This window comes from Anopheles ziemanni, chromosome X (genome assembly GCF_943734765.1).
Source record: "Anopheles ziemanni chromosome X, idAnoZiCoDA_A2_x.2, whole genome shotgun sequence".
In the NCBI taxonomy this organism is placed as follows: Eukaryota; Metazoa; Arthropoda; class Insecta; order Diptera; family Culicidae; genus Anopheles; species Anopheles ziemanni.
In genome coordinates this window covers 6082936-6224812 of record NC_080707.1, presented here as the reverse complement: position 1 = coordinate 6224812, position 141877 = coordinate 6082936, and the positions used below count along the sequence as shown (strand labels likewise).

General features: G+C 47.3%; 8 protein-coding genes across 10 annotated transcripts; 5 read left to right on the top strand and 3 right to left on the bottom strand.

The window, feature by feature from the left end:
- Window positions 1-32235: 32235 nt before the first annotated feature.
- On the top strand, window positions 32236-33191 carry LOC131290640 (PHD finger protein 7-like). The gene is made up of 2 exons (XM_058319803.1): window positions 32236-32427; window positions 32496-33191. The coding sequence occupies exons 1-2, from the start codon at window positions 32236-32238 to the stop codon at window positions 33189-33191; spliced, it is 888 nt and encodes a 295-aa protein (XP_058175786.1).
- A 15062-nt stretch (window positions 33192-48253) lies between these two features.
- Window positions 48254-60063, top strand: LOC131290639 (uncharacterized). Its single transcript, XM_058319802.1, has 15 exons — window positions 48254-48830; window positions 50002-50074; window positions 50167-50207; window positions 50302-50490; window positions 50735-51878; window positions 51979-52190; window positions 52800-53007; window positions 53122-53313; window positions 53404-53466; window positions 53688-53842; window positions 53924-54010; window positions 54083-54483; window positions 59053-59161; window positions 59348-59686; window positions 59849-60063. Exons 1-15 carry the CDS (start codon window positions 48254-48256, stop codon window positions 60061-60063), a joined length of 4005 nt encoding a protein of 1334 aa, XP_058175785.1.
- Window positions 60064-65554: 5491 nt separating this feature from the next.
- On the top strand, window positions 65555-68355 carry LOC131290932 (SH3 domain-binding protein 5). The gene is made up of 6 exons (XM_058320120.1): window positions 65555-65613; window positions 65898-65960; window positions 66067-66195; window positions 66289-66578; window positions 67004-67069; window positions 67206-68355. The coding sequence occupies exons 1-6, from the start codon at window positions 65563-65565 to the stop codon at window positions 68353-68355; spliced, it is 1749 nt and encodes a 582-aa protein (XP_058176103.1). The 5' UTR covers window positions 65555-65562.
- A 1078-nt stretch (window positions 68356-69433) lies between these two features.
- LOC131290561 (AH receptor-interacting protein) lies at window positions 69434-71682 on the top strand. The gene is made up of 3 exons (XM_058319718.1): window positions 69434-69759; window positions 70611-71143; window positions 71234-71682. The coding sequence occupies exons 1-3, from the start codon at window positions 69673-69675 to the stop codon at window positions 71574-71576; spliced, it is 963 nt and encodes a 320-aa protein (XP_058175701.1). The 5' UTR covers window positions 69434-69672; the 3' UTR covers window positions 71577-71682.
- Window positions 71683-76254: 4572 nt separating this feature from the next.
- On the top strand, window positions 76255-78558 carry LOC131290638 (uncharacterized). The gene is made up of 4 exons (XM_058319801.1): window positions 76255-76356; window positions 76702-76969; window positions 77054-77385; window positions 77506-78558. The coding sequence occupies exons 1-4, from the start codon at window positions 76255-76257 to the stop codon at window positions 78556-78558; spliced, it is 1755 nt and encodes a 584-aa protein (XP_058175784.1).
- A 4127-nt stretch (window positions 78559-82685) lies between these two features.
- LOC131290748 (cytoplasmic dynein 1 light intermediate chain 2) lies at window positions 82686-87939 on the bottom strand. The gene is made up of 8 exons (XM_058319920.1): window positions 87768-87939; window positions 85446-85636; window positions 85170-85373; window positions 84897-85096; window positions 84586-84815; window positions 84402-84513; window positions 84129-84320; window positions 82686-82996 (listed from the first exon to the last, which is right to left on the bottom strand). Exons 1-8 carry the CDS (start codon window positions 87857-87859, stop codon window positions 82691-82693), a joined length of 1527 nt encoding a protein of 508 aa, XP_058175903.1. The 5' UTR covers window positions 87860-87939; the 3' UTR covers window positions 82686-82690.
- A 2895-nt stretch (window positions 87940-90834) lies between these two features.
- LOC131291416 (V-type proton ATPase subunit d) lies at window positions 90835-92788 on the bottom strand. The gene is made up of 3 exons (XM_058320624.1): window positions 92469-92788; window positions 91441-91949; window positions 90835-91306 (listed from the first exon to the last, which is right to left on the bottom strand). The coding sequence occupies exons 1-3, from the start codon at window positions 92587-92589 to the stop codon at window positions 90890-90892; spliced, it is 1047 nt and encodes a 348-aa protein (XP_058176607.1). The 5' UTR covers window positions 92590-92788; the 3' UTR covers window positions 90835-90889.
- An 8228-nt stretch (window positions 92789-101016) lies between these two features.
- LOC131291248 (neuroglian) lies at window positions 101017-124840 on the bottom strand. 3 transcript variants are annotated; one of them, XM_058320434.1, is made up of 7 exons: window positions 124594-124840; window positions 124370-124496; window positions 106567-109377; window positions 106157-106488; window positions 105872-106082; window positions 102628-102728; window positions 101017-101216 (listed from the first exon to the last, which is right to left on the bottom strand). In XM_058320434.1, the coding sequence occupies exons 1-7, from the start codon at window positions 124724-124726 to the stop codon at window positions 101122-101124; spliced, it is 3810 nt and encodes a 1269-aa protein (XP_058176417.1). In that variant the 5' UTR covers window positions 124727-124840; the 3' UTR covers window positions 101017-101121. The 3 variants fall into 3 exon arrangements, with proteins under 3 accessions (XP_058176417.1, XP_058176418.1, XP_058176419.1); XM_058320435.1 differs by having other exon boundaries at window positions 101017-101213; XM_058320436.1 differs by lacking the exon at window positions 102628-102728 and having other exon boundaries at window positions 101111-101216.
- Between the last annotated feature and the right edge of the window lie 17037 nt (window positions 124841-141877).

Sequence of the window (141877 nt, the reverse complement as noted above, 5' to 3'; positions counted from 1 at the left end):
CCTTCAGCATCGTCATAGTCGTCGAGTCGACGGCATCATCATCATCATCATCGTCGTCTTCGTCGTTTTCGCCGTCACCTGGTACCGGTTGCGAGCATAAATTTCGCATCTTCATGCCTCTGTCATCGACTTGTCGACGCACTTTCTTTTCTCCCCTTCCCCTCCCCGCCAACCAGCCTACCCCACGATCTGCTCCACCCTTCGCACTTATGGAGAGGTGGTAAGTGGTTCTAAGTGAAGTGATATAAAAATTAGGAACCAAAAAACATCCGAACAAACAAACAAACAACCAACCGAGAGAGAGAGAGTGAAAGAGAGAGAGAGGGAGAGCGAGAGAGTTGGGGAAAGGCATAGGGAATCTAGGTAGGTTTTGACAGAAGCCCAAGGCTTCGAGACACCAGCTCGAAGCCATAACCAAAAACAAAGAAAGTGAAAATCGAAAAACCAAATGACTGCCTTAAATAACCAAATGGATGACGTTACGTTACCGATGCCTGACACCGCACAGTGGTTTCAACAGGGATCTGAGATAAACATTTCTTGAAAATTTACTAATTAATCTTTATTTATAAAAAAGTTTATAAAAAAAATTATAAAATTTAATTTGATAAAAAAGTTTATAAAATATACCATTTAGTTATGTTGTTTAATTAATACAGCTTTCCATTCTATGGGGTACAAATGTGTAAAGCAAGTGATAATCAAGCATAAGGATACTCGACTCCTTCAAATTACCTTGAAATCGATGCTACTGAAAGTCTCAACCCTAAATCCGCCGCCAAAACCACTGTGCAGAAAGGTGTTGATTCTAGCAAATAGTCAAAAAGCAAGCAAAAAAAGCATATAAATATTGAAAGTGTGCTCATTTTCTTGCGGGCGACGAGGAACACCTCCTCAAAAATGTCCGCGGCGATTGGCAAGGCAGCAAGCGAGCTAATGTAATATCTGGCCATTTTCATCCACAATCAACACAGCGTACAACCTTCAGCAAGCCTGTACCCATTTGTCACTGTTCCACCTGCGCCCTACTTACGCGGATGCGTGTGTTTAGAAGGTCGCATGGCACAGCTGTAACGGTCGTTGTATCCAGTATTTCAGGGTGAGAAAAGTGCCTCCGTTTGAAAATTCATTTTTCCCTTACTGATAACCTACAAATTGGGCTGATGTATAAAATTTAGCTTAACGTATTTCATACCTAAGCTTTTAAAGGCAAGCGGTGAAAGATTCGAACCTTAATTCTCACACATTTTACTGTAATAATGGTAAAATAGGTGGATGGATTGACCAATTTTTATCCCGATCACAATATTTTTCTTTCTTTATCGACCATCTTTTGCTTAACCATTACTGTCGATGACGCCAATACAGCCAAGCGACTGTTAATTTCATGCAACAGCAACGGATTCTATTTATCACAAGAACAAGGGGCCATAAGAAAGCGTAAGCCATGGAGTTAATCCTCACCCCGAAATGAAGATATGGTTAATTTTGAACGTTGTTGTAGCGGAACACGTGGTTGGTGGAATTAAAAAAATAAAAATCCCCCCCAGCCTACTGAGCGCACATACTTACGCCGCTGAGTAGAGAGGCTTTCTCCTTTCCATTGCCTCGCACCCTCGTTTTATTCATCTGCGCCAGCGAAGGCATTAGCATATCATTATGCGATTGCTAAATTTTGAAGGATTTACACCCGCGAGAACCTCGGAACCCGGAAGGCTCCGGCGCATCGAGCCATGGCGACGGGGGCGAGGGAAAAAAGGAAGACAATGAGACAAAGGAGTAGAAAACGAAAGCAAATGCACGGAGGAAAAAGGCAAACAAACAAGTAGACAAAAACCGCACGGCACATATTCGTGTCGATAGGAGTCAAAGGTGAAGCTCAGTTGGAAGGAAACTTGCAACTCAGGCCTGAAATGGTGCTACTTGAGGCTCGCTAATCGTGATAAGAGGAGAGATGTTGTTTTCATTTCTTTAAGATTTAGATTTTAAGTACAGAGAGTTGTGGAGGAAGTAATCACTTCTAGAATCCATTAAGATAAACGATGCTGGAATATCGAGCAATGTAAAATAATGGAATATGGAGCATGTAAATATGTTTCAACTAAATGTAACATTAGTATGTAGTGTGGTGTAATGCATACCTGTTGTTCTTTTTATCTTTTTTCTGCACTATCATTGCTACAAATGGTTTGTAAAAACCTTGGACGCACTGGCGAAAGCGGAGCGCCATTTTTTACACACATCACGACACTGCACGGCGAACGGTACACTACGCACTGAATACGGTACACGGAACACTAAACCACCATCATAAGCAGCTCGTCCATGCTATGCTCCATTCTCGGAGGATTGGATATTACCAGTGTTTTCGGGGTTGTCGAAACAGTGTCCAAGGTTTATTGAAGCCTTAGAAAGGTCGACGAAACTGTGTGGGTTTTGCTCTCAAAGGAAAGGAGCGCAAAATGGTTGAGATGTCGTTGATTTTTCCCGCGACGGTTCATCTTGCGATTGAACAGTTGAAATTACGGTACGGCGGGATGGATTTGAGTGTTTAAGGCTGCCACCAGAGCGCAACGATTGCGATGCCGGCTAATGTCCCGAAGAAAGAAAGAGAAATTAATCGCTCTTTCCTACGACCGACGCGATCCGTGACGGGACAAAAACTGAACGATAACGCGCTCGTGTGTACCGAGCTGCCGCACCGTACACCATCTGTATTGTTCAACTAGTCTCGTATGACACCGGCAGCAGCAGCATCCATCACACTTGCCTCAGCAATGCTTTCGTTTGTGACAGTGGGTCCGTAAGGTTTAGAATCCACCGGCAACACTCTTCCGGGGCCATCGATCGTGTCCCGATCGGGGCATGTCACCGAGCGTCCGGCACAACGGGAGCACTTCACTGCGATCGCTATCGCACCTGGGATCGTCGGCTTCTCTGTCGATTCCGATCGATCCGGTAGTACCTACAAATGACGAGGTTGACAAACTCGCCTTTGTTAATCCCGTCGCTGCTGTGTTCGCGCATCGACAAGAATATTACCCGGATTGTGGATGCTGGCCTGTTTGTAAACCGCGTCCCTTTGACAGATGGCTTGCACGTAACATTGAGCTGCGATTATCTAAGTAGCACACAACACAGGTGTGTGTGTGTGTACTGCCGGAGAGAATGTTACAAATGGTTTGTAAAAACCTTGTAACGAAGCAGCTCAATGTAACGGGATAAGCACCAACTGTGACCCCTCTTTATACCCTTAAAGGGAGGCCACAGATGTGAAACACTCAATGCGAAAAATATACCATAAAGGACTCATTTTTTTAGTATTTTCCACTTACAAAATTCTCAAGAAATTCCTTTTGTTTCTCACTCACGTTGCATTTGCAACAATCATAGTAAAGTACTTTATATTTTTATTGTTACTTTCTCCACCTTATCAATACATAATAGGTAGAGTATTTATTTACCAACACCCCAACCACTCTCCATTCACAGCCACGTTTGATGCCAAGTCGGATTCTCCGATTACGGGCCGATTAGACCCGTTTATCTTAGTCTTCGAGGACTTCAGAGAGTGGTTCAACCAAAGTCGGGAAATAAGTGAGCCCGGAGTAGGCACGGTAACGACAGTGACAAGCGGAGGAAAAAGATTCATTTCCCAGCGTTGCAAGGCGCGCAAAAGGGATGACAAAAATTAGGTCCGATTACTGACTTGCCTTTTCGGGAGAAATCCAATCCGGTCGACGACGATGGCGAAGGGGATGGAAGTCCGGAACAGCCCGAGCTGTTTTGATCGGTCCACGTCAATTGGATACACATCCCGTCCGCTTTAGCCCTGTCTTGGAAGTCCCTTGTCTCAAGCACCAAAAGGACCGTCTCGACCGTTTTCCCGAAGACGCCTTAAGATTTAGTACGCGGCTTTCCCAGTTGCCCCCAACACCGACCGTTGGGGTAGCGTTGGGCTTAGTTTTATGTTGTATTGGATCCCGTTCTGGTCCCGAATGTGAACCGATGGCATTTTAATTACTCTAATAGGATAGTCATTAATGGCGAGGCGATGAACGATGCCGGGCGTGGAAAAGAATCGTCCGTTCCACCCCTTTTTGTTTTCCCGCAGCCGCAAGGAGGAAGCGGGAGGGTCGCAAAGAAAGGAGGAAGAGAAGCTGAAGGGTAAATGGTCGATGCGTTACGGTTTGGCGAACGCCGTTACGCCGGTGTACCGGAGCGGTAATTTATCTAATGACTTCGCCATTTATCAAAAATATTGTTCGGCACTGCTTGCGCTTTTCTTTGACAATTTTCCAGAACACCCCCGGGAAGACACCGAAAAGGGAAGAAAGTGTGTGGGCACAGAGCAGCAGCTAAAACGGCCGAAAAGCCGATGCTCGTGTCTCGTAACCCCTTGCGGAAGGTGAAGAATGGTGAGTTCTTTGATCTAGCGTTGCGAAGTAAAGTGCAGTGATTCGTAGTTGAGTGAAGAGAAAGCGATATTAATTGTTTTCCGCTTGTCTTTCGGGTGGAAAGCAGAGTTAGATACTTTAAGACATCGTCGTGTAACACAAGCGAACATTGGTACTTTTTTATGCCACAACAACATTCAAGGATATGTGTGAAAACACATTTGTATTTATAACCATGGATAAAAACAGAATGTGATAGCTTAAAGCAGGGGTCGGCAAAGTAAGAACATTTAAATCAACATACAAACAGAAAGTATCTTAATTCTTCTCGAATTTGTCCATGATATCACACTTATATCTTAATAAAATTGTCTCTTGTCACTGTTGAACGCGTTGTTCAATACTCGAATACTTTTAAAAGATTGTTAGATCGCATTTTTCAACCCTTCTAATATTACCTTGTCTCGCTTCGAGAATTGAGTGGCAAAATACCATCCACAATGACTCGTTCACAATATTCAAACTTCATAAAGTTGAGCTATTTTACTAATTGAGAGTAAGCCAGAGAAACAACGACACGGTAAAAATTTAAGAGTGAATGATTAATTTGAAATGTAATAAAAGAATTTCATTAAAAGAATAACAAGCAGACAATATGAAAAAGTGCTAAATTTATCAAAAAGAAGTATCAACTTTAAAATATATTATACTATGTTTATGCTTCTTTTCGGAGAAGAAAATTGACGTTCCATTACAAAACGATTTAATATCACATTAAAAACATTAAAACATCATCTAATCTGTCCCTTTTCGGACCAAAACGTGTGCCGACCGCTGGTTTAAAGAACAGCTACAAGCAGGATGGGTAGTGAATACGATTACGATCACCTGTTCGCTGTACGATCCAGCTAATAACCTTTCGAAGCGTACGGAAAAAGTGTACGTGAAAAGTAACACATTACCTAATGGTAAACGCACATGCACACACACGAAACGGGGACACGTTGACGTAACCCATCAGCAAGGAATCGCTGCCATCGGGGCAGGACGAGGAGCGAACAATTATGGCGAAGACGGTTTCGCGAAGGCACGCGATTTTCGCTACCTGTTTCGGTTATGAAAAAAGAAACCCCAGAATTGTAACAAACGCCTTCGCGGCAAGGACCCAAGGTTTGCATGTTTCGGGTTGATTTTGGGTGTATTTAACCAGACACACTATTTCTGAACCGATTGGTCTCTCTCCCTCTCTCTCTCTTATCTCTTGTATCTATTGCCATAGTCGCGTTCGACTCGCGTGTCGTGTCTCGCGTCCATCGACCGCCCGACCGCAAACGGCGAAACCGCGACCCGCTAACGGTGCGCTATTAAATCGGGAATTATATCTATTATTAAAATAATGATCGTAATTATGGCGGTCGTAAATAAATCATCAATAAATCGTGCGTTACCTTCCCTTTTGTGGGCGCCGCGTCGCAGGTGTGCAGCGCCCGGGTGGTTGATGAGTTCGCGGATGCTTATGGAAAAAAAAACTAACACACAAACACACACTAACACACATACCACATAACAAAACAAAACGGCGCGGGGATGGCGCTAGGAAAGAATTGCGTTGTTTCGAAGTTTCATCAATATCGCCCCCCCGTTCGTCCCTGCACCCCCTGGAATGGGTTTTCCTTTTCATTTTTGCCCGTCCAGCGTTGGAAAAGGGGTGTTTTTGGAGGACGGGGGGTTTTCCGCTGCCCGCAAGTATGAAGATGCACATAAAAATGTGTAATTTATATCGACGATAAAAATAATTGCGTAGCCTGGTCGCTGTTAATGTTTCGTTTTGTTGATTTTAGCTTGCGTTCGTCGTTCCTTACGTTGCTGACTTTCGATTTCTGAGGACGTCCAAAGATGATTATTGAGTGTTACATGGTAATTTCATTTCGAAACGTTTATTTAGATATTTCTAACAGGAACCTTAAATTAAGTTACATTATCTTCTTTTTGAGATATTACTAGATGGTATGTTTTAATATCATGACTTTTAAAGTGTTAATTAAATGTAAACATTATGTTTTGCTGTTTTAGACAAGTCAAAAGTTACAGGTTCTCAAGAAATATGGAACACAAACGTTCTACTCCATTTTCAATAACAGAGAAAAGAAGTTTTTGATGTCCATCTGCTGATGTTAGCGAATGGAACTGGGTGATTTATTCCACTGAGTAATGTAATGTAACAATCTGTAATCTATACTATCTGAATAATGAATTCGAAAACAAATATCCCTTGAAATGAAACCTCATTTCTGCTGCACGGTTTTTGATGAACAGCCGTCATTTATTTAATCGGTGACAAACTAGATTTGTAAATCTCGAGTCATTAATTTTAAACAGATCGTAAACGAAAAGACAACAGAGAGCACTGGATGGAGGGAAGTATTTTTGACTGTGTTTATCTTGATTAGTGCTATTGAACAGCTTCCCTCCCGGGGATAGCAAGTCCCCTTGTTTCGTTAATTGGGTTTATAAGCTGTGACAATGGTCAGCTGGGAGCGAAAAATATTGAGACAGTTGGGAACAACGGGCAAGAAAAGTGCATTGGCGAAACGGAAAACATGAGGGTTGAAACTTATTTCGGGTGCGACGCCGCGGTGTTGCGAGTTGCAATAAAACCCCCAACCTGTTTCCGCGACCCAAAAAGCGCCATTTGCCGGAAATGGTCATGAGGTGCTAAGACATTTTTCTTTCTTTTCATCCTACGGCCGTGGGTGGCTTGGCCCCGCCCACCCGTAGATAAGGTGTCACAACAACGCTCATTGTTTTATTAGCGCCATCCAGAGCGCGAACGCAAATAAAGCGCAGAAGGCAATTGCCTCCTCGTTTTCCCGGTCGCTTAATGGCACGCGAAGCAATTTTCATTTTCCACCATCCCCCATGGCACCGTGCGTCAATGAGCGATTGGGGGAGAGGGGAGGTAGGAGAATAGAGGGCAGCGGAGTGTGCTGTTAAGTGCACAAAATCCGACCAGCATTCCGAATCGGATGCAGTAAAAACGAGGCGACCGCAACGCGAAAATCCAAAACCGTTCGACTGCGAGCGTGGGAAGATGGGGGTGGCCCGGACGGAGGAGGGATGGGGAGGGTTGCATGCTGGAAGTTATTCATGGATGGTTGTATATTTTATGAACTCCACTACAATTCATCCATCCCATCGGGAATTCTGTCCCCGGTTGTCCGCTGCATAGGCTCCCGTCGAAAAAAAAAACACAGGCCAAGCTGAGTCTCCAAGCTGAGGCTAACAAGCGAACCATAATTATGCTGATGCTGCGAGGACGCCGGCAAAAACCCCCCCACACACGCACACATACAGCGCAGAAGAGGAGGGTTTGTTTTTTATGGCCTTCCAACGAAAATTTTCATTTCGCTCCTCCGTGTCTTCACGCTGTATCTCGGCAACGTTTCGCAGCGTTTTTTCCTCACTTCTTTATATCTTAGTGGGTTACTCTAGGAGGGCGGGGGCAAGGGAGATAACGGGAGAGGACAGGGTGCAGCCACCGGCGTCACAGTTCCAGTCACCCCCGAGGGACTCATTCCGCAGCGTTATCGACAATAATGAAGAATACCGACAGTTGCAGGGTTCAGGACGCGACGTCCATTTGGTTCTCTCCAGGATCGCGCCAACAGAAGGAGCGGCACTAGCGCGCGGTTATTGGCGAAGGACACACAATCACCGCGGCCATCGCTGGTAGGAAGGTGTCCTGGGTAAAATCCGCGATGATCCGGGCATAGACAGAACTTGGACTGGCTTCCTGTTGCATTGAGATTTTCCTTTGGAGATCGTTTTCGTCGTCTGCGCCTAAGCCTGGGTGGTCTCTTCCCAAATTTTGCGTAGTTTATGATTCCAGTGGGATGAATTACCGCTAACTGCCGGATAAAGGAAGAGCTAGATCAATTGATGACGGAATACCCCGGGGGAGTTTGATTAAAGCGGCCTCTTCTGAGCCAATTTTAATGTCGGACAATATTGCAAGTATATAGTCTTGATATCTCTTAGCATAAATTCCTAATATCTCTAAGACTTATGGGATTATATATATGCCACCTGCAGAGCAATAAATAGAATCATTTGTTACCAACTCCAGTAATAAACGTCGAGTCTTCCGGACTTCTGGAAACCAAAATAGTGAAATGACTATAGCCTCAGATTTTGAAGATCCCTTGCATCGACTTTGTTTGCTGGTACTTCCACTACACACAACTATCCCGGCGACACTTGCAGTCCATGGAGATGGAACTCAAATAGCTTAAGACAGTGTCAAAACTAACCCTCGAGTTCGAGTAAGGAATCAATCCCTCACAGTGAGACATCGATGACCATCTAGTGGAAAGTGCAAATAGACAAACAATTACGCCGCTAAACAGTTGACATGCAAACAGGGGAAGCACACAGGGTCGAACCCCTCGGGGTAATGGGATGTGATTCTTAGGTGTGATACAACGTCCAACCACGCAGCACTTCGGAGAATTTCCCCCTTCCCACGCTGCGGCAAGTGCGTACACGATAAACATCTACCGCCTACGAAGAGGCTCCAGGTCGAGTGACGTCCTCGAGCCTGTCGCCGACGCAATTCGTCGATGCAATACACTTCAACGGAAATCAGATCCCCTCGCCCGAGGACGCCACACACACGCGCGTGTGGTTGGCCTGACTGGCGGGCAATAAAGCGTACAGCAAAATCGTTTCCCATCATATGCGTAAAATATTGATGACGGTAGGCTTTACGGCAGCTGAGCCTACGCACCGACGCGCAACAGGTCGTCGCATGTGGAGGAGGTTATGACGGCAATTCAATGATTAAAAACCGATTACCGTACGAGCGGCAACTCCCACACGCGGTGACGTAGGCGACCGACGGGGAGAAGGACACATGTTCGTGTCGGTTTAACTCCGGAGGGAACATGTGTAAGGGATGTGCATCCGAGGCACCGAGCAGCCGGTAGTTTGTTGCAAGGGATTCTCCGAAACAGCGCGTGGATCAACCCTATCGCTCGATGGTGCGTGTGCACTTGATGCACCCTGTACGAGGGTTGGACCTCGGTGCCTCGAGGACTTGCGTGGACTTCCATCCAGAGGGAATCTCCAGGCCATGCCTGCCGTGCGCAATTGTGCGTGTCAAACCGATTACCAGTGCAGCGGCAGAGGGGCAGAATTTTGCGTGCATATCCGGGACGCACTCGAGGAGTCTATTTGTAAACCACACCACTGGAGGTTTTCCCCCTTTCCGAGATAATTTGCGCTTGTACTTGGCTTGGGAGTTCAGTTTATTGCACCACTCCAGCTCGGGGTATGGATTGATTTCACCGCACTTTAAAATCACCACCATGGGCATGAGTATGATTAATATCCCTCGTACGCCGGGTGATGTTCTACGGTCGATGGGAACGTAAACCCACACCCACCGCACACTAAGCTGCGCTTCAAACCACGACGACCTCCCTGCGTACTTTACTACCATTTTATGGAACTCTGGCGTTGGTCATAAAAGTCAGCACACGAATGGTAGCATCGCCAAACTGCGGGGGATGTTTTCGAGAGGTTTTACGACATGCTTGGCAGTATATTATATTGTCATATAATCATGTTTACGGGAGGCTACGTTAAACGCGGCTAGGGAACGCACCAGCGCCGACGTTGCCCTTCGCCGGCATGAACTGTGGCGAGTGGCTATGTTATACCACTATGTGTGCTAATTCTGCCTTGTTATTCCCTCTTATCGTTTATTGACTTCCAGGTTTCGGTAGTCGGCGTTCATCACTTCAGAGGAATTTTGGCCGAAAAACACCTTAAAAGTAGTTGGTTTAGTGATGGCGATGGAACTCGCACCATCGTACCCGTATAGAATTTTATTTAGGACAATGTTGAGGGACGTTAGTGGACCGGAAGTTCAAGGTTTCTTTTAAGGATATGCTTCAGCAACATATCATCGTGTAGTAGTCCTACCAGTCATTTCGTTGGGTTTAGAAAAAAAAATGAAATGGAGAAGGAGAAGGATCAGAACTCGGGAACGGTGTTGAGTACTACAGAGGAAGTAGACCATCTACACCTTCCGTATTGGCACTGCCTATACATGGATCATTCCACACCATCACCACCACCACCGATCCCTTTCGCCCCCCCTACAATTCGCACATTCTGGAAGCTAAAACAACGGGAATTTATTAAAAACCTCCACCCGAAGCTGCGGAACGTAAAAAATTACTTAAATAAGTATCAGAACCCGTGGCAAGAAACATCATAACAACAGGCAACAAGCCAACCTGCCACACTCCCCCTCTACTCCCCCCCTTCTCCCCCAATTGTCGGGGCGTGGAACATAAGTGAAAGCCATAAATTTCCATTAGATCGTACTGCGCCAGGAGTTATTTGTTTCATATTTTTCTTTCCATAAATTAAGTCGAGCAGCCCGAAAAACATGAGTGCAACATCTTGGATCACACCGGGCTGGCCCCGAGGGTGCCTGAATCTGTGCCTATGGGTGTGTGTGTGTGTATGTGGATGGGTGGAGGTTTTTTGAGTCGTTGGTAGATGTTCTTGATGTTTTTATTCTCCACCTCGAACCTCGGAAAAGCTCTTTTTATACTGCCTGCTCCTGCTGCTCTGGCTCGAAGGGGTGGGGGAGGGCGGGTGGTTTGGGTTTTCTTCTTTTATGTTGCTTATAATTTTTTATTTTTTGCTCTTTTTCAACTCCAGCTCCCCGCGAACGATTGCGAGATGAATTGGCTTTTGATTTTTTCGCCACCATAATCTCCGCATGTGCGGAGACCGTTAAGGCATTTTCCAATCGATTAAGACGTGCCCGCCCGCGTCGGCAAATCGGGGTTCATTGAGGGAAAACCTGGTGGCGCTGATTACCATGCGCCAATGCCCGCCGGGGGGCGAATGCTGTTTCGGCCATAAATTTCATCGCCAGCCTACGCGGCGTCTATTGCACCGTGCGGCTTCACCTTTTCGGGGAGTAACGGGGAGTTATTAAATAAAAAAAAAATAGGTCCAGAGTCGGGCAACAGATTGCGCTGCTGGTAGTAAATCATTTGCCAGGCGTGTGCGTGTACGGGTAGTTTTTATTTTGCTCGGGAAGCTATTGACGGAAGCGGGCTTGATTCGGGTTCGGAAGCTTGCTACACCTTGCGTGGAAATTTACAATATTTATGACAGTTTTCGTTAGCATCTTGTTGCGATGCCGAAGGTGGAGGAAAAAGGTAATTCATATTGAACACTAAACAGAACTTTAAAACTGATTGTTTTAACGTCACGAGTTTCCACCTCGCACGCATTAAAACCTCGCCCTCGCTCGCCCTAAGCTAACTCAAACGCACTTTGCCACACTTTAACACTAGACCATACGCTCCTACCAAAAACCCCGGCCCAACCCCGCCTTGCGAATGGCCTAATTTTCCGACCAAACTTCTCCGGCAGCCTCCCGGTTTTAAAGTCGCCGACCGCCGGAAAGTAGGTCCCAAAAAACAAAACAAAACCGGGGGGAGGTCCGCCCCGAAAATGCCCCACTTTCAAGGTCAGTCCCCGAGAAAGTTATGCCGACCAACTTTGTTCTCACTCCGTTCCCCCCCTCGCCCGAATCGATCGATTTTCCAAACCACCGAAAACCGCCGGCGTCGTCCGCGGTGCGTTATGACGTATTATTGGAGCATGGGGGAGGAGGGAGGCCGGAAAGGGCAGGGGGGGGGGGGATGCATTAGAACACATCTTTACGCACACAGGGGGCGAGGTTGCCCTTCGTCCCCTCACCCCTCTTCGGTGGAGGGACGCACCGAGCGTTGGGAAAAGTTTTTAATTTCATGCTAATTAAAGTTTTGCCCGTCCCGGATTTTCCGCACACCCCACCAACGGCGGGCGGCGCCATTGAAAAGCGGAATAGCGCCGGAAAATCGGACGGTGGAGGAGAGAGGGAGAGGGAGGGAGAAAGTGGCGCGTCGTTGGAATGAAGTGTCGGTGACGTTGTGACGTTTCGACGGTGACGTCACGCATCGGCCGTTTTCCCCGGCGCGGCTGCGGATGACGTCGTGCAGTGGACGGGGGTTTTTCCCCCCGGAGCCGTGCAAGCCGTTTTTCCCGCGGCTGCCGCCTTGCGGCAGCATTAATTACATTAGCTTGCTTAGCGGGAAAATCCGCCGCGTTTCGCAACCATGGCACGGGGAAATCAACAAGGGAGGGCGGGCGGCGGGCTTTGTGTAAAGCGTGTCCTTAATGTCATTTTTATGTTCACGCACTTTACGCCCGGGTTTGTTTCGGTGCGTTACATTGGAATGCTCCGGAGCGCCTTCCATTGCTGGAGTCGGAAAAACGAAAGCCAAAAATCGTGTGCCGGAAAAATACTTCCCGGATCGAGCACTTGTGTTTTGATTTAAAACCACCAGGATTAAAGTAACCAATGTTGTAAAGAAATGTTCAAACGTAAATGAATATAGAACGGTGTATCATTTCTAGAAAATATTACTTCTAGAACAATAAAAACTTAGAAACTGATTCTTTTGATCGCTACAATAAATATTAAACCTTTTTTAATATTAAAAAAAACTCTCCTTAGCTGATTCTTTCTTCGAAACTAAAAACACGACGTCCAGTCAAACATTTAACACGTTGACAGCCAAGCCTTAAATCTTATCTAAGATGTTTTTAGCAACATTTATAAAACAAAAAACAAACGGATTGAATTGACAAATGCGATTGCTAAAAACCATCAGGAAAACCGTTCCTCTTCCGCCTATTTTTCCATAAAGCAACTATCGATCATTCCGCCCCCCCCCCCTGCGACATTCCCAGCGATCATCTCTTGCAGATAAATAAATAAACATGTGCCACTCATCCACACCGCTGCAATTGTGGATTTAACCGGATTTTTCCCGCTTCGTGCCCGAATAACAACAAAAAACCACCAGCCGGGGTGGAAAGCGTACGCGGGGGTGGGGGAAAAAAACCCTCCTCATTGTCACCCCCACAGTGAACCCGGTTGCACCCTCCCGGGGTTTGATTGTTTGGCGTCGGTGCAAACACCGCAGGTCAAACGGGCAGGGAAAAGCGAGGGCAAAAAAAACTAAAGCAAGCAAACAAAAAACTGTCCTGACCGGAAAACCTCTCCAAAAAAAAAGAATCACATTCCAAAAATTCATAGCTCGCGAAACCGACGGTCCGTCCGCGGTGACAAACAGGGATGTTGCCGCTGCTGCTGCTTTTGTTGTTGATGATGATGATGATGATGATGATACTCGAGTGTCGAGTGTCGTCAAACGACAGCTTAACGATAATAGGGTGCGAAAAAGTCAACAGTCCACCATACTTGAGTCCTTTTCGAGTTCTTTTTTTCCCAACCCGGGGAAAAACATATTGCGTGTGGACCGAAGGAGAAGAAGGGAGGACGAAAAAATGCCATCATGCCGGAAAAAAAAACCCATCATATGTAAAAAGGGATCGCATCAGTAAAATAAAGCCCCCACCCGCACACACACACACACACACAGAAGGATTATTTTTGGCGACACGAGATGAGCGATAAAGTGCAAAACGGTGGAAAAATAGCACCGCCCGGCCGACTTTTCCGAGCAATCATTCCGGATCCGGGACCCGCTTTCCGATTGGACGACCATTTGTTTTCCAACCCGCGGAATGTTTTAATTTCCCCATTTCGGAGGGACGTGGGAAATTCTTCCCCCCCTCCCCATACCAACTAAGACTCGAATACGGGTTTTTCCGCCCATTTCCCGGGAAAAGTGAAGGAAAAGAAAATCACATTGTTGCACTGCCGTTTGGTGGTACGCGTTATTTTTGTTTTTTTTCTCCCCCCGGTGATCGGAAACCCTTGTACGGTTCGGTTTTATTGTGGTTCGCAGGCACTTTTCCCTTCTTCCTCCCCCGGGGGAAAAACCACTCGCTCGTTAGCAAGCGGAATGCATTAGCCGAGAGATGTGCAAAAGAGTATTAAGACATCAAGAGCAAACAAAACCGAGAAAAAAACACACACACACAAGAACTGAGAGCGCACGCAACAACAACAAAAAAAAATGTCGTTGATGATCTTCTACCCCTCCATTACCCCTTCCCCCCTTTTGTTTGCACACTTCGCGTATGTAAAAACCCGAATCGCATTTCGTCGAAGTGTTGAACGTCTTAATGCTGCCGGATTACTTCGCGATTTTGTAGCGCCGTTACGGAAAAGGCAAGGATGACGAAAGGATGAGAAGGACGGGGGGGGAGAGGGCAGAACGAAAACAAAATACTCCAAATGAAATCCTAAGCATACGGCTGTTCCCTCCTCTCCCATCCCCGCACCGGAGTCCATTTTCCGTTTCGACGGTTTCAAAAGTCACTTCGGCGTCGCGTGAATTTCGTTTGCTCGTTCCATTTGCTTTTCTTTTTTCTACTTTTCTCATCTCGTTCGAGCACATTTGACACCCATGGCAGATGGGTGGGAGGGATGAAAAGGGAGCGGGAGAGGAGGGAGGGGGGGTGTGCAAATAAAAATAGCAAAGGATAATGTTTGCGTTAAAAGTGACTTTTAATGATGTTGCACCGAACTGGGCGCGCGCGCGCGGCCCGATTCACTCCTTTTTCATCTTCCCATGTGTTAATACTTTTTCCTTTTTTTTTTTCTCCCAACTTACACCCTCACAGGAAGGAGTTGCCGAAATGAAACCAACAAAAAAAAAAAACACAACCGAAAAACACCCACAGAAAGCCGAAGTAGTAGAAAGTTGCAGCACTGAATTAATTCTGATGACGCTCTTGGTGAAAACGCAAACATTGCTAAGATTTAGCGTGTTCGCTTTTCCGACAGCGAGGCGGCGAGGGGGGAGGGGGGGGGGGGAAATTTCCCCATTCACTTTGTGCCCCTCGGCATAAATATGTGCTCACTTTTCTATTTGTTTTTTTTTTTTTGTTTAGTTTCTTGCAATCATCGGTTAGCCTTCCGCTGGGCGGACCTCACCCCTCCCCCTCCCCCCCCCCCTGCCACCATCACGCGAAAAAAGGGTGTCTGAACTGGCGGGGAACACGCGCTGGAACACTTTCGAAATTACAATTTTATTACAATTTTTGTCTGCAAACGCTTTTTTCTCGCGAAAAGCGCGCGATCGGAGGGAAAATAAAGAACCGGAGCGGGGGGGGGGGGTTCGCCAAAGGAAATTCGCCTCGTGGTAAGATGTTAATCCTTTCGCCGGATAAGGGGAAGTAGAGCAAAAGGAAGGTACTCTTCTTTATATATGTTGTCGTTCTTTTTTCCTTTACTTTTGCAGCAAGAATTTTCACCAAACTGAAACGTTACCAACGGAAAAGAAAGGAACACAAAAAGGGTAATGGAGAAAGAAAAAAAAAAAAGAAGATAGGTCGTCTACAAGTTCTTCCTCCGCTCAAGCAAATGTTTTTCGTCGACCACACACACACACAAAAGTGTTAGAAGCGGCGGCGACGAGACTTGTAACATGTGTTACGCACGTTTATCGAAATTCGGCATCCAGTCTTTTTTCCCCTCCCCCCAGGCGAGGTTTTTCGCAAAAGAATCGAAACCGGCCCCAAACCCGGGCCGGGGAAAATGTTAAAAGAAAGGTGAACCGCTGAGAGCAGAATTTTGTTCGACAACAAAAACAGCTAAAAGCAATCGACCTCCAGCCCTCCGAGGCAGGCCGAGGCAGCAAGGACGCAACATAGGTGCGAACGCAAGGAAAGGAAAACCGAAGGTAGTTTGTTCGACATGGAAACAGAAATCGTTCCTTCCTGCTGGTGGCAGGGGGGTTAGGAAAAAGGTTCGGCCCGACGGGAGGAAGGGCACACAATAGTTGCGATCGCGCGCCCCCTCGGCCCGCAGGTTTAATCCTTTCCCCCGTTTCGGCGGCGACCGATTTCCCAGCGGGAGGGAGCGAAAAGAAAAACGCACCATTACACCTGGTAGCACGTTTTAAGCGCGGGGAAAACACAATCTGTTCGTCAGGTGGTTTGCCATGAATGGGCGAAAGTGCGAAACGTGTAATCAGGTACAACACACTGCAACAAGCGGGCGCTGTTTTGGCTAGGCATTGTTAGCCTACTTTGTTTGGTTACATTTTAGGAAGAAATTAAAAAAAAGGACATCTAACTTTGCTTAAATGCACTCATAATCAAGTAAACTATAGAATGAAGCAAATAAAAGGACATCAGCATAAAGCGCGTACAAAACAAATTAAGAAACAAGCAACCACTCAAATCGATGAATACATTAACATTATATGCGTGCAAAACAAATCAAACAACAAGCAACCACTCAAGTCGATGAATACATTAACATTAATAGAAATTAAAAAAGGACATCTAACATTGCTTAAATGCACTCATAATCAAATAAACTATAGAATGAAGCAAATAACAAATTAAGAAACAAGCAACCACTCAAATCGATGAATACGTTAACAATAATAGAAATTAAAAAAGGACATCTAACATTGCTTAGATGGACTCATAATCAACTAAACTATAGAATGAAGCAAACAAAACGACTTAACAATATATGCATGCAAAACAAATCATACAACAAGCAACCATTAAAATCAATGAATACATCAACGATCAATTCACTTCATAAAATGTGTGAGTAAGTAATAAACCTGTTTACCTGTGTGTCTTCCAACAGCTGCAAACATTCCCATGCAAAAACTGTAACGCAAGTGCATACTGCTCGCCTTTGATGGCTGAAATTATGTTTTCGAAACAAAGACATCAACAAAGTAAACAGAACACTGGAAGATGGTACAACAAATGTAACAATGAAGTTCTAAATTTGTCAGTTGGCAAGTTAATGCGATTCGGGTCGCATTGTTGAGTGCAGGAGCTTTAAAATCAACACCACAAGCTACAGTGTTGGTGTCCGAGTGTCTGAAAGGTCAATGAAGTTCGAAAAAACAAACATAAGCTGCTGGAACAATGAACTTAGGAAGAAGTAGAAGAAAAAAGTCACTCGCGTAAGCAGCTTGCAAGAAAAACAGAACGAACGTTGGTGAAGCGGAAAAGGAAAAACATCAAACATGGAAGTGAAATCAGGAAAACGGAAAATGCTCCACCTTTCCCTTCCCCTTCCCCATCACCCCACACCCACACGCACACAAACAAACTCCAATGTGGCCAAATGACAAAACATATTTTCCACTAACCGTTTCCCAAAAAAGCGAAATAATAGGTTGAAAAACAAATCTTCCCCGAGTTCGCTCCCCAACCCAACCGAACCCCTCTGGTCGGTGGTTTTTCACGCCCTCCCCGCCCCCTCTATTTTCTTCTCATCGTGCTTGTTGATGTGTTTATTTTCGGCCCTCGGTCCGCCAGTGCCGTGCGAGCAGATGTAATAAGATTTGTAATATAAGCTCATTTATTTTAAGGACCTGTTCCTGGCGGAGAGTGAACTTTCCCATTTTTGGCTGCTCGACTTGGCGTGGGTGGTTTTTTTTCTTTTCCACAAGAGGGGATAGGAAGAGGGGAAATTAAATTCGCTTCGTTCGCGAGACCAGAGGGTCAGCGAAATGATTTCCAAATTTAAAAACAAAAGGTGAGCACCTATTTCCACGTGCCCCGTGACGTTTTCTTTGTCGGTAGTGGCACGACTTGAAGGGGAAGGATGCATTTTCCAAGGCCGGCAAGAATCCAAAACCGCTCTCCTGTCTCTGTTTCAGTTTAATCTCGCTTCCATTGGAAGCCGTTAAAGGTTCGTCGCTTAGTTAAGGAAATTGTAATTGTCTTTCCACCGGACCCTCATCGTCCGCTTCCCAGCTGAGGTCACACAGCTTCTTTATTTTCTTCCTGCCAGCATCGTCCACCGCAAGCACGATATCATCATGTTCCCATCATTCAATCAATGGAGGAACATTCCAGACGCCGGTCCGGAAAACTTCAGCGTCCAGCCCGTATTTGACTGTCCCCTTATTTGGACGATAAATTATTCAACGCCCATCGTCACCTTGCGCCCGTGTGGCTGTTCGCTTGCGGTTGCCATTAACAGGTTCCGTCTTACCAACACACAGGCCGACCCGGAACCGGGTTGAACCCAACTTGGGAACTGCATCACGTCCTGCTCCTGGCGCGTCTGCCGAGCCCGCTTTTAAAATCAATCCATCACCTGAACCTTACGGGAGGGTTACGGTGCGGTGTGCGGCTCTACTTGGCCCTCAGGAGTTCCGGGTCCGGTATTCAGAAGTTGGTCGCATCACGTTGCAAACTATCGACGGACTCACCGGAGTACCATCGCTTTCCACCGCTGGGAAAGCCCCCACCCCGCTTGCGTCGGTAATATGTTGCTGACCAATTACAAACATAATAACAAGCATGCTTCAGCTGGGTGGAGAGGAAGGTGAGTGGGGCGGCGGGGAAGGGGAAGCCTTCCTAAAGCCACCCAAGCTACCAGCGAACGAGGTGGGGGAGATTCGGTTCTCCCGTTTTCGGTTCGCCATCCAATTTCATGCGGTTAAACTTTTCCGATTTTCACCGATCAACCGCCAGGTTTTCCAGCAAGCCCAGCATACGGTCCTGGGGTACGGACCGGGGTTCGCAGGGATACATGGGGCGCTCACAGCTTTATTTCGACTGAACCCCTGCCCAAGGTTCATAAGCTACTTGTTGTTCGCAAAATAAAACATTCCTATAATTCATTGCAAGTAATTAACGATTGGTTCTGTTACTTTCTTCCATTTTACGAAATGATTTTCATGAACTGGTATAATCAAAAATACAGTAAAAGTTTATTAAAATAGACTTAAGGACATCCATATTCCAAAAACGAATGATTGAGGTTACGAATAAAACAAAGACATCTATTAAACAAAGTGTTGTTTAGGAGATCAAATAAAAAACTGTTGAAGCTTATTACAACAGATTTGAAAACATCCATATCCCAAACATAAATGATTGAGATTGCAAATAAAACAATAAAATCTATAAAACAAAGTGTTGTTTTGCAGCTCAATTAATTTTGTTCAACATAAAAGAAAAACGTTGAAGGAAAACTTTCACTGTTCATTCCAAAACGAATTAGTAATTAACGAATCATAAGATATATGTATATTTACGTAACGAATGAAATAGATGTGCCATAGTTAATAAGTAATATACGGAACGAAGCGAATAATATTGTCAATGATTTGTTTCTACCATTTTCATCGTTGTCATCATTACTTGCGTATCAATTTATGATCATATTTATGTATTTAAAATGTATTTATTTAATCAATTTCTAATTTATCTCCTCTTCTTATCGTTTCATGACAGAATGATTTTAGCTTTTCTAGTTTCGTTGTTATCAATACAATTCGTTTTGATCAATTCGTTTGATAGTGTTTTTTTCGCAATCAAAATATGCTCAAAAGTTACCTCAGAACACGGCGGTTACTCTTAGGGAAAGGAAGTAGGCAAACCCCTTTAGGTCTGGGATGGGGGCAGGGTGATCCAAGGAGAACGACGGGTCAGTGCTGCGGGTGGTGTTGCATAAATATAAGATGATAAATTGATCCCGGTGAGTGAACTTTTTAAAGGTGAAAGAGCGGCATAAATTCACATGCAAACACATGTACGGCGGGCCGAGCCTGGTGGCCAAAGGGGTTTTACAAGTGGGTAAGGGAAGAGGGGGCGTGGAGAGGGGGGGGGGGGGAGTAGAACATCGAAGCAAAGAGCTTGGATGGGGCAAACATTCATGCACGACCATCGTCGGAGGGAAAATCATTGACCGACCAGGAAGGGACCCTGGTCAGCGGGGTCGGGCGGGAAGGGTGGTCGATGGGAAAGCGAATTCTCGAGATGTGACAGGAGGCAGTGAGGGGGGGGGGGGGAGGGAGCGAAGGAAACACGCCGTGTGGTGGAAATTCAAAATTGGAAGGCAAAAACATACCGAAAGTCGGTGGCTTTTTCTTCGGGTTTTACTCTCGGACCAAGCAGAGGATGGGAGGGATTACTCAGGAGTGGGGGAGGGGGGTTCCTGGACGCAGCAGACCCTCTTTTCATCATCCCTCGCCCCCACCCTCCCCTTCCGCCGCAAGGATTTACGTGACTTGCGTCGGCAAGGAACCTGCTACGTCTTGAAACAGAGATTTTAAGAAACATGCAAATGAGCCGAACATCTTCGGAGGATATCGTCGCGCGTGCTTCTTGACCGAACGAACGATCGGGGAACGGGGAGGAGGGGGGGGGGGGGGGAGGGGGTTGAGGGATGAGATGATGGTGCCGCAAAAAAAGGTGATGAAAGGATGATGAAAACCTCGGCCCAGCCAAAGGCGTTGACGTTCCGGAAGCCGTGCTGGGGGGGGGGGGGGGAAATGTTTTGTGGTTTTTCCGAGGGTGTTGAAATTATCCAGATTCAATATTCATAAAACTTCGCCTTCGGTTTCATTCCCTTCCACCCCCAAACACCACCCCCCTTCACACACTCGGAAAGGAAAAGGCCGTGATCGGAATGTGTTCGAACATGCTCATTACATCGGGAAAGGGGGGTTTTTCCTGGCGAGCCTGGAATGTTGGCCAGCGCTCCTCGGTCACCATAGGAAGTGCTCATTGGTCTAATAGTGTAATACAAGGCTCGGAAAAATCGGAAAACAAGTGCTGTGTGTGCCTTCCAAGGCAAAGGCAAAGTGATTTTCCTGATTCATCATAAACTTTTTTCTTTATACGACATTACGGTGTAGTCCGTGTAGCTCGTAAAACTGCACGCAGATGAACATCCCCATCCCCCCCCCCCACCCCCCACCACCCTTTGCCATCAAGAGGGGATGCCTAATGTTGTGCCATTAGCATAGGTTTTTATGGTTCAAAATGAGGCACATGTTAAAGGAGGCACCCAAAAGCTTGTCATTTCGGTGATGGGCTCGGAAAATTTTCTATATTTTTGTTGCATTCCCCTCATTCCACCCCTCCAAGCAGCCCACGTCAGTGTGATTGAAAAATGCGCCTCGAGCGGGATAGAAAAAAAATGTTACCGGGTCGTAAATAAAACCGGTATCGTCGGAAAAAGAATTAGACGACATAAAGAAACGGAAAACCGGGGAGGGGGGAAGGAGCGTAACTCCCACAAAAATTCCTTTTAATACGATCCCGATGCGATGCAGCATCGCTTACCTGCGCCCCCCGCGTATGCTGCTTCGAGCCCTGTTCGTTCGGATAATAGCTCGCACACGAGCCTTTTCCGATTTAATTTTACTCTTTTTAACGACTTTTCCGATATTAATTGGGCCGCATGCTGCCATTTGCCGGCGCAGGAAAGCTCGGAATGGTGGCGGACGGGGAAGTTTAACGCAAAGTTTCGATGTATTTTAATGGACCGATAGAGACGTAACGCATGTCCCATTCATTACGACATCTGGTAATGTAGGTGTTTTTTTTTTACTCTACCTCCATTTTTTATTCGCACAGTTTTCCTCCCCCGAAGACGAAGCAGTGATTTCTGGCGCGCATTAATTTCGCACCTGACGCGTAAAGTTGGCCGTAAAATGTGTGCTACCCCGGTTCGCGGTTCCCGTTTCGGCACGCTAAGGACAGCTGCGACACCATCGACGACCGTGCTATCGTTGTTCGAGTTTTGCATATTACTTCCAGCACACAAATTGCGACTCAAACTTGCGTACTTCATTCGCGGTAAATTATTCTTCCCTAAGCCAAATGACCAAAGGGTCCAAAAACAAACTGTGTACTCCATTTTGAAACGCTTTTCTATTGTTATTCGGGGTTCGGAGAGGTTCGTCGCTTGCACCTTCTAGACAGCGCAAACTTTTAAACAAACCTTTTCTAAACAACATCAATCAATTAACCAAGCAACTTATAAACCAAATTGCATCCTTGTTTGAAAAACGCACCGTAAACCTAAAACTGAGGTTTCGATAATACGTTGTTGATACACCCATTTTTGGCGGATTAACACTTACAGGGGCCATGAGCGGTAAAATGAACGAGAAGCCAATGTAACACCGTAAAAAAATATAAACTTTCGTCTAGTTTATATGCTTTTCAACTAAATAAATGTTAGCAATTACTTTTATTCTACAATCAAGAAGTTTGCTGACAGACAACACGAAGTTTGAATTTATCAATATTGACTACGAATTCTTGTTCGATAACTAAAATAATATAATTTTACTTCCCTCATTACGATCCGCATGAAGAATTACGATCCGCATGTAAAGATTCGAAAAAAGAAAGAAAACATGTACCTCGTTTTAGAAGGATTAACAATTTTTACAAAAAAGGTATACAGCTTTTTTAAATGTAAAGCAACATCTAACAACGTTTGACTTAGTCCTATGCTTGATATAATATACATACTTGTTTCCTATACAATAACTATAAAACCTTTTTTTCCGTAACTTTTTAACTCTGATTATCTACTGGACCATCTTTTCATTGTTTTCTATACAATATAGTAAGTTTTTGGAATAATTTTTATAAGACCCATCACCATCAACTGACCCTATTCCGATTTATTTCCATTGAGAAGATTGATGAATTCAATAAAAGTTTTGTTTAAGAATAAATCTAACTTAAACTTAAACATAAATTTAATTATAAATCTTTTAACAACGCCCTTGGAGGACTTTATTTTAAAATGATGATATTTAAAAACAAATACCATGGTTTTATCGGAAATGTCAAGAGTAGAAAATGAAACACAACGTGTTCCGAAACTTAAATATCACAAAGTAAAAAAGAAATGTGCCTCCATGAGAAACCTAACACCCTGTTAGAGTCGTTTCCTCTGGAAGCTGGAATGCAATGAGAGTTAAATAAGTTCACAAGGCGCAATAAAACTCCCGCAAGAAAAGCGATAGATATTTGTTGTGCGCATACAAACATTGTGAAAATGACGCCAGCACCCCCTCCGTTTCGAAAGGGTATCTCGTGCTTCATATTAATTTTCCATCAGCAAACGCTCACGTGGGTAATCTTTCGTTCACGTCACTGCCCTCCGAATCAAAACGAAACCGAAATAGAACCCGAACCACTTGACCCGTGCCAAAGGGGTAAAGCAAGGGGAAAACCCGGTGAAATGAAACCTCCTAACATTGCAGGGGAACGGGGGGTCCAGCCGCGTTTTCCCGAGAAACGTCCAGCCCGGCCAGAGTTAATTGAATCGAAAACGAAATTGAGCATTATTGAGCAACGTCCCAGCGAACATTGCCACTTATCGAGGATTTTTCTTTCGGGGGTGAGTGGTGCGGGGGGGGGGGGGGGGGGGGGGTAGGTTACGGAAGACGCTGGTTAAAGGAGCCACTTAGCCCTCGGTCAACGTGGAACGGGGGTGCGTTCAGGTCCCCCCCCCACCTCTTTTCAGACGTTTGGAAAAAAGGGGTTAAGAGGTAGAGTTCACCTTTCAGAAACCACCCCCGTCCCACTTCGGGGAGGGTTGGAAAACTGAGAACTTGAGGCGGGTGGGTGAAACACGATAATTGTTAATTACACGGCAACGCCCGGTAACCGATAGCCCCGGTGCGTTTTTCCGAGCGACCTTTTGCCAAAGGCAGTGCACATTGACCGAAATCATTTTTCTCCTGCGGAAAGGGAAAACACACCGGAAGTGGAACACATCCGATTTACCGGGGGGAGGAAGAGGTTCCGATTCCATCCAAAGGATATTGGAAAACATTGTAACGCACCATTAGCCGGTTGCGTAAAGCCTTACATTATGTTAGCATTTCCGGTGAATTGTTAGACTTTTCCAGTTTCTTTATCAACATTCCAAAAAAGAACTTGAGTTGAATCTAACTGATGAATTGCTTTTAGTTTTATAGTTTTTGTTTTGTTTTTGCTCTTTTTTTGATTCAATCCGTAACTTAACTTAATCCTTGGGATTCGAATCCTTTAATACTGAACGAGTGGGTAAAAGAGTTGCTAGTCGTCATAGAGATTCGAATCCCAAGTAGTGTTTCCTTTAAATACTCTTAGGCGTCTATGGCGATTAGCAACTCTTTGACTCACTGATTCACTCTTTTGGGATTCGAATCCCCGTTACCGATTCAAATCTCCTCAAAGATTAAAAAATCATTTTACACGATTTAAATCACAAAAGAGTGACTTAAAGATTCGAATCATCGTATTGATTGTTCACTCTGATTCAAATCTTTAAAAAGAGTTGTTATTCTCATAATTATTCACTACCCTGAATACATAGAGTATTTTATTTAAATCCAATAAATTATACCGAAAACAAGAAAAATACTTTGCAAACCAAAGGAGGAAAGGGGGTTTTCCGTCTCCTTATGAGGGATTCGAATCTCTATTGCGACTAGCAACTCTTTGACTCACTGATTCACTCTTTTGGGATTCGAATCCCCGTTACCGATTCAAATCTCCTCGAAGATTAATAAATCATTTTACACGTTTTAAATCACAAAAGAGTGACTTAAAGATTCGAATCATCAAATCTTTAAAAAGAGTTGTTATTCTCATCACTGCCCTAAAAACATGGATTATTTTTTTAAAAATCCAATAAACTATATCAAAAACAAGAGAAATGCTTTGCAAACCAAAGGAGGAAAAGGGGTTTTCGTTGCGCATCTTGGAATCCTTTGACAGGATGTTCCTCAAAAAAAAAAAAAAACGTTCAAATCGCAGATGGTAGCGCAGGGCTTCCATCATTTCCCACTATCCCTCGCCCCTCCCACCAACCAAATCTCGTCCGGAAAACCTGGCGTCGCTAGGGCCTGATTATTAATCATTATTCAACATGCACCGTTCGGATGGTGTCGTGAATAATTTTGCATCACTAATTAACTGACACTCTACCCCCAATGGAGGAGGAGGGGTGAGGGTTGCCAGATGAGCCCGGATCCGGTTTCCAGCGGTGGCTGCGGGAATCATCATAAATTTGCGCCACCGCACACGCATTTGCGGTCGAAATCTTTATTTCATTCACTTTTTTCGCGCGGCTTTGGAGCGATTTTACTTCTGTTCCCATCTGGTTTTTGTGGGGGGTGGGGGGGAAAAAGGGGGTGGTGAGGAAATCGGAGAAAATTAAGCGAAAAAATCACTCGCACCGCAAGCGGGTGGGAAGGGCGCAAGGGGGGGGACTTGGAGCTTCGCGATGTGACGTGACGTCTTGAATTTTTACATCGCTCACGCTTTTCACCGTTTCTCGGCATTCTGTTGTTTTTTTTTTGTTCTTCCGTTTTTTTTTATTTGTCTTTCCACCGAATTTCCATTTCTACGGAACGCTCGCTCGCTTCTTCCTCTTCCTTTCTCCACCCCCCCCCCGTTGTTGACATCTTTCCGTGCGGATGCTGAATGCTGAAGACGCCGAAGACATTCCAAGATATCGTTCCTCATCTGCGGTTTGTTCGTATTGGCTCTGATTCTGTGAGCCGGGAACAAACCGGCTCCCCGTGTCCTCCTTTAGGTGTGCTCTCGACTCCTCCCCCCCCCCCCTCCCTTCCTCCATCGACCGGAAGCTGTCGGAAAAACCGACAGACAGCCACTGAACGACAGACCCGAAAATGTGGCAGGAAAATGTGAAATCTCGGCCGGGGGGGAGGGGGTGATTTTTCCGACGAGCGGGTTTTCTTTTCTTCTTCTCCTTGTTGTTTTTCTTTACCACTCGCCCGTGTATGGCGATATGTCGCGACCGGGTCCATAAGACCGCTCAACAGGGCCCTGGCGCCGGGTGGATGAATTAAAATAAAAATTTATTTATCTCCGTCGAATTTGCATAATGACTAACTTAGGGACGAGCGTGTGTGTGTGTGTGTGAATTGGATTCGATGGGGGTGGGAGGAAGGTTTTAGATTGGGTTTGCTTTACGATTCCCCCAACCTTCATCTTAGCCATTCTTTTCGAGTGATCACTTGAGAATGGAAAAGTGGTTTCACCGTCAAGTAGCTTATGGAAACGTGGAAAGTAAGTGTGTATAGTAGGCGGTGAATACGTGCTTCATCTCCTTAGACTTTACTCCTACACAGCTTTCGCATTTCAGTTTGTAATTAAAATCCCAATTGATTATCGACAACGTTCGCTTGTTGGCGGTTTTTGTTTCCTTATTGTTTTTACATTTGTTACATCCTCTATTATGTTTTTTTAGCTACAGAAAATAGTTGATTTCAAGTATCTCTCTTCTATGTCCTATTCAGGAATCGTTCATTCAAAATTCACACTTGTTCCAAGAATCCAATCCATCAACATAGAGCATTTAGTTACAGGTTGAAAGAAAACAAAAAAAAAACGCTTCTCCAACAACCTGTACACGCCACAATAATGAAATATGAGGATGGAAATACTTTTTTCTCGTTCCGGTACAAAGGAGGTATGTGTGTAGAAGGTAATAGAAGTTTTTCATTTTTGTTTTTTGTCGTATTTTTTCCTCCCACTGTTCGAACACAATTTCCTAGAACAAAGCAAAAAATTGTGTAACATAAATGGTAGTGTATAAACATCCATTCGTCCATAGATGCGTTTGCTTCAACCCCTTGTTGCGGGTATCCTTCAGAAGAATAAATCCAAATGTGCACGGGGAAAAAGGGGGTACTCGCAACATAATAGAACCCGGTAGCTGATCTGAAATTCAGTGGGAGAGAAAAATTAATTAAAAGTCGTGTTTATACGCTTTCTTCGCTGGCCGATCGGGAATGGTTCTGATTAGGCTCGGATCTTTTTTTTTCCTTTTTTTTCTATCGCGATTTATCCTGTTTGAGAAGAAATCACTCCGTTGCTCGAAAGTAGTGATGAAAATAAAGATTCAGTTGCGTACTTCAATTCAGAGTGAGTGAGTAAGAATAGAGAGTCAACTCTTTAATTCATTCAGTATGAATTGACACAGTGAGAATGATTCGGCTCAGTGAGAATGTATAGACTTAGTGAGAGTGAATTGGCTCAGGGAGAGTGGATTGACTCAGGGAAAGTGAATTGACTATTTCGCAAGCTGAACTTATGCAGTTTTTCGATGGATGATGAACTGATGAACTGAGTTGATCTGGTAATCACTGATTATCCATCGAAAAAAATGCAGTTTTGAGCTTGCAAAATAGTCAAATCATTCTGAGGGAACCAATTCACTTTTCCTGAGCCAATTCACTCTTCCTGAGTCAATACATTCACACTGAAGAGTGAATTTGAATCAATTCATTCATTGCGATGAATTGGCTCACTCACTCACTCTGACTCTGTTTGCACATCACTAGTATGTGGTTTTATTTTGATCGTACATTTTATTAATTTTTAACACTGCTCTAGTACCGGTTCTATGGAATTTAAAAAAAAAAAAGATTATATTGGAATGGCTGGTAAAAGACACTTTTATCGAGTTTTGTTATATTTCAAGCAACGCGTTTTATGCAACAGCAAACACTGTTTTTCATTTCCGCACAAAACGCCATACATTAATTTATCATACTTTCCATTCCGGACTCAGAACAATAGCAGCAGGTTTCGCATCGCCACCTAAACTACATCTCTAAACTTTCCTTCGCGACGTTTCCGGTGCGTGAAAATCCACAATTCGCACGGCTGCACACCGCACCGGAGGCACAAAACAAAGCGGCTACAACAGTAGCAGCAACGGGGTAAAAAGTGTGTCCACACTGCGTTGGAAGAAATTTTCGGAAAGCGCAAAAAACAAAACACCCAGCGGAAGCTGGCCCGCAGCAGGTCACACAACTGCGGCTTCCAAGGAGTGGGCTGTTAATTAATTTTCTCGCCAACCTGTCGATTTCAGATCCCCGTTCCCCCGTGGGGGTTACCTGTTCGGAGTGGTTTTTTGTCCTGTTTGGTAGTATTTTTTGCTGCACGGGTTGATTTTTTCCTAGATACACACCTTTTACTTCCTACTGCCTAGCGTTTCTTTTATAATTTCATTAGCATTGTTTGTAACAATTCGTTTTTCCATGACATTTTGCCAGCGGAGTCTGATGAGTTTATTGCTTTCGTTTTTTTCTTTTCTTTTAGCTAACTGCAACAGGCTATACACAAGATGGTTTTTCACATTCCCCGAAACATGATTGTATACACTGTGTGAAAGAAAGATGCACAATAACATTATGAAGCTGGAACTAGTAATTCGAGGAAGCGCTTCTGTGTTCCACGACATTTATTCTTTGTATTTATTTGTAAAATACAGATTCATCGATGTCGACGACGACAGAGGATCTAGAGTAAAAGAGAGAGCGAGAGCAAGATGAGCGAGATGAGAAACGCAAGGATTACGGAGGCGCGAGTGCGTTCCGGAGTTGAACGCACGATAAGATCGGGCGCTTTGACGTACGCACGATAAGTGTTTTTGAACCATCCGTTGGAGGATCCACCACAAATATTCTCAAGACAAGGTAAATAGTTTTTCATCAAACAATACACAAGTGAAGTAACAACGAATACTGTGTTCGTTTCCCATTCAGCGTGACGAGTTTTATGTGGCAATGTATGTTATTGTCAAAACGATTCCTGTAAATCCTTCACAGTTTTAGGAGGAGCTCCCATGAAGTCGAAGTCGAGTCGAGCTGGGAACATGCTTATTTTACTGTAACTTTGTAAAAACAAAAAAATTGAGAGTGAATTAACTTTGCTTCGCTTTATGAGTTTATTTTATTTTATCAAAAGTCGAACACTTAGTTTGTTTGTACAAATTAAAACAGCATAAGAGGAGTTTTATAACAAAAATATATTTGAATTTCATTTAATGTTTTGATCAATTCGATTATACAGTTTGCTCGTACAAATTATCAATTCGATTATAAAGTTTGTTCGTACAAATTAAAACAGCATAAGAGAATTGTTATAACAACAATATATTTGTACTTCCTTTAATGTTTTGATCAATTTGATTATAAAGTTTGTTCGTATAAATTAAACAGCATAAGAGGGTTTTTAAAACAAAGATATATTTAAATTTCATTTAATGATTTGATCAATTCGATTATAAAGTTTGTTCGTACAAATTAAAACAGCATAAGAGAATTTTTGTACTTCCTTTAATGTTTTGATCAATTGGAAATATAAGTGGTTTAGTTTTGAGAGTGCATGATCACACTTTCCTATTATAACATTTATTCCGTTCATTCGTGTCCCCTCGTGGAAGCGCGAAGGATGCAATAGCAATAAAAAAAAAAAGCCCTGCCAAGCCAACGTTTCCGATGGAAATTGCAAGTCAATGGAGTGGATCCAAAAACGCGAACCCATGCGACATATTATAGAACCCCCCCGGCCCGCCATACATTTCCCTTTTGATATTGACTGTTTCTTTTTTCGTTTGTTTTGGTTTTCCATACTACGCTACCCACAGTCAACTGGTGGAAAACTGCATAAAAAGGGCCCGGTGTCTGAAACAAAAACCTCCGCTCCGCTCGATCCGCTATCCAAATTCGATAACCGAAAGTTACACAGATTGTGTGCACCTACACACCCGCGGGTGTCCTGTGTGACTTTTCCACTCGGCGTATATTTGGTTGGTTGGGGATTGGGGTTTTCCTTTTTATTTTTTTTGCTGTTCCTCCAGCTTGGTCCTTCGTTCTGGTTGCGCCGGCTTTAGAGAAACCGAAACCGTGCAACGCGACGGAAGAAAGGGGGGGGGGGGGGGGAAGCGGAAAGAGCAAATCGGTGACGGTGTCGGAACGATTTAACGGTATCTGCCGGTATCCTCCCCGGGATCCGCCCGGTGTTTGGCGATGGAATTATTAATATTGACATCGCCGATGAGATTAGGTGCCATCCTGCCCACCCCCATAGACACACACACACACACACACACACACACACAGACACACACGCAGACACGTATCCGGTGACATGTTTGTTTGCATACCCTGAAGGGTGCTCTCCGCCGGAAGGCGGGTATCGATTTGATCGGGAAAATATTTTCACTTTCATCGAAAAGCCGATGGTAAAAGCGAAACCAAGGGAAGCCAACCGCGATGCCCCCTTGCATTAGCGCAAATGGAAACTGGCGCAAGGAAGCGCCTTCGACCGGGGATCATTGCACGTTGGGAGTGGGCCGCAGGAAAACTCCCCCGGGAGTGGGGGGGTGGCTGCCGAGACAAACCGACCCGAAAAGTACAGGGCGATAAATATTTTGCGCCAATTTACGAGCAGCGCAAAAATACCGACCAACGAGAGCGTGAGAGAGAGAGAGAGAGAGAGGGAGTGTGAGGAGAAAGCAGGCCACAATTTTCATCCACGCGTGGAGGGAATTTCCTCAATCCCACGCCGTTTGGCGAACACATTTTCCCGGCTGCAACATTTTGTTTTTTTTTCCGGTGGCGCGCCGGAAACGGGGCCAATAGTTCCGGGGGAAAAAGATTACCCGAAAGATGCGGCGACAGTTTATGGGTGATGATAATGGGTCACACTGGTTTTTCTTCCGGGAGGTTTTTCTACTACAGTTTTCCCTCCTCGTCGACGGAACACAGTAGATCCCAACAACAGTTCGGGGTTTTTTTTTTCTTTCCTTCCTCCGAACACTACTTGAGCCCAAATCGATTACATCTCGGGCACTCACGCGGGTGAAAGTAAATTCCTCCCTCTCCCCCCCCCCCCCCGCCCCCTTCACACCACCCGGGGTCAGGTGGTGAAATTTATGAGTAAACATAATCGGAAATATTTGATAGGAAAATATTTTTCATTTCAATTACAGTAAGTAATGCCCCCGTTCCGGGGCCTCGGGGTCCGGGGTGGGAGGATGAATGGGGGGGGGGATCACAGTTTTCCTGCACTCGCACTACCCAGCCTCCGCCAGTCGATCTCAACTCCGTACGCAGGACGGCGCTGGGAAGGAAAAACTACAAAAATAATTAGTTCCCAAACCGGACGCGCCCTCGAGGGGGCTCACGGTGGGAAAGCACTCGGTTGGAGCACCACCCAGGCGACGGGCATAGTCCTAGTCGGGATTAATTGAAGTGAGCACTAATTCGGGAAAAATTCGCCTCAACCTCAACCCGCCGCACGCGCTCGAACGCTCGAAGTTAATTCATATTGATCTTCTCGGGGAGAACTGCTGGTGGAAGGCAAGAGGGGTCGGGGGACGTTCTTTGCACAAGCACTTCACGTGAAGCTACGTTTCCTTTGCAGGAGGTAGGAAATGTTCTCTACACAAATATTAATCTGCGAGCCATACATCATACTCGGCAGTGTTAGTGAAGAAAAAGTAAATCCAAACATGAATACCGATTCTATTAAACCCGCAGAAGCTAGATGCGAACCACGATAAAATGTATACAACTAACAGACACATATCATTCTTGTAAACGCTCTCTTATTCCTGTTGCAGTTGCGTATGGTATTATTTTGTTAAATACCGCATTATTAGAGAGATAACGAGCAGGATCATAAAATAATTTTAACATGAGTTACAGGACTCGCATCGATAAATATTGAAAACAAAGTAAACAAATTGCGCATTAACGCATCCTAAACGCCTCGTCTACGACGCGAGTATGGCGCTGAGAATGATAGTGATCACGAACTCGAGTTCTCGATGAATGACAGGTGCTCAGACACTCATCAAACTCGCCACCATATTAGACATTCCCGGCACTTCTTCCCGGGAGTATAAGTAATAGCCGGTCGACTTCGTCCACACGGAGGCATACGCACCCAAAATTAGAGCCAGTCTTTGACAGCTATGATAAACTCGGCATGATAAACTCGGCCCATACTCGCTGCGTGGAAAGAGCCCTTCACTTAAAGATGCAACTAGGATCTCATCTCAGTAGATTCGAATTGCTCTGCGCGGAGATCGAATCCCGGAATCGATCCGCATGACGCATTAGTCAACCCTAGTTCGTCAATCTGTCAAATCGGTTCAAAAGTTCCTTTAGTTTCCTAACGGTGGGAGCGTGCGAAATCAACAATTGACTATTGGCTGCGGAAAGTAGGAAATATGGATCAGCGCAAGGTGATTAAATTCAACAGCATCCGGAAGCTAGCACCAGCGGAGGTGATGAGGAAGCGGATGGCAAACGAACGGTGCGGTATATGCATGCTGAAGGGGATGCATCCGACTCGGTACGGAGGCCTCGTGAGCAAGACGTGCAAGCTTGCAGGATCGTTCGAGTGTCACTACTTCTGTCTGGTAAGGTTTTCCCCCATACGCCGAACATAAAAATGGCGTGCGCCTAATGAAGGCTTTCTCCATTTCAGCTTTCTGCCAGCGAGATAATGCCGCGACAGTTCGGAGGTTCAGGCATCAAAGCGTTCCTCGTCTGGGACGTTATTGATAGTCTGTTTGGCATCCGGGACAAAACATGTGTATACTGCCGTCGATACTCAGCCCCGATCCAATGCTGCGCGGAGGGTTGCAACCGCTGGTTTCACTACATATGCGGGTATACCAATTCTTGCCTCGTCCAGCTCACCGGCAGCTGTCTGGCGTTCTGCGACCGGCACCTGCCGGACCGGTACCGCCACGCGCGTCGACAGAACTTTGCCGATTGTGACATTTGCCGCCAGAATCTCCCACTGCCAACCGACGCGAGCTACAATCCGGTCGGGATCGTTGGGTCATGCGGCGGCTCCCGTTGTGCACCCGCCTGGATGCACCGCGAATGTGTTCAGCGTATGGCCTACGCTGCCCGCCACGATATGGCGTGTCCCATGTGCCACTCCGAGCATTATCCACAGTACGCCAAAGAGTGTGGAATCTTCGTGCCGCAGGGTGGACGGCGTGGGATCAGACGAAATGATACGATCCAGCCCGGCCCGGTGGATGAAACGAACATGGCGGGTTGCGACCTTTGCGGTAGGCAGGCGGTGAAGGGGCGGTGCATCGCGCTGCCAGACCTGGACAAACTGATGTGCGAAGAGTGCAAGTCTCAATCGTTCATCGATTTTTTGTAATGTGGTAATAATAATAATTGGAGTAATAATAATTGGAGTAATAAAAATTGGAGTACTAAAAATTGGAAACACGACACCAAATCGTGGGACATAAGTATTTTATGGAATATTTATCTGTTATACAGTATCTAAAACTAACGTTTTAAATCCGAAACGGGGTAGCATACGTATATTATGGAATATTTATTTGTTATACAGTATCTAAAACGTTTCAATCCGAACCGGGGTAGCATGGCACGTAGATCTAATGAAGGTGTTCTCTCCATTCCAGCTTTCTTCCAGAGAAATACCACGGCGAATTTGCGCCCGCTCAGCAAAGCGTTCCTCTTGCGGGACGTATTTCAATGTCTTAATGAACAGTCTATTGCAATCGATGCATTTATTATTATTTGTATCCAGTATTTTATATCCTGTATTTGATAACTGTTTTGTGTAAAATGTGCGATGGTGATAGACTGTTAAGCACACTTTACTCTTATTACCTATTCGTACTTAAAAGTGTGCTTATTGTGGGTCATTTATGTTGAAATATCATGATGATTTAGTTTATTTTCTATTACTATGCGAAAATACCAACATAGTAAAAGACGAATTTTCTGTGAAATGTTCTAAAAGACATTTGACTGTGAAATGGAAGCCCTCCAAGATGAGGCAGAATTCAGTAACTCGTATAAGAATCTCTTTCAGGTTGAGAGACAAATAAAATATGTTTTTTTTTTCAAAACAGTCGTATGCACAAAAATAGGTCCAAAACTTCAAGAGTTATAGGATAAATGCTCCTACAGTGGTTCTAGTACCAATAGTGGATGTAGTGAAACTAGCTCTACGACAAAATAAATACAATGAAGATATTTGTTCTTCTATGAAAAGTTCTTTGATCTTCTGCGGAGTGTTTAAAAGATAAACCTTCTCTTTCCGTAATAAATTAATATTCCAAAATTTATATTCAAAATTAATATTTTTCGAACAGGTTGTACAAATATGCTGGATTTCTTTAGAATTTATCAGGTGTGCCATGGTTTGGTTAAGGCTATAAATCACTGCAAAATACATTGGTTTGTGAGAGATCATTGAGGCCAATACATTGGTCTATGAGTATTTCGGCCATTCTGTTTTAAATTTGCTTCAAAAATAAGTCGCAGTCAAAATATATTCAGTCATTTCCAAGTACTACCACCACTATAGGAACACGATACCACAACTATACGAACCATACCACCATTAGAGGAGCAACCAACTCGGAAGAAATATACGCTTTTTTCGTGTATTTTTAATGGTTTACGGTGAAAATAGATGTTTTCCAAAAGAAAAGTCATGTTTCGACCATAATTGTAACAAATATGTAAAATATTGTGTTCTTAACACTCATTAATTATATTACTAAGTGCACCACTGTTGGTACCGTTATCCTAAATATGCAAAGGTGATCAATTTTTTTTTCAAATTTTCGGTCGGTTTCTTTTTCGCAACATTGGACTTTGACCCCATGAATCTAAGAACTGGCTTGACGCGGGGGTTCAATAGTTTGGCTAGTTCTTAGTTTAATCTTGTAGTTTCAAGCAAAAAATGGTTGGTAAACGGTATAAATACGTTAGATAGATTTCTGACCTCCATCCCGATAAATGACCATTGTGCAGTGAGGCAGCAAATGAGAAAGTCGCCTCGGGCAAGGGTTGTGTTGGTTGGTTGGTGAGTGGGGTAAATAGTTTTCCACTCTACACCACCCTCCCTCCCACCCCCTCCCCCATCAGCACCGACATGCTAACCAACAATTCGTCTTAGAATTGTTACGAGCAACCCATCCTTACGTTATTGCGCCCCCGCCACCGTCGTCGATCGCCCTCCCCCGTGCCATCCTTAACCACTCTCCGGTGGACCAATTGTCACCCGCCTAATCCTTAACCTTCCCCCCATTTTCTTCTGGTACTGCGAGCAGAAAAGATCTTGAAATAATTTGAATTGAGGATAATTTAATTATCTATTTTCAAGCTCGGGCGCATTTTGTATCATCCGGAAACCGCCCCCCACCCCCGCCACGATGATGGACTCTTGAGCTCGAGTAAGTCGGCACGTTCGCAAACAAACTCGCTCGCAGGGCACAGAAAAACACGCGGAGAGAGAGGCAAAAGAGGCAACACAAAGCCAGCGTAATAACCAAAGCGAAAGCTCACCCGTTGAAGAAAACGCTGAGCCACTTCTTCGCACAAAACCTTCGGGCAAGAAAATCCCAAGGATCGTGGGCGTGTGTGTGTGTATGGTTGTATCGGTGGGTTTGTTCCTTTCGCCTGGCTGCCTGCGTGATCCATTTCGGAGCTCCTCTTTCCTCACCGATCAAGCCCTGAACATACATTGAACCGACTTTTAAACCGAACCGAAATCGTACCGAAGGGCAACCGGAGGGCCGGGTGGGGGGATAGTTTTCCAAAGGATGTGTAAAACGTAAGTCGGGCGTCGATCTCCTCCGAGGAGGAGGGTAAAAGTAAGACAGCGAGCGAGTAAGAAGCGAGTTAGGTACAAATTACACAAAACTTATCCACGGCGGTTTGGTACGAGCGGGCCGGAGCAGTGAAACATAAATCTTTTGGGGCGTTATCTCTTGCGCTGCGCCAGCAACCCTGCCAACTACCACTAGCGAGGTTGCGAGTTTCCCCCCCGCCCCCGAAGCCGGAGGATTTTTGGCCGAGGGAAAAAGGCGCCCGGTACGGATCACGGGTTTTCCGACCCCGGCCAACCACCGATTCCCGAGTGCCGCGTAATCCGACGCCGTAGGCAAATCGTGTGCCTACCCTCCGATGTCCCTTCTCCCTCCCTTACCCCCTTGCTTGGCTGGACGGCTGGAAGGCGGTTCAGGCGGTTTTGTGCGAAGTGGTATTCGCACGACGAGAGGCGCCGGGAGGTGGCGGCGCGGGAGTGGCGTCTTTAAGATAGCGCAGCCGGCAAGCACCCGGCGGCGGCCGTGTCCATTTTAGTGCTCCGTGCGCGTCTCCGTATCTTTCGGCCGAATTTGAAATGAAAACGGGGAAAAATGGAATCCACCCTCGGGCGGCCATTTGTACGTTCCGCATTTGCCGTGGCCGAGCCGGAAACGAACCAGGATTCCCTCGCCCGCGCTGCTGCCAAACATCGGACATCGTGATTTTCCGCTTGGAGCTGGAAAGAGAAAGAGAGTTAGAGAGAGAAAACATTAGAGAGAAGGAAAAGAGTGGACAGTTGATCGATAAATGATGTACATTTTAAGGTCTGTTTCTCGAAGGACGAACTCCTTTCCCTTGCGCGTGTACGCCTTGCCTTCCGGCCCTTTTGTGTAGGAAAAATGAAAATGGTGCTTTGTCCCAGGATCGCCAAGCAATGATGCTGATGCCTTTCGATCCCTCGTCCAAGACCGGTCGGTCCGGCGTACCGTCTCCCGCTTCAAACCCGGAACACCACACGGCAAAGGGGTTGGAGGAGTGTGTGTGGGGGTGCCGCGAATTTTCCACCATCCTGAACGTTGAACTTCCGGTCGAGGAACAAACCGGTACCGGGCGCCACGCTCGAACGCCGGCGAGGATCGCGCACCGCCGTGTTTTCCACTCCGCCGGGGCTGGCAGGAATGGGAAAACTCTTTAATTAGGTGAAATTTTCCTACCCATTTTCCCCGCCATCGGGAGGGGCGGGAGCTGGGGGTGCGTTTTTTGCCAAAGGGTTGATAATCGAGTCTCATCCCGCCCAAGAGAACTATCTTCGTAACCGTCGTCGTCGTCGTCGTCGTCATCGTCGAAATCGTCCGGAAATGTTGCGTATCCTGAAGCGAAGCGTGTCTGGCGTTGGAAGCAAGAACCCTCCTACCACCACCGCGCCCCCCCCCCCCCCCCCCCCCCCCCTTCAGCCACTTCCGGTCCATGGCGGACGATTTTCCAACGCATTTGCTACCATCGATTCATTCAACACATGAATGGGTTGTAAACTATTAAGAAAACTGAAAAATAACAGTCAAAACACGCATCATCGCCGCCGAAAAACTCCCCGCACGCCTGTACTCCCATTTTCCCTTCCCTTCTTTTCCGACCCCGCGCCACTCCTACACCCCCCCTTGCGGAGATATGACGCTGGTACTTCGGTTGTCATGTGCAGCCTTGCGGCAGGGGGAGGTTTTCCGTGGTAGAGTTTTCCCGCGCCAGCAGAAGTAGGGAAAATGAACACACACACACACACGTACGGGGAAAATGCTTCCCTTTCCCTTCCTCTACACACACTTGCCGGAAGAAGAGCATACACCGGGCCGGGGTGAACCTTAATCTTAAGAGTTAGGAATATCTCCCACCGGCGCCAGAACGCGATGAAGCAGTGATGTCAAACTCAGTTGAACGCATTTCCTCCCAAAATAGGTTTGCGGGCCAAAACATAACGTGGGTTGGATCTATGAAAATAGGTTCTTATCACCGTGCTTTTCACTTAACAGTCAAACATGATTTACACTCTAAAATGTTTGGTGAATTTTTATCTCAAGTTTTAATTATCACACCGACTTTTACTTATCTTAAATCTCCACCAAGCTGGTTGAAGTGCATTCGAGGGAAAACTTTTTAGTTTTTCCTTTTGGTCATTATTTACAAACAGTGGTAAAAAGGAAACACTTTCCTCAGCGCACTAAAACACATTTATTAACGCGCACCGTACCGCGTCACCCAAAGCTTCCCAAAGAATTAGTTTTTAATATTACTATAATTCTTATGTTGAATTTTCATTTACTTATGAGACAAAAACTTTTTAGAACTAATGATAGCTGGCCATAAAAAATTATAGCTCTGATAGCCATATCATTCTTGATAGTCAGCTGTCATTAGTTCTAAAAAATTTTGCTTAGCCTTAGAAAACCTCGGGTTGTTATATAAATTTATATCAAGCAATTTAACACGTTGACTGCCATGTCACCCAAAAGTGAGTGACAGCAAAACTCAGTTCTAAAAAGTTTCTGACCCATAAACAAATGTAAGTGCAACATAAAAATTATAGTAATATTTTATATCAATTCTTTGGGAAGCTAAGTTTTTGTTTAGCCTTCAAATCGTTGGTTTTGTGAATGTTATAAACACATTTTATTAAAAAAGATTGTTGTGTAACATGTGCTAAAAACGCTTGGCATTCAACGTGTTGGAATGTGGATGGAAAATGGAATATGACGAATATAGTAATATTAAAAATAAATTCTTTAGGAAGCTAAGTTTTGGTTTCGGCTTCGAAAATCGTCGGTTTAATAAATGTTATATACAAATTTTATCATAAAAGATTGTACTAAGAAAGTGTGCTAAAAACGCTTGGCAGTCAACGTGTTAATAAAAAAAAGAGTGTACTAAAAAAGTGTACTAAAAACGCTTGGCAATCAACGTGTTTACTTGACGGTGGCTCAGTCCTCCTGCTCGTACGAAATTCACAGTTTGTTCACATCCAACATTCTTGCGGGCCGCACGTTTGACATCTCTGCGATAAAGGGATGGGGGAGAGGGGGGGGGGGGGATACATTTCCTTTTGCCGCTCCGTGTGGAGCATGCCGGTCGGCAAAAGAACATTCCCAGCAGCGCTCCGTTTCCGGGTCCGAGACGCAACCGGCGCAAGACAATTCGGTTCGGGCTCAACAATTGCGAGGCTTATTTCGGGGCCAGACTGTGCCACACATAATTAGGCCGCCGGTGCACGTACGTGCGTTGTCGTACGAGATTTTTACAACCAAACCCACCCCCCCGGGGGGGGTGGAAAAACTACCCCTTCGCTCGTTCGGCAGCGATGGCTGACTGTTGTGTTCTACCGCCGAATTATCAACATCCAACCACCACCGACACCTCAGCGGCGCAGCGCCTTTCGAGCTGGAAGCTGGCTGTACCGTGACGATCCTAACAACCCTACGCCTGCTACCCTTCCCTTTCCCCCATCCTCTACAGCACCAAGAGATTTTCAAGGATAAAGAACCGGCAAGACGAAGAATACGAAGGCTAGAAACTAGCGACGGAAGGGGGGCTGGCGGACGATTTTGTAATATATGTGTCTATATCCTGGCGGGCGTAAGTGTATGCTAAACTCTTCACACCACCAGCCCCCTCCCCACCACATCCCGCACACGTCCTTGGCCTCGGTCACTGGGGCGTCTTTCCACCGTCGAGCTCCTTCGAGCCACTTTGCACGCGAGCAATCGTTCGAATGGCATACCCTGCATTCCGTCCCCTCCCCACACCCATCGGGCCTCTTAATCCTCCACCCGAGACACACGTCCTCCACCTACGCCGGGGACTACCTGCACCCGTTTACATTTATAATTAGGTTTCTTGACATTAAAGACAAGATGCTTTCGCCGACTTTCGCACGTAATGGGCGTCGTTTTCCGCCCCTCACCCCCCCCTCCTTCCCCTCCTGGACGCCTGTGTGTGTACGATTGGGCGACGCGTCACACACGCGTGTCGGTGTTATTCACACGCGAGGGAAAAACTATCGGGATTTCCACAAGGCCACCAACGACCTGGGCGGCGGTTGGAAAATCTCGCCGTACTTTTCGTACACCAGACAGTTGCAGTGCGAACCGCGGTTGGGCAGGGAGGCACGGGGGTGTTTCGTCACTTTCCTTTGGCGTGGAGAGCGCGAATTAATGAATTGAATTATCGCACACAAATGTAATTGTGAGCGGCTTGGAACGGAGGAATTAAATCGAATTTCAAGCACCGTTTTTGTTGCGCTCAATACAACTTCTGCTCTGTTTTTCTGCTGATGGCTGACGGTGGGTTTCATCCCTGACTCCTGGTTCTTGCATTACATTGAAGGTTGTATGCAATTATAGTTACGCCGAACGATGCAACAGTAGTGTGTCTGAAAGAGTGCAGATTATTTTAGAGATTAATAAAGCCAATATTTATCAAAATAATCTAAGCCTTTTCGATCGAACTTCCCTAAAGTCACGTACGGGAATGCAAAAGGGAATATGAACTAATGTCCGCCCAAATAGAGCTCAACTTGCAGCCTCTCAACCTCAATTACTCAATCAAAGAATATATCCGGACGGACACGGAACCGTTGGCTCGGCCTCCTCCTAGCTCCCCGTAGCTTGATCCCTGGTGACCGAATGAGCGATTAGGGGGTTCGATCACTTGAAGCCAATCAAACACTCCATCAATCATATCTCCCGCACGGTGTTCCGCCTGCTCGAAGGTGCATGCAGCGATGTTATTCGTCATCGGCAGCGTAATTGTAATTAGTTTTTGATTATTCCACTCGGTGGTGTGCGTGTGTGTGTGTGTGTCTGTGTGCTTTGACTAAGCACTACCAACACCGTGGTGGAAATGGCAGGCTAATTGATTAGTACAGCGCAGGAAGGAAGGACTCTCTTCCGGGGGGTTTTTCCATCATTCTTTTCACACGGAATCAATTCTTTCTCACTCTCTCTCTTTGCCTCTTTATTTTCCGTGCATCGGCCAGCGTTTTCCCCGCACCGAAAACCGATCAGCTGTAATTGAGGTGCGGGTTTAATAATTAATTATGTTGCACCCACACCACCCGCTTTCCTTCCCTTTTTTTTTTTATTCCAACCGTCCTTCCGGCGTCCATCGACGGCGCCGAGAAGTATCGAGATTGAAGCCATCCGGACCGGAGACGGTTTGGAAATTTTACATCAAGCCTCCATCAATCCTCGCCGCATGCCCGTCGCCTGTCACGCGCCCCCTCTCCCCTCCCGGCCGCACTGCATAGGAATTAATGGCAACACCCGAAAATTCATGGTGAATAATTAAAGTAATCACTCCATTAATGGGACCGACAGAAGCTGTGGTTCGACAGTGGAAGGTGGGGAGGGGGGGGGGGGGGGGGGGAGAAACGGAAAACGGGGGCTGGCCAGGAATTTTGCAGACATATTTTCCCGGCAAACAAAACGACCAAAAGGAGAGAGATGAGGAGAGAGAGAGCTGGGGCTACTGATGAAGTCAGCCAGGAAGTTGCATTTTTGCACGCTGTTTATGACTTTTCATCCAGCGATTCGGGGGGGGGGGGGGGGGGTTATAAGCAGAAAAAAAAACAAAATCCGGTCCGAAACATGGCCGGTTAAAAATCGCCAAGACATCCCATTCAATCGCAATCACGACCGGAAGTTGGCCCCGGCTCGGGGTGGGGATCGAACGAATGGAAAAATAAAATCCGAAACATGTTTGTACCCCCCAGTGGAATCCTAAACCGAAAATCAAGAAAAAGGAGAAGATGAAGCAAACACGTAAAAAAGGGCAGCTGGAGGAAAATGAAAACTACAGCTCAGGAGGAATTTAACACACACAAACACACAACGGGGAAAAAACGTCTGCTACAGTCGAGATAGCGGGCAGAAATGATAATTAATTACAACCGTTCGACCCCTTTTTTGCCAGCCCCACACCCCGTCCGAGCCACCCGTTCCGAAGGGCAGGAAAAGTGGACTACGGAGTGTATTATTTTTGATTTTTTTCGCTGACTTCGCCTCGGATTTTTCTTTAGTGCAGCATCGGATGGTGTCTGTGATCGAAGGATAATTTTTCCCCGTACCTTAACTGAAGCGGCAAAAAAATATGCATTCCCGAGGCGTGAAGTGAGCTGCAGGATATACACGCGACGCGGGACGACACAATTCGTTCCTGGGTGTCTTTCGCAGGTCTGTTCGATCGAAACTTTTTCCACGGGAACAATGGGATGGGGAGGAAAAAGGGATGAACCTTTGCGTCCGTCCGAGTAATCAATAATATTTCGAGAACCCGGCCTTGAGGTTCCAACACCGCCTTGATTGTTGCAAAAAAAAAAAAAACGGCACCATTTGTTTCCAATTCACACGGCGAGGCATTTCGTTTTTCCACCCGATCACCCGAGCCCCTGTTCGTGGGGGGGGGGGGGGGGGGGCATCTGGCTCTGGTCTAGTGATTAAAGCAGGCAAGAGAGCGGAAAGGAAACAAATCACGACACAGCATATTAATGGCGGCAAAAACATCGGGTGCCGCTGTTCACTTGCACAGATTTGCATCGACGACAGGGAAACAGGGTATCCAATAGTTTCCACCAGTTCGCAGTCACTGGCGCCTGGCGACATGAAAACACGGGACGCTTTCTTTTCGAATACTTTTCCCGGCTTTTTGTTTTTGATTTTAAATTCATTTCAGTCTCATTGCCATTTTTCTTTTCGTTTTGCTCCCACACTCCCAGCGCTCCCCGGCAGCGTTTTTAATTACAGTAAAGGCACACAGCACGCGGATACGCGGCTTTTGTTTCGCCGGCGAATAAAAGAAAGGAGCCGCGAAAAATTAAGTACCCCTTCCACGCGAGCGTTCCGATGAGCGCGGGAAGAAATAATCAATGATTGCGCCGATGGGAGGCAAAGAAAGTGTGTGTGTGTGTGTGTGTGTGTATGGGGGTTGGAGGGGGGTAGCAGAAAGGAAAGGAGTTTTTGGCGAAGTTGTAGAAACCGACGGAACGGGTGCCGCCGGGTGTATGTTTGATTTATTTTTCATTTTGTGATTTGAGAAATAATGAAAATTGCTCCGTTTTTCGCGGCCCAACACCCACCTCCCCCCCTCCGGAGGACGTATACCATTTCTTCACACACACACACACACACATAAAACCCCCCAGTGCTCCGTGGACTCCCCATTTTGCGTCCGGAGGGAAAACTCACTTCGCACTAAATTAACTTGGCCTAGAAAGTGTGGAAAAGAAAGGGGTTGAGAGTGAGACGGAAACGAAAAATGGGTAGCACGAGCAAGCGAGGTGGAAAAAAGGCACCACCAGCCTTAGGGGGAACACTGGCGAGGGAATATATATATAAAAAAAAAAAACAAAAAACGCAAACGCGTTATGCACTGGTGAAGGGGCGAGTTTAAAAAATAATCTTTCAAACAAGCTTCAAAACTGGCTAGACGGTGAAGGGGTTAACCAAGGGTTGTGGGCAGAGACAACAAGGGCAGGAGCGTGGGGAAGGAGAGAAAGTGTTCTGCCGGCACACCAGGAGGTATGGGGCAGTGTTTTATTACTGGAGTAAGTAAACTTTTGGAGGGTAACTGTGACAAACCGAAAGTAAATGCTTTCGTTTCTGAACCGATTTCAACGCTAAAAGTAGATTATAAACGATTTAACTCGCAAAGGAAATCGAAGGATTTATTCGAATCCCATAACATGCTATCCTGTCCTATTATTTAAACATCTACCTGAAATTTCACAGTTGTCAGTGACAATGTATCAATAACAAGAGGAAATAATAATGTTCCTTCAGACCGTTCAAGGTTTTGATGAAGTTAAAATCAGTTTGAATCTTGCCCATTCAATGCTCCAAATTGTTTACAAACAAATGATTTCACTCACATCTAAGTGGTAAAACCAATGCAGGGCCTGAAGCTCGACATTTTACGGACGCCAAACCAAGCAAACCTTCTGGGGTACTGATAAGGTCTAATAAGATCTTGCATCTCAAAGCAATAGGTTTAATTTGGACATGATGTTATGTTTACTTGTCACTTTGTAGTTGTAAAGCAGCTGGAGAGAGTGGTTAGGTTAGGTTGTCAAATAACTCAAATTAAAAGGACTGAAAAGTGACGAACTACGATGGAATACCCAAGTCTCCCGGACGAGGTATCAAGAGCAGAGTTGCAATCTTTGGTGTAGAGCGCAGGACATGCATATTCTTAAACGAGCACTTGGCAAAGGAGGACTTCGGAATCTATGTAAACAGGTTTTATTCCGTTGTTATGGTAGGAGGTTCATGCAACTCTTGAGATATGAGGCAAAAAGCAACCCAACGAACCAATATTATCGTTTGCTCAAGCCTATCCCTAGCGTGAGATACTCACACGAAAAATGTTACAAAACGAAAGAGAAAACTTTAGTAGCGCATGGTGTCCCACCAAACCCACCGAAAAACAGCACATGTAACGAAGTAGGCACCACTTTCGCCATTGATTAGGACCTCTTCAGTTCCCGAACCATAAGTCAAGCACACTTCTGGAAGTACTGCAGCCGACCGAGGAATATGAACGTACCCCTATCGCCGCAATCGCACCGCAATTCCGTCGCCCAGCTCTTCCGGCGTTGGCCAAAAAACAAAACCCACTCGAACGGCGCCTTCCTCCGCCATCGAAATGCCGTCGCACACTGACCGAGCGTGGTTTTTTGCCGCGTGGCACAACCCGGGCTCCGGTTTCGGCGGCGATTCGGATGAGGCGGATCCCTCCGTGGCACGGTGTTCGACGTGCATTCCAGCACACGCAAGGTGGCAGATTCGAGCACCTTCCCCTACGTAAAGAAGAGGCGTAAATACGCCTGCGCATCGCGCGTGCCGGAGGACTTCATCGGGAGAACACGAGTACAAGGCTGCAGTAGCCTGCGGTGCTGAGGGCTACAAAACCGCCCCCTGCTGATACCGAAGCACTTGGAGCCAAGTATGGAGGTGCCCCTGGTAAGGTTTCAGCGGTGCATCAATGATCCATCGATTCCTGCCTGGAGTGGAGTTTCACCCTACTTTGTCGATGACCTGTTGTTGGCCTGTGCTGGGACTGGGAGTTTCTGGCAAGGTCCTCGTGTAATTCTGGACCAAACTTGTGCCAAGGTAGGGTCATCAGAGGCCCTAACCACCCACAAACCTACCACCCGCGGTACAGGATGCACACGACAGGTTAGAAGCCATCAGCTCACAGGGACGAACTCCATCCCTTCCCCAGCCCACGGAGCCCGGACCTGCTCCATCGTCCTGCAGCTGCTGCTGGGTGCACCGAGCCCTTGGCCCGATAAGACCTGATAGACCAATCGCCCAGCTCGGCCCGGCCGATGCAGCCAGTCAGGACCTCCCCAAAATACTTGCAACCGGGGGCCCAGCCCCTAGTATCCGCCCTTTCGCGGGGCGCGCGAACTCGGAGGGGAAGATCCGGCTCCGACGCCAGAGCGGGACGACAGGCTGTATCCTGGCTCGCATCTCGCCCGTGTCGATAGTACGGGCCCCCGGGACGGGAAGGGACGTGCGCAGCCGTGGGTGTTCGTGGATCGCTCGGCAACCCATCGACATCGTCCTCGTCATCCTTGTCGCAATCGTCGACATTGCTCTCCCAGCAGGCGCTCCAAGCACCAAGTTCGAAGTTGCAGTTGTTTTGTAGAGTCCAGTGCAAGTAGAGACTAGAGCGCTTGTCTCATTCGTTGCGTTACATCGCTCAGCCGTGGATGTGTGCACGCTACCCAGAGTTTCGCTTACCTTGGGGATCAGTGGATCTGCAGGCAGGTTATCCCAACCAACCTCACCGTGCTTCATCAGCTCCTCGAGAGATATTGCAAACCATTGCCCAAGGTTACGGATTACACACGTTTGTGAAAGTTCTGGAGTGGTTCCACTCTTGCTAACCTCTAGGTGAGTTTCCGGATGGTGAACCGTACACCGAGCACATACGTGGAACAAGTGTGCATAGTCCTTGCCGTTCCGTTCGCCGGGAAGTCCTAGAGCCACGCCGTGCAACAGTGCGTCTAGGGTGATACTAGTGCACCAATAAAGCTAGCGACCTGGCCACACCTATCAACCTAACCTAACCCAGTCCCAGTAGCCAGTACTCATCATCAAACAAACACGCAAGGTTGCCGCAAGAAAAAGGGCATGGACCTCAACTCAAACGCCACGCCGTCCACACCCCATGGTGATTCTGTGTACTAGTCTCGCGTGTGCCTCTGTTTTTGTGTATGTGTGTGCATGCGCGGATGTGTGTGTACGTGTGTCAGGTATGTGTGCGTATGTGTGTTTCCAAATCTATGCGTAGTGAATTGCGAAAGGCATGAAAATATCGTTTCCCCAAAGCGATATTGTCCAAAGTCTCCACTTGATGTTGATTAACGCCGAGTTCCGGATGTTTTCCTTCCTTTGAAAGCGCGTGACGCAAGACACCTGCCTCTCCTAGGCAGCAACTATCGACGTGAGGGGTGGGGAAACACTTGATAAGCCACGGGACCGAACTTTCCCGGCAAGTTTAATTTGCGAAATCTGCGACGCGCTGAAGCCTGCTCCGAACACGCGTTGACGTTGGATCACGTGAGTGACATGTTTTAGGGAGTCAGAAAAATTGGATCCAACTATAGGACTTGTTTTGGGACTAGGACCGGTCGGAGCCGCTTACGCACCAGGGTTGCATACGCACAACCGTAACACCTCGGCAGGTTATCTATTTCCCCAGCTGTCAGGCACGTCGGGAAGGTGCAATTTAACTTTTTAAGCCATGCTTAGGCTTGGCATAGTACTGCATTTGGATGTCTATTAGCGAGAAAGCATGGTATAATTGGAAAGCATACACATTTTTTGAAAATGTGCCCAAATGCGAAAAGATTATCGATTTAACAGCCAACATCCCTTCGCTTCTGTTCACGAAATCCGTGCCATGTATTCCTCAAACAGTTGTGCACTCTAGTCAATTTCTTATAATTAAAAGCCTGCCTCTCCTACCGCGTTCCATTCGAATGTGTATGTCAAGACGGAAACGATGGAACTATTTCCCAACATTTCATTACCCTGCACACGTTCCGCCCAAAGACGTCAAACGCACACGCGGGTTCCGCGTGTTCTAGCCGTTCGACCAACGGCAATCAGCGCAATCGGAAGTTGGTAATCGCCCAGCTCATACGCACGTGTATGCACAGGTGAGGTAGGTTTGTTGCGCAAGGACTGTTTGATTCTCCTCAGCTTCGCCCACCGGCGCCAACTCGAACGCCAACCCGCAAAGAAGTTGGGCGGCACGTGAACTACAGTATACGCTGGAAGGTTTCGCTGAGGCGAAAAGGGTTTACAATGCGGCAAATTCAACCCTGCACCCGTACCCATCACCCCAAACTGCACGCGTACGCCACGCGTACGTCAGTTGACTTGCGTGTTCCTGCAGTCTGCAGTCCGCCACGAGTGTCTACCGTTATAATTCAGAAAACCTGCCTATAAAGTTGGTCTAGCCTTTGGCGAGCGATGGCCATTAAAGGGTTCCCATTCGTCCGAGTGGATGTTGCCAACCCTCCCCGGAGGGAGAGGTTTACTTCCGGCGGTGTACGCTTGATTACGCAACGGAAAAACACCGTCTCATCGGAACCAACTTACAATGGAGGAGCCGCTTTTCTTTCGTCAAGCACAGGTTTTTCGGTTTCCAGGTCCATTTCGTCCACTTCGCCGAAAAGGGTTAGGAAAACCAGGCAAAACTACCGAGATTTTCTTCGACTTCAAAGCTGATGTGTCGATGATAAAGTGACTGCTAGAAACACCCCTGCTTACTACGAGGGTCGGATCACAACGCACACATGCTCGATTTGTGCTCTTCTCGTAATAATGCGTATAATTAATGCGTAAGGAGAATACCAGCCCGGACGTCCAAAATTTCATAACGAATCCCTATATCTCGCATTCAAAATAGGGACGTCTGCGAACCAAGGAAGGAGCGATTTTATAAAAGGGTAACGGCAGGAATTCTCCTAGGGGATGGGGCGGTGTTGAAAAGGATCGAGAGGGATGCAGTAATGGAGGATACCGGAGGACATCGCTAGAAGATGCCGTGGGCGACACGCGACGTAAAAGTTGAAAAATCCTGAACATGCATAGGGTTGCCGAGGTAGCGGCGATTCGGGTCAGATTTTGACATCCTATTCGCCAACCCTTGACCGAATGACCATCAGCTCCGGACATTGTACGTTCGGTTGTAACAACGTTAATCCACCCTCTTGAACGGCGGAATAAGTACGAATACGCAAAGGAAGCGTACAAACACCTGCTCCTTTTGGAATAGCCGTAGGGTTTTGATTTCGATTCGTAGTACATCTACCTGAAGATACTGTTTTTCTTTTTTTGTAGAACATCCCTCACCTATTTGCATCCCATCCAAAACGTTTGTGTGCCTGTGTTAAGAGCTAGGGGCTTCTTGTACCATTGCAGGTGCTCCAGGTTTAAGGCGAGCTGGTCAGGGTCCGGTGTAGTGTCCGAGGATCCCGGTACGGTGTACACAAGCACCCGGTACGGAAGGATGTAGGCCACCCATTCCACACGCATCGCACCGGGAAAAACCGGTTCCGGCACCGGTTCACGGCAGCCTACTGCTATGCGCCAGCGATCGTCGGTGTCCATCCGCGACTACTCCGGCTTCCGCTCGCGCGTCCATGACTCTATGGAGTCAGTGCTGCCACGCAATCAACTAACTAGCGCGTCCACGTCCAGCATCAGAAAGCCCAGCAGCACTCAGCAGCAGCACCCGCAGCAGCAGGAGCAGCAGCAACACGTATCACCACACACCCGGCCATCGACCGGTGTTATGAGAGATCCTTCCCGCCGCGACTGTGTATCCTCACAAAGCCGCACAGGAGCGCAGCAGTCGGTCAGCAGCAGCATCGTTAGCAGTAGCAGCAGCCACGGCAGCATCACCAACGGCACTGCTGGCAACAGACATTCTATTCCAAGTGCAGCGAAGAGTGGTGAGCGCCTGAGAAGCCGGATCAGCCCGGGACACGAGAACATCGTCAGCTCGACATCGAACCCGGGAACACCGGTGCGGTCCGTCATCGGCAGTGACATCGCACCAAGCACCAGCAGCCAGCGGGTCGCCTCGACCGACCGGTCGCACGGTTCGGATAGACTGTCCACCTACCATCGCTACAGCTCCTATACCGCCAATCTAAAAGGTAGGCCCAGTCTCTTTTTGAGCCTTTTGCAAAACCCAAATTAGAACCCCGAGAATAGCATTTGTCGCGTCATTATTGTAGCTGTTTTCGTGCAATCCTCTAATTCCCCCGACTCCCGTGCGGGAACAACAACCCGCTCACCGAGCATCAAATGGACTAATCCCCAAAAATCCTCCCGGGGATTTAGCAGCCGCTCCTGCACAAAAACCGAAGGGGACATAGCCACACATTCCACCAGTAACGGTAGCTACATTCCTGTTCAGTACGCCACATTCCCCCGTCTCCCGCTCCGGAGAAGGATTTTTTTCTCACACATTTCAAGCCAACCCCTTGACGGGCTCGTCCCACACCCGGCCTGCCCAAACTTCTTTAATAAGCTCTGACAACTTCGACAATCAGATTCCCAGAAAAACCCCACCGGGGAATCTTCCTCAACCCCAAGGTCGGGTCCGACGACGCCGTCGACCAGAGGAAAGGGAGGAAGAATGTGCATATTCCCCTTTCTTTTTCCTTTAAACTACGTGCCTAGCATTTTTGGAGAGGATTTCGCAGCGACCGTTCGAAAAGCTGGCGGCTACTTCCCTTTTGCGGTGTTCGTTCTGGTGCGGGGTCTAGTCCGTGTTCGGTGTACGTACGCTTACGCCCATATGTGCAAACCAAAGTGTGTGTAAACGAGTGTCTGTGTGTGTGTGTGAGTGTGTGTGGCCACAACAAGGGATCAAGGAGGGTGATTTTTGTTAAAAGAATGCTTACCACTTCGGATGATGTCCTTTCGTCGGTTATTTCGGAAACCGGAGCGCAAATGGCGATGATGGGATGCTAATCTACACGGCATGAGACGGATTCCGGGTAGTTCAGGCACGAAGGTAACTCCATCCATCTTCTCCACCCTCGCTGCGTCACTTGGCTGCTGCTGCCGCCCCTCATGAAGCCGTTGTATGCAGGGATGTGGGTACGGTGCGAAAAGTTCCTCGTGAACAGTTCCGGACCAAATCTTGACCGACCCGGATCGGGTCTCGGGCGCAGAATAAACTTCCAACCTACCAGATGAGACAATATTTACTTTTAGGTGTTTTTTTTTTTGAAAAAAGATTCTACAACCTTTAACCAAATCGTCGACCACGATATCTTAGCACACAACTTCTTCCTCTTCTCCGACCATTTTCCACAGAATCAAGCAAGTGTCCGACACCGGGGTGCGTTGGTCTAGGGCACGTTACCGGACTCTACTCACATCACAGAAGGTGGGTCCTCTCCACCTCTACGCACCACTGTCCAAGCCTGGTTATGCTAATCGTTTGACTCCTCTCTCTCTCTCTCTCCTCCCCGTCTCCAGCTTATCTGGATGCCCTCGGCGCGATAAGGTATCCTCAGAGTGTGAGTATTCGCCCGAGAGCAACACCTTCCGGCCTTGGGCTGCTAATGAAAAACTCTTCCTTTTGCTTTACTTACCTGAACGGTCCCGATATAGTACTAGCCCTCCACGAAACGATCCTTAAGTGCCCGACACCGGGATGCAACGGACGTGGCCACGTCAGCGCTGGTAGGAACTCGCACCGAAGTCTCTCCGGTTGCCCGAAGGCGGCCGCCAGCAAAGCAGCAGCCCGTGAGCTAAAGTACCAGAATGGTCTATTGTTTCGTCAGAAGCTGCATTCAGCAGGTCAGTATTTTGGGTTCTACAATTACAATGCCTACACATTCCTCGCCGCAGGCGTCTGCTCACCAAATGGTGTGTAGTCTCAGCTGCAGTCTGGCTGCAAATTGAATGATGTAATGCTCAATGTTGAGAAACTGATAGCGATTGGCACACTTATGGCAGATTGGGTAACTCATAGCCGTTAGCGTTTCATCGCTACTGCTTGGGGATTTCAAGCTAACTTCGACTCTCCGACTGTTTCCTCCAGTGATAAACTATCAACAGTTAAGTGAATACCGTTCGGCGCTCTCGTCGGTTTCGGCGGAGGACGGTTCGCGAAGTGTCAGCGCTACAGCCCGCTCGCATCCACTCCCACCAACTACCCCCGACGACCGACTGGTGAAGGATCTAAGCAACAAACGCAGGGAGTTAGACGAAGCACCGGACGAGGAAGACGACAGCCGGACTCCAGAGCCGGTGCCGCCAGTGATCAAAACCGAACAGCAGGAGGAACCGACCACCGGTAGAGCCGGTACTGATCCATCGCTTTCTTCCCCCGCCTCACCACCCGCCGCGTCTCCGGGTAGCCAGGTGATACGGGAGCCGGGTTCCAGGATGCTGGAAAGCACATACGGGCGCGACCAGGACCTGGTCCGCTTCGGCCAGATGGGTGACGTGCGGCAACATCAGTATACGAGCGTGCACTACGACACGAGTCAAACCATGCCGGGTGGCACGTACGATCTCGGCTCTTACGGAGCTCGCGGCTACGATTCCGGCGCCTTCGAGCGCTACGACTCGAGCAGCTACGGCATGCAGAAGGGTTCGGCCATGTACGGCACCGTGTATCCGCCGGTGCAGCCCACCCTCGACGACTACAACGTGGGTCCCGGTCCGCAGGCTACCGGCGTTGCGTCCGGTCCGCTTCAGAGCTCCACCATGCAGCATACGGGCGCGATGCTCCCGCCATCCGGAGCTCCCTTGCTGAAGATGGAGATGCCGGACGAGGGCAACACGGCAGTGGCGGCCGGTCCCATATATCCCCGGCCGGTATACCACTATGACCCGGCGTGCGGCACAACCGGTGGTTCGGCCGTCCCCCCGCCTGGCTTCTCCGCGATCAACCTCAGCGTCAAGGTAACGTCCAGCGGTGGCTCATTGCGCAGCCTCGGATCTCCCGGCCCGAATGGGGCTCCGGAGCGTCCACCGGTGATCGATCTGTCCTCGGCGAACGGAGTATCCTCCACGAACGGACCGTTGACCGGCTCGGAGATGACATCCAATGGCGACGCCGGTTCACAAAAGAGCCCCAAGCCTGGCACCAGCCCGAACCACATTACGGCCAACAGCCCGCATATGCCGAGCCCGCAGGGCCATACGCTCGATCTAAGCGTCAGCCGTTTGCCGAACAGGTAAAGCTACATCCTTCTTCTACATCTCTCACCAAATATACTATACTATAACCATAACTCGTCTTTCTCGCTCTCTCTTTCTTTATCTCTATTCCGGCAGCTCGACCAGCCCGCAGTACCATCAGGATCCGAGCTCGGGCCCACCGGCGGCCCCGAACGGTCGTTCACCACCGACCGAACCGGTAGACTTCAGTGGGCCACCAAGACAGCTCGGCTTTGGATTTATGGGCCCACCGGCGCCCGGTTATAGCCGCGAGTCCACGCCGGACAGTGCCGCCTCGCACTACCTCGATGGGTATCGAGATCACAGCGGTAAGTCCACACACACACACAAACACAGCCATCGTATGCGACATCGCTATAATTGTTTGCCTTTGATGTCGGTGTGGGATATGAAACTCGGCAACAATCGCCAAGCGGTCGAGTGCGCATCAAACAGTAGTCCACAATAATACTTTGAAAGCACTCATCGGAATACCTAGCGGTGGTGTGCATCAGCGAAATTACGCCTAATGACAAATGAACAACGAGAAACTGCTTCTAAGGATTCTTTTCACTAGAGCTGGGGAAACCTCCCTCCTGTAATCTTTCACAGGATCCACGACCGATTCGGGCTACTGTCACCCGAGTGGATGACACGACTACAGAAGTGCTCTGATAAAGGAATAGGCTCTAGTAATTACAGACGTGTAGCCTTTGGAAAGCTTAGTATATTTGTTTTTTGTTTATAGACAAGTCGTGGCCCAATAAGATTAGTTCTGTCACCCAATATCTGGGGTGACACATAACACCTAAAGTTAGTGTTACGCTATGTTGGTTTGGTTTTTAAAGTTTTTAAAGCCTCTATATAAAAGAGAAATGTGTACACTGGTCGGAATAAAAGGCTAACACAAACGTCTGCAATCCTTATCCCTCCGATAGGCTACAGTCCGCATCCCGGCTACGGCATGGTGGAGTACGCGAACGGTTACCCGGGCTATGGGTCCAACTACCAGGCCTGTCCGCCGTACGGAGCATCGCTCGGTCCGTATTCATCTGTGCCGGGCGCAGGCTACGCATCCAGCGGCTCCTGCTATGGAATGCCGCCACCGACGCACATCCCCTCGCACGACAAGCTGCTGAAGGATGGGTAGGTAACGCACGGCTGGTGCACGGGGAGCCATTATCCAAGCAAGTCGCTAACTCGCGAACGCGTGCCCACGCGCACACACACACACACACACGGTTTCTGGTTTCGTTCCAGCCTGACCGGGCTTTCCCGCACCGACAGGCAGTACCACACGAACACGCAGGAACTGAAGTGCCCGACACCCGGCTGCGACGGCTCGGGACACGCGACCGGCAACTACTCGTCCCATCGCAGCCTGTCCGGATGTCCGCGGGCCACCAAGCCGAAGAGCAAGCCGCGCGACGGCCAGGAATCGGAACCGCTGCGGTAAGGAGGCATCCAACGCCGACGTCAGCTGTCAGAACTGGACGTTTCGCTACCTATTTGTTTTCGTTTTTTTCTTTTGCAACGCTGCAGCTGCCCCATCCCGGGATGTGATGGATCCGGTCACTCGACTGGCAAATTTCTGTCCCATCGTAGGTAAGAAATAAGCCGTACCTCTCAACGCACACTTGTGTTACCTTTATGCGCCCGAAAGTATGCAGCGGTAGCGTAACGTTCGCAGAGCGTCTGGGCGATAGGTTGTTATCCGTTGGGAAATAGTAGTTTGCTTACCATATTCTGAGTATTTCGATTGTTGCACCGAGCTTACGATGCGGTTCTTGTGTCTCCCAACGCCATCTTGTGTGTTCGCCCTACAGCGCTTCCGGGTGCCCGATCGCAAACCGGAACAGGATGCGCGTGATGGACACGGGAGGACAGGAGCTGCACGGGCAGCATCCGTCGGGCAAGCTTGGCGGTCTCAAGTACGATGCCGGCCCGGCTGGACCGGGTCCGGCCTCCAACGGTGGTGACGGTGAGCAGTGGCCAAACGGCACCCCCTTGACGCACCATGCTAACGAAACGATGTACTATCACCCTTCATCGCCGGGCGCAGGGGCCTCGAACCCGTCGAGCCAGAGCATCAAGAAGTCCAAGTACGCGGACGAGCATCTCGCCAATGGTTACAGCAAACCGTACACCGGTAGGTACCTAGCTGGTGGCAGCTGAAGACCGACGACTCGCAGCGTCTACTCACACTCGTACTCGCATTCAGGCATGCCGGACATGGTGATGACACACTCGCCGGAGCACCAGGACAACCGGAACGTCAACGGTAACGGTGGTAGCTCTCCGGTTGAGGCCGCCCTCCAGATTGGGGGGCTCGGTGCGCCGTTGCAGGAGCAACCACGGAGCCAGGAGCCGGGCCCCGGACCGGACGGTGGCCGAGGTAGCGGCGCAAACGAGGTAGGAGGCGTCGGCGTTGGCATCGGCGAGGTGGTTGGTGGCGGGTCCGGTGGCGGTGGTGGTACGTCCGGTGGCGGCGGCGAGGACCTGCTGTCGCTCGAGGCAGAGATCTCCGAGCTGCAGCGGGAAAACGCCCGCGTCGAGTCGCAGATGCTGCGGCTCAAGACCGACATCACCGCGATGGAGACGCAGCTCAGCCACGCCGAACGGGTACGTAAGCGAAGGTTGGTTGAGACGGGCTTAATTCGTTAAACACGGCTGCCAATGTGAACTTGCATCGTTTGTGTTTGTACTGGTTTCTTTCCATTCTTTTGTTTACACTTCTCACCACCTGGACCGGTGGAGTCGAACCTTTTCTCTAGCTCGTCCTTCGTACTTAATGCACAGTGGGCAGTTTGAAAGAAACGTTGGCATACAATTTTGCTGATAGTTTATATATAGAGTAGTACATAGCGGCAACACATGTAGATCCCCACTCACTACATTTCTACCAAAGTTCATGCACATAAAAATGCAAATGAAATGCCTGATCTATTTTAAATAAGAGAAAGTGCACGTCCTCTTCTCATTTAAGTGATTACTAATTTTGCCATCATTGCGTCATTTTCACAAAACTATGATTTTAAAAAATACTATCACACGTATACCTAATTATACTGCGTGAGCACACTTGTTGTTCCTTGCTTTTAAACAGAATCTTCATAGGAAAACAAACATTTATCTTAGCTATCAAGGATTAACACGTTCCGTACCGCGTTACCCATACATGGGTAACGCCATTGTTCGTATTAAATGTAGATTTTTTAATGCTCCATTACTTTCTTTTTCCGTGTAAGACATGGTACTGCTACAGCTGAATTATTGGTTGCTTTTGTTACCTCGTCATTAATTCCCTTCTTCGTTTGTAAAAAAGATGCAAAATTCGTATTATTATTTTTGGTGCAGAACGTGTTAAGCATAGTTTCGAAAAAAATGACGCACATGTGTGTAATTAGCTGTGCAGTTTTGTTGGTATGATTAGTGTTAACCGCTCGATTATTTGACCGATATAGTAAGGACGGGGCCAAAGTGCGCAGTTTCGGTGAAGTGTCATTGTGAACTGTTTGCAGTTTCAGCAACACGTATATGCTTCAAACACAGTTGAAAAAATTACACAAATTTTCACTAATGTGTATAAATAAGCATATTTTGGCGGTCCAATTGCTCCTAAAGTTGGTATTGGCTACATTGTCTAACTTTGTCAGAAATTTAAATCAAGCGTATTTTTGTGCTATCAAATGCGCACTTTGGCCCTACCTTCCTATATTCATCGTTTAAACTAGATCAAAGTTGAATGTTGTACTTTCATCCCGCCAGCTGCCCAATGTGCAATGGCCCACGTTCCGCGGAAACCGTTACCGGACAGAGATACGAGTGACAATTTCGAACCGAACGAGGGCCAGCGTGGTTTTTGTTTTTCCTCCTTAGACATCCTAGCACCGAAAGTAGTCAACCCGTTTTCCTCCCCAACCCGAAACCCCTTCACCCGGTGCACCTTGCGGAATGTCGGGGCCTGTTGAGCTGTTTCCAACCACCCGCCCGGTGCACAACGCACTTCTTGCGCGGCCAAAGAGTAAAGGGGGAATGGGCGGGGCAGAGGAGAAGAGGGATAATAAAACAGCACACCCTACACCGACACAAACGGTCCCCGGACGAGCGTTAGCTCGTTTCGTAACGGCAAATCAAATTCAATAAAGTCATAAAGCAGCATAAATAACGGCACATTGATACGATCGGGTCCGTAAATTGTCTGCCAAGCGGAAGACACGCAACGACAAGCGGAGGGAAACAACAACACATCCACACATTTCCTCACCCCGGCCCCCGGCATCCTTGGAGAAAAACCTCAAGTCGCTCAAACGCCACCGCCACCAATTTCAATTGAAACCGTCTCGCCCCGAAGGACTTCCTTTTTTTTCTTGTTTTTCCACCACACGTATTCTTCATTCTTTTTCCTTCTTTTCTTGAAGAAGAAAAGTGTGGTGCGGATGGTTGGAAAAAAAAACCCACACAACCCCTCGCAAGCGTAACGTGCAGCTTGTACCATGGACCATGTGCCACCAATGATCGCACCGTGGGGAAAATGCACGGAAATGGGTGCTTCCGTTCCGTTCCAGGGGTAGCAAACTGGGCGAAGGGTAGGGCTGAAGATCCCAAGGCGCATAAAAAAACACAGACACCCGGTATAGTGTTGGGAAAGGAGCGTAAGAGCTGGCAACCTCGCTCCGCTCCTCAAGAGGAGCGAAACCATCGCTCCTCATTTGTGAGTGAACCATTTGCATCAGATTGTGTCTCGTTTGTTTGACGCTGTACGTTCACTGTAGGGTGTTTGTTTTTTATGTGTCGCTTCAAGTTAAATGATGAACTTTTATTCCCAGATATTACAGCTCGGCAAATTACACAGTGAAACTTATTTGGCGTTGCAGCTTGTTCAAAATAGCTCCAAATATCGCTAGTTTTCTCCTCCGTAGACAATTCGTTATAGCTTGAAGAAAATGTGACTTGCTATCCTGATGATCACTTGCTGTCTGTCCCCGAATATACGTCGGGTCGCATATGCAACAAGCGGTTTCAACCGATATCGGTTTTAACCGATAACAGTTGAAACGGGTAGCATTCCCGGTGGCAGAATCATCATGTTTTCTCGTTCTGTCTAATTGACAATTGTTACCAACAAAACGAGAAAGCATGATGATTTTGCACCGGGGGTGACATAAAAAACTCCGCGCATTTGCCGATTCTAACCGTGAAATGCGCGGGATCAATCAACTCATTACAGAGCGAAGGTGCGAAAAGGAGCAAAAAGGAGCGCAAAGGAGCGGAAAGGATCGAAAAAGAGCGAGAGGAGCGAATTGAGCGAAAATGTTGTGCAACATTTTTTGGAGCTAGCTAACTCGCTCCGCTCCTCTTGGTGAGCGAAATATTCCGCTCCGCTCCTCAAAAAGAGCCGATTTTTACAACACTAAGCCGGAACCTGAACCAGGGAGACCAGTGCTTCTTTGGAGTGGGCGAACGCTTGGTGCGTTGGGTGCATCATTGCACAGTGTTTCCAAACCCAAGTCCATCTTTGCGAAATGATTTTAGCGCGAGGAAACACTACACCACAGGTGTGGGATCGAATCTCGAGTCTGGCACCCTCCGGTATTACGAACGGCTGACCACCGATCTACAATATACCGTCTTTCGGTCACACAAACTCTCTTCGGTGAGAGGCCTTGTCCCACTAGGGGATGTCGTGCCATATAAAAAAAACACTTTACCTTAACTTTATTCGTAGCTATTTAGAGTCGTAAAGCTTCTTAAAATCTCAATTTGTCTGCAACTAAACCATCCACAGCAGAGTTGTGTAAATCAGATTCAGATTCATGAATCTGAATGAATCTCTGCGTTTTAGAGATTCAAAAATCTTTCTTCTAGAGATTCATGAATCCCAAAGACATACAAACTGATGCAAAGTGATCAGCCAAAAATGGTGAGAGGGACCCCCCACAGATCCTTGAAAGATTCATAAAGATTCAATAAGGTTTGAAGATTCGAATTCGCAAAGATTCATGAATCCATCTGAATTAATCTTAGGTGAAAGATTCATATGATAGAATCTCGTCAAAAGATGCATAAACCACAACACTAATCCAAAGCAATTTTGAACTCGTTTACCAACATCAGCGATTGGCGTGCGAAACACTGTACCTACGGGGTGAGCTGGTTTTCCCATCCTCTCGACGCAAACACAACAAAAGGCTTTCCCTGTCGTAGCAGGTTGGGGTTGTGTTTTCTTAGGTCCTTTCCCAGCCATCGGTGGATGGGTTTGTTGTGGCGCGTCTCGTGGCATTTGTAAAGGGGAAAAAAAGTGTAAGATACCCCGGCCTGCAGTGTAGGGTGGAAAAACGCATGAAATTATGATATTTCAACCGTCGGCGCACCATTCACCCCTTTTTCCCGGCACCGCACCGTCGGCTTTCTCCGTTTGCTATCTTGATCGTTTGACTTGCTGATTTTTTAGGGTTTATTTTTTTCCACATACACACACACACAGTAATATGAGTTGTTGTGGAAGCGAAGTGTCCACTGGAATGGCAAACCGGGTGGAGAGCGAGGTGGCGATAAATGACCATTGGGTTGTGTGAGCATGCAGGGCCCACTCCCTTTCGATGTTATCAGCGACCGGAAAGAAATTTGTTTTGCGACTTCCTTCCTCGTGGAGCCCCTTAGGTTTTTTTGACGTCTACGTTCGTGTTTTCTTTTCGCCGACCAAGGGGGGAAAACTATGGGCCCGTTCTGGTAGTGCAGACCAATAAAACGATTATGATAACTGGTTCTGGTCAGTGAAAGAGGCAAGCATGGGAACCAGAAGATCCATTTGGCTTTTCTTTTTGCTTCCCCCTTCATGTATCGCATTTTCCTCACGCTCTCCAAGGACGTCAGTCACCCGTGGAAATTGTCACGACCGTGTCACGTTTGGGATTACTTTCCATTAGGCGCGACTTTTGACGTGGGTTTTGCAAAATGGATTGTTTGCAGTTCCTTCCCTCCCTTCCGTACTCGTTTGCTTCCTTCTTCCAAGAGCTTGTGCCAGCTCAACCATTTCCACGTAACCAGATTTTCCCCGTACCACATTGCTCTTATGATTGTTGATTGTTTGAACAAATATGATTTTTACTTCACCCATGCCGAACGCACCATGATTCGGTCCAATGATTAACCGGCGGTCGTTTCTTGCTGACATTTCCGAACAAGCAGGAAAACGATACAACCGAAGACAGGAACGGCAACGTAACCGGCTACTACGAGCACCTGCGCAACAACGTCATCACGATGCTCGAGCACGTCAAAATGCCGTCCCCCGCCGGCTCGCCACAGCACAACAACATCAACAACAACAACAGCAGCAACAGCAGCAACAGCAACAACAACCACAGCAACAACAACAACAACAACAACAGCATCAACAGCAAGATCAACATCAGCAGCAACAACAACAACAACAACAACAACAACCAGATTAACAACAACAACAACAACCATCATGGCGAAGCTGATTCCCCGGCATCCGGTCGCGGATGCTGCGGACCGCTGGACAATAACAACAACAAGCGTGGATCCTCTGATAGCGACATCGATGGGCAACAGCTAGCGAAGCGATTCGCTGGCGTGGACTCGCAGCTGGGCCAAGGCAGGGACGATGTTGCTGGTGGAGGGCAAACCGACCACTTCGACAACTACCTATCGAAGCTGCAGTCGCTCTGCTCTTCTCAGCATTCGTCCGCTTCCCACACGTCGCCGACTTCATCTTCCTCATCCTCTTCCTCGTCCTCGTCTGGATCGTCTTACGTCCCTTCGTCGATGCTGTCACCGCAACAACAGCAACAGGCGCAGCACCAGCAACAACAACATAGCCAACAACAACAGCAGCAGCACCACCATCACCATCATCAACATCATCATCTTCACCACCATATCCCGCACCACATCCCAGGCTCACACGCTCACTCCGCCTCGGCGCCCCCTCCACCGCCGCCGCCTCCCCCTCCGCCAGCTCCAGTGCCAACGACGGCGGCTCCGATGGCACTACACCACTACCAGCACCAGCCGGCCCACCATCTGCACCTGTACGACGTGAATGGGCCGATCTACGCCAACCTCGGACCGTCGGCGGATCAACACCACACCCGTCCGCTCTACGACACGATGAAGCTGCCGAGTATCACCGGCGCCGACGGCTTTGGAGTGGCCCTCTCCACGCCGATCTAGGCGAGGGTCAGCAGCTCCCCGTACACTCGCGCGGAAGTTCCCTTCCGGTCTAGGAACCGAGAACTTCCCGAAGCGTAAACACCGATGCCGACTGAGAACGTACGTTACTTTCAACCCTTTTCTAGACCTCCGAATGAAACCCTTCCTACTGGAATGAATCTACACAGCCTATTACCTGGATGTGCTGGAAGAGGCAGGGCTTAGCTGGACCCACTCACCTTTGGTGATCCCTGAGAACAATTCTGGTATGGTAGCAAACGGTGCGAAACCGTAAAGCTACTTGATCGTTCGTAGTCCTTCTCCTATACACTGCTGAAACTTACGTCGATGTCTCTCTAGCAACATCACTAGGCATGAGTTCAGAATTCTGTATCCTCCAAAATATGTCTGCCAAAGATTTTTGGAGAAGATGATCAAATCTTGGCATGTGACGTAGAAAGTCCTAGTTGCCAGATTTCCTTACTTCGGTATTGACATGGGAGCTACGATTGTCGCCATATAATGAGCTTACCACCGGATCTCATCAATCGTGCCAGCTCTAGAGTTCGCCTGTAGTTCCACTCCCCGCTAGCCTATCTGTGCAACCATACAGCGAATGTGGGGTTAAACTTTCGCGTTAAACACAAAGTCCCCTCTCCCTTCCCATCGTGAATTGTTATATGATCGAACGTATTACTGTAGCCCTGAAGGCGCCAGACATGAAAACTCCCATCAAACCACACTATACTCGCACACACACACACACACACACTGACACGCACACATATCATTTGGAAGGAGCGGTCGTTGGGAAGGCAAGATCTGCAGACTGCGGAAAATCTGTACAGTTTTACATCGACACAGAAATCATTTTAAAGGAAATCGTTTCAACATGACTCAGCTGCAGCACAATATAGCGCGACGGGCATTGGCATATGTGCCACTCGCCCGCCAACACATTTACAACTCCGAAAACATTCACACACGAACAACATTGACTCTAAATTTGATGCGGAGCAGTTAACTATTAACGACAATTGATATATGATGCATGAATTACGGCAAAATTGACGTATATTTATAGAGTTAAGTAAATAAAGATAAACACTGAACGCTGAAGGAAACAACAACCAAAAGACATACCGATCTTACCGTACCGAGACACCCAACTTATACAACCTAACGCCATCAACCCCACTTCCGAGACACACCATCCGGTTTAGCGATGTAAGGAACACATTGATACGATTTTACGAGTGCCACCCTTCGTCCGGCGCTGCCCGCCGCTCGCCGGCGAAGGGGAAACGCTTCACTTTTGTAGCCGTAAGATGATTGAACTGACAGCACTTGTCACAACCGTTAGAGGATACGATTTGAAACAAACTGAATTGATAAATAAAACTGATTGTAATCGTCCTGTAGCTCCATTGCGTTTGCGAGAGCCCATTCGACAACTTTCCGTCGCGTTTGTTTTTCCGAAACCGTTCTAGGGGGGAAATTATCCCTTTTCATACTTTTCTTTTGTTTTTGGGGTTCCACTTGGCTGGAAAAGCTCAGCACTGAAAGCACTTGAAAAATTTAAAAAACGCACCAATATGCTCAAAACAGGACAATTTTCCGTTGGCCGACGTCCTGTTTCTCTCAATTCAATTTACAATTTTCCGATCAACGGTGTCTGCGCTTTTTCAAGTGAAATATTTCTTTACGCTGAAAAGACGCTACACACAAGCTGTATACAAGAATATATACAATCGATCCCATTATAAAAGCTTACATCACGAGAAAAGTTGTTGAATGCGGAACGATAGGAAATTGACCACTAAATGCTGATTGAAACAAAAACAACAGAGCCACAAATATATCATATACACAATATACAATTTGTCAACATAAACCCACTTCCCAAGAAACTCGTGTGGTTTAGAGATATATTAAAAAAAAAAACAAAAACTTATACGATTTTACCAGTGCCACCTCCGTCTGGCGTGGCTGACCGCTCGCCAGCGTAGAGGAACGCTTCACTGTTGTAGACCTAAGATGATTACTGAACTGATCATGCCCTGCTAGGGGAAAAGATTTTAAACGAAATGCATTGATAAATAAAACTGTTTGTAATTGTTGTGTAGCTGAATTGTGTGTACGAAATTCCTTAAAGAAACTTTCCATAGCTTTTCCGAAACCATCATGAACATGAAAGCATCGATGTTCGTACTCGTTCGTTCGATTGGGTTCAGTTTGGTTGGTATGCGCCGAAAGCACCACTTGAAACATTTCATGCGCAACAAACCAGTTGGAAAGGGAAAATGCTGCATTGCCTGCATAAAATCGAATTTTCTTCTCCCGTCGACTTTCCCGATCAGAAAAGTTTGCATTGTCCTGTGTTTCGTGTGAAATAGTTCGTCGACTGGTAAAGGAGCTGTCAGTTTGAATGTGCCCGGTCAGCCTCCCAGTCATTCAACTGCTTTTAGCGGACCTTAACAAATACGACTGTTTTATTCCCGTAATGTAATCTAGTATTGTGACGACATTTTGTTTTAACACAATTAAAAGGCGTTGCATTTAATATTCGACACTCACTTACTAATTTAGATAGCAACTTTGTTCATCAACAGTCTTAAAAAGACTTACAAAGCTGTTTCATCTGCTCGCAAAAGTTTCCCAAGCGTCTCATTCGAAAGGATAACATTAAAAACGAATTAATTTGCTTCCAAACACGAACGCATTGATTGTTCATTGCCTTCACTCATCAACAGGAATCAATTTGTTTGAGTTTGTGGTAGCCTTCACTTTGCCTTTCGCAATGTGCATGGGTGCATTCAGATATCACATTTGAATGCGCACACCGTCATGAACGTGTGCGTTGCAACCGGTGACCGCATGTGCGATAAGCTGGCGGACCGTCGGATCTGCTTCACTTCGAGATTCCGCTCGGCTGATTATATTGTGCCACTAGACGAGGTTTGATAACCCGCGACGGTAGGGAAGAAAGCAAATATTCAACACGTCGAGGAACGCCCGAGGAGGGAAGGTGGCGATGGGTGGCAGCACACCGTTTGACCACCACTGACGCACGCGAAAACGCACGCGTTCTCAACCCCACCGAACAAGCGACCAGTGCCAGGCGTGATGTAATTGTGCCCGTGTGAAGCCACGACGAAGGCAGATAATCTCGCGCGCATGCGATCTCGCGGGCACGCACGCACGCAAACACTCACTCGCCTTCGCGGCCCCGCTCGGATTCTGCTGGAGCCTCTCCCAATTGGGGCAGGGATTCTCAACCGCTTACTCAACCGTCGCGCAGTTTCGGCATTATTTCAAACCAGATGAAGCTGCAGATTAATTGACGAAAACGTTTTATTGAAAATAGTAGTTTGATTGTGTTGCACAATTTATACTAATTGCTAGAGCAATTCAACCTGCTACTTCAACCGATCGTTACATATTTTTTCGAAAGCGAGTGAACACTACATTAACCGTAAGTAGACATTAAGGGAAAGAAGACTTTACATTAAGTCGCCGTACGCGATTTTCTATCTCGTTATCGAAACAATGGAGTACTTAACATTACATTAATATTCATACCTCTTACATGCCTGCCAGGGTGGCCATATATTTTGTAGAGGATTTTTACATTTCTGTGTACTACAGCTGAAATTAATTTTACTCATTACTTAATACTTAGTTAATTACTCAAAATCGGATCAATATTTTGAACTCAAAGTTTCGTCGAATGGCATCAAGGGTTCCTGTGTGTTGGACGGATAAAACATGGTTAGAATGGGGATACCTTGCCTGTGGTGTAAATGAAGCCAGTTGTCTAAAAGAATGTCTAGCTGTCACGTGCTGGTTAGGTACAATTTGTCACCGATGCCGCTGTTAAGTCAACCAAACATGTGGTATCCGAGATTCGAAAGAATGACTCGGATCAGATGTATACACTGATGGAATGTTTTTCGATTGTTATTGGGAGTATCACAATTGGCCCAATCTCGCGGCAAAACCACCAACACTTGGGAAGCGCTGTCCATTTCGTGAGTTCGCCATTTCGCTCTCGCACACAGGTGACGCTATCAAGCGCCGGCCCTGTATCCAACGCGAGCCGGCACTGCGCTCTGCTGCCACTGCCCGCCCCTACCCCGAGCGCGTGTGCAAACAATAGAGGCAAACCTCGAGGTGCGTGGCCCCATCATCGCTGACCAGAGGGGGAGCGATATTGGTCGGCAATACAGCGCGGACTCGGACGCGGGTCGGATCTGTGCGCCGTTTGACGTGAACGTTTCGGGGTTTGGGAAAGTTTTCAATCTCGTCCCGGGTGTTTCGGCGAGATGCGGCCGTCCGCCTGGCACGCAAAACAAGCAGTAAAGTACGCCAATTAATCGTGCTCGCGGAAGGCCCGAAGCGCGCGTGTGTGTCAGTTTGTGAGTGGTGGTGGTGTTGTTGTTCCGTCGCGGATGTCGCGGATGTTTGCCAACCTGCCAACCTATTTGGGAGCACACACTCGCGTTCTAGTTCCCCATCACGCCCGCGTTACCTCATTCGTTTTGCCCCCCCGGGTGGGACCCTTTCCCCAGCAGCTCGTCTCTTTAAATGTGTGTTTCTTTTTTACCTTTCTTCTTCCATCGCTCCGTTGCCTTGACTCTTCGCCACTAGAGACGCGCATATCTGTTACGGCGCTTGCTGCCAATTGGCCTCCTTTCTGGGCAGGAGAGTTTGCCCAGTGCCAAAACCCGAAAAGGACGTGCCCAGTAAAGTGTCTACAGGCATGGAGCTATCGATACGCAACACGCAGCACTGCCCGAAGACGTGCTTACCCCAAAGCTTAAGGTTGCACCAATTAAAGTTGAATTAAATTGGTACAGAAAAAAAAAGATTGAAGAAAACCAGCGGTCCATTCTAGAGCAGTTAAAAAGGACGAAAAAAGACTAGCCATCCACAAGCACAAACATACACACAAAGTGAGAGGGAGAGATACACGCAGAGTTCCTAGCAACTGCATACAGCGCCACACAGGTTCACGGTGCGTGTTGGTGTGTTACAACAGGGAGTGCAGTTTGCAAGGAGGGACAAAACTATGCAACGATTCCAGCGCACCTAGCAGTTCGTCAAGGACAACCGACAGTGGGTTTGAAGGAAATCGGTTGTGAAAAGGATGCCCTAATCGTGCCCAGCCAAGCACCTGGACTCCCGAAGAACAGTAGGACGGAAAATCGATCGAGGTGGAAAATACAACAAACAAAAAAAAACACACACACACACACAAAGTGACGTTCCCCTTGACTGGTGTTTCACACTTGCTCTGGCGCGCGCAAGGCGAGGACACTTGCCGCGGTGGAACCGGAACCGGAAAGCGGGGGAACACAGCGAGCCACAATCAACCGAACGAACGTCGCCCGAAAATACGCCAAACGGAACCACCAATCAAACGATTGCTCGGGTTTGGAAGCGGATCAGTGCGGAAAAGTGCCCCCCCTTTGTTGTCCACCAGCCTCTCCCCCTTATCTCGCTACCTGCAACCACGCCATGACTTCCGTGGACAACGACAGCAACGTTCCGGTGGATCCGCGTGTACAGGTAATGGCTGTGGCGCGGGGAAAACGGTCGCAAATTGGTAGCTTCAATGGGCTGAAATCGATTGGACTTACATGTGCATACACACGCGCACACACACACACACACACATAGGCAAATGTGCGAGGAGTGCATTAATAAACAAACGTTTCAACACCGTTTTCCACAAGAGTTTTCTACGGCCGAACGTTGTGCGAAATTTCCCTCCAACAATGTCCAATGGCTAACATCCTTTCCTTCTCTCTCCATTTTACCTATTTGGACATCCTCCTCTGCGGGCCTTAAAGATTGAGCTGGAAAAGTTGAACGAGGCAACGGACAACATCAACAAGCACGAGGTAGACTTAGATGTAAGTAGTCAAACCATCTGCGAGGGAATTTGGTCACCGTCAACAAAGGCTGTAAAAATGACCACGCGTGTGTGTCGGTGTTTTCGTTTTCTTTTTCCTTGGATAGGAAGCGAAAAATGAGTTCCGCGAGCTGCTGAAGGAAAGCGCGGAGAAAATCAAAGCCGTCGCCAAGAAGGTCGGCAACTCGATCGACGCGGCCAAACCGTACTACGAGGCGCGGCTGTACGCGTCGCAGGTAAAGGAGGTCCCCCTCTGCCCCCCAACATGTTACTCCTGTTTGATTCGTTTTCCACTCACCGATTGTCCCTGTTTCGCCATCCCGGTGCAGCTCGCAAAGGAAACGCAGCAATGCGCGCTCAACTTCGACAAGGCAAAGTCGGTGCATGCGGCCGCCAAGGAGATGGTCTACCTGGCCGAGCAGGGGCTGGGCGAGAAGTCAACGCTGGACACGGCCTGCCAGGAGATGCTGACGCACGCGACGACACGCGTCAACGAGAGCCAGAACGAGTGCACCGAGATGCGTAACATCCTGAAGATCAGCGAGCTGAAGCTGGAGGTGGCCAACAATCGCGTGTGCAAGCTGCACTCGCAGCTGAAGGGCGCCATACGCGCCTCGAGGTACGTCCTTCTCTACCAGTTTCACCACTTTCCCTCACACGTCATCCTCTTACGGAGCAGCCAACATTCTTCATGAGCGAAATAATGGAGATCTATATTGCAAAATTTTCCTCCGTTATCGCTTCTCAACAACTTTTCACTTAAAGCGTCGTATTTCCGAACCGCTATCAAGCATGCGTTATGCAACTAGGCATAGTTTATCCTATCGTAGCTTATTGTTTGCTACCCAAACTCACCACTGAAAGGTACTTCTTTAAATTGAGTATTCCGACACTCGATCATATTTTCCAGCCCGGAATGGGGTTGAGTTGATAAGATCTTATTTAATGTAATATTATGCTTTCACCATTTGCTACCCTGCACCGATGTTTGTTGCCTTTTTTTCTTCCCTCTTTTCATTTCTTTTTTTCGTTTCGGTTAGCTAGTTTCGATATCCGACGCAATCTTATGATGATCAATATTATTGCTTATCAGCATCAGTTGCTTTTTCTGTAAGTATTTTTGTTTTATCGATTGTTTTATTTAACTCCTACCGTTCCGGCTGTTGCGGAGTTACGGTATCGGTGGTAGGTACTAATCGGAGAACAAATCGCTTGGTTTGTTCGTTTCGTTACCCCCCCCTTGCAGGCCATACTACGAGCTGCGAGCGAACTATAATGCGCTGCTGCTCGAGCAGAAGCAGAAGGTGGTGGAGCTGGAGGCGAAGGTGGCGGAATCGAAGCTGCGATACAACGAGGCCCTGTCGAGCCTGGAGCGCATCTCGGAGGAGATACACCGGCAGCGGAAGGCGCGGGCGAACAGCGTCGAGGACGAGGACGGCGGGTCGGCCGGCTCGTCCTGTTCTTCCACGACGGCGACGGCTCCGCGCAACCGGGGCAAGATCCTCGCGATGCACCTGCCGTTCAGCCAGTCGCCGTCGGCGGCCCGGATCGACTGCAACGACGAGTACCTGGAGTTCCCGGCCAAGCTGACCATCAAGGCGAGCCCGATCAAGCAGAAGTACCTCGACAAGCTGGACTGTCCGCACCTGCTGAAGGACTTTGCGTGTCGCAAGGCGAGCCCGAGCGCCGAAAGCGACTCGGACAACTACCAGTTCTCGCCCAATCCGACCATCGACGACATCACCAACATGTCGTCAGAGGACATCGAGCAGTGGACGGAGATCCGGCTGTCCAACTCGAACAGCAGCAGCTCGGGCTACTCGCAGCACAACTCGCTGGTGCTCGAGGACAGCGCGCCGACGCCGCAGGACGAAACGAGCGACTCGTCATCGGAGGAGACGCCGAAGGCGAAGACGCGCATAATCAAGATGGAAATGTATCATCAGGAGGGCGGCGGTGGCGGTGGTGGTGGTGGTGTCGGCGGGTTTGGTTTAACACGCCGCGCCGAGGGCGGCATCACGGGCTGGATAAGCAGCCGGACCGGGTCGGCAAGCGCCGCCACCACCACCGCCGCCACTGCCGGATCCGCCGGCGCCTCCGGCACGTCATCGACGTCGATGGCCGGCCGACGGCAGAGTTTGGACATCATCATCGACACCGGCGACCGGGTGAAGGACGTCTTCACCCAGGGCATTCAGCGCATTGGCAAGACGCTCGAGCGGCGCAACAGCGAGTCGGAGGTCGCGCGGGACGACGCCGTCGGCGGGACGGATTTTTTTCTCTTCCAGCGCTCGGATCCTGCAAAGGATGGCCTGTCGGATGAGCAGGTGGAGAACCTTCTTCTAGATCAAGACTGCTCAGACATCTTTCAGAACGTAGTGAACATATCAAAATGAACGCGCGCTTCGCCGCACTCCGACGGCGGCAAGGCGTGTGCCACAATCAGCCTAGAGTGAGAGGATGACGGCGGGCGATAGGATGATATCAATTTACCGGCCGTTACGGAGGTGGAGACCCATATTTGCCGGCGGAACCCAGTGATCTGCAAAGGTAGTTGGCCGCGTCGATCGCACTGACTGCACTGATGCGGGTTCGCGCACACCGTATGAACGGCAAGCTTTTTCTCCCGGCGAACCGGCCACATTATCTCAAACCATGCGCGATCAGCCCCTTCTCCATGGTTTGCATGCATCAGCGAAGGATGCCACACTTTTTTTTTGCCGTAGGATCATCTGTAGAAACAATACCTAGGAACGGGAGCCCGTAAAGCAATTATCTTATTACAAACCAATACAGTAAGCAAACTAAACTACCGGCCGCGAGGAAGGCACACTGTTTTAAACGTGAAAGTTGTTGATTTGTCATAGATTCTAATGCCAGCAATAAATATACGACACAAAACGTGTTTGAACACAACGTAGTAGTGACATTGAGATCACAGGACGTGTTGACTTTCCTTTCCCACTAAATTGCCACCATATAGTAATATAATACACAATCGCCATGCCATGAACATTCGATAAAATATTCGCAACAACACTGCAATTACCAGTAACGCTTATTTCATGCTTAAACCGCGCAGTATAATATTTACATGGCACTTGGTAGGTGTAGCAGTATAGCACCATTGGCCGTCACGGTGACAGTGACAGCTGTCAACAAACACCTCGCGCCATAGGTGACTAGATGCAAGGTGTGTTCTTTTTTGAGAGCTACATAAAAAGTTTCTAAAATATACACAACATAATTATTCACATTCACTGGAAATAAGTATATTTTTCGACCGATTTTCCACATGGTTAACTCATGAAAAGATGAATGAGTAAATAATCTTTTTACTGTCACTGTTCCATGAAGCTACACTACATACACCTTGATTTGACAGAGAGAATCGTCTTCACGTCTCTGCATATGGAAATTCTTCCATTTGCCTCTTGCTCGGTCTGCGGTACGGTTGGTTTTCCGAAGTGCGCCGTACGCATGTGACGTGCTTTTTAACATCTGATGGGAAATTATCCCATCAATCATTGTAAGCGCGATAGCGTGTGTTTTGTGCGTGATGCTAACTCCCGGCCCAACAATGCAGCACTAAAAACGCCAGTGTGAAAGTGTGAGGTTGTGTGCTGAGGACGCTGCGGAGCCAAAGAGCGAAGTTGGGTTTCCCACGATACCACCAGTCTTTCGAACACCGCTGGCTATCTACGAAGCGTCCGATGGATTGCAGCCTGGAGGATGCGAAAATCGTCAAAACAGTAGTGCACGCCGGAACGAAGGTTGTGCCGTTTCGCGACGGTACCAAGGTACGTTAACCCCGAACTAGGTTAGATGCGAGCAGATGAATTCATATGAAAATAAGAACCTAAACATGAATATCTATTCTACCAAGTACCACCGTGATATAGCTTTCGATATGTTAAGCGCTACGTCGGTTCCGTGAGAAGGGAATCGTCCCATCCCGTCGTCGGACAGAACCATTTTGTTTGGGGAGGACATGTTTGAACGTGCAAGTACAGCTCGCTCACCGTTCATTTTTTGCCACGGAACGCCGGCAGTTGAGAGGAGATAAATTCATATTTATTGAATCTAACCATGAAGATGGTTAAGCACTACGTCGGTTTCGTGAGGTCAATAGCGTTCTCTCCCGTTGGTCATCGTTGGGCCGACAGAGCCATTTTGTTAGCGGAAGACATGTTTTATCGTGCATGCACAGCTCCCGTAGGCCATCGTTTGGCCGACACAGCCATTTTGTTAGCGGAAGACATGTTTGATCGTGCATGCACAGGCTCGTTCAACGACAGAAAAGAAAGCAGTGCAAAATTAGCAAAACATTTAACACGTTAAGCGCTACGCGCAAATTGTACTACTTCCCGTTCTGCCAGCGATTCGTAGAAACGCCGGCCTACCCAACGGGCTCTGTCGGCCCGAGCAGACCGACGCCGGCTTACGGGGAAGAACACTGTCGGCCCCACGGGGCCGACGTAGCGCTTAACGTGTTAATGTGAAGTTCAATGTGGAGTCGAATGATTTTTAAATCAATAACGTACGCAACGATTTACAATATCCCATTAAGCATGCAAGTTAGCTAGCCTTTTTCAAATGGCACTATTTACTGGCACGCTCATCTTCTACACGTCTATTTCTCTTCCCGCAGGTGAGGTTCCACTACGAGACACGAAAATGTGACGAATCGCGCACGCTGATCGACGACAGTCGGGCCAAGGGGCAGAAGCCGATGGAGCTGGTGCTGGGCAAGAAGTTTAAGCTCGAGGTGTGGGAGACGGTCGTCCAGCAGATGGCACTGCACGAGGTAGCCCGGTTCCGTTGCGATCGGTCGGTAGTGATGCAATATCCGTTCGTGTCAAAGACGATACGGGACGCACAGAAACCGCGTGAGGAGCGCAAGCACTGCTGCGGCATGACGGTACAGAACGAGGGCATTGGCTACCGGGACCTGGACGAACTGTTCAACAACCCGCAGGACCTGGAGTTCACCATCGAGATCCTGTCGATCGAGAGCCCGGAGGAGTACGAGCGGGAGTCGTGGCAGCTTAATGACGGCGAGAAGCTGGAGCTGGTGCGGAAGATGCGCGAGCAGGGCAACGCGGCGTACGGAAAGAAAGACTATCCGGTAGCCCAGGAGGCGTACTCGCACGCGATCGGAATCGTCGAGCAGCTGATGTTAAAGTAAGCATTAGAGAGAGGACCGCAAATGCCCATCCTTGAAGTTAACTAATTTTTCGTCCTCGTTGTGTTTTAACGTTTGATCTGGTATAGGGAAAAACCGGACGAACCGGAGTGGATCGAGCTGGCCCAGGCCAAGATTCCGTTGCTGCTGAACTATTCCCAGTGTAAACTGCTGGAGCGGGACTACTATGCCGCCATCGAGCACTGTACCGAGGTGCTGAAGTACGACCGGGACTGCGTGAAGGCTCTGTTCCGGCGGGGTAAAGCCCACGCCGGCGCTTGGAACTTTGATCGGGCGCGGGCGGACTTTCAGCGATGCGAGCAGCTGGACGGCAGTCTGCACGATACCATCGCCCGGGAGCTTGCGCGCCTGCAGGAGCTGATCCGCCTAAAGGACGTCGAGGACAAGCTGAAGTTTCAAAAGCTATTCTAGACAATCACGCAACAGCCGGGCCAGAGGCGGACAACTTGTGTAACTATTACTTTTTACCCCAGATTTCAATCGATTGCCCGGATTCGATCCGTCCTAATTGAAGGTAGTCTGGTCATATTAACTAACAATATGTTACTAACCTGGATGTTGGTTGCTCACTAAATTGAGATGGCGATGCTTATCTTGAACCTTCGGCCGGTACAGCTTTCCAATTTAAAGCTTCTCTCTGGAACTGTGAGCTTACTACACTACATATAATCCCTTCGTTGAACCTACTCCCTTTTTAAAATGCTTCATAAATCTAACAACTCTGCGGAGATTTTGGAGCTGATCAATACGAATGTGACTCGCACATTCCCGCAATGATAGTTACTGACTATTTCAGATACGGCCTTTGCTGGCGCTTGCATAGAAGTTACGGGGATGGCAGATCTTTTTCCTCCTGTTGCCTTTTTAGCTTTTGCTGCGTTCCACATTTCCCTGCTGTCCTTGTTTTTACAAATGTATTTTTTTTATTTCGTTTTTTTTCGGTACGTTCCGCAATGTATACCGTCTGTAGAAGTTCTTAGGTCTACTTAATATTAAGGACGTAAGACTAGGCCATCAACCGATATCAGCAGCATCAACCGCCTTCCTTCTTGGGGCCGTTGACGTAGCTTCCATGCTCACGAATGTTTAATTCGCTTTGTAACATTTCTTCCTTTGCTTTGCTTCCAATGCTTGGCTTTGCAAATTTGATTTTTTTCTATACTTTTCAAAGACAATGTTGCTCTATTCCATAACGGATTCATGGAACCGATACCAACATCGGTTTGTTGAAAAGGTAATTTTCCTAGTATGCTTGTTTTTACAAATGTTATTATTTTCTATATTTTGTAAAGACAATTTTGATTATTTAGTAGTCACTGCTTTTCTTCTTGGGGCCCTTCACGCAGCTTCCATGCTTACGAATATTTCGTTCGCTTTGTTACCTTGCTTCCAATGCTTGGCTTTGCACATTTGATTATTTTCTGTACTTTTCAAAGACAATGTTGCTCAAAGAAAATTCCACAACGATAATTATCAAGCAATTCTGTAACGGATAGCAGCATCACTATATTTTTGTTTCCGACGAAACGTTGAGTATTGGTCCACTGGACTGGATTCACCTTTACGATCGAAAAATTAATCTATTCCATGAGTTTATCTATCGTGGGAGTTTCTCCCGCACTTCTATGTTCAACTGAGATGGTGTGGTAGGCCGAAACTAAGATGGAATGATGGTGGTAGATGATGCTTCCATAACGGATTCCTGGTACCGATACCAACATCGGTTGTTCCTCTTAAAGACAATTTGGCCATTTTCACATGGCTTTCTTGGCTTTTGCTACGCTCCGAATTTCATACGGACGTTGGACATTGGACGTTCATGTAACTTCCATGCTCACGAATGCTTTAGTTCGCTTTGTAACGTTGCTTCCAATGCTTGGCTTTGCAAATTTGTTTTTTTTGTCTATACTTTTCAAAGACAATGTTGCTCTATTCCATAACGGATTTCTGGTACCGATACCAACATCGGTTGTTCCTCCTAAAGACAATTTGGCCATTTTCACATGGCTTTCTTGGCTTTAGCTACGCTCCGAATTTCATACGGACGTTGGACATTGGACGTTCATGTAACTTCCATGCTCACGAATGCTTTAGTTCGCTTTGTGACGTTGCTTCCAATGCTTGGCTTTGCAAATTGGATTTTTTTTTCTATACTTTTCAAAGACAATGTTGCTCTATTCCATAACGGATTCCTGGTACCGATACCAACATCGGTTTGTTGAAAAGGTAATTTTCCTGGTATGCTTGTTTTTACAAATGTTATTATTTTCTATATTTTGTAAAGACAATTTGGATTATTTAGTATTCACTGCTTTCCTTCTTGGGGCCCTTCACGTAGCTTCCATGCTCACGAATATTTCGTTCGCTTTGTTACCTTGCTTCCAATGCTTGGCTTTGCACATTTGATTATTTTCTGTACTTTTCAAAGACAATGTTGCTCAAAGACAATTCCACAACGATAGTTATCCAGTAGTTCTGTAACCGACAGCAGCATCACTATATTTTTGTTTCCGACGAGTTTCTCCCGCACTTCTATGTTCAACTGGGATGGTGTGGTAGGCCAAAACGAAGGTGGAATGATGGTGCTAGATGATGCTACCGGTAAAGGAAGAGAGTGAAAACGGAATCGGTCCGGTTCGGTGTGGTTCAAGCGCAACCTAAATCCATTTTTTACATATTTTTCTCTAACCCCATTACACTAACACCCACACCCGTTCGTCCGCCTCCGCTGTCCGTGCTGTTGTGTGATCCGATAGAAAATAGCTGACGAAATCTTTAGTATCTTTAGCTAGCGAAACCGACACCACCCAAAAACGGCAAAGGGAGAGAGAAAGGGATACATGATTTATAACAAATCAGCGTTAGGGGTTTTTTTTTTGGCGGAAACAGAAGGCAGCCGCGAGGATAAAATTGTGTATTGACTGGTCATAGATTAGGATAGGCAGAGCCAGAGGTAGATGTTCTTATCAGCAGCACTTTGTATTGTATAAAAGGGCTTAGGCAAGCGTAGGGGGATGTAACATCCCGCATTACTGGCGATGACAATGTGTGAATGACGTGTTTTTGTTTATGCCAAGGTGGAAACTGTTTGTTTTTATGTTCTATTAAATGTTGTTTAAATGTATAACGCCGTAGCACAAATTGTAATTAAGCTTTATAAACACCATTGTAAACTACGTTGTAAATCAGTGCGACTCTTTATTTGTCTTTTTAGGAAATAATTACAAAAACACCGTCCGAAACAACCTTACCTATCGATAGGTCTTAACCATCTTTAATATAGGTTACATCTGAGTGTGTGGTTCCTCTGGATGGCAGAGGAGTGGCTGTTCAGAACAGGCGAATTTCCACGTACCATGAAGCGGGCGTTGGCGGAGTTCTCGCTCGAGGGCAGGTGGCTCAACAGGCGGTTCCATAAAACACTGCGTCCGTGTCGCTCGCATCCTACACGCATGATAACCGCGGTGCCGATGACACAAATTGCTGCACACCTATATATGACGATTGCTCACGGTTATCGGTAGATCAATAACCGTGCATTGGTGGAAGAGAGAGGAGGAAGGTGATTAGAGCAAAGATAACCAGGCAGAGGCAGGCTGTGAACCGAGTTGTTCTTATGTTCTTATAATGCCATCTCCGATCGGGGTGTCAACTCAGCTCGACACGTGAATGCAATTCGGTCCTCATATAAGGTGGCCAGAGAGTTCGCTTTTGCGTCGCCAACGCGCCGTGGATGTACCCGTGGCTTGACCACGACGTTGGTTGGTGTGTTTTGATAGATAGCTTCCCCTCCCCCGGTCCCGTTTAACGCTACTGGCTCTTATCTTCGGCTCGAGGAAGTCGAAAACTACCGTCGAGATGTTTGTCGCACGAAAACAGCCTTCGGCCGATAAGCGCACGCCGGAAAGGGAGGGAGGGAGAGAGGAGGAAGAGGGCAGCAGCAGCAGCCTATAGCTATCAGCAGGTGAGGCTAGGTGCAGTCCCCAGTCCCAGCAGCGGAGCGCTGATGGTCAATCCCGAGCGCGATTGGGCGCTTAGGGTTGGGACGAAAGGGCAGCAGGATTGGGTACTGGTTCCGGTGGTTGGTCGGTTGCCAAAAGGCCAACCGCTCGTGGGGGACAGGGATCGGAGGCTAAGGCTCGCGGTTGGCGATAAGATAAGCTGATAAGGGAGGGAGGGTGCGCTGTGTTTGTAAGTAAGCCTCGGATCCGAACTGGGACTGAGGCGGGTGATGGCACCATCACCTTTTCCCTGTTCCCCCGGGGTCGAGGCGGGGCGGGGCGGGGCGTTGCGTATCTGCCCGCATCTCGTTTGGCGACAGTTGACACGTACGCACGTCCTTAGCTTAGCCTCCTCTCGCCCTCGCCACCCGGTCCAGTGTTTGGGTATCCCTAGCGGAAGGGACGCAACGGCATCGAATTATCAAACAGTGGGCGGGAGGGTTGAGTGTGCGGCATCTTCGTGTGCTGCGTGTGTTGGTGAGGGATGCGGCTTGCAACCCCGATGATGGTGATATTAATCGGTATCACCAGCGGAGACAATACGTAGCAGTCAGTGCGAACGTTGACGCCCGGCCTAACCGGATCTGTTCTGAGCTGAGAGGAGAGCCGAGTACACGCACACGGTTGGGATAGCCCACCCCCCCCGTTCCCTGGTGAATCCTCCTCCACGCAAGGACCCGTTACGTTCAGATATCCTTAGGCTTTGCAGGCAAGTGACAGTGACGGACAGTGACGGTTTCCTGTGCGCTGGGTACCTCTGACACAACCCGGGTAACACTTCCGGTACCGCTCTCTCTCCCTCTCTCTATCTCTCTCACTGTCCTCGCGCGGCCGTTCTAATTAGGTGTGTTGCCCCGCCGGGTGATCCGGGTAGCCCCAAACCCTCCGCGAGCCCACATGACCCAGACGGCCCCGGTGGCGGCAGTTGCAGACGGTGCACCGGAACGATTATGTAACGTCGGCTGGACGACAGCCGTCACCAGCCAGGCACCGACGAGCGATCAACCCGGCCCGGTGGTGGGCCTCCCGCCTCCCGCGGTGCCAGCAGCTCCAACACCAGCTCCAATCCACCACTATCAAACCCAGCGATGGAGGCGTTCATCAACGAGATGGTCGAGCCGCGAGTGCTTGATCTGGTTGTCCTTATTCTGCCAAAATGGCGACTGCTGCTGTATATCTTCCTCATGAATGTAGGCATCGTTCGTCCACTGGGTCACCGCTCCGAACGACACAGCGTCGTTATCGTTATGTGTCGCAGGTGCCCGGGTTCTGTGTGTGTGGGCGCAGGTGTGGCGTGTTTTCGATATACACCACACCTAGAAGTAGCACCAGAATCCGGAGCCCATCGAGACACAATACACGTACGCTGCTGTGTTGATCGTTGCTCGGTCCCCGCCCCTCCCCAGGTTCTCCCTAAGAGACCTCTCCTACCAAACTAGAATAGTTATCGAGAAGCCCCTCTCGAACCTGCTTGCCAACCGCTTACCCTAAGAGCTCTCCCCCTGTGTTCCCTGTGCTTGATTGATGTTCCCTAGATAGTGCTCTTCACGCCGGTGTACGTGTTCGGGGTGCTGCTGATCAACGACGTCGAGCTGGTCCTCATCAGTCCGCCGGCCGTACTGTTCGGCTGCAACCTGATACACCGGGCCGTCTTCCGGTGCCGGAATCTGCACAACACCCGCTCCATCCTGCTCGGTGTCGCCATCCTCTGTCTCGGAATCTCAGCCAGCGGCTTGGTGGCGATGTACGCGTCCCCACCAACCCCGCACTGGCTCATGCTGCTGCTCTACAGCTTGCTGGGAGGTAGGACCCACCCAACCGTCGTGCCGTGCCGTGTTACCAGGGTAACGTTTCACCCTCCCCTCCTCCCGCCCCTCGTTTTTGCAGGACTCGGCTACCAGCTGGTGTTCTCCAAGATGTGGAAGGTGCTGGGTAAGATCTTCAACGCGCGCAAGGAGATGTTCGTGATCAAGTTCCTGCACTCGTGCGGCCAAGCGACCAGCTTGCTGGTGCTGCTGCTCATCTTTCACCTGCCGTGGGACGACTACGTGTACGGTGCGCTGCTGCTGGTGCTGGCCGGCGTCGTCCTGCATCTCGTGCCGATCACGCTGCTGATCGAGAGCGAGAAGAGCCGCCTGAAGCTCGATCTCGACTCGCTCGTGCGCAGCACGGAGAAGGGCAACGAGTCGTACTACGCGCACGTCACCACGCGCCCGCCGGCAGCAGCAGCAGCTGCGACCATCACCTGCTCGAGCTCGAGCTCGCCGGCCTTGGGAGAGGTCAGCGAACTGCAGCCACTGCACGCGCTGGTGGCAGAGGGTCCGGCGGTCCTGGCACAGGCGAGGCGGCGGGAAGAGGAGCCGCCGTCGCCGAAAGCACCGCCGGGAACCACCACCGGGGCCGTGACGTGGAAAAATCCGGCCAACTTCGGCTCGGGCGGTGGTGGTGGTGGTGGTGAAGCCTTCGTGGCCGTAGCTCGGCCGATGGTGGGCTACGAGTACGACTACGAGGAGGAGCTGTGCCGGCGGGAGGATGGCAAGTGCTTCAACCAGGACGGCGTGGAGATCCTCGAGATCATCCTGGAGGAGGACGAGGCGAACATGGCGGCGTACGAGGCTGCGACGGCCGGCTATCAGCAGGTCGGTACCACGGCAAGCGGCAGTATCGGGCGATCGGCTGATGGCAGCTGCTCGACGGCACCGACCGGCAAGTGGCATCTGCTGAGCAGCGTCGTGGACGGTGCGGCCCGGGCCGTGCGTGCCCTCGACTTCCGGCCCACGGTCAACCTGCGGCTGGTGGCGTCGGTGCGCGGGGCCCTGCTCGACTTTCGCTGCTACAGCTGCGTGCTGCTGAAGGCGACCGACGTGTGCATCTTCGTGCTGTTCCTCGCCATCCTGCCCCGCTTCCAGGCGTTCCACTACCACCAGCGGGCCCGGGCGCGCCACATGACGCTGCTGTCGGTGGTGGTGATCGCGTCCGCCTGGGCCGGCTTCTCCTTCCTGCTGCTCTGGTGCGACATACGCTTCCGCAAGCAGCAGGAGCGCCTGCTCATCTTCAGCATCCTCTTCCAGGCGTTCGGCTACTTCTGCGTGTACTCGATCAAGTCCAGCTTCTGGACCATCACCGGCTGCGTGCTGGTCGGCGTCGGGCATGCCATCGCCTGCGCCTACCAGGACCTCGTCATCAAGCGCAAGTTCAACCAGCGCCAGTGGGCCACCGTCAAGTCCGGCCTCTGCCTGCTGAGCGGGCTGGTCGTGCTGGCGATCGCAGGGCTCGCCAACCTGCTCTACGTGTACGGCCGCATCGACAACCTGCTGCTGGTGCTCATCCTCATCTACTGCGCGTCCAGCGGCTTCTGGCTCGCCTGCAACTATCGGATCTTCTTCAGCTGAACAACAACAATCACCACCACCCTCACCAACAACACCGGACCCGCAAAAAAAAAAAACAAAAATGCCCACTAGAATACATACGATGTGATTTTTTCCACCCTACCGAGAACCCCCTCTACTACTTTCGAATGAAAACTCGGCTTATTATTATTATTATTATTATTAAGGTTTAGTTTGAACGGTCAGGCCGTATTTGAATGCTTCTTCAGCATTCTTGCTTGTCTTGCTCGGTTGCTCAGTACCTGATACTTGGCCTGGCAACCGCCCTACCGAGAAAGTCGTATACCATTTACTACATATACTAATTACACGAGACTACGAGCAAGGATTAACATATAATAGTAGGAATGGATAGGAAATTGGAGGCTAAGGGATATAGGGGGAGGTATAGGAGAAGGTCACAAGGGTCTCTTTCAGCCGCTCGGACGGCGGCAAATAGTTCGAGTCTGGCGGCTTCAAACTCCACGCACCAGACCAGAGGAGATGGTCTATGTCGTGGAATCCGTTGCCATCAGCTAAATGTTTTACTACCAGTTATTCCTATGCGCTGTGGGTGCGCATTCAACGCATAATGGTTTGACATTAATCTCTAGACAACATGCGAATGAACGAGCGAACCACAGAAAAGGCTTTGAACCAGGGACACGCAGGGAAACCCGCGGTGAAATCGAATATAAGAACCTACCGAGATCATCCAAATCCCATAAACCCTGCCATCGAGAGAGACAGAGCTGTAGGAGATACGTAACAGATACGGAGAAACTCGTGAGGGGAAATGGGCCTCTCGAAAAACAGATCTAATAAGGCCCCCCGTTTGGCCAACTCATCCGCTTTCTCGTTGCCGGTGATGCCACAATGCCTCCCCCCGACAACTTTCGAATGAAAACACGGTTTATGGTTTAGGTTAAATCTGCATGTAAGTATTTTATTTCTGATTTGTTTTCAACTGCCCCATTCGCACTCGCGTTCGTGCGTTCATCCCCCCCCATTATGTTGTGTATTTTTCCTTCCGATGCGGCGGTTGATTGCTGCCTGCGCCCAAGTGTTAATTCTTTTCTTCTTTTCCTTCTTCAATGGGTTGATTTGTTTTTTTTTTGTTGTGTTTTTTGCTTTTTTTTCCTTTTAGTTTTGCCTTGCATTACTTAAGTTGCGTTTCCCTACCCTTTTTGTTTTTTTTCTTCCGTTTTATCCTCTCTTAGACTGATTTCCATTCGTTTGTTTGTTTTTTTTTGAGTGTTTTTCGTGTTTTTTGTGTTTTTGTTTGCGATAAATAAGAAGTTATACTGCTCCTATATGCTATCTTGTTTGTTTTATAGTTTTTCATCGGTTCATCATAAGTAAACGGATGACGCTTACGCACAAATGGCTGCTGCCGGGATCCGGGCTAATAAGGAATGGTTTCGGGGAACAATGGGATGGGAGGGAGCGAGGATCGGGAAGATTGTGGGGGGGGAGGGGGGAAAGATTATACAATGTTTTCCACGTGCGCGTTTTTTTCCTCTCGCAAAAGCATCCGACGTTTTCCCGGAAGGGTGTGGCGGGATCGGGGGAGGCAGGGGGGGGGGGGGATGTCGCCTTGTTTTCTGCGTCTCTGGCCCCAAGGGCACCGTAATTAGTTAAATTCTAGTTAATAGCATAGGTTGGAGCCGCCTCCTCTCGCCTTACTCGTTTCCGCCTCCTGTTTCGGTTTCGCTTTTTTTTTTGTCCCTAATCCGGGAGTGCAAAAACGTGAGTTGAGTCGTGTTCTGCACTGCACTTCCGACTGCACCAAGCGTGCAGAGATGGTTGGCAAACGCTTTTACACCCTTTCTCCCTTGTCCTACGCCACGTCGGCCGCTGCTGCTAGTGAACACCGTTCACACCCAAAAGGATAAGCGGACCTTTCTGCCTTATGATCCTGGTTCGTGTTTCCTGAGTCCGCTCTTCCACTAGGCTTTTACTAATTCTGGAATATAAATATATTGCTAAATAGCAGCCGCCGGAAACGAACGACGCACGCGCCGTCGTCGTCGTCTGTTTGTCCAGCACGGACCCACGGTGCAATTCTATCGTGTGCAAGGGGTAAGGGAAAGGGAAGGGAGGGAGCGGGGGGGGGAGGGGATGTGTGATTTGTGTGTGTGTGTTCGTATGTGTGATTAGTAGGTAGCATAAATTAGCATAAATATAATGCATGTCTGCGCGCTGTCTTTGTCTGTTTGTCAAACGCCGTACACTATGCAAAAAAAAAAAAAACGTTCCTCCATTTTATGTTTTCTGTGCGCAAAGAACTCACACGATTCAGTTCCGTTCCATCGGGTACTCCGATAAGAGAAAGGGGGGGCGAGAGAGAAACCCCGTAACGTCAATTAATGCCGCTCGAGGTTTGGAAAAGGGCGAAGGAAGGGAAAGTGGCGTTTCGAGCTACACCTACCTAACGCGCGCGCAACTAACGATTGCGAATATATATATTTAAAAAAAAAAAAAGAACATCCCGAGACACGCAATAAACCAGCCTGCCAAGGAAGTGGTTACTGGTAACCCGATTCTAACGCTACAGAAAGAACGCATGCATGCACCAACCGCAGTGTCTCGGAGACTGGTGGCTTTAATTCAAATTCAATTCATCCGCTTTCTTCCTACCTACGGGAGCCACACCCCGGACATACCCGGGAACGGGAAACCAAGCAAACAAACAAACAAAAAAGCAGGCGCAAACGTTCCTCTGAGGACCTCTGAGCCGCCACCAATTCTAGATGTGTTCTCTCTTTCTCTCTCTCTCTCTTTCACCGTATCCTGCCTCCGTATCTCTATCACAATGATATACCAGTTCGCAGCCGAGCCGAGGGGAGGTGTAGGAGGACGCACTGGACAACTGGTGGGTAACCATATCGGAGAGCATCGCCGGCAGGGGACGCCGCACCGGTTGTGTTGAGGATTTAAAGGGGGGCCCTCTGTCCGTCGTGTGCCGTGGAAGCGATGGACATGGAAAGACTAATACTGCGCACGGCAAAACGGCTGCTGCCGGCAAACAAACCAATTCGATTCTAGTTCTCTGAGCTCTCGGGGGTGTGTGTGTGTGTGTGTGTGTGTTTCGTATATGTTCGCCCTCCGAACGGGGCCCTTCTTCTAATCTCGGTACCATGTTTGCAAGTTTCTATTTTCCTTAATTCACCAAAGCCAGTGCCTTTGATCGTTCAGCTGGTCCCAGAGAAAAGTGGAGCAACAACCACCTGCTGCTTGCTACCTGATATCCGTTTCGGAAACTACAACACCTTGATTACCGTCAGCACGCCCTATGTATATACTTGCTTTGCCAAATAACTCTGCGAAGCGTTTGAAACGTTTCTATACGCGGCTGCAACGAACTGAGACTGTCTATAGGGACACAACAGCACGCAAGCTCACGCAAACCGTTCCAAAAGTGTCCCGAGTTGCTCTTTTCAAGTCCAGTGTTGTACTTTGCAGCACACAAAACGGCCCTACTCTGACCCTTTTGATGAAGTGTAACCTACGGCCATGCCGTCGCTAGGAATGAAATAAGGAGGAAAAACGGAACTAGTATGATTTGCACCGAAAACTTGCATCAACAAGCGATTGCAACGCCACTGTTGTAGCTGTTGTTGTTTTCCCAAAGCAAGCTCACAACAAGGCAGGGGCAGCTGCCGTACGAACGGTGGCACGGTGAATGGTTGCGCCGCTCTGGTGTATTATTATAGGGCGTATATTAAATGTAGCTAGATAAGAAATAAGGAAGCTAAAGGGAAGAAAAGTGTGTAACTCGAGTGCACGGTAGAGAAATAGATGAGTAACATGTTACACGCCGCAGGCCGCAAAGTCTTCCTACATCGTTCGGCGTTCGAGTCACGTACGAATAGTGATTCCCTTCGTTTTCCTCTGTTTTTTTTTTAACATTAAATCCTAGCCCACTTTCACTTGCGCGCATCCTTTTCTCCCCTCTCTCTCTCTCTCTTTCTTTCTCTATCTCTCTCAATCTCGCGAGATCCTGCATCCTATCCGTGGTCTCCGTACACATCCGCCAGCATCTTTCATCCACATCCCTTATTAAACACGTAAGGCAGTCGTGACTGCACGGCATCTAAATCACCTAATTGCCGAAGCGGAGGGCAAGCACACCTGCCCGCGGGCCGGCCGCTCAACAGTCGGACTGCGCCGCCGAGTAGTCGAGATCCTTCTTCACGCTCCGGGCGAGACGGTCGAGCTCGAGGGCGGCGTCGGTGCGCATGCTCATCTTGTCGCTGGCCGACACCGGTTCCGACGCCGTCACGCCGTTCAGCGAGCGGGGCGAGGAGGTGGCGAGCGGGCTGCCCGCCACCCCACCGGCGGCCGCCGCAGCCGCCGCCGACCCGGGCGATACCGACTTTTTGTGCAGCAGCGAGTTGAAGAAGTTCGCCAGCACACCCTCGCCACTCTGCGTTCCCGGGGCGAGCTTTCCGTCGACCTGCAAATAAAGGGTGGGGGGAGGGGGGCGAAAGTGTAATAACAGTTTGTTCGCGAAACCTTCGGTGAACAACATGTAAGTAATCCGTGTGGAGGGGGAGTAGCAAACAAACAACCTGCTTTGCATTAACAAACAGGTTCCACTGATTTCGTCATTTGGTAATGGACCGGAAGCGATGAAGAATAAAAAATAGCACTTTCCACGAACGAACCTTCCGTCGAAAGAGTGTCACGTTAATAGCACCGCCAGCCGTTAACAAAACATGTCACCTAAAAAGCAACAACTTACCTAAAACATACATACAAAACAACAAAATTAACCAAACCTAAACCCAATGCGAGAGTAAAACACAAGATTAGCTGCCCATACCGAAAGCTTTAAGCAAATTGAGATCAAATGAGAAGAAATACTTCCCATCGCGCACACAGTTTTGAAACAAAACACCACCAAACGAAGATGAAATGTTATTTATGTAGTATGAACGTGGTTACAGATGATTCCAAAGCGTCCCCTCCGAATCGTCCGAATACATACGTCCCGGAAGAAGTTCGTGTTACAAAAAGAATAGCATTAGGAACAGTGGTTAATACAATGTGGAAATGATATAAATGCAATTCGCCTGTTACAATGTTTTCAATTCGTTCAACCATCGTCCATTACAGAATTGAAGGTGTGAAAAGAGAAACATATCGCCAAGGAACAATGGTTAATGTTAGCATGGCCGACCAATTGACGGTGCGGTTACAATGTTTTCGTATCGTCCACCGGCGTCCGGATGGACAGGGAAAATAACGCGGTTAATGTTAGCATGGACGACGAAGAAGGTACAAATGATAAGCGCGGTTGCAATGTTTTCAATTCGTTCACCATCGCCCGTTAGAGAATTAGTATTAGGAAAAGTTAACATATCCCTGAGGGAAAAAGTGGTTAATGCACGTGGTACAAATACGTAAGGAACGGTGAGTCAAGTGTAGACTAAACAACACCATCATTGATTGATGGCAGATGGCACAAGCACATGCGTTCAAGTTTCCGTTTCATCATCACTTGACGAAAGGGTAAGTTGAAGCAGTTCGCTAGGGCAATAGTATGTTTCCGCAACAGCCGGCGGATAGTTGGTTGATGGATATACCTTCTTTGGTGAACCCTGGGCGCCGGCGGCCACCGGAGTTCGCTGGGCGCTCTTGCCGTTGCTGCCCGGCTGCGAGCGGAGCGGTGACTCGCCGCGCGTCGGCGCCTGGCCCTGCTGGAGTAGCTGCTGCTGGCGGGCAAGGAACGCCTGCTCGTCTTCCGTCTGAATCTCGATCTCACGGTTCGAAACAGTCTGCGCGAGAAAAGAGACAAAAAAGAATGGAGTCAATGGGGTGGTGGGAGAATTGGTTTTTGACGAGGCCGATTGCGGTACCTTTCTCGAAGGCGGTTGTGCAATAATATCGTTGTAGTAATCATCCGGCTTGCAGGACTGCATGTTTTCGTACAGTATGCTAATCTTCTTCATGTTGTCCCAGCCGGCCGGTCTGAAGGGGGGAGGAAAAGAAAGTAAACACGTTAGCAGGCTAAGCGAAAGGGGTAGCGGGGCGCACACTCACATAAGCACCGCGTCCTTCTCGACGACCAACGCGGGCGTTCGGAATGGTAAGCCGTAGATCCGGTGCGTGAGGTACTTGTAGAGCAGATCGCAGTTCTTGTCCTCCTTCACGCTGGTGTAGAAGAGCGATGCTCCGTACATCAGGCAGAACCGGCGGATCCACTGCTGCATGAAGTCGAAGTGCTCATCTCGGTAGTCCAGATCCTTCTCGAGCGTGGTCATATAGTCGGTCTGCAAGGGGGATGGAGGGTAATGTGTAGTAAATCGAAAACCTCCCCCCGCGAACGGGTTGTTGGGTTGAAGGATGCTTACTTTCGTTACGACCACCACCACGTCGAGGCCGAGGTTGGTCGTGAGGACGCCTTCCGGCAGCGGTAGCGCATCGAGCTCGTCGTCCACCGACGACAGCCGATTCGTCCGCTTGATCGGCGAGCCCGGGTCGAGATCGTCGATCGTTTCGCAGTAGTTCTGCCATTCGGTCGACAGCCGGGCCTGGCACTGCTGTTTTTCCTCTGCGAAGAAAAGCGAACGCTTAGAAGTAAACGCCTCCGCTCCACACCACCCGGGGTCCGGTCTTCCACCTACCTGGATCGATTTTGAGTGCCGCGACGCGATCGTCCAATATCTTCATCCAGTGCTGCAGCTGGTTCACCCAACTCCACGGTGTCGTCATCGACAGGGTCAGTATGACCAGCGTGTGTGCGTAGTTCGTCTCGTTCAGTGCGTACTTGAGCAGATTGTTGTGGCCCGGATCGCCGTCCAGGATCCACACGCCGAGCCGGGTGAGATCTACAATCGTAACAAAACCCCGTTAGAACCGTTCCCGGACCGTCCGCACACTCGGAGGAGTCGCACACCTACCATCCCGATACTCGTCCCGCACGTCTATGTAGGCGTACTCCAGGCCGGAGCCCTTCTTCGGGTCCTCGACACCCTGCAGCTTGGCGATCAGTGTCGTCTTGCCGCTCGCGTTGTCCCCCAGCACCAGCACCGACTTGTTCGACGGTAGCTTGGTGTTGCTCTGTGTTTGTACTTCGCTGAGTATGGACGACCTGGAAACGGAGAGCCCGCGTGATCAGTCAAATTGCAATATGATACGCGCCTACGATTGGAAACATAATTTATTAATTTTTGTAAATGCTCTGAACTTTAAATGGATCGCAGGATGTGCGGGGTTGGTTATTTCGGTATATCCAATTTCCACCGCACCGAGCCGGTAAAACCTTTCGCTCCTCCACTCACCACTCTGTCTCTTTCTCTTTTCGAAAGTACACATATGGAAAACCCTTGGGAGCTAAATGGTTGACAAAAGGCAAACAGCAGCAAACCCAAGAGGCAAGAAACATTCAAAATTGAAAGACAAACAGTATCTGGTGCCCGCGCGGTACACAGCAAAACAAACACAACGAGCAGAAGCAGAATATGGTTGGCTCCGATGAGCGATGGCCGTTCGCATTCGTCGCGTCCAGCGCACGTAACCCTGCCGTAAGGCCGTAACGGTATGAGGCGATGACTTCACACGGCTCAAACTTTGAAGGTTTTGATGACGTAAGATTGGTGTGTGGTTTTTTTTCTCTCGTCTTATGTTTTCTTCATTTTGGCATGTCACCAAAAAGGTGTATGCGAAGGTGGGAAAACCGTTGCTTTTGGAAACCAAACGCAAACGCTGCGACTTTTATATTTTTCTATGGTCGTACCAACCCAACGACACCCCATTGCAGGTAGGGTTGTAATTGAACGGATCTTTCGATGTTCGTACTTATGCCGCACTACAGCATGTAACATTTTTAATGTCGATGTTTGTTTTACCCAGTTTTCAACCTTGCGCCAAACATATTTTCCCCATCGCCGTTTGGAAGCATCTTCTTTTCTGCTGGATCTAGTTCCTACGTGCTACGATCAGTGGCGTGTTGGAAGGAGATAAGGGACCCAAATGAATTCAGTAGAGAAACATTCAAAGTACAATCAGCTTAAGCCGACGGAAGGAGGAAACAAAGAAGCAAATCCCTTTTACGAGCTACATAATGACGGTGAGCGCATTCTTGAGGCACCATCGAGATGATGGTTTCAGTAAACGTTTTCATGTGTGATTCGCCCACAGAATTCAGTTCCCTTCTAGGCAACATTTGGCAACAGGTGTCAGCAAAGATTCGCCCTTCTCGTAGGGCAAGGGCCATGCAAATGTTGCGCCCGTCATATTGGATCCACCTATGAGGTTGCGCTTGTGCTCAATTAGCAGTCAAACCATTCACCATCCAAACTTAACGCGGGTACATTTCCCGGCAAATTCCAAATAGCGTCGAACAATATCCGCGCACCTTTCCCAGCGTGCATCTTTTCAAATCGCTTCCGAAGCCGCAGACACCGGAGCCTGAAACGGTTATCAGGAAGATGGGACTGGCATGATTAAATTGTAAAAATAAACACCATAAATTGAGTCGCCACAGAAAATCAACTCCCGCCGACACATGGCAACACAAGCTGGACGGGGGGTGGGGGGAAGGTTTTACCGAAGGTCGCTAGCAGCAACCCGTGAGAAAGAAGGGAGAGAGGGTGCGGGCCCAAGTGTATAGCCATCGTGCGAGTGAAAGCAACACCCGCAGCCGCGGTGGAATCAGGTGAAATTGGAGCACGGTAGAAAACAATGCAAGCGCACGGAATGTTGCGTCCGCCGACGACGACGACGGATGACAGCGTAAGACAGAATGGACGATAGAAATGAAGAAAAACGGGGGGGTGCACCTCCGTAGTGCCGAAATGCATATAGAGCCGGAAATGTTGTTGGTGCCCGAAATTATATTTGGAGCACCTGAGAGTCGGATGCATCCGAGATGTTGGTGGACTAATTAAGTTAACGGGAGCGATTTTATGAACGATTGAATGCAATCACATTCGCTTCCGTGCCCATTATTTTGATCGCTCTAGTTTTTCATCGTCTGTTTTGTTCGCCGACACCTCGTACGTGTGCGATTTCTGCTTGCTCGTCAACCGGCACCTGTTCGTTCGTCACTTAGAACGGGATGAATCTTTCCATTTTCACCCCCGTCGTTCTGTTTGGCACAGCAAGACATCCGGCAGAGCGCCCAATCGATGACCAGTATGGACGCGAGATGACGCATCGCAAAACGCGAAGCAATGGCTGAATCGATTCCAAGCCCGAGCCGAGGGGCGAGGCTCGCTTACCAGAGATTTTCCTTCGCTTCCGCATCCTTCTTGCGGGCGGCCATTGTGGAGGTGTTCAGTCCGTGCACCTGTGACTGCGTCGATATGTCCATGGCTGGCAGCAGCTGGCACGAAGCAACGCACGGCGGGAAAGGTAAATCGGCGGTCGGTATGGTTGATTGGCGGGTGCGACTTCCCCGTTTCCCCGGCCCTGCACCTTTTGGGTACCGGGTTTCGAAGGGTTCGCCGGAGTTGGTTGAGTGTTACAGAACCGGAAGAGCAGGCAGAGCACTGGCCAAACGAACGGACCGCCGGGCGGAGGGGAGTGGGCGGTGAAGATATCAACACACACTCGCTCGCATGCACGCGAACGCCGCACGAATGCCGATTTGTATGACAAATCGCCGTGACGTTTGGGACGTTTGACAGCTCGCACGACCTACTCTCCCACACTCGAAACGGTGTGTGTGCGTTGTTTTGGGATGCCGTTACTATTAGCGGTGGTTGCCGATTGGTTCAAAAATGGTTGTAGGTGGTTGATTGAGGGTTGGTCCACGCCGAGAAGCTGGCCCACGGCCCGATGAGACACTATGAAAACAAATCTATGCTGTCTCGCTGCAAGCCGTGCACTTTTTCGCCACACACATGTACGCACGCACGCACGCACGCACACGGGATGTTCAATGAGGATAAGACGCAAGCGCGCCCTATACACGGGTGAGCTGCTGCTGCTGCTGGCTGCCTGTTGCCCCGTACGAGTGTTCCGTTTTTATTTTTTTGGCACACCCGCCCCGAGCACGGAATGTCCCGCGACCCAGCCGTATCCGTGTCGACAGCGGGTCGACACGTCTTTCGTCGCTTTCCCGTCACTGGAAATCCGCAGTTCTGCAACCTGTCACCCGGGTTGGACGCACGAATATGGGGCGCGCTGCTGGGATGTGGCCAACGCACGCACCGACACACGCACGCACACACACTGACAGCAATTGTGCACCCGCCGCTGTTGCTGCTGCTGAACTTCCTTTGCTAGGTTTTTGCGTGCTGACGATGATGATGGCAGGCAGCACAACAAAGAAAAGGTGGAACCACTAGATACCACCTCGACTCGGCCGCTCGAAATTACGTCGTCCCGGTCGCTGCGCTTCAGCTTCACCTCCGTCGAACGCGAATCTCCTCGGTTGCTGCTGCTGCAAGACGTTTTTCGCTGCGATTTGGTGGGCCGGATCCGTTCTGGCGTTCCTTCTTTGCCGCAGCAGGTCGTAGTAGGCTTGTTTTTTCCGTTTCTAGCTTCTCCTTTGCCTTCCCTGTAGGCTGTACTATAGCGCACACAACTCGTCGTCACTGCGGCAGGCACATACACACACGGCGCTGGCTACACACGATGCGATGGTGGCTCCGACGTACTGATGTCACCCCCCGTGTGTGTCGCTCTGTCGAAGAGTCTCGCCCCCCCGCGATCGCAACCCGCTTCCGGCGCCCGATTGCCCGCACACGGCCTGAGTCACGCACGGTCGTTTCACTTTCGCAGCCTGGCCACGGTATCGGTGCGATCTGCTTTCTCGTCTATTTTCGAGCCCTGTGTGTCCACGAAGCAGCTACTCGCGTGTCCGCAGGACCTACCCTTGACAGCGCGAACCGTCTTTGACAGCGTTGGGCTGTCAAACAAGTGCAGGGCTGATTCATCACGCCGCTGGAGAAACGATTAAACGGTTCAACGATTAACGAACTCGCCTCTTTAGCCGATCTTAGTAAGAATCTTTCCTTTTTTAATGTTTGGAGAATATAATGCTGTTTTTATCAGAATATATGGATTACTATGGGTTTGTATCGTCTGCAAATGGAATGAAAAATGAGAGTCATGACGAAACTGCTCCAATCGCCATACCAGAGCATGTCATAAACTGTAAATTTTAAAATATTTTCATTCAAAACAGTTGTTTTCCTTGGCTGGATTTTCTTTACATGAATAGTCGCTTGCCGCAAAGCGGTCGAAAGGGACTGCCAAATAATCAAATAAACCTTTCAACCTTTTTCTTTCAGATTTCTAAGATTAATCCAACCGAAATAGAGCAAATTGTAAGGTACGGCGTTAGGGAAAAGAAGGAAGGAAAGATAACAAACAACCTACTGCATCCCCCATTACTCAGCACGTCACGTGAGGGTTGGAAGATTACGTACCACGTTCATGTGGTCAGCAGATATAGCAGCTGAAAGTGAGAATAAAATATCGAAACATTCACATGTTCGCTAGAGGCTATTTAATGAACAATTAACGGCATGTGCTTGTACAGACGCTTGCCATAGCACCGACTTTTATCGATGGTTAAAACACTACGCGTTCGGGGATAACTACGGTGATTTTATTTTTACCAGCAGGATAATACAGTTGTTATTATTTATTATAGAAGTGTCGCATTTCGGCATGTTCTGATGCTCCCTAACATAACTCTTTTTTTCTCTTTTTCTCTAATCTTCTGTACAACATTTTGCGACACATCGTTTACAAACTAGCAATGCATATTTGCCTAAAGCATAAAACATTTGAACAACAAAAAAAGTACATAACGGGAAAAACAATGGAACGAAACGGGTTCTTTAGCACCAACGGGCGTCTCCAGTTAAAACTAACACAAACGGAAGAAAGTATATGACGAGTTGTCGGAGGGATCCCAAGGCATAACGGGCTGGATTTTAAACAAACTCTTATGTCGGTCGGCCTGCCGGAAAGTTACTAATCATTGCACATCAGGTTGTTGTACTACACGACAAATTTGCTCGTTGATTGATTCGGCTGGAAATTTGGCCGGTGGCGGGTTCGGGCTTGGGGAAGACCCGAACCGTTTGTCAAAGTACCGGATGGTACTCCGACCGTGCCCGGGGTTGATGGTTGGGTTGTTTTATTGCAACGAATGGGGGAGGGGATGGCGGCCTTCTGGTGTGTGATGGCTGGATCGCGAAAGTGAGTGTTGTGCTGTTCTGTTTTGCTCCTCTTCCATGGAGGCCGGTGCAACTGTCGCTTCCCTGATTTGTTCACGGAATGGGTGTATTTAGCTGTTGGTGTAACGGTTCCGCACCTGAACACGAGAGGAAAAAGGGAAGTTCTAGCAGCAACGGCACCCTGCTCCGCTACTCCAAACCGATGCTTAGAAGATGGGAATGTAATTATCAATCTTGGCCCGGTGCTTCTGGGCGACGCATTCCGCGATCCAGACGATGTTGCGGCACTCCTGCTCCTTCAGCTTGAGGTAGGAGTAGAACACGCCGAAGTGGAACTGCTGCATGAAACCGTACATGTTCAGCTTCACTTCGTGCTCGTAGAACTTGTCCTCGAGCGTCTTGTCGCCTGGGTTGTTGCCCGAGCCGTCGAAGAGCGCCGCGTACTCGGCGTAGTACTCGGCGACGGCCTTAACCTGCTCGTAGTCGTCGGCACGTGCCAGCGCGGCCAGCCCGTCCGGGTTCATGCGGCCGCAGCGCGGGTACAGCTTGGCGCGGTCGTCCTTCGACAGCTCGGTGCCGAACGAGTTGATCGTGATGATGATGGCGCGTCGATCAGCCTCGAACTGCGGCAAAGAAAAGCCAAACAGAAACAGAAACAGAAGTGTTGGTGAGTAGCTGATAAGGTAACGCGAGCAATCGCCCGAGCCCGATCCCGTGACCAGCGTGTAGAAAAAAGGGGGTGGGCCGCACTACCTACCGCCAAGATTTCGCACATCACGTCCGCGGTGGTGCCGCCGATGTTCTTGCAGAAATCGTAGAACGCCTCCAGGTACGCCTTGTACAGCGTGTTACGGATGATCTCGATGTTCATCTCATCCAGATCCTGCTCGGAAATGCAGTCGACGAAGAAGGGCGCCAGCGGCGTATCGACCAGCACGGCATTGTACAGTTCGGCCGGGGTGGCCGCGACGTGGATGGCCTCCATCTGCTCGAAGCTGCCGAGCGGGTGGCACTTCGGGATGAGCTCGGAGATCGGCCGCTGGTGCAGAGTGCCCGTGATCAGCAGAATGATGTTGTCGATCATGTAGCTGTAGGTGATGTAGTCCAGGAAGGTGGACAGCGGCTCGACGGCGTGGTTACGCATATGCTGGAACTCGATGACCAGCTTTTCGCGCAGCTTATCGTCAATCACCGAGACCGCCAGCGGGGACGGCTCGTTCGCCAGAAACTGGCCATAGTCCGTGCCCTGCAGGTGCAGCTTCAGATCTGCAAGAAACACGCAAACAAGACGTTTTTAACCGTCGAACGAAAGGGAAAAGGAAAATCCAAGCAAAGTGTATGTTTGAAACGCTTTGGAAAAATATTAAATCATTTTATTTTTCTCTCCCCTACGAGTCAGGTCATATGACCAGCCTCAGCTTCATCAGCGGTGTCTACTACGCAACCACACATACACTCGCGGGTCACAGGGTGTACTTGTTTTCGTTCCATTTCATTCCGTTCATGGGCCATTTAAAGTTTTAAAGTCAACAAATGTCCAGCTGACATCCTTTTCCCTAAATCCGAAAGGATTAAAAAACAAACTGTTCGGCACTGCATGAATAAACGTAGGGCCCTACAAATGGCCGTAGGGCTTCGCAGGTACACTACGCACACACTCGCACACACCGTAAATGGAGCTATACAAGGACGATTGAGCATATTGCGAGCTTTCGGGGGACAAATTTACGTTTCACGATGTTGGCCGGATTGCTGATAACCGCAACCCGTGCTCTGACTACATACCCTCGAGCGTTTCGCACTGGACCAGATTCAGGTAGTCCGCCTGCTTGAGGATGCCGCACTTGAAGCCACGGCACAGGCCCTCAAGGTAGCCGCCGTCGATGTTGAACATGTATCCTGGCATTTTGTAGCTGTGCGCTGTGTTGTTTCGCCGTTGATCGGTGCTGGAGGTTTTTGTCCTTCCGGAAGACCAGGTTGATGGGTGGTAACGAGCGAGCAAAGAGTCTGAGTTCTCTTCCGCGACGACGAACGAGGGCGAACACTGACTGCGAGCACACTACACGACCGTTCAGATAGCGAGCTGACTAGCTATACTCATAGCAATCTTTGATGCATTCAAAAAGTGCTAATACGCATCATATGACTCCGTTTTCGTACGCAGACGTGTCGGGGGGTTGGGCGGGGCATACAGGAGCGGGTAGCGGGCATGAAGAGTTTGGCAGCTGACTTTGCGTTTATACATCAAGCTCGGGTAGCTCAGCCCATTGTTGGCCCAAGCAAACACAACGAGTGCAGCACTAAACCAACCAGTGTAAACCGAAGTATCGAACTATCATGCAATTCAAGCAGCTTTTCGAGCAGATTTTCAAACTACAGTTGACCTTCTAAAATGTTCGGTGGAAATTTATAACAAATTTATTAAAATTCTACATCATTGCGCTACAAAATACAGCTCAACAAATATTTAGATACAATTTATCTATAAAACCAATGGATGTTTGAGGCATTCAATTGGAACGGCCGTTTGAATTGATTTTTTACAATTCCATAAAAAAAACTATCAAAAGCATTTTACTAAATCTAAACCCACATGTGTGGTTCCAGAATTTCTGCAAAATTGAAAACATGAAATACACCCTCTTTTGTATGTACAATTTTTCATAGACGATAAACATAACGAATGTAAGAAAATGTTATACCGATCTCTTTTACGTTTAAGATTTCATTTCCCTTGTACGAATAGGAATGTTCTTGCTGTTTAAGGAGTAGCTGCCGAATTTCCCGTGGGGATGGGAAAGCCTGTCGGAAAACCTGGAAGAAAAGTAAATATGTATTTTCATGTTCAATCCACTGACACGATACAAACGAACAACAGCAGTGTTAAGTTTTGTTAATTTATTTCCATTATCCATGCTGGTTGTTTTCCACCGTTATGTAGGCAACATAAGAAGTGTAATGCGTGATACGCTTGAGTTTGGTTTTGTTTCTCGATGCATACCCCAGTTTCCCAGTTTGTTTGACGACAAGGGAATTCGGTAAGATGCCTAAGTAGGGGTTTCATTACATTGTGTTTTCTGCTTCAAATTTCCATTTTTTTCCAGCGATCCCTTCGCTTGCTTCCAGCAGCTGTACATAGCTACAAAATAGTGCCATTTTTGCTTTTTGTTTCTTGTTGCTTTCCTTGTGCGAAAGTATGTTGCTCCATCATTACAATTTATCCGTTTCGGAAAGACATCGAGTGTCGAGCTGGCTGTTGGTTTGAACCAATTGCGAAGGAATTGTGAAATAAAGTGTTGTTTTAAATACTTCTTTCTTGATTCTATGGGCTTGATTAGTGTGTTTTAGTATGCATACTAGTTCTAGTAGACTGTGGCTAGTTACGTAAAAGAACAAACTTTGGCGAACTAACTGGAATGGCAGCCCGATGCACTATGCTTGCAAATCAGCATCCTGCTCGATTGTTTCAGAAATCATTAATCATCCCAGTGGATTATCTAAATTGCCAATTACTTCACATTACACATCTCTAAATAGGCGTAGGACCACCTTTATGGCAAATGATTCCAGAATAAGTGCATTGAGCCGCAATTCTGCCGGTGCCAGTTGCTCTTTTCAGCTGAAAACTGATTGAATCATAAAACAAAAAAAGTTCTACACTACTCACTAGTATCTACACTGGGTCTATTTGATTGGTTTCGTTGCGTACTAGCTATGGTTTGTTCGGGTTATCTATTTGCTTCTAATCTGCGGGTGTGTTTCTAACAGAAACCCTTTCAGTCTCTGCCCCTAGGTGCTAAGTGCGCAGGTAGGTTTTGAGGGGAACGGTATCCAAAATGATTATTAACTCGAACGTAATGTGTTTGCTTCACGTGACATCAATACTATCGAAAGTTAAACGATTTATAGTTTTCCTTCCCAGGTTAAGATGGATTGAAATATATGAATGTGTGTGGGTGTGTATTTAATTTGTTTTTTAAAGAGTCAAAATTCGTTTACTGTTTAGCAAAAATTTGTAAATACTTCTTTTCTCTTTTCTGTTACCTTCTTCACTCGCCTTCGTTTGATCCGTGTGTATTACTTTATTCATGTTTCGCGCTGGCCCGTTGTTTTGCATGGTTAACCATTTCTTTAGCTTTCGATTAGTTGGATAAAGTTGTAACGAAATTTTCCAAAGGCTGCCTTCCTCACCGTCATCTGCCACACTGTTGCCTAATTTAACCCTTCACGGATGATAAACAAAACCGAAATGGGAAAAAGAACCAAACAATTATACATCGATTATGGTACCGAAAACGGCAGCATCTTCATAGCGAAGAATCAATGGTGATGTGCAGTTATAGCGTGGTGGTTTGATAGACATAGGAGTACATCATGTACGCCGCATGTTAGTTCGAGATTGGCGAAAAAAGATGTGCCCCGTTTTAAAAGAAATCCTGATGTGATTGAATTTTAGTTTTTTCACCGTAGTGGCTTTTTAATTGTCTACGGTTTTTTCGGCAATTTTAGCTTCATTCCGTTTAGTGTTCACGTGTTCTTCTCCACCTTCCGCTGGCAATACACATCGTCCGGAAAACATCTAACATTTAATTGAGAGACACGAATCCTAGCGCCTTGTGCTTTTGCGGCCTTGCACAATAATATAGCTACTTATTATTTAACTCGTATCCTACGAGACGGCTGAGATTGAACTTTCATCTCATCGTTTTTGTAGTGCAGGCTTCGCCGCCGCATTTTACAGTGTTGATAAAACTTAGCCGGAAAGCACATTGACTTTGATTTTTTTTCAAGCTTTTAATACTAGTTTTTGGAGACAAAAATAATGAGCTTCCCCGGACCGATCGAAAACGGATGGTGGACTGAAGAAAGGAAAAGAGAACTCCGGCAAATGCGGTACCTACTATGCGAAATAATAAGCATTCACCCTTTACAGCCAACGGTCAACCATGGGACTCGGGTGGTATAATGGATTGCATTTACAATAATATATCATAAAAAAGCACTTGCGCGATATACTCTAAACATTGTATCTTCTTAGTGTTTCCTTAATTACTTCTAATATAACCCTCCCTTTTTTTTTGCAACATTCCGTGCTGGTTTGATGCCCTGTGCCTGGACTCGCTTCGCTCATATTATACGTGTATGTAAATGAATTAATATTCTTACGCCTAAACCGACGGCCACAACTAGAAAACAGAGGGGACAATAATTTCGACAATTAATAACTGCCAAAGAAAGCACACCTTTGTATTAAAAATGAGAGCAGAAAGTATCGCTAGACTCTGCGAGCGATAGCGCAACACAGCTGTAAACGGTAAAAGGCAATTTATAATAAATCTAGTTTTCTTGTATCCTTACTTATACTTGCTCTCGCCCTAACGATGTAATAGTTTGATTCCTTCCACTGACGAGCCGAGGTGTTTTACCAAAGCAACGGTATTTTACGGTATAATCATGCCGAAAGGATTCGTTCATTCACTGCTATTCATTCTCTTTCTCTCTCGCACTCTCTGTCACTCCGCATTTCCTTCCGAATGCACGGGCCTGCATCTACTTTCCAAGAAAATGGCCCCATTGTATCGAAATACCATCACATATGCCTATGACTGCCTTAAGATGGCACCTCCGTGTTATTCCGGCAGCAGCCAATAGATACGGTGGAAAAACAACCCTTCCTCCACCAGCTCCTACCCCATCCATCCTACCTAAGCCTTTTGCGAAAGGCGCTTCTAATTGCGTTTTCAGTCGTGTCGTGTTTGTCCAAAACCACTCCATTACCCAATTTTTAGCCAAACATCTACTGCACTTATTGCTACGATGCACTTTCGTTCTACATTACAAGAAATCCGTAGTCTACCTTCAGTTCCGTTCATATTAGCTGCATTATGTTTTTGTTTTGTTTTGCGCGGGATATTTAAAAAATACAGCAACAGTGATCTTTACACATTTGTTTAACATTTAGGTTCATGTTACAAAAGCATACTATTTCTTCAATTGATGTTGTTTGAAACATTAGGCTGCCTTCACAAAATGCTGGTATGTAAAGTGCACTATTGCCGTAAAAACCTAACAAGAGAAGCGGTATCGAACCAGAACTACATTGAATGAAGTGCGCCAATTTAGCTTTGCTGAGTACTGAACATAAAAAGCAATGCCTTATTAAATAGCTCCGCTTTCATCAACGGCAAATGTACACCTGTTGCCCGGCGTCATTACCGGTTCATATTTTCAAGCAAAGCGGTGTGTCGGTTGGGTTTGAACCAATCGGCCCTATTCCACTTGGAGAGATGCCCAATTCCTTTCCTTAATCTCTAAAACTAGTTCAGCTAAAATATACATACAACAATACTTTCTGGTTCCCTGGCGAAGAAGCAAACGATACGGCAGTATTGTGGCCGAATGAAAAGCATGTCAGACTCTTACAGATAATAATTAGCAATAGTATAACCGTTTTTAAATAGTAGCGACACGCAAACCGGTCGCGCCTGCCGTCAACAACCACCGGGTATTTTGCCTGATAACGCGACGACGGGGTGTTGGGATGGTAACGCCGAGACGCACGGCATCCATCCGACAGTACGCCGGTGTCCACTGCACGCCATCAGACGTTCAGAGGGTTCGCGTTATCGCGGCTTCAATACTGGTTTTGTTTAATAAATATTTGGACTAGGACCCTGTGTATTCGATTTCTGCTTCCTTTTTTTCTTCTTCGTGTTGGTTTCGTTTTTGTCAAAAGCGTGTGCGTAGCACGGTGAAATAATTTCATAAAGTAAAAGAAATGATGAAAAAGTACAACATACACAACTTATGCACGAACAAAACAAGCAAGTGAAAACAACAGAATATAATAAAAGAAAATGATAAAATATAAAGTTCTTGGTTATGCTTTATTATAAATTATTTTTAAAATAAAATAGAAGTTCTTTTGATTATTCGCAATGAACATTTCCCTGCCTTTTGCTTAGACAGGGAGTACACTCGTGATGACGGATAAAAGATCGTTCGTTAATGGTGGGAAAAAAAACTATCGAACAACGAGATAACATAACGTCGCGTTTTGCCCTTTTCCCGGTGAATTTGCTGCAACCAAACATGGCTAGCCTATTGTTGTTCTGTTTTTTTTTTTTCTATCCAACGCTTTTTTTTTGTACGCTTAACCTCTTTTCCGCCCCCTTTTCGTGTGCAACATATTTTGTGCTGGCGTAGTTCTTCAATAAGACTTCACAAAGAGAAGATTCATGTTGAGGTTCGGAGTTTTGTAAGTTGCAAAAACAAACACAAAAAACGGGAAAATTTTCCGGCGATTTTCCCTCAAGAGGATTTTTTCCATTTAGCTATTACATTTGCGTATCCTTCGATTAGCCTTTACGGGGTGGATGAGATTGCTTACGCTTTCGTTATGTTTTGTGTCCCTTATGTGGTTTGTTCTAAAACGTTGACAGCGAATCCTCGGTGTAGTTTCCAGCATTGACGGGATAGTGATGCAAGTGAAAGGGGGAAAAAAAAATCGCAAACTTAAAATAGCATGTTAACATAACAGACATACACAATATGGACGCAAAAATTTTCTTTTCTAGTTCCAACATATATATAGCCATGTAACTTATACGAGCCATCCTCGATCGAGCTCTCTTTCCTTTATCGCTTACTCTTCTAGCGCTCATTTTCCATTCGTCCCTCTTTCTTGGTTTGCTGTTCCGGTTGACAGAACGACAACGGGGCGACAACAGGCAACAGCAGCCGACAGTCAGCCCATCATGCGCGACAAAAGCTTAAAAAAGTCGACACTGGTCGAAAGTTCCGAAAAAAAAACAATTTTAGCTGCACACGGAAAATGGTATCACACGACCGTAGAGTAGTCGCCTCTTCCGTGCCAAGCTCCAGCAACGAGCTGCGCGCGGAAGAGAAATTGCGGTCGTTTTCTTCGTAGCTGTCGGCTTTCTTCCTGCCACCCACGTAACGCCTCTCTCTTCGCTTTTTCATTTGTTTTAATCGTTAATGCTGTTGTGAGATTCTGCTCCGTCTCGCCTTTTTTCAACGAGAAACATTTTTCCGAGCGACACTTTTCAACTGAGAGCAATTACAACGCTCCAATATCATAAATAGCGTACAGTATTCTGATTTATTCGTGTACCTTTTGCTACGTGAAACAGATTCACAGATTCATCGAGGAAAATGGATGCGTTTTGAGATTCCAACATTTACAATTAGAGAGGATATAAATGAATAAACAAATGAAGCGGAAAAACGTTTCGTTAACAAACAGAACTAGCAGTATTCGTAGCAGACATCCCCCTATTTCTGACGACCGTTCGCAAACTAAGCTTCCAATCTAACAATGTTATGAGAGGTGGTATCGAAACCTCACGAATTATCCTGACACCCATGACCTGCTGCCCTTTTCGAAGCACCACTAGAGCTTTCTAACGCTACCGTACTCCATTCTTGGGAGGGGGGATGTTGTGTATATTAGTTTTACTTTTGAAGTGTCGCTTACTACTTTTCTTTTCCTTCTTTATGATAGACATAATTTGACATCCCCCTGGTAGAGGTGGCGACGAGAAAGATCGAGGACACTATGAGCTCGTTTCCCGTTTCCGCAGCCATTGCTAGGATTCGCAGCAGTCTCAGCTTCCATAGTCGGATGCTGCGTCGTTATCCGCAGGTGTTGACGTGCGCAGGTGGATTGCGGGCTCAAGTGGTGGCGGGGACGCAGGCGGTTGCAAAGAGAGCAGAGAGCAGCTTTAGACGTACGTTGCCATGCCAGCATTCGCACCCTGCAGCGAAGGGTTCTGCGGAGTCGACTGCGCACTGACCGGCGGCTTCCCGGGCACGTACTGCCCAATGAAGGAGCCATCTTCCGTGAACTGTCCACCTGGAAATCCCGTCGGAGAACAGGTTTGGTGCGTTTCCATACGGAAAACCCCAGTTCAACCCCGACACGGGAGAGAGGGATGGTAGAATAGGAGAAAATCAGCATTTAGTATCAGCATCTCCGAGAACAGGAGAGGACAAATCGTTATCGTTTTACTACTTGTATGTCTACAGAGAGGCTGTTTGCAGAGAAAGGCATAACAAACAAAACAGCTAAGATAAATTTGAATAACAACACAAGAAACCGAAGATAAATTACCTATTTTCGTGCGCTACCGGGTGTTCATCGGGATCGAAAAACCAAAGAGTGTATGTTGAAGGCAAACATAAAAGGAACCGCATCCGAATATCGCAAAATCATAAATTTCGTTTCATTGCTGTCGCTTCCTCGGTCTGTTTTTTTTTCGTCGCAACGGAGGCAATGTCCTTGATACTGCTGCTGCTGCTACTGCTACTGCTGCGGACGCTGTTGGCTCTTAACCGTTTCCGCTGGTCGTTCGTTGACGATTCGTCTTGGACATAACTTGTGCGACCGGAAATGGCAATCGACTCAACACCCTCACTATTCCCGTGTCTCCTGACGCCGCCAAAGGCAGACCATAACCAAAGCAACATAACCAAGCCCTATAAACCTAGGAAAATGCATACATGTTCCGTTTCCCACCTTTTCCGTACGTACTATTCATTTCCTTTCTATGAATGGTGGTGAATTCGTATATGTTACCTAGTTTCAATTTCCGCTAACTGTCAACTGATCTCACTGCAATCCTTCGTACAAGTGCTTATACATACCTACAATCTGTGTGATCATTTTATACTCAATAGATCTGTGATGGTTCACTTTTGATATTGCTCGTGATTGAATTCTTAATTTTTTTTTGTGTGTGGTTTCTTATACCTTTTTAAACTAAACCTAAGACTTTCGAATGTTACTCTCATTTACACCTAGTTGGGTCGGCGATCGAAGAGCTGGTCGCTTCGCGTAACTAACTATCGTCGTCTCGTCGTTTGCTCTCTTTCTGTTTTAACTTCATTGAATCAAAATTCGAGGCCGGAATAGTGTAATCCTTTTTACGCTTGATCTAAGAGAGAATCGCTTATTAAAAACAAAGAAAAACTTTATCGTTGTCACCCTACTACAGAAGAGGCCATTATTGGACAAAACAAAACTGGGAAGTCAAAAAAACTTCTGAACATAAAACCTATAACATCTACCCGAACGTTCACGATTCGATGACGCAATGGTGACGAACGAATTGAGGTAAAAATAAAATTGGCTGTACCTTATCTATCGCCTACGCTGTATGTTTCGCACAACTCGCGATTCGCATGTTTTTTTTCTTCTTATCAAGCAACCTGCATTTTCTCGTCACTTTGTTTGCTAACACATCTCAACAAAAACCGCCTCGTCAATCCTTCTTCCCCCTGCACCGAACGGGAGGTATGAAGGGACGGGTACGGTCTCAACGGCGGAAGCTAAGGAGAGCGTTTGCGCCTGTTCGATTGGAGGCACCTCCTGCTAAGACACGAGTAAACCTAACTGCTATGTAGTGTAACGACTATACTAAACTAAGGTCGCGAACGCCTGCGAATTGCTGTCCGCATTTTTGCCCTTCCGGCCGTACTGTCCAATGAATGAACCGTCTTCATTCATACCTTCTGCAACATGTACGCATGTGTGTTTGAATTTGTTCGTTTGGTCCACGTGTTTGCGGTCAGTCAGTTCGGTCAATCAATCCAATTGCGGGTCCGTTCCGATGGTCGAACGTAAACCGAAACAAACCGATGAAAAATATAGAGAAAGATTTAAAGGAAAGAAGAAAAACGAAACAAATTATAAGCGGACTGAAAAGAAAACCATCCTGGGACGGCCTTACTCTAAAAATTCTATAATGTGTGATAATCATTAAAGTTCACAAGAGTGAGTGTAGAAGACAATCAAAAGAGGACGAATATATTCGTATATATATATACACAAACACGCTCATTAAAATTCATAATGCGCTGGAAAACTGTGCGAAGAGAAGCACATTCACAACAAGAAAGAAAGAAAGCATCAACAAAGCAACAATCCAACGAGGGTAAGGGGAAACAAAAAAAACAACATAAAGAAAAAACAAATCTCTTCAAACTGAAACCGACACAAAAGTTAAATGAACAAAATCGCACATATGAGCTAAAACCAAATAAAAAACATATAGGGTAAGCAATACGCGCTAAAACAAAACGGTTAAAGATGCTTGGCCAAAAGATCAAGATCGATTCATTATGGAAATTTGTGTTGTGAAAGCGTACGCTATAATTGAAACAGTGAAGCTATCGACCATGAGATGAGGACAAGTTGCTTGATGGTTGGAATAAGTAGTATGTGAATCACTGCCGACCTAATGTGTGCCGAAACATTTTTAGGACAATAACGAAGACTGGTGGCCTTGTTGAATGAATCAATTTTGGAGGATTGGGAATTACATTGGTCAACGGAGGATGGAGCGAACAAAACAACAGAAGGGAAATATGGTTCTTGTTTCGATGAGGGCAGCAAATGGGGCGCAGAGTAGGAAATTAGTAGTGTAATGAAAATCATGCGAAATATGTAAAACATCCTATCTCAGCTATGGAATAGAACAAAGTAGATATAAAAATAAAGTGAAGAGATGAAAAAAGTTGACAAGGTGAAGGAAAACTATAACAGGAACATTAAGATGTGTAGAGTAGTAAAATGAAAGAATCGGTGATTAGAACCATGTACGGAATTGTAATAATAGGAACAAATACAAGAAAATCTCCTACAGAGTTACTAGTGGCAGTAAATGATGAATTACATTGTTGATTCTTACTAACCCAAGGTACTAATAACTGATGCATGTCGCAAGAGATGAATAGAGATGATGAATAAATTATAGATGATTTAACAAAGATGGAGAAGAGAGAGAGAAAGATAAATGGTGAGTAAGTGAGTGAATGAGTAATGGAGAGCACGTGACAATGGTACGAAGGAAACGGAAATGAGGGTCAGTTCAAGTAGAAAAGAAGTAGTAAGAGCAGTGGTAGAGCATAACAACAACATTACCTGTATCACCTTCACCGTATTCCGCCATGGAATCTGTATCACTTTCCGGTCCTACTTTTTGCGAGTTCAGCGATTGTCGGCCCTGGCTTTTATTGTCCAAACTGTAATCACGTAAAACACTACACTCCATTTGGTATCAAAGCAGTGGACGGCTACCGTCCGTGGCTATTGTTTTTAGTATGTAAAAATTGGGTTACCCACCCGCCCATCCACTCCCGCGGCCGTGGGAGCGATGCTGCGAGAAGGTGGTGGAATATCTATTTTCATGTGTTTCTCTACCTTTGCAGTTTTGACGAGCAAATTAAAAACCAAAAACAGGGGGAAAAGGAAGGTTTTCGTGCACAAAATGATCGATACCGGAAGAGCAGAAAGCAGAAGCTGCTTTCCGTCTTGTGAAAGAAAAATAACAATTCTTACTTCTAGTTGCTCGTACGTGCGTCTTTTGCAGGTATATTGCGCGTTATGGGACGGAGCTTGTCATATGAGATTGCATAGATAAAGCAGAGGGTGGCACGCGTTTAGAGATGATTATATTATATACATAATATACACGTTCAATCCAACTATACGGTGGATACGTATGTACAAGAAAATGTGTGCAAATATGCTCTATTTGGGCTCATCTGGGGTTTAAATATTTTCTTTTCAAGTTTTTTAATTCACTATTTATTATTCACATCACGCTTATTGCGCAACGTAATACATCGAAATTGCAATGGATCATTCGTTACATTTAAAATGAAACAATAGTTTGGCATTTTGTCCTTCAAAACTATAGAAAAACAATAATTGTGATTGTGAATCGGACAGACCAATTAATAACACTGCAATCTAAAATCCGTCCGGCGAAAGTAATGAACATTTGAATTTCGAAATCCAAATTATCCATAGCGAAATCGTGTCTAATCAAGCACTAAACCAAAGATTCCATAGAAGCACAAGTATCCTCTGAAGACTACATATATTCATAACTGATAATTGTCTCATCGAAAACTTTCTGTAGAATGCTACAAAAATGGACTGGTGAGCAAAGACACATCAATAAATACGCGAAAACTATGATGCCATAACTAAGATGTCGGGCGATTTCCACAGACGACGCGTAAGCTTTGACATTTTGTTTTGTTTTACTGAGTGAGCTTAATTATATTTTACTATACGACGTCTGTGGACATGCCGATCGTGTGTGCTTGCGAACATTTGATGAACAGACAGCAATTACCCTTCCGATTTTAGGGACAATGAATGGGATGATGAATGTAGGGTAAACTCTAATTAGTAACAGGCAATTATACCGCATGAGATATACCGATACAGGATAGAGTAATACAATGCGTTAGAGAGCTACAGGAAAATAGATAGATCCGGCAATGGTACAGTTAAAAACAATAGCATAGGACGGAATGAAGGGATGTCTATGATACGATATGTTCTACGTATGCCACAGACATTGCGAGCCTTTTCTGACAAATGATGGAAAGTCTCCACTTTCGGAAAGGGGGCTCGGAAAGTCTGTGGCGATACTTTAGACACTAAATATAATTTAACACGAGCACAGCTCGTAACGGATGAATGGTTAGTAGGTTAGTAAGTAGCAGAGGTAATGCCAAGAGGGAGATATTAAATCGTGTGTACCAGTGACCTGAAAACGCTTACAAAGTGGTAAATTATGCTAATAGTATGGAATAATGGGTATGAGAAATGATCCTGTCAACAACGCATATAGTTTGTTGGCATTTGTTAGTAAATGTAGTCACGTGTAGTGGAAGATAAGTAAAGTGTTACCGGAAATCAGTACGTTGATTCGACAAAGATAATATGAAACAGTTAGCAACGTACTCCGCCACAAAACAGCAACGCATGATTCGGGATTTTGGGACCACATCCACGAAACAAAAGGAAAATTTGCTTTGGTTGGCTCTGCGAGCAATAAAAGGAAGTGTGTGTTAAACAAGAATCGAGATGATTTTCTAAAATATTGAGAAAGAAGTTGGTCTCTGACAGTTTACCGAGAACAGTCTTGAAGATAAGTTTGGAAAGGTAATTGGTTCATTGCTGCTCTCTGAATATCTTAACGCTACGGACCCTATGAAACACACTATTCAATTACCTTTACCCAACTGGAGAAGGAGGCACATCACCACCGGTGCAGAACGCATTTGGTGAGAAGGTTTAGTCTGTTTGCAGTTAGGTTAGAGGATGTTTGGGCAATTACAAGAGCTTATTCTTGCCCCGTGTACATGACTATACATCTATCAGGTTGAAACACAGACGCAAGCATCAAAGAAACACAGTCCGCCGAAGAAAGTGTGTGACACTTTGATGGTGTTTTGTTTGTTAAAACAGTGTGAAAGAGCTTACCCGACAACCGTAGGGGGAGACTTTGGGTGGCAGAGACCGCAATACATTAACTAAATATCTACCGGGGCGGGGGAAAGGAGGGAGGAAAGAAAGTTTCTAATACCCACTCACACGCACACATACACACACGCAAAAAAACCACACGCGCGAATGGGGTTGATCGATAGGACTTGTATGCTCTGCAGGCCACAGATAGAAAACAGAAACGGATGCGAGAAAGTGTGAGGGACGAAAAGTGTGGATGCAACAAGGACAATCCACAGTGAAGTGATGTGGTATGGGAAGGGCGGCTTTGACTGCCCACTTTGTAGAAGAGTAGTTCAAAGAATTACGCAAAGCAAGCTCGACCACAGCAGCATAAGTATGTTGGTGTGTGGAGTTATCAATCAATCCTTTCTTGACAAAAAAAAAGAGAAGACTGAAAAAGTTGTGCACCTGGCTAGCAACATGAGGCACAGAGACGTTAGCATGGAGAAGAAGGTAAAGAAACAACGGAAGTATTTACACTCGCACGCACACACACACTCGCACACATGCGGTGTCAGTATGACTAGGAACTATCTATTGAATAAAGTGAGTTGGTTAAAAAAGGATCGCAACGCGCTTGCCATAGAAAACCCGGACTGCGATCAAAGCTTGGCCGGGGGTCCGGGGGGTCAGCTGATCCGAAACCAAGAATAGAAAGAAGTGGGCATTTTCAACATAGGGGTTTAACCGCGTCTATCTCCGTCTAACGAGGCGCAAGTGAGGAAAAGTGTGTAGTGTGTTGGGCGGCGGAAGTGCTCACAGAGCTGGTGTGGTATCGAGCGGTTAGTCGATGTAGTCGCGACGTCGGATCGGGAAGGATCGAGCGAGCCTTTTGTCGTCCGTTGCTACTACTTACGGTTGCGAGTACTCCGGGAAGCCACCCTCCTCGGTGTAGTCGTTCCGTCCGTTGGCCAGCTCGCGGTCGTGTACGTCGTACTTTCCGCCACGGTTACGCTTCACGATGCAGATGATGATCAGCACCAGAATGAGGAACGCTATCGCCAGCATCATACCTATAAACCAGCCGGCGGTGGCAATATTATCTCCCGGCACCTTAACAGAGCTCTCTAAAAAAAACAAAACACAAAACGGGGTTTGAATAAGCGGAACAATCGCGGATGAGAAAGAGAAAGCTACGTACGTATTCCGTAGGTATCGACCTCCTGCGTGGCAGACTCGGTCTGATGCTCGCCATCGACCGAGACGACCCGGAACTCGTACAGATGGTTCGGGTTGATGCCGTGCACGACTAGAAAGTTCTCGTACAGCTCCGGATCGGTCGTCTGCCAGTTCGACTCGTCCTTGATGCGGTACTTGACGAAGAAGTGCGAGCCAGGCTTGCCGCCGAGGGCCGGTTGCCAGATGACCTTGATGTTGGCCAGCCCGTTCTCCGAGGGCAGGTTGGCCCAGTTGAAGTTCGGCACATCCGGTGGCATGCCAACGCCGGACGATGTCGCTCGCTCAATGTGTAAGCTGCGCGGAAAAACAGGGTTAAAGGAAAATTGGTTTGTTTAATGTGTGTACCTCGGAAATCGGCGAAATGGAACTTACTCCATGCCCTCGCCGGCCTTGGTCGTTGCCACGACGTGGATGCGATACTTCGAGTTCGGCTTGAGGCTGCCGAGCTTTGCCTCCTGCACCAGCGGATCGGTGATGTGTGGCTCGCGCTCCATGCGCGGCCCAACCGTGGTGCCCTTGACCTCCTCGTAGTAGATCTTGTAGCCGGTGAGGCGGCCGTTGGGCTGGAGCGGTGGCTGCCAGCGCAGCAGGAACGCGGCCGAGCCGAGCGGGTACGCCTCGAGCGACTGGATCGTGTTCGGCACACCCTCGGGCGTGTCGAAGGAGAGCGTGGTGCTGGCGGGTCCATTGTAGCGTCCGTTGTAGGCAAGGATGCGCGCGTAGTTGAGCGAGTCCGGCACGAAGTCGGTCACGAGCGCCTGCTTGGCGTCGTTGGTGATCAGCACCTCGCGCATGTTGGCCTCGCCACCCGACTCCGTCCACGTCTGGATCTTGTAGCCCTTGAAGTGGCCGCGGAGCGACTCCGGCGAGACCGGGTTCCAGCTGAGGTAGGCGGCGGTCGGTCCGGTCACTTGGATCAGCGTGAAGTTGGTCGGCGCGTCGGTCGGCTTGTCCTCGCCCGAGTAAACGAACTTCTCCCACGGGCCGGAGTTCGACTCGCCCCGCTCGTTGAGGGCTACCACCTTGATGTGGTAGCGGGTGAACGTAGGCAGCCCCTCGACCGTGTACGATGACTGGCGCCAGTCGTTGACGTCCGCCGACGTCCAGGAAGCGCCCGGGATGTCACGCCTCCAGTAGACGCGGTAGTGGAAGCCGGGCGCGTTGTGATCCACCTGCGCCATCGGGTTCCACTTGATGACGAGATTGTTCGGCTCGGTGCCCTCCGCCTCCAGGTTGTCCGGGTTCTTGTACGGTACGCTCGTCGGCGTCGTGCACACCTCGCTGTGGCCGGACGGCAGCGAGCGTCCGACCTTGTTGACGGCGATCACGCGGAACGTGTAGTTGTTCCACGGTGTCGTTTCGACCACGTACGCCAGATCCGTGCCGGGCACGTCGCTCGCCGAGACGCTCCAGGTGTCGGGCGTGAAGGACGTGTTGTACTCGATGATGAAGTTCAGAATCGGCGACCGGTTGTCGCCGTTCGATACCCACTCGACCTTGGCCACCTTGCCGCGGCAGTCGACGCGCGTCAGCGTCGGCGGGTTCGGCCGGTCCATCACGGTGAGTGTCGCGTTCGCCATCACCTCGTCCAGCTCCGTCTTCGCCAGGCAGGTGTAGGTGCCCGTGTCCAGCTCGATCGTCTTCGTAATCATGAGCGAGTTGTCGGAGGTGCGGATGAAGCGCGGCTGGCTTTCGAAGTCGATCAGCTCGCCCTTGGTCAGCCACTCGATCGTGAGCTCCAGCGAGGAGTCGGCGATCGCATTGCACCGGAAGGTGGCGGTCGTGCCCGCCTCCACCTCGTAGTCCTTCGGCGGATCGTTGATCTTCGTGTGCTCCTTCACGACCAGCTGGCCCGACGCCGTCTTGCTGCCGAGCTTGCTGAACGCCTGGCAGGTGTACTCGCCGGCGTCGTCAAACTTCACGTCCCGGATGAACAGATCGCCGCTCGGCATGGTTTGGTAGCGGCCACCGGTAAGCTCGCGATCATTGCGCAGCCACCGGACCTGCGGCTTCGGTGCACCGAACACGCGGCACGTCATCGTCACGTTGCGCTGGTCGACGGTCGCTTCGAGCTTCGGCGGTTCGGTAATTTCGGGCGCGAGCGCCATCACGTTCAGGTACACGTCCTTGTACACGTAGCCGAGCGAGTTGGTGGCGTTACAGCCGTAGTTGCCGGTGTCGCTCTTCTCCAGCGACGTGAACACGATCCGGTTGGTGCTGACGATGCGCCGCGGGTTGCGCTTGCTGTCGTCGATCAGCTTGCCGTTGTGGATCCAGACGATGTTCGGGCTCGGATCACCGGCCGCCTCACACCGGAACTCGACCGATTCGCCCTCCGCCGCGTTCCGCAGCTCCGGCTCGACGGTGAAGTACGGCACCGCGTTCACCGCCAGGTTGATCGAGTACGAGTCCGCATTGCCGACGCCGTTCGACACCTCGCACGTGTACGCACCGGCGTCCTCCGACGTGACGCGCCGTATCTTGAGCGACTTGCCGTAGTTGTCCTGCTGTATCTTGTCGCTCCATATGATCGGTTTCCCGTTCTTCGTCCACACCGTCTCGGGCAGCGGCGTACCGCCGTAGATGCAGAACAGCTCCACCTCCTTGCCCTTGAGCGCGACCTCGTTCTTGCGCGTCACGTACTGCCGCTGCGGCATATGGCGGTTCTGCGAGGCGGAGATGCCCGTCTGGCGTACCTGCAGTATCACCCGGTTGCCGATCTTGTACTCGCTGCGGAACACCGACGAGGCGGCGCACGCGTAGAAGAACTCGCCCGACTCGTCCTCGCGCGTTACGTTCGAGAACCACAGGTTGCCCTCCGGGTCGAGCGTCATGCGCGAGTTGTTGATGCTCCGGATGCCACCGTCGCGCGTCAGGATCATCCAGTAGACGTTCGGCTTCGGCCAGCCGTCGGGCGGTTGGCACACCAGCTTCAGCGGCTTGCCCTCGTCCGCCTGCACCGTCTGCGGCGTCGCGTCCTTGAACGAGTTCAGCTCCGCCTTGCGCACGAACACCGAGTTGGAGGTGGCGGTACCGTGCTCGTTCTCGGCGAAGCACTGATACTGGCCGAGGTCCTCGTCGCGCGGTGACGTGATGACCAGCGTACCGCGTCCCGGTTGCTGCGACATCCGGTCGTCGTACGTCTGCCATTCGAACTTCTTGCCGTTTTTAATCCAGCGATACCTGCGCGAGTCGAGGAAGACAGTCATTTTTAAAAGGGGGGTGTGATTAGTGACGGTGACCATTTTCTGTGCCGGTAAATAAGGCGCGCAGGTACCGGTGCCCTTTCCTATCAACATAGTCGCGACCCGAAAGGTACTTTGTAATTCATCGCAATCTAACTGTTTTGGCCTTTACATTAGCATAGACATAAAATCTCGGGAGCTTCCGTCCGCGCCGAACAATCGGTGGCGCGTTGTTGGAACTGAAGAAAAGGAAAAGCACAGGAAATGTGTTGCCCCATGTGGCAGACGCATTTGGGGACCAATATTGTTAAATTAGTCCCCCGCACAGTGTGTGAGATTCGTAAGGCCGGCGGGGGGGAGGGGGACTACCAAGAGAGAAAGAGCCACAACCTCGAAGTTCAAGTCGATCTATCTTTGGATAACGTAAATTGAATTCAATTGTTGCCAAAGACCCAAGCAGGCAGGCGTAGCTGGTAATAAGACGGGACACGACACACAAACAAGCTGTACTCGACAAGCTGAGGAGTTCCCGGCTGGATCATCTGGATGGCAAATTCTACCAGCTGCAAATGCTATTTTTCTTCCACTTTACATATACTTCTGGTATATTTCCCGAAAGGAATATCTCCAGCTCGAGGATCTTTGTCTCGCGTCTCACATCAAACTTACGGATACTGGTCAACCTGATTCGGTTTACTTGGTTACTTTCTTCCGTTGCGTTCCATTTGCTGCAGGATGTCAAGAGAGTGTGTGCAGCTGCAGCGACTGATGAGGAACAAGAATTAATGAAGGACGAAGGAAGCTCGTCGGGCAAACCAGGGGCCGTCTAGACCAATAAAGGACCCATATTTGTCTCGTAATTGGCAGAGGTTATGAGTCTTCCAGGTGCAGAAGTAACGCAGATACCGCCGGTCGGTGGCATACAAAGGAGCCGCCATTTGCGAAACATTGAAATTCTCAGGAGAAACGGCGCGTCAGCATCAATAAATTTAATTTTACATATTCTTCAACCCATGGAGGAGCGGGCTGGTAGGTAGCGGCGGTTTATAGTAGTAGCAGGAGGTGCGTGTGTGTGCCAGGTGGCATGTCATAACGTTTTCCACTCCTTCCGCGCACCAGAAACGTCCCGGGATCGCGTGCGTTGACCATGGCATGGCATCACCGCAGAGCGTAATGACATCACCATGACGCTTCGGGTCGGAGAATATTTCTACCAGCCGGGATGACGGCGCGCACGGCATAACGCACACAGAGGCACCCTGACGCTGTTTCTAACCAGCGAACCAGCGCCCTGGTATGGAATTTGGCCTCAAACGGAACATTGATGAGGACCGATGTTTATACTATTCGCCTAGGACATTCACAGTAGCAGGTACCCCAAGTACCCAACAAATCTTAAGGCTGCTGGCTTCTAAAGTTATTCTTAACCGAATGAATCAGCTTTACCAGAAAAACGAATTGGTATTTCATTGGCCTTCAAAATAAATCGAATATCCTAGCATACAGTTGTCATAAAATACGTAATAACGCAAGTCCTACAACATCATTTCTAGCGCTACGAGTTGATTTATGTATGCAAGATTAATCGCGACTTAGTGTCCGACTTCTGTGGCCCTGATGTCATCCCTCACCACCTTGTCGACGCTATGAGAGGGAAAGGCATGTGCGAAGGGAGCTCGCGTGTGACCTTGAAGTATGTTTTTGGATTGATGATGCGATCGGTACAGCATTTGAACCTCGTATGGTGTGATCGCAACACACATACCGTTGATTTGTCGCCCCTTCCTACAGAGCTAACGTTTAGATACCACTGCTTCTCTGCCTTGAAACTCTGTGGAGTTGGTGAAGATGTTCCCATCTGCCATACATTCGATTGTTTCTCGAGCAAGGCTGATTCTTGATCGCAAAGTGGGACCTAGAAGTTCAACGAGAGCGGGGCATACAGTGTCGAGAGACATTTGCACACACATATCAAAAGCCGCCAAGTGACTGCGTTGCATTGGGCCATCCCTCCAATAGCGAGGCGTTGTGCTGTCACATCGCCGTCATCGTCGCCGGGAGTTGGCGAAGCGAAATAAAATATTCAAATTACACACAATTACGTAATCGGTTCACCTCCACACGCCAAGCACCACACCAAACCAGGCCCGCCGGAAGGAAGGCAAACCTGCTGCTCCTCCTCCCCCGGCCCGCTCGCAGTCCAGCGCATGTCTAGTAGGGGCCGACATCCCGCGACCGAAGCGCTGTGTCTTTGCCGCGTGTTTTTTGTCCCGTTGGTTTCTGATCCGGACGAAACGATACAACAGCACGAAGAATGTTGCCTTAATTTGGCGAACTATTCGCCGAGCATGAATGCCTATCCTGGCTTTTACACCAGAGACCGAGAGAGCTTAAACCGTGGACCGGAAGTGTGGCACAGACGTAGCCGTAACTTTTGCCTGGTTTAGCGTATTCATGAGTACTTATAGGACGAGATGGTAGCATTTGCAGAGAGATCCACACGCAAGCGGTCCAAGCAAAGCCCCGAGAGGCAATGGCCAACGCGTTCATAGGCGATTCAATTATATCTCCCTCTAAGCGTATTATGAGTTCAACGGAGTTCAACACTCCATTGGTCTGTGTTTTTCAAATTATGGCATTAATTGGCAGCGAAAGATGGCGAGCAGTGGTATACCACGGCGGATCATTTTAGAACGTTGTGTTCCTGCTCCAAAATCGTTAGGGCTTTCCGAACCCGGTTTTCGAGTAGTTCGCCCAAGATTTCAAGCACCTCACATAAATTCGGGTAAAAGGGATTTATTCGCATAAAGTACAACACTGATAGCAACTGCAACCCGACAAGAACCAGTAATAATATGAGCGAATGTGTTATAGGTTGATAGGAACTTGCCTGAAGATAACCTTCAGTTGGATCGGTTCATAAGGCTTCAACAAATTTGAGTACAGCTTTTTCGCAAATAAATTTCTTCTCGTTATCAATCGTACTCAGTGCTATTTCGTATGCTTCAGCAGGGTTGATGGCACAATTTATATTTTAACTAATTTCTAAAGCGCCTCTTTCCTCCCAGTGTTACCTTATCGAACATCGCATCATTTATTTATCTTCCACACGAGTGTCCCACTCAGAGCTGTTTACAACCAAGCTTCCAAATTAACCATTCCTTGGAGCCGCTTTGATTTCACAATGTTGGGTATCAAACAACGTCCACCAAAGGTCTCCAGAAGAACAGCCAGATAGTCTGCGGCTTTGTAGGGAAAGAAATCGTCGTGGCTTGCAAAACATGGTCAATAGGTTAGCACAGCGGTCGCTCGCTTCAGCAACTAGGACATTTCATTCTCGCTCTCATTTATTGGTTGCTAATAAAACGATGTCCCCTTGCCGGTGACCCTTGCGCCATGCGGAGTTACACACGTTGGTGTATAGGTTCTACCGAAACTCCAAGAACCTTTGCCCGTCTTTGCTAGTCGCATGCGCTCGGTTAGTAGTTGTAAGGCGATGTAGCAAGCAGGTTATTTTTGATACTTTAATGGCCTTGCCACTTTGCGACGGCAGGCACTCGTTCCCGCGAGGGTACATTAAAATTCTTTTCATAGTTCCCGCATCGCGAAGGGAGGCCTCTCTTCCCAATGGCCTGAAGCGACTTGCTAGCGAACGAACAGCGGCTCGTCTTCCCGTGATAAGGGAATAAAGACAAGGTGCATATTAAAATGTGCTGAACAAATCTTCCCGGAACACACAGTTGCTGTTGTGCTGCACTTCTTGCCAACCATGATAACGCAAAACATGCTTTAATTGCATTCGTGCACATGCACTTCAGTTTCTTTACTTTTAATGCTAGGTTCCTGGAATTTCCCTCACCCGGTACTGCGCTCCAGTAGAGCGTGACCCGTGCTGGGGCGATTGGTCAAGGATTGCATCTCATTTAGATCTCTAACGGGGTGTATTTATGGAGCGGTTGTTGTCGTTTGCTATATCATTCCTATTGTATCGTAACCATTTCGAAAGGGATAAAAAGGGAGACACTGCATAAAATTAAGCTGAAGAAAAAATAAAACGCAGCAAAGCGACGTGGGGGAAAACAGCAGTTTGTAGAAGGTAAATTCGACTACCGAAAAGTCGAATCAGAAAAGTTCAACGAAAAAGCAACATGTTCAAAACGGACACAAGGAAACGCGTGCTCCAACAAAGGACCTTACCAAGCTGTCGACCACGAAATCTCACCTGGCAACATAGAAACAAAATCGATAGTTGCAGACAAAGAGTTGGCCAAAGGGAAAAAAAGAGATATATATAGAGAGAGAGAGAGAGAGAGAAAGAAACATGCGGACAAAGAATTGCTCCACGGAAGTTTCATGTCGGGCAATTTCGAGCAGAAATAACCTACCGAACAAAGGACACGGAGGGCGCCCATCAGACGGTTTCCTGCCGTGAGGTCCTTCTGATCCCTCCCCCTACGCCCATCTCCCCTCCCTTTCCACCACCGCTAAATTGTATTCCTCCCAAATTTCATTTCACTTTCATCCAACTAAACAACGCTTCCACTTTCTTGCAGTGGCGGGGGAAGAGCCGCCATTTTCGGCCGGCGTTTTTCACCATATTGTCCTACATATATGAGTGAATATCTAAGGCATTTCTCCTTCGCCTTGCGACTGAATCCGATTTGAGCCAGCATCCGGTAGACGCCCTTGCCCGCATACGCCATCGTTGCAGTGAAAATAAAAAGACCGCAGGATCCTTCCTTTTAAGGCGAGTCTACAAAGTGGCCCAAATGGGTGAAAGAAAGAACCACAACCACGACCGGTACATCGTTTGGCAGACGTGAAAGTGTAGATATTTTATTGCCCTAGTGTCGATACTTTACAAGAAAGTTAAAAGAACGCATATTGAATAAGATCGATGAGAAAACAGCATTTTCAACAGTTTATTTTTTTATACGGAGTGAGGGTCACTTTGACCTCTAAACCTTAAGCGAAAAAGCTGGTGTAACACCGTTTCGCCACATCTCCATTGGGTGCCCAACTAACACGTCACTTAATTCAATTATTTATCCTGAATAGTTCATGAAGATGCCTGTCAAAGTTTCACCCGAGCACGAAATGCTCAAAATGAGAGCCTTGGGAGGTCAAATGGAAATGGAAGCGTTACTTACAGCAACATCATATGGTGGTTCCGCAGGGTGGGAAGCCATTTTTCCGTCACCACCTTAGGGTCAAACGTGTAATGAACTCTACATGAAAAATGGGTAGGAAGCTCGAGGGCTGGGAAAAGAAAACAAAAAGAGTGCGGCGTTACACCCGTGTGACGGTTTTATGTCACCGAAGGGTTTCCTCCATCCAGCCTTCGGTGGCCGAGTTTTCCCGACACCTCACCGCGGACGGAGCCGAGAAAGAGCGAGCGCGGGGTCAACGCTGTCGAGGGCAGAGGTCAGCAGCTCGTCGTGCGGCAACAAAGAGGGCTCTCGGAATGGCTGGTTGGGACGAAAATCAGGGGGTGATATACTGGCTTCCTCCCTTTTGCGATGGTCAAAGGCATTAGTCGAGAGGTTAAACGAGACATGCACACCCTCTCCTGGTTCGGTTGGGTTCTCGGGTTGGTCGGAAAACAAACGGAAAAGCATGCATCATGACACCCGTCGGGTCCGAGGGTCCGGGTCCGGCTAGACGAATGCGGTGGCATGCGGGGTAAATAGCCGGGGCAGCAACTCGTTAGCGCGTCCCACGGTAGAACTGTTCTAATAAACTCCCTCCCTCTCTCTCTCTCTCTCTGTCTCTCTGTTTGTGTCCAATCGACAATTAGTAACGGTAATCCTACGCCACATATATAGACAGAAAAATATCTGGGTTTGGGAAAACAAAAGTTTGCGCTTCCGGTTTCGGGTAGGGGTCAGCCGAAATGACAGCCGGAGAAATGTGCCCTTTTCAAAAGGGGCAACACTTAGAACCGAAACACCCAACAGTGTTGGTTGTGCGCTGCCATATGGTGTTGTGTTTGTGTCCGTTTCCGCTTGCCCGAAGGACCCAAAAACCCCGAAACGCAAAACGAAAGGGCATCAACGCGAACGCGACGCACCTTGCCCCTTCTGCGTGAAATTTGAATTTGACAGCAAGAGGAGTGAAAGGTCGCACACATTTATCCCAAACGTAAACGCAGATGGAAACCGTCAATTAACCAGTGGCCTTAAGCCAATGAAGGAAACGGACTCTTGCCTTAAGCTGATAAAACACGAATGCAATCTTTCACTGCAATGAAATAAATTATGACACTTCTGGTGAAAGTGACAGTCATGGTAATGTTGCGAAAAATATTTTCTGCAACTATACACGGAAAAGACCATACAAAAATAAATTAACATACGGTTAAAGTAACAAGAGTAAAGTACAATGCTCGACACTTCCTAAAAGACAAATGAGGGAAAGCAAATCCGAGTCGAATGGGTTAGGTTTTTAAACTGACTGTTTTCTGTCAAACACAAATCAGCGTTAGACAAAAAGAGCTCCAAATCGAGCACAGTTGAATTGATGTATCAAACCTGTTCAATTAGAAGTGATTTCTTGTCAAAAACACATAGTCTTACTGATATTAACAATCTACCAAGTACCCCGTAATGCCCCATCCTACTCTACGCGTCGGCAAAACTCCGGTGTTCGTTGACAAACAAAACGCGGGTTCGGTGGGAATTCAACAGTGCGCAGTCCACGTGGCCCTATTTTTCCGCACAATTAGCGAACACCCCCCGCAAAGCTTTTATTGCAATTCCCAGCGCCTAATGGGCGCACAACGGACCCGGTACCCGTAATGACAATCCGTGTTTAAATGTAACTCCCGCCGACCGGTTGCTTTCCGTAAGGGATTAAAAGCCACCTTTAATTGCCCTGCGTTTTGATATGCGGTTGACCGCCATGTGACGACCAATATTACAGGAGCAAGTCGTAGGACCAGGGCCCTTTTTCCAGAGGGTGCTGGCTCATACTTCTCCATTACCGTACCCCTCCGGACGAAAGGGAACGATCGTTTCCTTTAAATCCTACCGAGCGAAAAGTGAAAAGTTTACCTAATAATGACTCTCCCGCGTGCTACAGTACTCATTTTTCCTAAGTAAGATAGACGATTATTGGTCCCGGCGGACTCGTGCAGCAACGCACGATTCGATTTTCGGCTCGGTTTGCGGTTATTGCTCACATCGATTAAGATGGCGAGAAGTTGTTGAACATTGTGTGCAATTCCGTTTTGGAATTACGTAGACGTGCTGTTTATCGGGCAAATTAATTTATTTAGGAAACAGTTTTCCACTTTGTTTTATTTTCATTGGTAAATAAGAAACTTTTAACTCTAACAGATAGAAGAACTGGTAACGAAATGAACTATTTTTACTAAACATACAATTGGCAAAAGAAGTTTTCGTTGAGATGAAAGTATTAGCAAACCGATAAAGAAGTTGGTCGAATCGTAAAACGGTTAAACAAACAAACAAACATACAATTGGCAAAAGAAGTTTTCGTTGAGATGAAAGTATTAGCAAACCGCTGAAGAAGTTGGTCAAATCGTAAAATGGTTAAACAAATTGTTGAAGTAGTTTAAGGAAATCACTTCCGAAGTTGAAGTAAGTGGTAAATGAGTTTGAATTGCAAAGGGAGCAAAAAGTAGCTACGTTAAACTTTAAATGTCGCCTGCTTTTCTTAAGACAAATTTGAGGTTAGGTAGTCGTTTCATACAGTCGAAATAAAAAGCAACAAAAGGAAACCAAGTCACGAAGAAACCGTAACCCAAGCCGGCTAGATCACGATGCGTTCGCGTTGAAGTGTTTAAACACACACACGAACACACTCAACCATGATCGAGAAATGCACCTTGCGCGTCACGGATAATGGCTTCTTGTCTTGTCCAAATGCCGCCACCGTATTCCCCGTTTGGGTAAACAACACACACGCCCTAGTAGCCGGGAAAGCGGACCCCGCTGTGCTGCTGATCGGTTTTCTTCCAGGCAACGGGGCCTAGGGTGTGTGTGTGTGTGTGTTTGTGCCCACCACCATCGTTAAATAGTGGTTCTTTATTTAGCCCTTTAGCCAGTTCTCCACCGCAGCCAGCTGCATGTCATCTGCACCCACGAGAATTTGGTGCAACACGAAGCCGCACAGTGGGACATAAGTGGGTGATCATGGAGGAAAATTAGATGTGTTTTAATGACAACAGAAACTGGCTTGGATGGCAATCGAACAGTTGAACGAACATTGAAGTTTTGATAATTTTTTTTACATGTATTTTGTTGTGATTTTTCACTCAATGCCAAAATTAGTATTATCTAATCAAAACCCCTTAATAAGCGAACAAGAATGATACGGAAGTTAGGATAAGTTCCGGTGGAAAGGAAGCAAACCTGAAGAGATCTTTCTTTAAAAAAAAAAAGTTATGCCTCCTTAGTTGCCCCCCACGCTATCCCACTGTGCACGGGCTCTGCTGATGAAACACGATGCGTGTCAGCCGGAAGAAAGGGCTTGGCGTGCGCTGCGGAGGCGGTGCGTAATTGATACATTAACCTCTTCCTCGTGCCGCCTTCGAGCAGCCTTCTTCGCTCAGCAAACCTTCGCGGGGGGGGGATGAGACAGAAAAGAAAAGTGCATCCGCACGAAGGAACGCAAGACCAGCCACGCGTCGGAGTGTAGCGAAGAAAATGGAAACTTTGGTTTACATTGCACTGCAGAGTGGTATGGAAACGACGGACGGGAACACAATTTATCTTAAACAAGGCAACATTCAGTCCCAAGGAAGGAACGGAACGGGAATGACATCCTTTGGTTTTATTACACAATGTTTGAAAGTTTTGGTCAATATTTGTTCATGTAAATATAAATTCTTTGCAGACAGTAGACATACGTTTTTAAACCGCTCCAAATCGAATGTTGGATGTCTGAAATGGAGCATTCAGCAGTATGATTGTTATGAAATTTTAATTCTTTAATATGAAATTATCCTTCCCAAAAACATGCGAAATAAACCAATTTTGACGCAAATGCCAATAAAAAAAAGAAACATCCCCATCTGAATAAACCTCGCTCGTCTCGGCGTCTTATCGGAGAATGGGAAGGTGGCCCCGGGAAACCCGGAAATGGTCTCGGGGTGAAATTGGATTTTCCTCTCTCTCTCCCTCTTGGTCTCCTCCCCCTGCCTTCTCTTATCCTTCCGCTTTTCACGACGCGTTGTTGACGCAGCAGCATGGGCCGGAAAAATCGATAGCTCGCGCCACGTACACTCTCTCTCACTCTCGTCCCTTATTTTCTCGTGTGCCGCATTTTCCTTGTGCTGGGTACAATGCCAATACAAACCATACACACAGACACACAGTACGTAAGGCTGCCAATGTTGTTTTATTGCATCCTTTTATACGTCCGCTCTCAGCTTTCCTAACCCTCCCTCTGGCAGGACAAGAATACTAAACCAACAATAACACACACACACACAATGGCAAGAGGGACGGCGCAAGGATATTCCCCTTCGCTCGCTGTCACATTTCGCACGACACACACAACGCCAATTAGCAGCTCTTCTCTGGCCTTTCTCCATTTCTCCACTCTCTCGCACACATGGAGAAAATACCAAAGTACGTGTGTTTGTGTGCAGTTTTCCATGGATTGAATTTTCCAATTTCCCCCCTTCGAAAGGGATCGGAAAATCGGACGCATGCTAGAGAGTCGATGACTAGCAAAATACGCACACAAATATCGGTGCCAATGCCGAGGAGGACCTGCACGCATACACATGCGCACGACATACAAGCAACAAGGGAGCGAAAAATGAGGAAAACGCTGCCAGCGATGGATCCTGCGTGATTGTTTTTCCACGCGCCCTTCGTGCCGTTTGTGTGTCTACTCTTCCTCTGTATTGCGCTGTCGGGTTTTTTTTTCCTATAGAAGCCTTCGTTCTGAGGTTCCGTTCGTTCGTGTTCCTTGGAATGTCCTTGGGATGGGGCGCATCGATTTCTTTTGTTTGTGTGTGCACATTGCGCCTGTCGCTGGTATGCGGTAGGAACAACAAAAAAAAAAACAAAGCGGAAAACATGAACGAGCTATTAGAAGGACAAGTTTACGGTCTATCGAAACATAGGGAAGAACAAAAATGACATCTAAAAGAGACACACAAAGCGCGAGAACCGCGGGAAAGTCTACCACTTGGCCTTGTGCAGACGGCATGGACACACACACATACATAAAGAAAAACACATTCCGGCCACCCAAGAGGCACCATATCATGGTACGGTAAGGATCTGTGTTTTAAACACCCGCCATTTGGGAGACCGACATCGATTAGTCCCCCAAACCTGCCCCGCGAAATGTCCTAGGAAAAGCTCCTTGGTGTCTTCCTCTTTCCGGCTTCGGATGTCGTTTCAGGTTCACCGACGACGTTCGATGGGGGCTCTCTTTTTTCCATCCTTTTGTCCTGCGTGTCGCAAGTGGTGTCTTGCTTCGATCGAAACCATGCTAGAATATCCGACACAGTTTTGTTTTCCTTTTTTTTCCACCACTAAACCAAGCACCATTAAACTCTTCTTCGCTCGCGTGAAACCACACCACTAGTTTTTAGCAGGTAGCCCTGGTTCCAAGTCCTTCGATTCTTCGCGGGCAGTAAAAGTTGCCGCCGGTTCGGTACGTTTGATCTATAATACCGCGCCACTGCACAGTGAGCCTTTTGCCGGCGGCAATGGTGTTTGGCCATGTTTAGATCTACTAGATTTAATGTTTGAATTTCAAAATATACCACCGAATAAGAGCTCGATCACCAATAGACCCTCAGCTTCAAAGCATATTAAGGTTAGGAACTCCGGAATCAGAATGAATCTTAAGCTGAATGACGTGTAATCAAAACTGTGAAATGTTCAACTTTATAGATCTCATAAGACACAATATACAGTTAGAAAATATTTTGAGATGTAACAATCAAGTGGGACACTTGTTAAAGTCTGACACAACAATGTTTAATATTCATTTTTTTTTTTTTTGGATAACTGCCACCTGACCATGTGTCATCGGCACTTGTTCCACTGTGCACTCTCAGCCGTTTGCCAAAGTGAGCCTGGTTTTCTTTCTTTTTTCGGTTGCTTATTGCTCAGAGTTGTGAGGTTCTTTGCCATCCACATCATGGTGGTGGTCCCCATAAACTTCCCCATGTTACCACTACCCCCCGCACCCGGTTGTTCTCCCACTCCTCGACGCCACGAAGACAGTTACGAGCTTCTGGAATTGGCTTCGAATGTGTGCCTGGTTTGCCCATTTCGTTCAGGTCCTTCTTTTTGGAGGATTTACCGGCGAACTTCAGCTGCAAAAAAAAAAAAACAAGGCTCAAAGCAGACGTCGCTGTAACTAAGGATCGGAAAACCGGTAAAGTCACCAAAGGCCACACACAAACACACGCCATAACGCGGTATGTTTCTTGCCGTCTAGGACATCCACGGTTAGCCGTTATATTCGCTGGGTTTTGTTTTTCTTCTTCTCCACCACACGGCGGATCGATTTCTGCGCCCTTTCTAACGTTACCGAGAATTGACCATCTTCTTACAGCCATTCTCCCGTCACTTTTGGAGTTAATAGTTTGATTTGTGCCCGGCTATAGAAGGTTTTATGTTCCGACTAACCCGGTATGCGGGTTTTCAGATTAAAAAAGAAACCCTTCTGATGGCTAACGTCTCCGGTGAAATATATTTTTAACAGTAGGGTGGTATTTGCCGCCTAATCTCTTTAGGTCATAAGTCATTAAATTACTGTCCATCGCAAATCTTAACGCCACGTGTGCCATGCAAAATGTTACAATTAAAATCCACCCGGAGTTGGTAACGTGCGTGAACATTTTATTAAAATTATAATTGAATACATTTTCGAAGCAAAAGGGTAGCGACCCTAGCTTCGAGCAAATTAAACGCCCATTTCTCTCAGGCACACTTTAAACAGAATCGGAATGATTGGAAGAAAACTCATTCAGCAGTAGCAGATTATTTTCTTTGACCTTATCTTCGAGGACTCGAGCATTGGCGAGCATTTTCCCTGGAATAAGACACGTGACTAACAGTGGTGCGAATAATTATAAATCATCCGTCCTCGCGCAGGCTATCAAACAACATCGAGGGTGTGGAATGTCGTCCACCTCCGGGCACATGGTCGGGGGGGTTTGCAAAAAAAAATATACTACTTCCATCAAACCAACAACCCCGCGCTTAAAAGGAATATGACTTAATGATTCACCCTGGAAGCCACTGAATCATCGGCGTACGTGTGGTTGGTGTGCTGTAGATCCACACAGCAATTACAACACCGCACAGGCAAGGTTATAGCTCCCTCGGTGTGACACAAGCTGAAGCAGTGGACCTACATCATCCACACTTTGCGCGAACCGCCGAACCGTTCTTGACCTGGCGAACGGTGCTGGAAAATAAAATTTAAAAAAAACCGCCAGAGACCACAAGTCATCGGCCAACGCTACAAATAAACAACGGACACAAATGATGTAATGCACAGGAAGTGGCTTGGGAAAATAAGCACTCCTTCGGGTGTGAGCGTTCGTTAAGATTTTATTTTCCCTGCGTAGGAAAAGTAAAAACAGTTCTCTAGGAACAGACATCCTGGTTGTTACTTTCGAAAACTTTATCTGAGGGAAGGAAAATAAACACCCAGGCAAAGAGCTTGTGAACACGAGGAATAACATAGTTCGAAAAGTTTGAATGTTGAAGTTTTTTTTTTTCGTTAGAACGCGTTTTCCATTAACACAAGCATACGAACGAAACCAACTATTGTGACGTTCAAAATATAGCCTTACAATTAAGTTGTTTGTTGTAAATTATTACAAAAATAAAGATTTCAAACAATTCAATTCCGATTATGGATTAACAACAGTTAATTCTGTTTTTGATAATGTTAAACAACGGGTTGATTTATAGGTATCATCGATCTTTATCGATCACAGGAAAGGCTGATGACGATCGATGGGTGGGAAATAACACAAATGAAGCAATTGTATCATAACTGACCGACCTACTGCCCTAGATGACATCATCGCCGCCAGTGAACGGTTCTCAGTAGCAGGTTTCCGATGCGCGTGATCTTGGCAAAGTTTTCCGCATAGTGTGTAACTAACTTGTAACTTTGTTTTTGCTTTTCCAAACGAGCATGCTCTTAATTTATCCAGACTAGCGTTGACACAGCAGCTTCTTATGCAACCTAGATTATTCCGATCCTCCGAGCGGATTAATTAAAAGATAATCGAAACCATCTGTCGTCACGTTGAACAGTTCTTGGTCCCCCATCATCACGCAAACACCAGCAAGTGACGTTTATAAAAATAGAATGAATAGCATGAAATTCCGTCAAAAAGTATTGTCGTGATAATTTTCCTATTCGAGAGCAAATTCAATACAAGCCCGTTGGAGAAGCGGACACGAACCGGAAAGCTTTCGAGGTGCAAACACGACTCTTTCGTCCCGGCGCGGTTGCTTGTTTATTTTCCATCTCGACGGATTTGCAAATTGCTCTCTGTCTTCTTCTTGACGGCACGGAATGTGTTTTTTTATCCGGAAAGCAAACGAAATATTGTCGATTTAAAATTCGATTTTGAGCCCGCGCGGAACGGGAAAGAGAAAAACGAAGTCCAGGAAGAGGAAAAACATGTTCGATGAAAATTCAACGACAATCGGATATAGTTTTTCCTTTCGTTTTCCCCTTTGCCTACCCCTAAAGCAATTATCATCACATACAAATGGTACAAAATCTCTCGACAAGCGCAAGGCAAACCTCGGGCAGGACCAGCCAGACAGACGGACGAGTCCGGAGGACGATTTGACGGACGGGGGGAGGGGTTTGGAATTGATCGATCGATTGAACTGGTCTGGTGTGTGTTTAATACTTGTGTGGCTCGTTTTTCTTCCTCGCTTTAGCACACACTCTGTATTAGATTGCTTTTGCCGCTGGAACACAACTAATCTCCATTTCGAATGACTTGTCGCAAACAAGGTTCGTTTAATTCATCTCGCCCTTCGATTGTTTGCAGGGTCACGTTAATACTTTTCCATCACCGCTCGAAAGCCCCATGCATATAGTGTGTCACAATCAGTTCCGAAATGTTTTCACCAAAGTTTAAGCCGCCATCGCATTTCGATTGCGTCGATTTAGGCACCAAACGGATCCATTTGGTTCGAAGCGAACAGGATTTAGGTAGAGAAGCGACACCACCAAAAGAAAACCCTTTCCGACACAACAAAAGGCAAGCACAGCAGAACAACAGGCAGGAAGGGGGTTGCGTTCGCGGGTCAGCATCACGTTGAAATGACAAAACGTTTATTTTTAGCCCAAAACACACATTCGATCCGATCCGATTCACAAACGCGTTGGGTGCAACGCGATCGTGTCTCGGTTGGACAATCGAGGAGAAGCAAAAATAGAAGAAGCATAACTGCCTAAGTATCTCCTCCGTAACGGAGAGACACCGTGAAGGTGAAAGAAAACCAAACAACGTTCAGGGAAGATACAAATGCATCCTCCGAAAACGCAGTGAAAACCGAAACTTACTTCGAAAACTAAATGTCCAGAGTGTAGGCATCGATATCCGAAGTTCCTCGCGGAGTGTGGAGTCACCCAACCAAAATACCACGCCTCACAAGTGTTTCCGTCTACCTCGTGCGATTCTTTCTTACAGCACGTTTAGGTTGTTGGCGAACTTTGGTGTGACGAAAATAAGCTAAGCTGATTATACAAGTCCTGCCAACGAATTGCTGTTCTTGCAACGCATTACTGTAATCCGCTTTGTGACTTTAAAGCAAGCCAATAGGATAAGGAGCCATCATGAGAGATCCTATTGGACAGAATCAACAACGCATCACGCCAATGAATTGAGGTAAACCATCGATCCGATTTGGGGAATTAGTGGCAAACTAATTCGGCACTGTTCGCGTGAAGTGATAGCGATAAGGCAGGACACGACCCAGGTTTATTGGCCAAGTATTGCGGGCACTTACTTCGGTGACGGTTCGCCTTCCGCCTCGCACTCGATCAGGAACGGCTTGTCGCTTTCGCCCTGCTGCTTCACCTGAAACAGCAGCTCATCCGGCGGCGGCTGCTTGATGATGCGGGGCGGCGAGTGGACTGCGTGGAGAAAAAGGGGGGAAAACGGAAAGGAAACCGGTGTAAATGGTTGGTAAAAGGTTGCTTAGCCGGGACTTAGGGTGGTAGTATCACTTACTCAAACTGTGCACTGTCAGTACGTTCAGCATCATCACGAGGGTGGCCGCCAGCAGGAGATGCTGATGCCGTGGGGGAAGGAGTAAGCAGCGACCGGCGGCGAGGCCGGCCGTCTGTCTGTTCGTTGGCCACATGGCGTGGCTGAGATGCTCGGCGAAATGTGTCAGTGGGTAACTTCCCGTTTCGAATTCCGCTAGCGTCTTATACTCGACTATCTCGTACTCAGTAGTTGCTCAATATTTCGTCGATCTGCTGGTCTGCAAGGGAAAAGAAGAAAGAAACCGGTTAGTTTTCCAATAAACAAGAAAGATCCATCTATTCTAGAAGTAATCAAGGTGTAGTTAAAGGTTAAAGAATTAGACAACTTGTATCAACTATCTAAGGAGGCACTATTGGAAATCAACCTTACTAGGAGTTCAACTCCTCCATCGCGAGAAGTTCCAGAGAACCGCGAGTGGGCCAACGCCCAAGCACAACAGAAGTAGTCCCCCCCCACCAGCTTTCAGAGGGCACAACATCACGCACATCAACCACGCACACCACCCAAAGGGTATAAGACACGAATGTGACGACTCTGCGGAGTTCGCGCTCGTGTGCTTCGGGCATCATGTGACGCATCCATTGTTGAAGGTGACGCGGTGGGGGGTTACTGGTGCATGTATGTAGTCACATCAACCCCCCCATGAGAGCGGAGATGACGCGACACGGACAAGATCACCCGCTAAACGATCGCTCGATCGTTGTTGTGTGCACGTCCGACTTGAAAGTTGAACATTCGGTGGGGAGAGCAGAGCGGGGTGGAAAAGAAACGATAGTGAGTGTGTGTTGACAAACTCATTTAGCTCGCTCGTAAATCGCACCCAATGGTCGCCACTACGGGCCGGTACCTGTCAACCCGAAAGGGGATAGCCGTATACAAAACTCCTGAAGAGGTGAATTCTTGGATATCCCAACATCGCACACAACTCTCGAGAATTGGATTTGGTGTCTATTATCACCATTCCAATATCGCAAGAGGATGGATGACTAACTTTTCTAGTATGTATCAATATCTGGAACAGGTAGCACTATCGAACACCTGCTGCTACTACCGACACAGATCTGACAACTGATCACAAGATCAGTTGAAGAAGTATAAAGTCTGGAGACATAGAAGGTTAATGTTTCTCCAGATTAGGAAGAAATTGATTGACAGAGATTCATACGTGTAGACTATCGCGGATAACATCTCCTCCACTCTAATGTGTAGTTCCAATTCCAGCTGCTTGTGCTTCTTTCAACAGTCCTGAAGCATCTATTTTTACAATCTCTGTTATAATATTCATTGCTACATGGAAATCTGCTTAACCTTCTAAAAGGGGAGTGGTTGGGAAGTTGAGAAAGGCAATTTGGAAAACAATTACAGACGATGCCGTCATCATGCGGTTTTGTGGTGGATGCAGACGACGTCCATTTGCTCTCCTCCTCCCTTGGGCATACAACAATAATCCAGCCACCATTTACCACAAAATGAAACATGGCTGCACTTCTTGCACCGTTTTCTGTTCCTTTCGAACTCCCGAGGACAGTGTGCGCTGCATTTCGCATATGTCCGGTTAACGATATTGCAAACCATGTCTTACGATAATTGATCTATAAAAGGAGATAAACTCGCTTGGGATGTCATAACCAACAGTTTAACATTCGGACTTTAGCTGGCGAGTGCGATGACAATTTCAATTACTTCCTAGACGGCTCTCTCGTCCGCGTGAATAAACTCTAAACGTCATGAGGTCCTCGTCAGGACTGACGATGGAATAAATAAATCAACGAGTAAATGACGTAGATGATGCGGTACACTTTTCTATGTACCTGAGGAAGCTACCTAACGCGCTGATGGCTTCAAATGACGCAATCATGACTCATGTACAGCATCAACGAACAAGGCTCCGAAGGCTCGTTCTTCTGCTACTCTCCTGGACAGCGACCCAGTAGTTCTCCTTTGGGAATTCACTTCCTTCCTCTGCCTGGAGTTTTCTGCACTTCCGGTGAATATGACGCCATGCCGAATGACACATAGCGTCACGCGGCAAGCATAATAAAATGGGTACCGGAACGCAGAAGAGGCTCGATTTATTATTTATCGCCGGGCTCGCTCTATTCCCTACCGGTGATTGCCTTTCCTTTAGCTAGGAAAAGTGTCGAGAGGCACCGGCGATCTGTTGCCTCAGCTGTCTTCAAAGCACATGGGGGAAGAGCAGATTGAATATCCAATTCAAGCCTGCAAGGGCAACGTTCTTCTAACGTACAAACAGGCCTCGGTTGTGCGACCAAATGAATCATATATCCTTGAGTGTATATTATTATGTTCAGGTAGCATGTGGGACCCAAATGGACTCTGCATACTGAAGAGGAAATGTGTATCTTCAAAATGTCCACTAACTCACACCCAAGACTCCAGCGATAAAGCCTTAACACCTCTTTGCTTGTCAAAGAATAGAACGGGGTTTGGGATATTGAACAGAGTTCAGTTAATGTCTATGGAAAAGTCTGAAGAAATAAAATTTAGCCTATATACCGGGACTAGTATTTAGGTTCGTTCATTTACAAAATTCTAGGTTGGTCTTATATTCAACACGAACCGATGGGCTCTCCAATTACACTCTCCTCCGCCATTTCTCACCTGTGTCCTGCGTATGACTCACAATCATTCTAATGTCGGCGCGTGGCGGAACGACGACGCCCAGCGTAAGTAGATTGACAGACACGGGACACGTCCCCGGAAAAAGGGGGAAAAACATAACAGTGGGTGGTGGGAAAGGTGGGGTCACACGTCAATCAATGCTGCCTAATGCTGCACGCGTGATGCCAGGTTGAAAATGGACACTTTTTACATCTCATGTAGTCCATTTCCGCGTTAAAAATATGTCACACATTTTAATGGAGGGTTAGAGAATATGGCAATATGGAATTAGAATAATATATCCGAATACGTGAGTCACCCATGCTGCACTTTTTATTAGCGTACAGTTTGGAGACGGTCCCCCCATAAGAGCCGATAAAGAACGAGGCAAAACTCCCTATATGCAGAGAATAACTTTGGGTCTACAAAGGAAACCCGCGAGGAGCTGCGGGTGCGGCATATCGCAAAAAGTGTTCTCAACCGTAACCGCCGTCCTGGCGTTCGACATCCGACCGACCACCTTGCGGAACGGAAGTAATTAAAAATGCCAACGTACCGCATGACGACAGAAGAAGTGGTTTCAAAGGCTGAGCGCCGCCGTTAGTCAAAGGAAGTCAGACGAAAGGTGGGATGCAGTCGTCTATAGGAAGGACTTTCAAGTGTCAGGAACTTAGGAGCAACTGAAAAAGGGCAAACGGGAGACGGAAAAGAATAACCAACCATTGCCAAAGTGCACAACAAACACGAGGGATCAATCATCAACCTTCCTTGAAGTCTGTAGGTTATTCCAAGCGTTACTCTGCGTCATCCACTGCTTTCGTCTATTTCGCTCTTTTTGGCGAAAATTTGGATCAATTCTAGGGGCCAGACACTCGCCCATAACTCAAGCGTTGGTGGAATGCAATCAAACCCGCAAGCGTAATAATAAATTGCCACCACTTCAGAGGCGATTTCTCCATCGCCAAAAAGCTGACCCGGGGTGAAGGAAGATCGGAGAACACTTCTCGATCGTCTTATTTCACCCTCGGAGCAGCATCGATCGTCGATGACGGCAATTTGTGAGTGCGTGTGTTTGCGGACTTTGCGTCCTTTGGTGTCGTTTATTTGTTTCCCACCCTCGGGTCCTTCTGGGGTGGCAGGAGGGCGCGGGAGGTAGTTCGCATGCTGCAACTGTGGTCTCCCATCTCGTCATCACCGAGATTATCTCAATGACAGCGCGTTCCGCCATCGGGGCAGGAATTTGGACGTGCTGATGGACGATCGTCGACGACGACGGTCCGCGCGATGACATCATCCGAGGGAGCGCTCCTCCGGGCAGATGTATCGTCTGGGGTTGGGTCATGAAGCCGAGCATTCTTGCTTTTAACGGCCGAGAAATGTCGGATTTGATCGAACGAACATGAAACATCGGTTGGTTTATTTGTTTGTTCTCTAGATTTCTCTAACGCTGACCACCGGGACCTTGTGAATTCTCTAACCCTAATATCTACGTCCAACACTCTCCCCCCGACGGTATGTCATACCGGGGAACAGTTGTCAAAATTTCTGTTCTATATCAAAGATCGATAGTTGGGTCGAAAGTAAAGTAAGTATTTTCATCAAATGCAAATAAAAACAATTCACTAAAAACTTATAATATGGATCCATTGAGGTATTCGGTTGTACCTATTATGGTTCACTTACTTTGTAATGCATAGCAATAAAAATGTTCATCTATGTCAAACTCTGTTTTAATTGGTTTATAGGATTCGGGTTTCCAAACAATGCGGATTCCCAACCTTACTTTTCATCAACTCTAGTGTTGTGCTTAATGAATCTTTTGACGAGATCCATTCATATGAATCTTTCACCTGAGATTCATTCAGATGGATTCATGAATCTTTGCGGATTCGAATCTTCAAAGCTTATTGAATCTTTATGATTCATTCTAGTGATGTGCGCTCTGAGTGAGAATGAGTGAGTGATGCGAATCTTAATATTGAATGAACGATTTAAATCCTAACAGATAGTTTTTGTGACTCCCTTTGATTTGAATCCTTAACTGGGATTCGAATTCCAAAAGAATGAACGAGTTGGTAAAAGAGTCGCTAGTCGCCATAGAGATTCGAAACATGGGCGACTAGCGTCTCTTTTACCAACTCGTTCATTCTTTTGGGTTTCGAATCCCATATAGTGATTCCCAAACTGGGATTCGAATCACAACTTGGGATTCGAAACACAACTTGGGATTCGAATCACAACTTGGGATTCGAATCACAATGGCGACTAGTGACTCTTTTACCCACTCGTTCATTCTTTTGGGATTCGAATCCCAGTTAAGATTTCAAATCACCTCGAAGGTTGATAAATCATTTTTCACGTTTTAAATCACAAAAGAGTGACTCAAAGATTCGAATCATCGTTATGATTATTCATTCTGATTCAAATCTCTAAAAAGAGTTGTTATTCTCATCACTAATTCATTAATTGGTGTGGACCATGCGACCAAAAAAAAAATAAAGGGGGTTCCTCTCTACCCATTTTTGGCGGATCACTTTTCATCATCAGTGTGTCTTTGGGATTCATTAATCTCTCCACGAAAGATTCATGAATCCCCAAAACGCAGAGAATCATTCAGATTCATGAATCTGAATCTGATTTACACAACTCTTATCGACTCCGCTCTGATGAAGCTTCGGAAAATACCGTACAGTAACGGACAAGCGCAGCCCATTTCCCCTATCTTTCCCTCTCCCTTTATCCCCTTTTCTGAAGGAGGAACATTAAAGCAAATTGTACCGATTTGTCGATTTCGGAATTTTAGATTTGAAGTATGGAAACACCAATAAATCAATCAACGGGAGCCCCCCGTCGTCGTCGTCGTCGTGAGGGTGGGTAAACATTTCGGTAGCTTTCCAACCCCACAATCTTTTCTCCATGAGATAAACATCCACACGAGTTCCACCTCTTCCCCCGCTGCCGCTTCTCCCGCGATGTGTCAACATCAATGGCCAGTGGCCAAACAATTCACACGCAGCCTCCTTCTGGCGTTTTCCCTTTATGACGCAAGGAAAACAAAGTTTTAAAAGGGAAGGAAAACACTGGTTCGTCCCATTCGCTGCGAAAAGCAGGGGGGTGGGGGGGGATAGTTCCATTTTCCGAAACAGATGTTTTCGGGTTTCGGGTGGAAAACAGAAAAAAAATACTCGCTTTGACCATTTCCACACACCCGGGGATGATGATCGGTTACGCGTGTGCGTGCGTTTGCTTCGAGGTTTTTTTTTCTCGCACTCGAGAGCGGGAAAATGCGTCGGGTGTTGGCACAGGGGAGCCAGGATCGAGACAGAGAGAGAGAGAGAGAGAGAGAGAGAGAGGGAGACGGGATGGAGTCAACGCTAATTATAGACACCCCCAAGACGATCGGTGTAGGTGGTTGCTGCAGCGTGAAGAAAATTCTCTTTCTCGTGTTGCAACGCCGGGGTCTCGATCGCACACTCCATCCATCTTCCCCGACCCCACCCCCCCTGGGAGACGGACGACGCGGCGGGGTGGCATTTATTTTCATCAAGGCCAGCCCAGAATGTGTGTGTGTGTGGATTTTGCTTGCCGCCTGTGACAGCGGCACAAGAACGGGATGCGCTCAAGCTGGGGTGGTGGTAGTGGTGGCCGGTGGGATGCTGCAGGACATCGCTGGCCACCAGGCTTGATTCCATTGACCTCCTTTTGCTGCGCCGCGTCCAGCAAATGATGTCACCCGGCGAGAAAAGTGTTTCCCTCTCGACGGGCTGCCTGTTTTTCCAATAGAAATATTTCATTTTTCGATGAATAATTACAAACCGCGCCAATTAGTGTGGGTCATTTTTCAAACCCAGCTCTTTTTGTACACGACTGCCATAAACAATTCAATCGACTATGGTTCGATTAGAAACCAAAGCCTTAACTGACGTTTAACGACTGATTTTTATCAATCCTGTGTTTCAACAACAACAAAAACTAGAGGTATGATTAATATAAACATTATCAAACCACGGCTCAACACTCGGTATGAAAGAAAAAGCAACAATCAATAAGTAATTGTTGCTTGCAGCAAACTTGACGATAAGATAACTTTCCTTATGATTTGTAAAGATAAAGGAACATTTTAATGAGTAATTTTGTGAGTTATTCACCCCCGATGGCAAAAACAATTTTTTTTTTATGTTTCTTGTAAATTCGTGTTGACTGTTTTTTTAATATACAGCAAAGGAAAGTTCTAGTATTGCAACAAATTAAACTTAAAACATTCTACTACGCTTCGAACAAAGCGCGCGAAGCAAACGTGTAACAAAAGATGTCCACTCGTTTTTATTGTTGTTGTCTAACAAAACACAAGTTTCGCTGAAAAGTTGACCATAACAATTGGACCACCCAAAAATAGCTGCATGAACCATGCCAGCCGAGGAAAACCACCCCCCTTGGCATAGAAAATAGAACCGAACGAGCAAACAAGTTGAAAGATAGAACGACCCAAACTCATCTGTGCATTTATGCACAAACGCAGCGATAGACCAACACACACACACACGGCTTCTCTGCTGCACACGGTCTGCTCTTCAGCAACAAAAGCATCGATTTGAGGATTCTTGCCACGGTTTTCCACCCCGCGTGGTTTTCCCGCGACGCACCAACACACGAACTTGAACTCTCCGTGAAGAAATGCAAAACAAAAACATCGCGCCATGTGGAAAGCGATGGTGTTGGTGTTGTTTCACTTTCTATTTATGTCGGGCAAAAGACAGGCGTTTGTCTGCTTGCAAACGCGCATTCGGATACTTAAAACCCTTTCCCTCCTGGCTTCGGGAAAACTACAGGTTTATTGATTGCCGCAACACGCTCTGCAAAGCAAGAGAACACCACGTGCGAATGCGATTTTTATTCGTGCACTCGACGCGTGGTGTTGTTAATTGAAACTCCTCCTGTGCTCCCTTTCCTTTTCTGGAAAACATTCTTCGCGCGGTCAGAAAAGACCTACTTTTAAAAATTGCCCAACCGTATGGAAATATTTGCTACCACACACACGCACACGCACACGCACACGTTGACCCGGCTGGTAATTTATCCGGCAGATGTTCCGAGAACGTGGGGCAAAAACCCTCGAAACGAAAAAGAGATCAGATATTTTTTGTTTAATCCGATTAACAACAAATCTACTAAATGTGGCCTTTTTCTGGCGAGTTTTAATGTTTTGAGTAAACCATTTGATTTATTTAAGAACATTTCAACTTGACTTGAATTTGAATGTAAACGAACGAAAATAAACAGACCGAGTTAATGGCGAGAGAAACGGCGGTTTCATCTCGTTCTTAGATGAGCAGAGTGTGTTCATGAACTGCTTCCTCGTTCGTGTGTTATTTGTCTACGTTTCCCGAAACCGGATCACTCAATCAAAAATCATTCCCCGCTCGGCGTGAGATGATCCGCTTCCTGCTTCCGAGTGAAACCCATCCTGCAAGACACCGACATGTGATGATGATATCACGCTTGACCTACTCGGACGCTCGGCCGAAGGTCGTCTTCGCTGGCCGTTCCCAATCGGAAAACAGAACCAAAAGGAATATGGCGGGGGGCCCTTCCGATTTTTGCTGGTGAAGTGAAGCATTAAGTCTGAACTGCAATCTAATTTGATTGCACTTCAATCAGTTGATTTCCTTTTGGGCAACAGGCCCCCTTATCAGCCTCTCGGAGGTATATGAAAAAGTAGACCATTGAAGTTTTCGAGTTCCCGAACGGAAGTGACTCAATCGATCACTACCGACCATTCTCTGTTGATAACACGTCCTGCCGCCGAATTGTAGTATTTGTTTTTGTTTTCAGTTTAGTTTCAACAGCTTTCATGCCTGATAGGAATTATTTTTTCTTCAGCATTTTTGCTCGTCTTGTTCGGTTACTCAGTGCATTAGCTTGGTAACCGCTCTACCGAGCAACGATGTATAGCATTTACTACTTCTACTAATAACACTAGACAACGAACAAGGGTTATCCGAGATCTTCCGCGTCGTACAAACCTTGGTATCAACATAGGCAGAGCTGTTGTCGGATACGGAGGAACTCTCAAAAAACCAAATCGGATATAGCCGAAGTCATATTTGTCCGGACTATCGATGACATTCCAAGCGATCCCATGGCCAGAGATATGTCAATTACGTACCGTTGGTGTTGATACCTTTTGGGAGAGGCAACTCCCGGAGTTGAGGATCATCAAGTTCACAAAGGTTCCTGTACAGTTATCGTTACTTGTGCATTCCCAATCTACCATATGTTTGGAGATTCTTTTCAATTTTATTTGTAAATCGTGTGGCTTCCGGAGGGATGTAAATGCTTGCAATAGCAAGTTCAAGACCTTCTAGCTTTGCTGGAGTTGGCCCTGGGATCCCAGAGGTAGACGCATTCCGATCTTCCTCCTGGAGACTCCGGACGTTCTCGCCCTCGCATTACCCTTACATCTTTATCTTTATCGCAGATGAGTAGAAACCTCACAATGCGTACTTTAGGATGTTCTCATGGGAGAAATCCAGATCCTCGATGACACCGTCAATCTCAACACTACCCGGGGATGTAAACCCGGTCAAAAGTAAAAAATATGAAATGATACTTTTCGATTTACCCAATGGTTGCAAGCTGAAACAACTGGACTCACTTGCTTGCCTGTACGAATAACGTATTGGTGCTGGAGTAAATCCGAGCGACACACGGAACTTCCACGATATACAACACTAACACCCGAGCGTTGAGCCAGTCTGGCTGAAACTTTTCTGCGCAAAGAAATTAAATACGCATCCGTTCCGTTCGGACATCGGAAGCGAACTGATAGTTTTTATTTGTTTACCTCGTGATTTTACCTCCCGAGTAAATCCCCTGATGGGATGACTCACGGCGGGAGGACTCGTCAAGATGCACTTTTTCCTTCGCCCGTAAAGCGCAACAACGGGGGAACCAGAGCAGAGATAATGCTAGGGGGACGAGCGGAGCTGTCTGCGGAGGGGGATGGTTGGTGGATTCGCGAGAAAGCCAATTCACCTCTGAACTTTGGGTCGAAAGGAAAAAAAAGGTGTCTGCCTTGGTGCCCGAAAGTGGGGATGATGCCAACTAAACTATAGGGAAACAGCAACAAACAACTTTTATAAGAGATGCAGTCAGTCGAAGCAGTTTACTTTTCTGGAAATCGATTACAAAAGTGATAAATAATCTGATAGACAGTATTCCGTTATCTGTAAATCAACAATAAACTAAGCTAAACGAAACAAGGATAGGATGAAGATGACGGTTCCAAGAATTGATAATTGTCTCAAAACATTACTACGACAACATTTCGTTTGACCTAAATTGCGAAATTTTATAAGAGATTCAGTTTGCGTTTTGTTGCAATTGATTAGAAGTGTTGAATAATCTTATAAACAGTATTCCATCGACTTAAATGAAATTAAATCATAGAAAAAGTTTTCGTAATAATGTTTATTATGTTAAAAACAGTAAAAACCTGTAGTATGAAGTAAAATAAATCAGATATAAGGTGGTTCTGAAATATATAATGCACATGATTTTCTTCACATCGTGTATGCCTTTTAGAGGCAAACGAATGAGTCGAACTACCAAAACCATTCTCCCCAAAACCACCAAAACAAACCAAACCAATTTCCCGTTTCCGTGGACGGGAAGAAGTGATTAGACACTTCGAAAGGCGCGTTGTTCCAGCTCGCGAGCCATTGACTGAAGCCATAGAGCACGAGGGCGGTAGACGGAAGCAAGACGACGACAGGGAGCGGGGCTAGGTGAAAAAAATGGCTATGAAAGTATCGGTTTACATCGAAACCTTTAACACCGAAGACAAGACACACTGGGCGGGGAATGGGTAGATTGGGCTGCAACACATAAACGCCATAATCGAAGGATTCCTCCCGCTTTTGGGTGCAGTGTTTTAGGTGTTAGACGTGGAAGAAACCAAAGAAGAACATCGGATATCCGGAGTGGGTGCAGCCGTCTTTGGAAAACGTCGTCTGCAATGTAGGGGGTGGGTTAGAGGTGGAGGAAGTGGCTCGTCTTGGTGGCGTCGAAGGAAAACCCACGTCACACAGTTTTCCACCCAAACTCCGGGGGGGGATTATCGATCAGCCACAGGCTGGGGGGGACAACGATGCGCTGAACGACCCTTGTTCCACACAGCAGATGTCTAAAATGTCGGGGATACGTTTGTTGTCTGCCTATCGAATCCATCAGAAGGGTATCGGGAATTGAACTACCACCGATTTCACCTCATTGCTTGGTGAGTGGCGCAATACACTACCGCTAGGCCATCGACGTCTACTCCGTTTTCGGGTCTAATTGGGTATAAAAAGAATATTACGTGGATGTTCATCGGTTCAAGAGTTTTGGCAACCGACATTCTAGAACAAAGAATCACGTAGCGGTCAGTTCGTGAGTTTTCAACGCTCCCTCCGTTGGTGGCCATTAATGCTGTTATGTATGGGTGTGAGCATATTTAATGTTTCCCGTGAGAGGTGATCACAGTGGGCAATGATGCATGCTCGGCTTGCACACACACGCGCACACATCGGATGGCAGACGGCTACGCTTCATGATAATAGATGGATATTTTCTTCCCCCGTGTCTCCTCTCCGTTAGAACTCTGACATGCTCCCTCCCCTCTCCCCTTTCATAGTTTTTCCAACCCACCCACACCAATTTCGTGGTGGCACGCACGTGCATGACGCCACCTATATATCTCGCGTGCCGTTAGCTGCAGCGATGACCGGCCAGGCGTCCATCATCGCCGATGTGCGTCATCGTGTGGCTGCTCCGAGCTCCGAGATTGCGTGTTTGCTGGACACACGCGCCTTTGTGTGCGAATGCACGGCTGCAGCGCGAAGATTAAACAGCATCAACGAGTGTGTAAGTATGCTTACCACGCGACCGGCTGTTCCTGTTACCTAATGGTACCAGAGCATTGGGTGTCATCGACGATTAAGGGGTTCGCTGTTTGTTGTGGCTAATACTACTTCATCCAAAACGCCCTTAACTAAGCTATATCAACGCCCCCCAAAGAAGTGATAAAGTGATGGCACTGTCCACCTTTAACGCTCCAGGTTCAAATTTCACAATTATTCACCACCACCGAACGTGATTCCTTCAGTGGAGCACGAGGAGTTTGTGGTTATTTCTTAAAAAGCCGGATGAGCCGTCGCAGGGAGACGATGAGTGACGTTTTATTTTAATTGTCGTTAATTGAATCAGACAGTCGAATTCAGAGCGACAAAGAGATAAGAGATCTTCTGCCACAATTGAAGCTGGAGACGGACTGAGATCGTGGTATCTGTTCCTCAAAATTCCTTTCTTTACTTAGTTCACTCTTCATTTGACATGTCCCATATATTTTCTGTGTCTTCAAAAAATTTCCCACAGAGTTTTGTCTGGTTGGTCAATGTTTCATGAACAAGAAGGATTACTTGGAAAATGTTATATTTCCTATCGCAAAGATATACACTGTGCCAATCGGTAAGTGGGACGGTCAAAAAAAGAACACTTGCCTGACTTTGCGATCAATTTTAGGGTACTTAGAATTGATAACAATGAATTTCGCTTATCACATCTTCTTTGTCTATCTTTCTACGAAGCATGTGCAAAAAGAGAGAGTAAAAATCGGTCACCAAGCGGCGCAATAATCGAAAAAGTGCAAAAAATCATAATTTTGCCAGCCAAACGTAAAGTTGGACACTTGCTTTTCAGGTTTAATACGTGGTTTGTTGAACTATTTCCAGAAGTTTTTGGTATTTAATGTTATTTCTGTTATAGTCTATGACTGTTTGTTGATGCTTGACAACAGTTTTTTCTAACTTTATTGGACATTTCTGCTTAAATTTCTTCCTATTGCTGTTTTGTTACCAATTTATACTATACAGTGTTTGTAACATAGGATACTGTACAATTTTACTCAAATTGGCTATTGGATTTCATACTAAAGACTCAGAACGATTCTTCTGAACTTTGAGGCTGATTTAGAGTAGTAACTTTTGTGTTATTCGTAGCTTATAGTGAGTATAGTTAACCTGGCGGAACTCTTAATCTTGGAATAGTCAAACTATATCAACAACATCTGTCATAATTTTCTTCATCATATGAACGTTGTGATGGGTACTTATCGTACTTTAATTATAAACAAGTTTATTCAGTTCATTCTGATCACATAAACACCTACAACATTAACAAATGACCTCCAAGGAATAGAAGTTAAAACAACAATTTTTTTAAAACTCGTCAGCTCCGTTTTACGTTCTAAAACTGCCTGCCTTTCTTACCAAAAGTGTATATGTTTGCTTCATATGTAAGTCATACTTACTGTGACGACAATTACCACATTAAATGAATGCATTTGAACGAGATAGGGAGAGTACCTTTCAACATAATCTAAAATCATCGTCTATATAAGGTTTTGAAAAGTAAAGGCGTTGTTTGCGGTTTCTGCGGGTATGTTCTGGAAATAGTTTGGAACTTTCTAAATGCTTTCATTGTTTTATTAAATTCTTAGACATCTATAATTGAGGAAAAGTCTTCAATTCAGTTGGTTTTTTGATGAATCTCACATCATCGTCCTTTAAGTTTATTGTAAGACGACCCATTTCAAGTTATATTTTTGACAATATGGGCTTTTTTATCGATTGTTAGTGTATCGCAAAACAGTAACTTTGGTTAAATTGATAAAACCTGATAACTTTCGGCATTTTTAATCGATTTATATGATAAAAAAGATAATATTTCATTCCTTGCAGTGGTGTAACATATTTCAACCACAAAGTGTAAATAATTTATCAAAACTCATCTTTTTTATACATATAACAATAATTTAGTATATCATAGATCATCAGAAAATGATTTTACGTGCCTAAGCTAGCTTCCATAACACTTCAGCCGCAGACATTCTTAGGAATCCTAAGTGTCCAACTTTACGTTTGGCTGACAAAATTTTGACTTTTTGCACTTTTTCGATCATTGCGCCGCTTGGTGACCGATTTTTACTCTCTCTTTTTGCACATGCTTCGTAGAAAGATAGACAAAGAAGATGTGATAAGCGAAATTCATTGTTATCAATTCTAAGTACCCTAAAATTGATCGCAAAGTCAGACAAGTGTTCTTTTTATGACCGTCCCACTTACCGATTGGCACAGTGTAAATAAACCTGAGTTGTATCAGTAACGAAGAAATTAAACTACTTACCAGCATTAGTATTGCATCGGTTTTCTTCTTCTTTACCCGCACACACCCAACAACACGTCGATTTGTTCTTCTGTTTGATTGTGCGGAAAATGGCGTTTTGTGTCCCTTTGCTGTTTCCTTCGTTGGCTCGTGTTTTTGTTTTGTTCGACAAACAAATTGCACACCTTTTTATCGTATTTTCGTACACTTCTGTTTTGTTGGCAGGTTGATTGCTGCGCGGCGCTTGGTGTTGTTGATGGTGTGTTGTTATGTTTCCTTTCTTTTTTTATAAGCTAAAAACTTAACACAACGCACTGGCGTACGAAGCGCACACACAACACATACACCGAGTACGACACTTGTTTCGTAGAAGCGTTTCTAATAACTTTTTCACCACCCTTCGGATCCGCAGAACGCTGTAAAATGTGCAAGTAAAAAAAAAAACGGGTTATGCTCGCTGGTCGGCGGCTTCCGCTCCAGAACAAATAATAACATCGTAAATAACAATCAACAAAGGCGAACCCTCCCTGAGTGGGTTTTTTCTGATTAAACCGCGAACCCGCAATATTACTTTTAAGTTGATTCATCTTCCGATGGCTATTTTCGTAATAAGCGACGAATAGTAGTTGCTGGAAGTGGACGCACACGAAGCAGAGCAGTGCGTCCCACAGTGAATATCTTGTACTGCAAAACATACTAACGGTACATTATGTTGCAATAGCGCATCTGAACGATGGCGTAATGTTGTCAAAGAACGGCATGACGTCATCAAGTCGTGGGCTGCACCACAATATGGCTCTCTCTCGGACCGGTTCGTACGGAACGCTTCCCACCGAACCGCGACCCTTTGCGAGAAAGGGAACCCGATGAGATCATCAATCGCCTTCCTGGAAGATAGATTCGAGGCAGTTGCAGCTTGCACTATATGGCCGGGGGAAAGTACAGCATAAAAATAACAGCCCAAGATTTGCTTAAAATAGATCTGCCTTTCTTGTTGAGATGATTAAGCTGAAAAAGGCATACTGTTTTGCCCCTCGCTCTTCTTCTTGACGTAACGACCACTTGGTCATGCCTGCCCCGTTAAGGGCTTACGAGACTTGTTTCCCTGTTGTACGTGGATAGTCAGTCCTCTCGTACAGGGGAGGGTCCGGTCTCGGTTGGGATTCGAACCCTGTGCCCTCGCTATGATTGTTTTTATCATGGTCAAGCCGTACTAGGACAACTCCATTGCAACAAACCAAAGAATGGCGACACCAAAATGTAAAAAAATCATTTTTTAAAAATCCACTTGGTCGTGAAAGTCGAAAAACGGATCGATCAGAGGTCAAATTCAAAAAAGCCGGTGATGGATGCCAACTTCGTTCGTTTCAAACATGCTCCACCGAGGCTCCGCGGGCACGCACACACATGCTAGGGGGCATGCGGGCACATAATCCCATGATGTTGTGGTGGCATAAGCGGTGTGGTGGGGGCACATAAAATGTTGTGTTGTTTAGGGTGCGGTGCCCAGCCCACGTGAGGTTGTTTTCGTGAGAGGTTGACGCCGCAGCCCAACCAAACAACACCACACACCACTGCATTGGCACAATTTGCTGCCTGCCGACACGCACACAGGTAGTATATGACAGGAGCTTTTGGCCAGGTGGGGTGGTGGAAAACGGGGGGATGATGGGGTGGAGAACGCGAAGCCCACGAAGATTTTTCCACCATCTCCACGCTCCTTCCGCTTCCATGATGGCGCACACGACGCGCTAAAGCCTACCAGCATGGGCGAGAGGGAATATCAGATAAACATAATCGGTGTGCCCTTTTTTCGTCCCTTCTTCCCCGCTTGACACTCGCTCGAGCACCTTTCTCGAGAGGGTCACGCAACAAGAGGGTCTCTGTGCGTGGCTAGGATTTATCCGATCTCCTTTCGCCTCCGGTTGTGCGTTTTCCGGTCCACACCATTTTGGCACCCAACCGAACCAACAGGCGAGCCAAGATGGAGGAGGGGTTGTGGACAAACAGAACCGAGGCAAACGGAGGAAGACGGACGGTTGGTCCAGATGCCTCACCGCACGGAAGTTCTACTTTCTACTCGTCGTTGGCGGAAACCAACAACCGTCGCGGTCCAGGAAGGGAGGGTGAGGGGGAAAACGCAAGGAAAAGTTTCCCTGCTGCCTGTCCGCACCTTCGCGCGCGCGCTCGATTGTGTGCGTGTGCGGGCGCATGCTATGCTATGCTGGCGAACGAAAGGGCGTTGCAGAAGGGGTTGATGATTAGTGAAATTGTCGCGTTGCTTTTCGGGGCGCCAACTGATCAAAAGCTTACGTGGTTTAAGCACATTGTGAAAATGAAAACTTATTTGATGTCGCATGAAGAAGGACTTTTAATGGTCCGGAAGTGGGAGAATGATCAAGTTTCGCTTCTCTCACCGCCTTGCTCATGCTTTCTTACACCTTTCCAATGCTTGGAGCCCAACATTTACCGTTAACCGTGTGCAAGAAGCAACAATAAACAGCTAGCCAAGAAAAGCACAGGCATCAGTAAAGCCCAAGTGACAGCTCTGTTCAGCCAACAGGGTTGTTCCGACAGCACGTCAGAAAGATCAAACGGCTAAGAATGCAAGCACCGTCTCAAGACGCTGCAACAACGAGAAGAAAAAAAAGCGCTTCAATGAATGTAGGTGAGATGAAGCTCGCGGACGTACGTGGCTTTGCGCGTGTGTTTGTACAAAAGCACCGAAGCAAGGCGCTGGCTGCTGCCGACTAGACACACCTGAGAGACTTCAACCATATAGCAGCAGCGCTTCAAAAATGGTACATTTCTTTAAGATTCAACTGCACAACTCCTCGCCAACTATTCCTTCGAACTCGTGCTGGGCCAGAGGTTTTGACCGGTCAATTTTCGGGCTCTTACTTGGAAGGTTTCCTCTGGCCGGAACTGTAAACGCCCCGAAGGCGTCACAACGCAACGAGCTGTGCAGTTGCGGGAACAGTTCGAGTCCAACAACTGGCGGTATGAAAAGGTACGGAGCTTTTGAAGGTTGTTTCATGCGTGTAAAACTTTTATAAATGTCTTCACCAGCCAGATGGTGTTGTTCTTGCCTCTATGGATATGTGAAACCCTCGCTAATTACCGGAACCATTAGCAACTTATGAATTCGCCCAGTTTCCAAGAATCCATTGGTGGAATATTCCTTTCCAGTGAGAACGACACACGAATTGTAGTGACTATACAATTTCACTTCGGCTTGTCCAAGTCGACGGTTGGTAGAAAATGCGGTTCGCCTCAGAAACCCGTTTTACCGGGGCTTCTGGAAAATGATGGGCATTTTCAAAAAGTTTTATATTTTAACGCCCTCCCTGTCCCTCTCCCACGTTCTGCTTTTCGGTCTGCGGTGGTTGTTTGTTGATTGTCCCGTTCGAAGCGGTCGCAC

What these genes read in the sequence shown, in the direction of transcription:
- LOC131290640 (XM_058319803.1), top strand. Translation starts at nt 32,236, where the DNA reads ATGGATCAGCGCAAGGTGATTAAATTCAACAGCATCCGGAAGCTAGCA. An exon ending in AGTGTCACTACTTCTGTCTG is followed by an intron (nt 32,428 to 32,495) that starts GTAAGGTTTTCC and finishes TCTCCATTTCAG; the next exon opens with CTTTCTGCCAGCGAGATAAT.
- LOC131290639 (XM_058319802.1), top strand. Translation starts at nt 48,254, where the DNA reads ATGCGCCAGCGATCGTCGGTGTCCATCCGCGACTACTCCGGCTTCCGC. An exon ending in CGATAAGGTATCCTCAGAGT is followed by an intron (nt 50,208 to 50,301) that starts GTGAGTATTCGC and finishes GTCCCGATATAG; the next exon opens with TACTAGCCCTCCACGAAACG. An exon ending in TCAGAAGCTGCATTCAGCAG is followed by an intron (nt 50,491 to 50,734) that starts GTCAGTATTTTG and finishes TGTTTCCTCCAG; the next exon opens with TGATAAACTATCAACAGTTA.
- LOC131290932 (XM_058320120.1), top strand. Translation starts at nt 65,563, where the DNA reads ATGACTTCCGTGGACAACGACAGCAACGTTCCGGTGGATCCGCGTGTA. An exon ending in AGCACGAGGTAGACTTAGAT is followed by an intron (nt 65,961 to 66,066) that starts GTAAGTAGTCAA and finishes TTCCTTGGATAG; the next exon opens with GAAGCGAAAAATGAGTTCCG. An exon ending in GGCGCCATACGCGCCTCGAG is followed by an intron (nt 66,579 to 67,003) that starts GTACGTCCTTCT and finishes TCGGTTAGCTAG; the next exon opens with TTTCGATATCCGACGCAATC.
- LOC131290561 (XM_058319718.1), top strand. Translation starts at nt 69,673, where the DNA reads ATGGATTGCAGCCTGGAGGATGCGAAAATCGTCAAAACAGTAGTGCAC. An exon ending in CGTTTCGCGACGGTACCAAG is followed by an intron (nt 69,760 to 70,610) that starts GTACGTTAACCC and finishes CTCTTCCCGCAG; the next exon opens with GTGAGGTTCCACTACGAGAC. An exon ending in GTCGAGCAGCTGATGTTAAA is followed by an intron (nt 71,144 to 71,233) that starts GTAAGCATTAGA and finishes GATCTGGTATAG; the next exon opens with GGAAAAACCGGACGAACCGG.
- LOC131290638 (XM_058319801.1), top strand. Translation starts at nt 76,255, where the DNA reads ATGGAGGCGTTCATCAACGAGATGGTCGAGCCGCGAGTGCTTGATCTG. An exon ending in GCTCTACAGCTTGCTGGGAG is followed by an intron (nt 76,970 to 77,053) that starts GTAGGACCCACC and finishes TCGTTTTTGCAG; the next exon opens with GACTCGGCTACCAGCTGGTG. An exon ending in ACGTCACCACGCGCCCGCCG is followed by an intron (nt 77,386 to 77,505) that starts GCAGCAGCAGCA and finishes GTCCTGGCACAG; the next exon opens with GCGAGGCGGCGGGAAGAGGA.
- LOC131290748 (XM_058319920.1), bottom strand. Translation starts at nt 87,859, where the DNA reads ATGGACATATCGACGCAGTCACAGGTGCACGGACTGAACACCTCCACA. An exon ending in GAAGCGAAGGAAAATCTCTG is followed by an intron (nt 85,637 to 87,767) that starts GTAAGCGAGCCT and finishes CTCCGTTTCCAG; the next exon opens with GTCGTCCATACTCAGCGAAG. An exon ending in GCGGGACGAGTATCGGGATG is followed by an intron (nt 85,374 to 85,445) that starts GTAGGTGTGCGA and finishes TTACGATTGTAG; the next exon opens with ATCTCACCCGGCTCGGCGTG.
- LOC131291416 (XM_058320624.1), bottom strand. Translation starts at nt 92,589, where the DNA reads ATGCCAGGATACATGTTCAACATCGACGGCGGCTACCTTGAGGGCCTG. An exon ending in CCAGTGCGAAACGCTCGAGG is followed by an intron (nt 91,950 to 92,468) that starts GTATGTAGTCAG and finishes TGTTTCTTGCAG; the next exon opens with ATCTGAAGCTGCACCTGCAG. An exon ending in TGATGTGCGAAATCTTGGCG is followed by an intron (nt 91,307 to 91,440) that starts GTAGGTAGTGCG and finishes TCTTTGCCGCAG; the next exon opens with TTCGAGGCTGATCGACGCGC.
- LOC131291248 (XM_058320434.1), bottom strand. Translation starts at nt 124,726, where the DNA reads ATGTGGCCAACGAACAGACAGACGGCCGGCCTCGCCGCCGGTCGCTGC. An exon ending in GAAGGCGAACCGTCACCGAA is followed by an intron (nt 109,378 to 124,369) that starts GTAAGTGCCCGC and finishes CGACTCGCGCAG; the next exon opens with GTATCGCTGGATTAAAAACG. An exon ending in GGTCGATACCTACGGAATAC is followed by an intron (nt 106,083 to 106,156) that starts GTACGTAGCTTT and finishes TGTTTTTTTTAG; the next exon opens with AGAGCTCTGTTAAGGTGCCG.